Raw genomic sequence first — 142,583 nt, forward strand, 5'->3', positions numbered from 1 at the left:
AAAAGGTATTAATGTACTAAGGTTTAGTGCAACAATATTTATTTTTTGCCGTATAAATCGGGACGTGGGGCTTGAACGCAGGACTGCGAGTTGTATCGCAATATGTCAATTAATTAATTTACGAGTACAAACCCTAAGATAGCATTTTGAAACACTTTTGAAAAAAATACAAAATTGAAAATGGGATAAAAGCAAAACTTGCCAAATCAAATTCCTACTTTGATATTTCTAAGAATCTTCGAAATTGAATAGTATTTTTAGGGTATTAGTTTAGAGTCTTGATAATATGACTCGCCAGGTGGCATACTCAATCGACTTCCTAGCGTGGATAAGTTCAGGAACTGTAGATCTGTACGCCTTCGAATACATGAGACGTACATACCTCCGATTCTCGAACTTGTCATGTTAGGGAATCGATTGAGTATGTCACCTGACGAATCATATTATCACGACTCATTAATTTATGGACTAAAAAAACCTAAAATTCTGATATATTTTCAAAAAAATTGCAAATAAAAATTATTTTTTCAAAAATGTATTTTGAATAATACCACCAAAAATCAAATTTTGGCAATTAGGATTGGAAGTGATTGAAAGAAACCTAATGCATCCAAGCATGACCTTTGTGGTGAAGGAAGTCTTCCTCATGGGCTCCACTGGTCTGACAATCTTATTAAATGACTAGACTTCTCGACCATTTATAAGCTCTTAGACTACCTAATAGATATTATATTCTTTAAGGAACTCTAGTATGCATTTGGATAACATCTCGAGGAGTATTCAACGGCTTATTCCTAGGGTGGACATCACTTTAGTATCTTCTAAGAGAGATACTGGATACTAGGAGAGTTATTTTGTTGTTCTAATTACGACATCGACGTCGGCCACGAGTATGTCGAGAATTATCTTATAATGTAGACCCTAAGAAGGATGTCCTCCACAATTTAACAACATCATTTGGCCTTTATTGACCTAGACAAATAGTACAAGATTGGAAAGTTGTGTGAAGGTTTGAATTTTTAGACATATATGCATGGAACCAGGCCATCAAGATCATTGAATGGTGTGGACCTTAAGGAAGACAAATCGCGAGCACGATGATTTTGAAAATCGATCGAGACTGAGATGACTCGTCTAAGTTATCTCGAGATAAGACCAGAAGTCTAAGTCATCCATTTTTTTCTTTTCTATTACTACTTCTTCTATTTTGTTCAAATTCTTAGATTTGTAAAAATATCGTCGTCTAGTCTAAGATAATGAGACAAATGTCGATGAATCGTTCACAAATGAAACGAGATGGCTTTTCAGGATTAAAAACCATGCAAAGACACCCCCTCAAAGTAACGTTACTCTAGCTTAATGTAATTCACATCTAAACATGAAACTATATTAAAAATTAGAGTCGTGATAATATGACTCGTCAAGTGGCGTACTCAATCAACTCCCTAACGTGGGCAAGTTCTGGAGTCGTAGATCTATACGCCTCAAGATACATAGCTCCCTTGGAATACCCTTTTTTTGGGGAAGTGCGATCGTATATCTCGAAGCGTACAAATCTATGGTTTTCAAACTTGTCACGTCAAGGAGTTGATTGACTATCCACCTGACGAGTCATATTATCACGACTCTAAAAATAAACACTTTGCTTTCCCCTTAATTAATGGGCTGAGATTGTTGTTGGTGTTCTTCCTTTAAATTGAGTCAATTAGAATATTAAGAGGGTTTTTTAGAATAATTTTTTATTTTAGGAGAACAAGTTTGATATGAACTCCTCCATACAAAAAATTATGCAAAACTCCAATAATAGAGTCATTAATACTCACAAAAAATCATTAATGCGTCAGGTAATTTGTCATTTTATTATACGATTTGTCATTCTCATTGGCATAAAACGTTGAAATTCGGCCTTTAAGAAAGTATTAATAAGCATTCAATAAGGCTTAGTAATCCTCTGACAGTCTGATATCATCCTGATAGATCTATAAATCATAAAATAATAATAATAATAGTTTGATTAGTGCTTTATAACAATTATTAAAAAAAAAAAAAATTTTGATCAAATCAATGATTGAAAATCTAAACTATATATAATTAACTTTTTTACTTTGAATTTGAAAAGAGCGAACCGACGAACCAAATAACATAACATCAATCAGTTTGTACAAAGAAAACAGCAAAATCAAACATGATTAACAAGGACGAATATAATGGTAATTAGATTGGATTGACTTAAGTCAAAGTCAGAAGGGTGAAGAAAAAAAATACAAAAAGAAAAATCAAGACAAGAAACCCGTGTCCTTCCTCCATCTCTGATATTGACAGTTCATCTTATATAAAGCCACGTGGGGGACCAGTGGCTCCTTAAAAGTTGAAGGACAATAAGTACGTGGCGGTACTACAACCAATCACGTGGAAATTAAACTTTAAATCAAGATGGGGGAGTGGGGACCACTGTATTTTGCCACGAAAGCATCTTCTACTGTTTCACGTCTGATGTCAAAGCTGGTAGGTCACCTTTTTTGTCCTTTTTGATTACTATTAATTTGACGGTGACCGACGTTCTACGTGTCTTCGTGTTAATAAAAGTCAAAGACAGCGTACCCTTTTTACGTAGCATTCGATGCAGGCAATAATTTGATACCGCCAGGTGCATGTGGTCGAATGGAGCCCTCAATTTAATGTAAAAAAATCTCTGTCGTTATCGTAGTTTCTAGGTTTCATACCATTCTAGTTTATGGGTTTGTTAATAAATACACTTTAAAATTTGGAATCTGAAGTTTTTTTTTTTTTTTTTTTTTTTTTTTGTTAAAAAATAATTTTTTTAAGGGTATTTTTTATATAAAATCTAATTTCGAAAGTGTATTTATTGCACTTTAACGTGTGCCCTTAGGGCACACCTTAACTCGACCCTTAGTTTATATCATGAACCTTTGAAATTAAGGTTTAAAAATTTGTTTTCAATGTTTCAAGGTCAATGTTTTATTCTGGTGTCGATCGAAATTGAATTATTTATAGCAGTATGAAATTTTAAATCATTTTTAAAATGGTACAATTTCTACCTGTTGATCATGATTGAATTAGTGAATAATATGCATGAATCCTCATTAGACATGTCTTATGTCTCGAGATTTGTATTACGTGAGGAAGGAGTATCGTCTGAGTAAGATTTTAACGACCAGAGTGACATTGGATGGTTATGTTAGGAGAATCATTAGGGCTACAACCTGGGTAAGTTGAAGGATAAACCCAGACTCAACCCAAGTAATAGAACACTCAACACAAGCTCAATTCAATTTGACCATTATTAGACCTAAGCTTACTAACTTGAACTTTATCTTCTAAAATCAGGTTGAGCTCTCGTTAGCCTGAATTAAGTAATTTTGAGCAATCGGATCGAATTGGGTGGATGGATTTGGCACATTGAATAACCCTAATTCATTTAGATTAGCAAATAAATTATACTTGTTTCAAAAAAAAAAATCACTAGTAAATTAAAGCGCATACAACCTTCAATTAAACCATAATAATAATAATAAGAAATAAAAATATATAACTAATATAAAAGTATTTATATAATAGTATATAGCATCTGATCCGGGTTGAAATATTTTAACTTAGGCTCAACTCATCTTCTACATAACGTTGCTCAAGCTTGCCCATCAATCAGGTTGAGCTCGGGTTGAGAAAATTAGTAAATTAGAGTTTAAGAAAAAAAAATTATAAATAGTCAAGGATTTTTTTATCAATCTATGAAAGTTACGGGCTTAAACATCGAAGCTTTGGTAAGTACCCTACATGCACCCCCAATGTGATCAGATTCAAGATCACATCTACAACAGTTGTGTTGATGACAATGCACAATATTTACATTAAATATTTGTAAAATAAGTATTCGATAAAATTATTGTTGTTTTATTTTAATTTATAAGTAACTTTGATAAAGTCCTCTAGATTTTGGTGTATATTTGAGATAGTCTAAGGTTTTTCAAATCAATGAAATTTACTTTTTGATCGTGGATTTCTATACGAAGCTATCAAAGAAGAATCAAGATACCACGTCTTCAACTTCTTGTAAAAAATCCTTGATTTATTTGTTTATCTATAAGTGAAGATAATTTATTGAAAAAGAAAAAAAATTGGAGGTTGAGATGACCGACCAGAAGGAACAAGAAAGCAAAAGAACAATAAAAAATCACCCACAACGACTCCCAACATAACTAGCTTGTCTTATAAGAAAATCTTCAAAAAAAACACCACCTAAAATTCTCGAAGAGTTTAGATCAAAAATACAACAAAGCCAGCGAAGAAAATAGTAAAATCCTTCAACAAATAACAAAAGGCACCAAGCACCACAATATTTGCTTCGATTTGAAGAAGGATTTGCCCCAAAATAATTAGGACCCAAAAAGATCTTTAACAGAAGAAGGAAACAAACCTTCAACTCCAAATAACGACAGAAAATGAAACAAAATTATTCGTTAATCCCTAATATGTGCTCGAAATCTCAATCTCATTACCACCATGGTTGGAGTCACCACCATTCAAATTTTAAAATGAGTGTGAATAGTTGAATGAAAAAAAAAAATTCTGGAAAATCAATTTTTTGTAAAATTGTAGTAACTTTTGAATGGGTGAGGTACATGGTTTACCTCGATTCTAGGAAAAGAGGTTCCATGAGAGAGTTAGACAAGGTGTTTGGCATTCTTTGCACTCTAAAGTGGTTGTCTTTTTAACTTGGCCATTTTGAATTATTTTGAAGATAAAAGTGCTCCAATGTGAAAGCGGGGATACAATCTTTAGCCATTTATGAAAATTTGCATTTTTATTGTATGTTTAAGGGTTTTATTTATTTATTTTTTTTTTCTTTTAATTTCTCTAATTTTATTTCTTTATTTATAGATTAAACTTTTCTATTTGGTTGCCTACTTTTTTTTTTCTTTCATTATTATAATCAAGATGTTAAATTTTTATTTCAGTGCCTATTTCAATCAACCTAAAAATAAAAATATTTCTTGAAAATAATTTGGTCACTTTGAAATGACGAACATGTTAAAAAAAAATGACAAAAACATTGAGAAAATTTGAACTTAGAGAAGATGGTTAAAAAAAAAGACATTAAAACACACAATAAATCGTCAAAAGACACCAAACAACAATAGGAATTGTTAAAAATTGAAGATTGAAAATATTCTACTATAGAGTCGCCAATATTTGAGTCCAACAATGAAAAACAATAATACTCCATAGAAAAATGAGAATAATAAAGTCACACGTCCTCCTTAATGTGTAAACTACTTAAATAAAAAGCTATTAGGTATGGATGGCGTTTTGAAAGCCCAAAAGAGAGCCAAACATTTTCAATGTATGGGTTAGAAGTTTTGGAATAACTGATTTTTCTTGTAAAGATGGTCTCCTCATCATAGAGATCATCCTCAGAAAAAATCAACCCATTCTGAAACATCTAACCCCGTCAAAAAAGATTTAGAAAAATCGAACGGTCCATGATTCTCCAACTTGTAAACTAGGGTTAACAGAGATCATCCTCACAAAAAAATGAGCCTACTCCGAAACTTCTAACCCCTATTTTTAAAAATGTCTAGCACAATTTTTGCCCTCTTTAGGGCCACCCAACACTTCTTTTTTTTTTTTTTTAAATATCATGCACACAACTTTTTTTCACAAATACTTTTTATTTTTATTTTTATTTTTATTTTTGTAATACTTATAAATTCTTGATAATTTTTTCAAAGAAAAAAAAAATTATTTCAAACTTAAGTTAACTTAATACCTAAGTAACTTATAAATTCTTAATAGTTAACTTAAGTCAATTATCATTCACTTGTCCTTTTTTTTTACAAATACATTATTCTTTTTGTTATACAATATTATTAAAAGAAGTAAATACTTGATGAAAATAAAAAGGAATCAGAAAGAGAGCACCTCATGCGAGCTAATTCAACAACAGAGCACAAGTTACCCTTCTCATGTTCTTTCTTTTATCATAAATTTAAGATTTTCTGCATTTTCAGAAATCTGAAGAAGATAAAATCTCTTTAAGAGTCAAGACCAAGCAAAACTACCTTCCTATATACATTGGCAACAAGGAACCAATCATGATCGGCCGGCCTCATGAACATAATAGCAAAATGAATCATTAATTAGACAAAAAGTTGGAGAGTCCTAAGTAAATGTTTCCACCATAATTTCAATCTGAGAGATGAATAAATATTCTTTTTTTTCCGTTTAAATGAACAAAAAAGAAAGAAAAATAAAATAACTTACAAGTCTCATCGGCTGCAGCGAAGTACAATTTGTCGTAACTCTTGGTCTAGTCAAACATACTCGGAAGGGGTCTCACTGACATGAATGCGTCCACCATCTGTGAGAAAGAGAGCGAATCAGAGAAGGATAGTATTGAACAGGAAACTACTAGGTCCAATAAGAATAGTTCAGACATGAATAACGGGTATAGAAAAATGATAAAAGAAGTTCACAGAAAAGGGAAAGAATCTCTATATTGTTTTTATTGATTTAGAGAGAATTTTTAAAGTCAATCGGAAACCATCTATGTTTTATGGAGTTGAATCTTGAGTAGTAAAGAAAGTATAATGTTAATAGATTGAGCGTAGCAAACATGAGGATGCCGAGATGGATAAGTGGAAGGACTTAGAAAGATAAAACTAGAAACAGACTCATTCAAGAAACGTGGTAGTGAACACACTTCCAATAACGAAAGAGGTGACTAGCAGAATGGAATGGAAAATTTCATTTAGCTGACCAAACCTTTAGAACAAGGTTTAAGTAGGATTAAGAGTTGGAATCAAAACAGTTTATTTTCAGTCTACTTTTTGTTGGGGGTCCGAAATCCCTTCAAAAGTAGCTTTTACATTTGAATAGCTTCTTTGGTTAAATTTTCACAAAACAGGCACTTACCTCGTCAGTCACAGCTGCCCGAGCCTTGCGATGTCGTTCCACTATCTGTGTCAAAACTTCAATAAGACGCTTCTTTACTTCACCTGTTAGCATCCGCCCGGCTCCATATTCCTGGAAAATGTTTTTGTAAGTAATCTTGGAAATATAAATTGCCATTTATCCTTGTGCAAGATCGGCACTTTGATGACAAGAAGTTACGAGAACATTTATCAGAGAATGATCTCACCTCCCTTATGTGCTCTAGCTCAGCATCATCTTCTAAGAAAAAGGAAAGGTATTTTATTGGTATATCTACCTGAAAAACATACGAAGAGGAGATATCAATCACAAAGTTAATTTCCCGGCAGGATTCAAATGCTCAACAACTAAGTACGCACAGATGAGCATAGTAACAAAGTTTGGATTCGGTAATTTTTCAGTGGAGGTTCAATTTGGTAAATTTGGATAATTCAGGAAAGTTTCATAAGAAAATCAGCAAAATTTCGGAGATTATACAAAATATGATTTTAGGTTTCTTACCAAAACCCATCATCATCTTCAACCTCTCTAAAACCCTATTTTCTTCTTGATGTTTGAATGTTGAAAAAAAAATAAGAGTTTGAATGTGAAGGGTAAAAATGTTACCATGTTCTACGATTAATTCAGGAACCGTCGATTAATTCTTCAATTTGCTGATTTAATCGGCTAACCCCTAATTCGGAGAATTTTACAAATCTTTTGAAAAAATCGAAGAATTTTGTGACTACAGATGAGCAGTTTCTTCAGTTTTCACCCGAGGAAAATTGGAGGAAGTTAACATACTACTAATCTCAATGGAAAGTAGATGTAAGGGCGAAGGAAAGAGCATTTTCCGAGAAATGCTGCATAGATTCACGTTCAGAAACTTTTCCAGCATAACTTATTTGCTTATTTGTTATCATGTTATGAAGTAACCATGCATCTTTACCAACATGAGAGTTCAAGCTATCATGAACATGTACGAAGATTTGCACCAAATAGACAACAAAATGATACCTCTAGATTTGCTCCATATTTCCTATGCTTCTCTATAGAATCTTGCCCACCAGAGAAGGCATACTTATTTACCTGCAAATGGGAACACACCTCCAAGTTAGTATAAAGGTCATATTATGTTTATAAAAGCTCTATGGGCTTTTCTATATGTTGTGCAGACCAACTTTTTCGCCAAAGAAATAAATAAAATATATGAACCACTGCAAGGCCTACAATGGTTTGTTCATGGTTGAGCAGTTTTTTCCAAAAAAACAGGAAGGAAACCAGAAAGTATTAAAGAAATATATAAACTGGTGCATCTTTTTGACTGAAGAAATAAGACGTGAAAATTACTAAGGAAGCTCAGATTTATAAGTAACTAGGAATGCAATAGAGGTTTATTAAAAGCTGCCGTGCAGCCTTGATTGAGGTTGTTTAGGACCGTAATATATTTAAGTGTGTCAACCATTTCTGTTATTGTGAGAACCCCGAGCTAACTTGGGGGAACCAACTCAGGAAGGTCTGAAATCATGATCAATACCGCTTGATGTATATGTGTAAACATTTCAGGCATTTTGTTAATTCCAGAGTCCTGACACCTCAACACTAAAGGAAATATAAGCCACATAGGATTTTTGGCATTTGTATATGAGTTAGATTGCGAAAATGGTGTGAGAAACTGTCTTCCTTAGCACAAAATTCCAACAGCACTGACTCTACATGTGCACCGCTGCAAGGCAAGGGCAGTCTTTCCTATGAAAGCAGAAATTTCTCTTTCACTAGTCTAACTTTACAATATTTCCTTCATAAAATCAATTACAATCTCTGCAGCCCTCCCTTATAAAAGCATGTTTATGGGACAATGTTTCCTACATGTACATCTCTGACAACCTACCCTCCCCCAACCCACAAAAATAAAAAATAAACAATTTCTTTTATATGTGCCAATTAAAAGTCTTGCTGAACAACCATTTCTGCTTAACAAATGATATTATACTTACAACCAGGGTTACCAATTTACAATATAGAATACAAACCATAAATTCAGGAAATGCCAAAATACTATAAAATGGGCATGTGCTCCAAATATAGAGAATCGTGAAGAATGTGTACGAAATTTGAGAACAAACCTTGTTTTTTATGTCTTTTGCAGAATCTGTCACATATATTGCAGAATTTGGATCACTAGCAGACATTTTCCCCGTCTCCCCCTGCACTAACCAATGAATTAATTAGATCGAGCATATAGCCAATGAAGCAACCTTGCAAGCTTAAAGATGAAAAGCAGTGGGCACCAATATCCCCAGTTTACTAGTCAAGCTCATTGGTAAATAAAGGGGCAAAGAAAACAATCTTCTGCTCATAACTTAAAATTTTTCATTTTACTGAATGTGCATTATTCCTACAAAACAATTATCATGTATAATAAAGGCTAAAACCATAACGATATGACCACCAATCATACTTGGACAACATGCTAGGATTAGGTTCTACAAATGATTGTGGCATATAATGTATATCAGTTCTAAAAAAACAAGTTTAAAACTCATGATTATGAAAGGTAAAGATCAAATTAATAAAGAAAAATTAAGGTAATTAAAAAAAAAAATGGCACAACGACAGTATTCATCAGTACAATCACGAAAACTATGTTCAACCAATGGAAATATAAAAATACATCTGAGGTGTTAAATTTCAGTTTTTCGAAGTCTATTCCAGTCAATTGGAAATGGAATGGTCTCGATCAGAGGAAATTAATACAATTGCGACGGAAATGCTGAGGAAATTGTCATTGAAAGTTGAAACTATATAAAATGATAAAACATACATGAAAAACACACTCATAAATTACCAAGCAATGATAAACAGCCATATGTCAAGTGGTGAGTGCAGAATAGTCATGTTTAGATACACATTGGTGTTGGTATCCGAGAGCTTGACAACCAAAAACAATATTTTACATGGAAATGAGAATAATAATATCAATAACTTCGTACACGTATAACCTCTTATTTAAATGAACTAACTATTAGGTACTGCATTCACACCTTCTTATATTTGTTTGTTTGTTTTTCTTTTCCTTTTTTGATAAATCAAATATCTTTATCGATAGCATGGTTGAGGAGACCATGAAGCTTAAGAACAACCAAAGGAAAGAAAGAAAAGATAAACATATAAAGTGACCAAGAAACACCAAGAACAATAACCGGCTAAACAACAATGTTACACACCCAATCCCACTTGGTTATGAAGTCTTCAAAATAAACTCCCTTTGACTCATCAAAAACCTTGCTCCACAAAAAGATAGTCCCTAGAATAGAAGAAATAATGCCTTGAAGCAAGGACTCTTTTCCCTCAAAGGTCCTAAGATTTCTCTCCTTCCAAATTTCCCAGCTAATTGCAAATGGAGTGATGCTCCAAAGCTTTCTCTTAAAAGCAGAAAAACTCTGCCCTATATGAAGCCAACCTTCCACTAAGTTCCGAAAGGACAGCAGAGTGCACCACATTACCCCGAATTGCTTAAAAAATGAGACTAGATCTTTGCGGCTACCATGCAATATATGAGAGTAAATGGTCAATAGACTCCCCATCCTCCTTACATAACCCACAAAAATTGACAAAAACAACTCTTCTCATAATGTTATCCATGGTCAAGATTTTGCCCAAGGAAGCTACCCACACAAAGAAAGTAACTTTAAAAGGAACCTTAGGACCCCACACCTCCACCATAGGAAAAGAGGTTGCTAACATCCGCACCAAATCGCTATAAAAGGACTTAAAGTGTAAATAAGCATATTTTTTTCAAAATATATATGAACAATTACAAGCATTTCCAACAAATTAGAACATGGATGATTGATTTTTTTTATTTTTTTTTTTTGTACAACAAAAATAATATAATCATTCATGATATACTAAGATGACTGTATGCATGCTCATATGATACACTAAGAAGCTTATATATTGATAAGTAGAGTAAGGTGCTTATAATGCTTATATTACATTATAAGATGATATATAGCTACCTACCTAATCATAAATCACTTATATTAATAAACGAATATGATGTAAAATTTACAGGTCATTTTACAAGCCATTTATAATTTTCGTGTTTATTTATAAATTTCATCAATATTACAAAAAAAAAAATGGATATTTTGGCAAATTTTACTGTTTATCAAATATTTCCGGATTTTGTATTTTATACCTGAAATTTGATTATTTCAGTTGAAATTTATTGTTTATCAAAAAAGTCGTGCTGGAGTAAGATTGAAATTGACATCGTTTCAGACATTGTTGTGCGCAAAACCATAGATGCTTCTCACTCATATCTTGATGAAGAGCATCTATGGTTCTGTACACGCATCCACTTCGGCAATGTGTGAAACTATGTCAATTTCAATGTTACTTCAGCATTTCCTTATCAAATTATTTCACAAAATGAACTTTATTTCCACCAAAATATACATAAAAACAAACTGTCAGTTAAATTTCATGTCGTGTCTTGTGGAGGTATATTTCATGGAAATATCTCAAAATATAATAATATGAATATAACCAATAAACAAAGTTCAGGCTATCTTGTTTGGCATTAGATGTTAAAGCTCAACCGAACCAATTTAGAGAGAGAAGCTTATTCATAAAAATACCTGAAGAGCAGGGAAGAATAAGGACTCAATCAATGCTGGTTTATGATATCCTATCCTAGGAGCAACATCCCGTGTCATTCTGAAATAAGGATCCTGTATATATCAGCAAAATAGGTACACTTATCACATTCCTGAGATAAATTAATAATTTTTGGAGATGAAAGGAAGAAAAATACTAAAAAGAACAGTTTCTCTCGGAAGGAGGAATCTAAAGTACGCATTGCATTGCAACAGTTTATTTTTAAGAATCATACTTTAATTGTGATGCATGGATAAAATCCATTATTAGATGAATCCAAGCAACAAGCTACGAGATCATTTCAAAAATCAACTAGATCAAATTATCATAAGCATCCATCATAAAGGCCTTTTTTCTTCTTTTTTTCTCAAGCATTCAATTATGAGTAGTATTCTTCTAAAAAAGATGGATGAACTTGATTACTACTGTCGTCCAATTGGAACAATTTTATTACACCTCCGTGATGAGAATCACCATTCATATGGTGTACATGAACATTGTCCATGCAGTTGCACATGACAAGCATGTGCGATAAACCATCCACTCAGGTCAACTTTTTAACATGAGATCTCCCGGGAATGGTTTTGGAAATCATCCGAGACCAAACAATACTGGAAGGCTGAGATACCCCCTTTTCCGCCTCTTCTTCCTGCTCAATTCTTCTTCCTCTTCGTCTTATGCTTTTTTCTGGTTCATGGAGTTCAAAAAAGATGGAATTCGCAATTTGTGGGGTTTGTGGAAAGAAAGGAATTCACGCACGTTTGAAAGCAAGGAGAGTAATTTGGAAGAACTCATTTTCGACATATGTGGCTTGTTATTCTTTGGTGTAATCAGTTTTAAGGAATTTAGGGGCTTTTTCTTTGAAGATTTTTTTTTTAGGTGGGAGAATGTAATTAGAGAGTAGTTGTCATTGTGTGTTCTTCTTTGAGGACTCCTTGTCCTCTCATCAATAAATTTTATCTTATAAAAAAAAAAAGCCTGGTTTCGTCTGAGATAACGAGATGAAATAGGAAACCGATATTGAAAACCATGCCGTCCCACCATGGAATTCCAATAAAAAAGAAACCATCAACTTTAGACCACCATAGATAAAGAAAGGTGTTTATGGGCATTCTGTATATTGGAAGCTAGTTTTATTTTTTATAAAACTAACTACCAGGGAAAGAAGCATTAGGACTAGCTATAAGAATAAGCTCACTGACTAGAAGAATTTATTGATGAAAAAGATAGAGAATGTTATATGAACAAATGGAAGAAATGGAAATGGAGTTCCCAGTCATGGTTGAAAATCTGCATCATTCAGTGTCTCGATATGACTCTGGAACAATGTCCCTTAACAATATGGGACGAGATGGAATGATACTTTGGATAAGCAACAGTATGCTTTGATATTGAGGCTTGAAACTACACTAGAGAAAAGTGTTTCTAATGCTTACTTAAGCTGATAACATGTGATACAATGATTTATAAATATTGTTTTCTATCACATCATTAGCAAAGCCAATTAAACAAATCCTATTCCTCCATTTAATTCTGCCAAATCATTCCATCTACCACCATTAATTTTCTAGTACATGACAAAACATTCCTGTGTACTGCCTCAGCACCATAGAAGAACGACACGCTTCTGCAGAAATGGAAGACCCTCAAGTCTCAAACACATTCCCAGTATTAAGACACATCCTTGTAGTCAAGCGAAACTTTATATGGGAAAAATATAATGTCTTGTCACATATATTTGGGAAAGGGTGGATGACATAATGTATGTATTCACTTTCACTTGCCAAAAGAAAGGTGACCATAACCCCAGGTATTCATTGCATATTTAAACTCTATATGTATAATTAATGATTACCAAATTCATAAACTCAAATAGCATATAACACTTATAGAAGGTTTACGCCATTAACATAACCAGAGCATAAAATCAAGTTGTTGGTACAAATTTAATCATTCAGAGGAGAACTGTTAAGACTTGCATCCAGAAAAATAACATGATTCAAAATGAATAAAAAAAAATTATATCAAGAAAGCTAAACCTGGTCAATAGCACATGGTATCAAGCAACGGAGATCATCTTTGCCAGAGAACAAGTGTGGAAATGAACTGGGGAAGGATGGAACAGCCTGCAAGCATGAAACTTAAGCATGTTCAGAAATTCAACGGGTAACCAATGATGTTCCATGCAAAGCCTTATATATAGAGACATGCACACTCAGAAGTTGAAAAAGAAAGAATAAACACACTTTTAAAGGATATATGAGTTACAACAGTTCGATATGGTGTAATTTTTCACTTGTGCAACACCTTCTTTCTTTGGCTAGGAGTGGCTTTAACAAGTGAAGATTATAAGTTCGTCTCTCTGAGGCACTCTTCACAATTTTTGTTTTTGTACTAGTACAGCACCCTGAGGTAATGAACACTAGACAACTTGGTTCAATGTTGTGGGAACTAAAATTACAGTACCTGAGGCAATGTTGTAACTGATACTAAACTATCATCACTTCAAATGATGGTAACAAAAATGCCAAGATAACCAACCTTGAACATGTAAAAGACAAAAAGCGAATAACAAACACAACCGCACATGCATGTCCCCACATTCAATTTATTGAATAAATGAATAGTGAAGCAGATGACCTTACCTGCACAGGTGGGAAACTAATTTTGCCAATATGATCTTCAGCAGTGAAACCAAATATACCGACAACCTGCATATAATAAAAAAAAAGGCATGCCTTGCTCCTCAGTAAAAACATCTAAATTAAGAGACATGTTGCATTTTCTAGATAACAGAGAAAAATAAAGAAAAACAGGATGTTTTCAAGCATTTCATTGATGAGGTTCGTGATTGACAATCACCTTATTGAAAGTCACACATTTTGAGACCCTCACCATATTTTTGTAAAAGGCACTGTAAAGAAAATTCCAAACAAATGTACAATAAGCCATCTTACACTTGGTCTACCAAACACACTCAAAATCAGAGAATATGACATATGTAAATAATACTTACCCACCAACATAATCAAAATCAGAGAAAATGAAAGTTTTTGTAATGTCAAAGCCACAAGCAATGATGTCTTTTGCATTTTCACGGGCAAGCCTCTGACTCTCTTCCACTGACAGGTTCTTCCACATGCACTTTTCATCATCGGTAAGTTGTATGACAAGAGGAACCTTGAAGGCGTCCTGCAAATATCTACAAGCATGGGAAGCAAATCTCACAAGCTGAGCATGGCGAATGTAAGGTTTGATTTCAAAATTTTAGAGAAAAACGAACTTGTCCCATGGATTACAATACACCCTACAGAATGAAATACAATAAAGACTTCCACAATTCTCCATTGATATACAATTCAAATTTTCTTGCCATTTCTTCTTTTTGGTCTCATATCTCATATAGCGTATAATGAAAGGATTATATAAATAGGATTCCGCATACACGTACAGGGGATTTTAACTACATATGCATCTGATCATATATGTATTACAATATTACAATAAAGAAGGAGGATTTTCAATGCGAGATAACCAATAATTGTTTCCAACCACAAAATTCACTAAGACAAGGTATGGAAGCTTAAAAACTTTTCCAACAGAAAATTCTTCCTTACAAAAATGGTTGCTATTTCATAACTTTCAAAAACGTAAAATTCTCTAATCTTCCATAAAGAGCCAACATTTTTTCTTAAATTCTAATCAATGAGTCAATATTTTTTTTCAAAATTAATATCTTGATACCTTTGCAAATGTAGGGCCGTATTGTTTGAACTAATAATAAAGACTACAATCAGAGAGATGAAATATATAGTCACACTTAATTATTATTTTTTAAATTATCACTTTAAAGAGAGGGAGCGGAAAAAAATGATGGTAACAAGAATATTTATCAAAAAATATAGAATATATGGTCTGGATCTTAGAGAACTTAAACATGTAATTAGGTTTTATGTGTCACGCAAACTACAATTCGCTGGCATGGCAGTGTGCAATGCAGGGACGTATTTAGAGTGGGGGCTGTGGGGGCACTTGCCCCCACAAAAGTTTTCAAATTCTATGGATTAATGTACTATTGAAACAGATTTTAGCTGCGGATAAAGAAATCTGCCACTATTGCCCCCACAAAAAAAAAATTCCACTCTTAGTTGCCCCCACAACTATTTTTTTCACTCTTAATTGTCCCCACAAATTTTTTTCTACTCTTGGTTGCCCCCACACGAGCAAAATCCTGGCACCGCCCCTGGTGGAATGGTTCTATGCACACTATCACGTCCATGCAGTGTCAAAGGAAGTCAGTTCAGCATTTTCCTTCAAAATATCCACTACAAGTCCATGGTAGAATTTCTCAGAACTTCTATTAATATCTTTGTGTGCAAATTAATAAGTAGAGAACTACTAAATACAAGTTCAAATTTTTTTAATTTCTATACCGATTCTCACAATAAATTTCAAGGAAAATTTTAAAAATTTTCAAGAAGGGGGAGCGAAATTACTTGGTGAACATAAAGGGGACGAGATGACCCAAATGCAAAGCTTCAGATGAAGGTCCCCTCCCTGTATATAAATAGAACTTCTTTCCTTTCTCATAGACATCCAGAATCTCATTAAAATCCCTAAAATAATTCGAAAAAATTGATTCAAAAATCAAAATCAATTATTGGTGAAACAATTGAATAATAAATAAATAAAATTTACGGACCGATGTGCAAAGAAAACGCTGCGACGAAGAAATACGTGAGGAGGACGAGAGGTGAGGCGTTCGACACGATGAATTAGGGATTGATCGAGTCTTTGACAGCCGAATTTGTCGATGAGTTTGTCGTAATCGATCTTACCTCCTTCTTTCGCTGATACCTCCCATGGATTCACTACTTGATCCTCTGCAACTCCTTTTTCTGATTCTAGTTCTTCGTTTGATTTAGGTTTCGTTTCTGTCTCTGTTTCCATCGAAGAGATGGGAACGAAGAACTGCAGATGAGCGAGAGAGAGAGAGAGAGAAACCCTAGAGTAGTTAAAAAGAAGAGCTTCGAGAGTTACTGGAAGAGGTCGAGAAACAAAGCAGAGAGAGAGAGAGAGAGAGGTGTAAATTGTAAAACTGTAAAACTGTAAAACCGTAAAAATTTAAGCTTCAGAAGAATGGATAATTTAGAAGTACCCCTCCATACTCTGGTAAATATATGAAATATCCCCAACAGTGGTCTTCTGTAAGAGACTGAAATGAAAATGACTACAATACCCCCGTTCAACTTCTTGCCAAAAAACCCTTTATTTCCCTTCCCCACCCTCAAAAGCCATCTCCTTCGATATCTTGAGCCTTTATAGAATTGAAATTTTGATTTTTGGCTAGAAGTTGAGTTCAGGGTAATTTCACAAAAAGATTAAATAAATAAATCCCAATTGATTTATTTCTATTTTCTTGAATGGTCTTGGGTTAATGAATAAGGTCACTTGCAATTTAATTATTTAGATTAAATGTGAGTTTTCTATTTTGACTTGCTCCCCCGCCGTGATCGAATGAGAATGGATAAGAGGCTCGTGGGATTGACGTGAGGGGGTAGGGATGGCTATATTTCTGGGAGCGAACTCCAGGCGAATATGAAGCGCATGGATACAAGTTATGTCTTGGAATGAAAGACAATTCCGAATCCGCTTTGTCTACGAACAAGGAAGCTATAAGTAATGCAACTATGAATCTCATGGAGAGTTCGATTCTATCTTAGGATGAATGTTGGCAGCATACTTAGTAGATTTCTTTTGTGTATTACTAATTGAGAGGGGCTTATTGGTAAGTGTTACAAGATCTCGTACATTGGAACCCATGGTTATGGACTCGAATCCATTAGATGGAACATTTTCTTTTCCAAGTGAAAATCCCCTAACATATGAAAGAGTGAAAAAGTGCTTTCGTTGTTGTGGAATAAGAAGTCTTCGTATCTCCTGCATAGTTTTGACACACCCTTTAAATTTAAAATTGATGACATACTTCACTTGAACATTATATCCTCTTAGAGATTAACATAAAATAGTTTAAATAGCTTTGTCTCTATTTTCTTACAAAAACCTTGATTTTTCTCCATAATCTTCAAGTATTAGGATAAAAGATTATCACCATGTTTTTTACCTCAAAACCATGCTTCGTATCTTGTAAAAAACAAGAAAACACCAAATTTTGTATTTTTCATCTTTTGCATTTTCTGTCTTTCATGACTGTTTGCAATTGTAATGCTTGGTAGACTCATTTTCCTCGCATCGTAAAATTTTGTAGTTGTTTGATTGAACATTGAATGTCAAAAAAATACATTTTTTGTAGTATATATGAAAGTGACGCCCATCTAACACTTAAAAAAAAAAAAACATACTATATATGAAAAAAATATTTAATTATTACCATAGTTGTTTAGTTTTCTTGTGAAAAATATGACCTATAACTTAAAAAATACAATAGTTTTCTAAAAATTACGGATATGGAGTGGGTAAGGCCTTACCCGACCCATTGTCAATCCTAGTGATTTGATGTCATATGAATTGGGTGCTCTTGGCAAAAGTTGGTGTGAAAATAGAATATCTCTCCCGTTACCTTTCGCAATTGGAAACATGGTTTTAAAACTCGGTATTACGTATCGTCTCGTTCACCGCTGATACCGAGTTGACTCGGACGATACGTCTCGTCTCGTCGAGTCGTCTCGTTCAACCTTGAAACAATGGTTTTTAACCATTTAAAAAATATGAAAAATTCTGAAAAATTCAGAAAAAAATCAGAATTGATTCCTATTAAAAAATGAACCTAAAAAAAATATATAAAATTAAAAAAAAAAAATCATAATACACATATCAAAATAAATAAATTAAATATTTACATTGATACGTTGTTTCATTTTCATTGCACAAGTGCACTAAATATTTTTTTCCAAATACAATATTTAAAAAGCACCAAACTTACCATCAAAAATATCAATTAAAACATTAATTTCAATTTGATAAAAATCGGTATTATAAAAATTGGATCGACCCGTATTGAAATTTGTTTTTATTCGATCTCAATATGATTCAAATATGTTTCAATTGATTTTCATCATATTATAAGTATGATTTGACATATAAAATACAAAGAAGCAACATTCAAAAAAATAAAATACAAAGAAACTTCACAATTATATAACACAATTGACCTACTTTCTCACATTTTATCGGATAGGGACACGATTGATCCATATGCCATCCCATAGGTTACTGCATCAAATTTTTATCGGATCTAATTTTTATTTGAACCCAAATCTTTAATCCATGTATGAAGTTATCTAATAGGCACAAATTGGAATTTGGATCCATTGACAGCCAAACTATTTTCAAAACCCAAATCTTCAATCGAGATCTGAAATTATCGAATTTGAATGAATCAGATTTTGGACCCATTGATTGCCTTACTATTGAGGGGATCATAGTAATTTATGATCCTAAGTATCCAATTACATCAGTAATTAGCAGTTGAGAAGCATCCTATATTTGCGATTTAGGAAAATGACCCACAATTTAACGGTGTTAATTCAATGTGCATCATTGTTCCATCACTAATTTAAAAAATATTCAGTAAAACTTGGTTAACTTGGACGAAATTTTGATATTTACATATCAAAATAATATATATATCAAAATAAATAAATTAAATATTTACATTGTTACGTTGTTTCATTTTCATTGCATAAATGCACTAAACTTGTAAATCCACCTTTCACTTCGATTTCTTCTTGAATCGGATAATTTTTTTTTCAAAACTTTGATTTTTGTTCTTCACTTGATGGAGAAGATGAAGTTTGGTGGAGAAGATGAAGAAATAATGTAGAATATTGATTTGGGGGTAAAATAATTGAAGAGAAAGGTAAAACTCGGTTAACTCGGATGAGATTTTGAAAATCTCGTCCGAGTCAACTCGTTTGTCTCGCGAGTTAATGAAAAAACTGCATTTTCTCGGTTATCTCGTTCGTCTCGGACGAGTTTTGCGAAAATATCGTCCGAGACGACTCGCATAACTCACGAGACGCGGTCGTCTTATAACTCATTGTGAGTTGGTCTCGTTCACCGCCGATACCGAGTTAACTCGGACGATACGTCTCGGTCTCGGACGAGTTTTAAAACCATGATTGGAAAGGTAAAAGTCTACGCTTAACGACGCGCAATTCTCATTTCTCGAAGAAAATTCTCTCTCTCTCTCAGATCCAACCCACAAACTGTTTGAAGAAATTCCCAAACCAACAATGGAGAGCAGCATCCTCGAATCCATCGGTATCGAAATCATAGGTGTCATGTCCCCTGTTTCGATCTGTATGTTCTTAGTCGTCCTTCTTGTCTACTCTCTCTCTTCTTCCACCTCTATCTCTTCCACACCAATTCGCACTGCAGCCAACTTAGTCTACCTCGAAACCCCTTCAGATTCAACCTCTCAAAAACTCGAGGGAGCCCTTCTCAACGCAGCTGTCTTCATTATCCTCATCGCTGCAGTCACTTTCCTTCTAGTCCTCCTTTACTACTACAATTTCACAAATTTCTTGAAAAACTACATGCGTTTCTCTGCATTTTTCGTTCTGGGTTCAATGGGTGGATCGATATTTTTGTCGATTATTCAACATTTTTCGATACCCATTGATTCGATTACGTGTTTTATTCTGTTATTCAATTTTACTATTGTGGGTGTTCTATCGGTTTTCTCTCAAGGGATTCCTATTTTCTTGAGACAAGGTTACATGGTTCTTTTGGGTATAATCGTCGCCGCTTGGTTTACTAAATTGCCCGAATGGACAACATGGGTGTTACTTGTTGCATTGGCTTTGTATGATTTAGTTGCTGTTTTGGCTCCGGGAGGACCCTTGAAAATGTTGGTTGAATTGGCTTCGAATCGGGACGAAGAGCTTCCGGCTTTGATCTACGAGGCTCGGCCGACCGTATCTCGTAATTCGGAAAGTCGTGGGTCTATGGGTCTTTTAATTACGGGTGCATCGTCGTCATCGGGTTCTGTCGAGCTTCAACCATTACAACAGAATATCGATGATCATCGGGTAGGGATCGTATCTAATAATGTGAGAGAAGATGAGGAGACATCCCCATTGGTGGCTAATTTTGGGTCTCGACTTGATTCTGAAATAATTAGTTTGGGAAGCGAGACAGAATCGTCGAGGCGGGGGAGTGGCAATGGAGGATTTGATGTCTCCATGACACCAGGTATAAAACTAGGTCTTGGTGACTTTGTTTTCTATAGTGTTCTAGTGGGTAGAGCTGCAATGTATGATTTGATGACTGTCTATGCTTGTTACCTTGCTATTATATCGGGACTCGGGTGCACACTTATATTGTTATCTCTGTGTCATAAAGCTCTTCCTGCTCTCCCAATATCAATCACATTGGGTGTCATGTTTTACTTCTTAACACGGTTGTTAATGGAGCCATTCGTTGTTGGGACATCCACAAATTTGATGATGTTTTGATATTTCCACTCATTTCTTGAGGATATAAATACAAATACTGTTGTAGATGAGTTGTGTTTTACTTAATCAAATGAGCATAATTCGAGCATTATCACTTGTGTTTCTTTTGAATCGTGGTTATCTTTATGGTGATTGAAACTTTGAGAGAAACTGGTGTTATATTATCCTTTTTTATTTGATGGAAGATAGATGACCGTCTGCTTTTAGGAATCGATTTTTCCTAAGAAAAAAATTTCTCTTTCAAATTTTATTTTTTTTCCGTTTCTATCTCACTTCATCGGACCAAGGAAAATGTGATCTAAATGAAGTGAATGGAACGAAAAATATTGTTATCTGGAAAGTGAAGAAACAATTCTCTTTTTGAAGCTAAAGGTGTTACTTCTCGGTTAGGTTTCTTTTTGAGATATGGGATTGTAAAACACGTGCATTTTTATTTTTTTCGGATGGGTAAGCTGGACTTCAACCCACGACCTCTAAGTTGTTTTGCAATGCATCAAACCAACTGAGCCACGAGTCTAAGCCCACGCATGAATGTTATTGGTAAGTAATTTGTATTTGGTCTTGGTCCTCAATAAAATTGCTGTATATTGTATAGAAAAGAGGTGTTAAACACTCATTTAGCCATAAATCATAATATTAAGATCATCATCATCAAAGCTATAATGATTTGGGGTCAGCTAAACGGATCATGTTCATCCATTCATTTATGTCTAGAGCCATGTTTTCTATGTTGAAAGTGTGTTGATATCACTTTCACTGTCTCAATCCACATTCTTTTGGGTTTTTCTTTCACTCTGTAGTACCCTCAACTTCTATTTTTATTCTAACTAGGACCATCATTGACCCCCATTAAATCTACACAAACCATCTCAATTCACTTTCTCTTAGTTATCATCTATGGGAGCTGCAACTACATTTTCTTAAATGCGTTCATTTCTAATGTTATCTTTCCTAGTGTTTCGTGTCATCCATCTCTACATTCATCTCTATAAAGCATAGTCTTACAGCCGTCTTATAGAATTTTCCTTTTAGTTGATTGGTGCATCAGTCACATGGCACTCTAGAACTGTGCACCACCTCTTTTTAAACACCTAGCTTTGATTTCATGGGCAACATCTTATGATAACAAGCTTATTTCTAAGATTAGAAAATCACAAGTCCACTACTAAAGCAAATGAATGATAGTTACTTGAACACGTTTCCCCTTAGCTGCTGCTCTTGCATATATGTGCATGCCAGCCTTGAACAAAAGAATAACCATTAAAAGTCAAGCAATATCATACTTTATGCCTACATTACACTAGAGGCAAAACAATAAACCTTAGAAAGCCATACTCAAAGTTAATGAGGAAGGAAGATAAAAGCAAAGATGCTTTCATCTTGTTCGGATTAGTAACATTGCAAGAAGATGTGGAAGACATTAAGTTGTTTACTTCTAAGTACAACACTATTATTCAAAAATCCGTAAAAGGAACAGTAAGGAAAGGTTGAACTTACTATATTTGAACCGACGAATGATATAGCCTTAATGTCTTCATCATTACAAATATTATTAACAGTGTCCTGCCCAAATCGGAAAAAGAAAGCAATCTCTATCACAGATGCAACAATCACCTTGGCTGGAACATCAAATAAAAAAAAGTAAATGTGCTCAGAGGGAACAAACAGAAAAAAAGAAAATCAAACCTGGTCCTAGAAAGGTAAAGGTGTGTTTTTGTATGTGACCACCACTTCAATAGAAAGATATCTCATTACACTTCACGGCTTATACGTGACAAACAAAATAAATATTCCTAATTTTTCTTTGTATGTAGTTTATAATGTCAAAAATAAGGTCATCAGATAAAGTGTGTCTAAGAAAAATTCAAAAGCTAAAGCTTACATTGGTGCCATGAACAATATTTAAGACACCCTTAGGCAAACCAGCCTCCGTTGCAAGCTCTGCAAGTATCATAGAAGCCCCTGAAAAGTAAACACCAGAACAATCAATGATTAAAAGAGATAGACTTTAACATGAAAAATTGACAATAAAACAACGTCAACAACATGCCCACTAGTATTGCCTTTAGACGATTAAGCGTACAAGAGATTATGCAAGTGAAATGCAAACTGAAGGAATAATGACCGGATGGTTCGGAATTATGTACAAAGCAAAGGGTGTAACAATCACCTGGATCTTTCTCTGATGGCTTTAGAACAAATGTATTGCCACAGGTGACTGCCATTGGGAACATCTGTAGAAATCAAATAGACGAATTTATGTACGCAAGTTCGTGTAAAAGTGCATGAAGGAGAAAAACAATGAAGGAAGAAAAGCTAATATGTCTCATAAGGGAATCATTCCTGGAAAATTACTTCCATATGGAAAAAGACGAAAGCGAAGAAAAAGCGTACCCATAAGGGAATCATTGCCGGAAAATTGAAGGGGCATATCCCAGCACAAACACCAAGCGGCTCCCTAATGCTGTATGTATCAATTCCAGTTGACACGTTTGAAACATATTCTCCCATTTGTAGAGTTGCTGTTCCACAAGCATGTTCCACCACCTCTACAAGACCAAAATCAAGAACCATGAGCATATAATAAGGCGCCAATTGAACTCACACAACTACTAAACACATATATGAAGTTCAAAACTTGTAAATCACTTGATGAGCAATGAACTAACCTAAACCACGGAACACGTCTCCATGTGCATCTTTCAATGTCTTCCCCTGTTCAATAGTTATATTCATGGCGAGCTTATCCTGATAACATATTTATGTTGGCAAGCATGTCGTCATCATCATCATCATCAATAGCAACAAGAATAAAAAGGGGAACAAAATGTATCAAACTTCATTATATAATGGACCACTGACAATGTCTCTACGGATGAGCTCTTGAAGCTTCAACATGACACGCTGACGGGTAACCACAGGTGTGTTTCTCCACGACGGAAAAGCCAGTTTTGCCGCACTTACGGCGGCTTTGAATTCCTCATTGGTAGTTAATGGAAGTTGGGAGACAATTTCTTGGGTCGCCTTTATCAAATCAAACCAACAACAATCAAATATATATATATATATAATATATATATATATATATATATATATATATAATAGATAATAAAAAAAAAAGCTTATTTACTACAATTAATTAATTCAAAGAAACACAAAGCAGGGAAAAAAGATGGGTTTAATGGGTTATATAGTCTTACAGGATTTATAACATCGATAGTTGTAGTTGCTTGAGAATCCACAAATTCCCCTCCAATAAGATTTCGAAATCTCATCAGCTTGTTCAATAACAAATTTAATATAACTTAAAATATATATCTTACGATCTATAACGAAACCAAAAAAGAAAACCCAGCGATTAATTTATTTAACGTTCCAACTAACCGGAGGATTAGTGTGATTTGGTGATGCATCCGTGGCAGTTGAGAAGTGTGTGATTCTCAAAGCAGAAATCTGAGGTTTATAGCTATAGCTACTACCTGCAACAACAATAGATTTTCTAAAGTGATCGTTAAACAATAACAAATATTATAAAATATAAAAAAATTAAATTAAAAAATATCTGATCATCAATAGATTGTCGGAAATGATCGCTAAACAAGAACAAATATTAGAAAATATAAAAATTAAAAATATTTTTAAAAAAAAATCTGATCAACAATAGATTGTCCATAGTGATCGCTAAACAAGAACAAATATTGGAAAATAGAAAAATTAAATATATATATATATATATATATATGATTTCGGCGTGGATTGATGAATGGATTCTTGTTACCTCGTCGAAGAGAAAATTTCAACATTTCTCTAACTATTACTGTTCAGTTGCCGCTACTACTTCTGTTCTTCGATTTGCTGAAGTAGAGTGGTTTTATAAGAATGAAGCTAAGAGAACTAAATACCACGTGTCCTACTGATAAGCTGTTTAATTACATCGTAATATTGAGTACATACGTGGCAGTATATCGTTAGAGGAGTTGGTTTTACTTACTGTAGTAGAGAAACACAAAAGTGAATACATGTGGCTTCTCGTCCTCTTCCGGTAACTTACAGGGCAACTTTGACTAGGAGGTGTTACCGGTGATTTGATGCATCTCACCGGCTATAGACGGTGATAACGGCTTTCCATATCATCCGCCCTCTACTATGGTGCGGCAAGTTTCACTCCAATGGCTTCTTTTCGAAGTCGTAGTAGTCAAAAATTTGGGTCGCTTTGACCGGTACAGATTTCTACTAATTGTGGAAAGAATAATCATTCTCGGACTCCCTTCTCTTGACATGGCATGTGCATAAAATCGTAGATTTTCTTGAGATACACAAATACATATTTTATGGGGATGTGCAATTGTGTATTCGAAGTGATGAAAAAGAATCATGATTTTCTGACTCAAAAAATTTCATTTGGTCGACATGGCAAAGATACAGAATCAAAGATCTTTTTCTTCGGGATACACAGGGAAAAGATCTATAGTTACGTGCACTTCCCACGTCAATCGAGTGAAAACTTTCTGAGTAAGGAAATCAATAGTCTAAAAATATATATGGTTCTATGCACATGCCATGTTAGGAGAGTATGGTGGAGTCAAATTATCACGACTCTTGTGAAAAATATTTCTTCAAAGTTACTGTAAAATATTTTAATTAAAATATAAATATGTTTGAGTTGTATTTGTACATGCGATATCTTAGGATTTTCCTTAAAAACATTCTATGTATGAAGAAAGTTGAATGTTGAAATTTAAATAAGGTGTTGATCTAGAATATTAACTCGCACATGACAAACAAAAAGAGATAGGTCTTGAGTTCAAGCCCCTCGTTGGCTCACGCATAAGGATTTATCTCGATTTATCTGGTACGTGTAGTTTTTGGGTATTGCATGTATTAGGATTGTTTGTGGATCGGATCAAACCCTAAACTTGATCTATTTCGATCAAATAACTTCAAGTCTGGATCGATAGTTTGGATTCTGATAAGGTTTCTATTTGATATTTTATTGGATTGGATATGGATCAATCATGTCCCAGTCCGATAATATATTAGGAAGTATATAAATCTGGTTTGGCATGATCTAGACCCAATCCCATAGATAATGGATCAGATCTGGATATTAAAATTGAGTTCCTATATAATTTTATTATATAATTTTTGTTATTAAAGTATATAAAAATAAATAAAATAAATATAAAACAACATACATGATGGTGAAAATTTGGGTGACCCAAGTCTTGATTAAGAAATCGGGTATGGTTATCCACATAAAAATTGAGTAAAAAGTTGGATTTGGGTATTTTCCTAAAATTGAGTGTATATGTTTCAATTTGGGTATGGAGTTGGTAGAAGTCTTACCCAACCCACACCCGATCTGATGCCAACCCGAATTGTACTAAATTCTCCTATAATATTTGGGCGATATATATATATACATAACTAAATTTATACTTTAAAAGATAAATTAAAGAGCCATGATAATATGATGCCCCATCATAGAATCACAGATCATTTACCTCAAACTGCACATGACTTTTTTTTTGTGATTATACGTATCCCAGTGAAAATATATATTGTTCTGTGATAAGGGTATAGGATGGAGGTCAACAAGGATAAGATTAAGTGAAAATTACTTAATACGCCCTAATACGGGTTTTTATAGAATCGTATATCATTTACCTCAGAATGCACACGACTTTTTTTTTGTATTATACGTATTCCAAGGCAAATGATATATTGTTTTATGATAGGGGTATAGGATGGAGGTTAGTGAGGAAAAGATAAAGAGAAAAATTACTTAACACACCCAAACACGGGGTTTTATAGTGATGGAGGTTAGCGGGGATAAGATTAAGAGAAAATTAGTTAATACACCCTAATACAATAACATAGGGTTTTCTACTTTAAGTTAGCAATGGTTTGAATAATACCATCTACCTGAATCATCCGACCCCAATAAATCGGATATGGGCAAGGTTTTTCTACCTGATTAAGAATTCAAGTAATATTACCCGATACCCATTTACCCAAAAGTTTTGTAGGGTCGATTAAGAATTTAGGTAATATCCTACCCGATTACTCGTTTACTCGACAATAAAATTATAATTTCATATTCTATATATAAATATATGTAAATTATTAGTTTTTTATGATATAATTTTTGTTATTAAAGTATAAAAATAAAAAACCAGATGAGATGTTGAAAATTTGGGTGACCCAAGAATTAATTAAGAAATCGGGTATGGTTAACCAACTAAAATTTTGGTAAGAAGTTGGGTTTGGGTATTTTCCTAAAATTGAGTATATATGTTTCAATTTGGGTATGGAGTTGGTAGAAGTCTCACCCGACCTACACCCGATCTGGTGTCAGCCCTAATTCTACTAAATTCCCCCATAATATTTGGGCGACAAATAATTATATATATAAAAACTAAATTTCTACTTTAAAAGTTAAATAAAAGAGTCATGATAATATGACGTTCTATCATAGAATCATACATCTTTTACCTCAGAATGCATAAGACTTCTTTTTTTCGTGATTATACGTGTTCCAAGGCAAATGATCTATGGTTTTGTGATAGGGGTATAGGATGGAAGTTAGCGAGGATAAGATTAAGAGAAAATTACTTAATACACCCCAATACAATAACATAGGGTTAGCAATGGGTCGGATAATACCCATCTACCCGAATCATCCGACCCCAACAAATCAAATATGGGCAAGGTTTTTCTACCCGATTAAGAATTTGGGTAATATTACCCAATACCCATTTCCCAAAAGTTTTGTAGGGTCGATTAAAAAATTGGGTAATATCCTACCCGATTACTCGTTTACCCGACAATAGTTATAATTTCATATTCTATATATAAATATATGTAAATAATTAATTTTTTATTATATAATTTTTGTTATTAAAATATAAAAATTAAAAAAATAAATCATACGAGTTGGTGAAAATTTGGGTGACCCAATAATTGATTAAGAAATAAGGTATGGTTATCCACCTAAAATTTGGGTAAAAAGTTGGATTTGGGTATTTTTGTAAAATTCAATATATATTTCAATTTGAGTATGGAGTTGATAGAAGTCTTACCCAACACACACCTGATCTGGTGCCAACCATGATTCTACTAAATTCCCGCATAATATTTGGGGGACAAATAATTATATATATATATATATATATATATATATATATATATGTGGGAAATGTTCAGCAACAAACATTTTGGCAAAACATTTTTCAAAACATGGGTTAGAGGTTTTGGAATGGGCTGATTTTTTGTGAGGATGATCTCTACGATGAGGAGATCATCATCACTAAAAATCAGCCCATTCCAAAACTTCTAACCCCATCAAAATGATTTACAAAAAATGGACGGTCCACGATTTTTCAACTTGTAAACATGGGGCTAGAAGTTTTGGAATGGGCTGATTTTTGGTGAGGATGATCTACTCACCGTAGAGATCATCCTCACCAAAAATCAGCCCATTCTAAAACTTCTAACACATGTTTTGAAAAATGTTTGTTGCTGAACGGGACCATATATATATATATATAGGGTGCGATTCCGTAGACACATAAAGCTATAACGTTTTTGTCTTATATGATTAAAAAGGTTCAGAATGAGCTGATTTTTTGTGAGGATGATCTCTGTGGTGAGGGGATCATCCTTGCAAAAAATCATTCCATTTCAAAACTTCTAACCCCATCAAAAGTGATTTACAAAAATTGGACGGTCTAAAATTTTTCAACTTGTAAACATGGGGTTAGAAGTTTCATAGGGTTAGAAGTTTCATACTGGGCTGATTTTTGGCAAGGATGATCTCCTCACCATAAAGATCATCCTTACAAAAAAATCAGCCCATTCCAAACATTTTTGCCCATATAAGACAAAACACGTTGTAGCTCTGTGTATACGGATCCTAATCCCTATATATATATATGGGAAATGTTCAGCACCAAACATTTTGACAAAACATGGGTTAGAAGTTTTAGAATGGGTTGATTTTTGATGAGGATGATCACTACAGTAAGGAGATCATCATCACCAAAAATCAGCCCATTCCAAAACTTCTAACCCCATCAAATATGGTTTACAAAAAATGGACGGTCCACGATTTTTCAACTTGTAAACATGGGACTAGAAATTTTGGAATGAGCTGATTTTTGGTGAGGATGATCTCTACAGGAGATCATCCTCACCAAAAATCAGCCAATTCCAAAACCTCTAACCCATGTAGAACAAAAATGGTTGGCTAAAATGTTGGCAAAAATGTTTGGTGCTGAACAAGACCCTATATATATAGGGTAGCGTTCCGTGTACACAAATATCTACTCATATCTCCACAAAGCTTAGTAGTCGTCCGATTAAATGAACATCCAATGGTCGAGATGAAATGTACACATAAAACATAAGGATATTAATATAAAAGTTTCAAAATTACTTTTACCTCCTCGTGAGTTCAGCTTATCTTCAATCTCTCTAAGGCTTTTTAAAACAGTCAAAAAAAGTGATGAAAAAATAGAGACCTATGCTTCTAGAGCTTAAATCATATCTCATCTACTACAAGACCTTCTCTCTGTAATTTATAGAGAATGATATCACCCAATTCATCAATAAGAACAACATCTGCCCAATTCAGAAAACCCCAATCGATTTGGTCTTCTAGGACTTGGAGATTGTCATCTGGAGCTGCAATTGAGGAATCAAAGCTTTACTTCATCAACTTCTTCTTCTTCCCCATCACCCTTGATTTAGAGGACAATTTTCTTGAAAATTTTGGCTTGATTTGTCTTCTCTTTGGTTGAAATCTTACATTTTCCTTTAGACATTGAAATGGGGTTTATAGACATAATCAATTGAAGCTTGGTGAAGATGAAGAAAAGAAGATAAGAGTAAGGTGGGGTTTTATAGGAATCAGAGTTTTAAGAAGGAAATTTCTTGATGTGTAATGTCGCCAAGAACATTTCTTGAAACCAAGTTTCAATTTGGGACACGTCGTACAAACTTAAAAAATTTATTTTCCACCATTTTGGTGATCCTTCATTGTGGTTGGGGCATATGCATCAGTATCATTACTGCTATCGTTAACCATTTCAGGGTTTGGTTTCATCTCTTCCGATCTTTATCAATACGAATTCTTTAGCGCTAAGATCAAGTTACCGTCAGGTTAGTGAGAGAAGGAAAGATAGGAAGAAGAAGAAAAATGACATTTTAGAGAGAGGGGATAAACGATGATCTATTGTTTTTTCTCTCTTCTCTTTCTCTTCAATGAAACACTCACAGTGAAAAATGACAATGAAGATGATGAATTGGGTGTGGGGGAGGTAGTTACAAATAGTAAAAATTATAAGTGTTTTTATTAAAATCACATACTTTAATTTCTCTATTTTAACATGAGCCGTTTGATCATCTTTTAATCCGACGACCATGTTGATTTGTTGCTTTATAAGTTACCTCATGTGTACACGGAACGCAACTCATATATATATATATATATATATATTCTAAACGTTTTTACATGATATGTGTAGGGGTGTTAATGGGTACCTATTTAACTGAAATCGAGTTGAAATCAAAACTGAAAACCACGGTCCTGGATCCTTTTTTATTGGAATCGATTAGGGTTGGGTCTAAAATGGAACCGAACCAATAAGAATTGGAATCGTTAGGTTTAATCTAATGTGTACTTGCGGGTACCCGAAACCGATTTATTTTGTCATTTCTTTCAATATTATAGATGATGTAAGGTATTTTTTATTTCCAAATAGATACATCTTATATAAAATTCTTCAAATTTTCATATAAATTATTGATTGAATCTTAAAATGAGTTGCTATTATAAAATTTTATTACTTTTAACAAAGATAAATTTTTATTTTTGAAAAAAATCATTAATTTATATCTTTAGTATAACAAATTACAATTAAGTTAATAATTTTATTGATAATATATTAATTTTTTGAAAGAATTTATTTATAATAATTATTTGAAATACTTTTTTTTCTCATTGGATTATTGAGAATCGATATCGATGGGTACCCGTGATTTTTGACGGTTCCGGTTCCATTTATTTTGGAATTAAACCTGGAACCGACAAGAACTGAAACGGAACTAAATATCATGATTATGATTCTAAATTTCTTAGAAATCGAACCGAACCGAATCGAACCAAACCATCGACACCCCTAGATATGGGTACACTCAACATTTTAGGTGTGTGCAAATAGCGCCACCTATTTCAAATTAAAACAAGGCTCGCAGATCACACGTGCCCCAAATGCAAAAAAAAAAAAAATCTAAAAGAGGGCGCCAATCCATCTGCCCAAAAGGAGTTAGGGTTTTACAATTTTCCCTCCTTTAAGACAACACAGCGATAAACCCTTCTCCATTTTTAAAATCTACACAGACAGAGGAGAGAAAAAGGCTGACAGAACGACCTCAAATGGCGAAAACCAAATGAAACCCTCGTTGTTCATCCACACTGCAGAAGCTCATTTCTCTCCAACACCATCCATGGCGTTCTCAGCTGGTCTCCGCTTCACTACTTCTTCTCTTATCCGTTACAGACGCATCTCATTCCCTCTATCTTCAAGCTTCCTTGGCGTCTCGAGATCACGTATCGGTTTCTCTGAACTTCGTTTCCTTTCGAAATCTCCTAATCGATCTGTTCGAGCTGTGAGAGCGAAAAAGAAAGAGGAGAGAGATGATAAAGGAGAAGAGAATGGGAGTTTGATTGTGAAGGAGAGAGATGTTAAAGAAGGAAGAATTGTTCCTATAGAGCTTCATAAAGAGGCGACTGAAGCTTACATGGCATACGCCATGTCTGTGTTGCTTGGTCGAGCATTGCCAGATGTTCGTGATGGATTGAAGCCGGTTCATCGTCGAATCCTGTAAGTAATCTTTGGTTTTGGAACGCGAACATGATGTATGAGATTTGAAACTTGTTCAATTTGATGAAGAAAATTGGGAATTTTGTAGGGTCTTGGTTTTAGAATGTTCAATCATTTGCTCTGCGAGCTTATTTAGTAATCTTTGGTTTCAGTAACGCAAACATGATGTATGAGATTCTCTTGTTCAATTTGATGAAGAAAATTGGGAATTTATTAGTATGTTGGTTTTAGAATGTGCTATCATTTGCTTTGCGAGCTTAGTTTGTTGTTAGATATGGAAATGGTCTTCTGAAGTGGCGCTCCAAAAGAAAGAATGTAGTTAGATAAGCTGATTACATTAGTAAAAGATGGTAGGCTTGTACCTTAGATTTGATTGAAGGTGCCAGTTCACCAAGTTGGTAAAGTCGACTTATGTTCAAATGAAAGTATACTGGCATGTGCTCTATTGGTAATAACTACACATGTGCTTGATGAGTACCCATTGGTTTTAGAATATATATTAAAATTAGATGTCTTGAAAGAATGTAAGGAAGATTGATATAGCGTAGAACATGCAAACTTGGAGTTTATGTTAAAAATCTAGTTCTAGGGTGAAATCCCAAGAACTAAGAGTAATGAAGAATCTCTATGTCGAGCAAAACAGACTAGAAACTTCAATTTAGGTTTGAGATTGATAGAAATTAATCGCAAACACTAAAATTAAGAACCAATATCGGACTGTTATGCTAAAAAAACAAAGAAAGGGAAGAAAAGTCTTTTCTTTTATCAATCAATCTTAAAAAAAACTTACTTCCTGAATTTATTTATTGGAGCTCCTTATATAGATAACTCTATAACAACTGAGAAACCCTCTAAAATACTAAAAATTAACTTCCTAATCTATCTATAACATATTACTAACCTTCTAATCCTATTAGAACTTAATTTAGACATCTAAAAAGACTTTTAATTTTAACCTAAAGAATAGAAATGAATTTAAAACATAAAAAAAATTAGAAACTAACTAGGAAAATAAACTTTCTAAAATTGAAATTGAAACTAACTAACTAGGACTACTTAAGCAACTTAAAAAATAGAAAATCAATATAAGAAAAAATCTTAAGAGAAGTTGGATTAGGTCTTGAGGACCGGTCAAAGCTTGGGTCGGATTGACATGGTAAAACCGAGTTGACTCGGTCAATGTTGCTGATTTCTTTTTTCGATGCATCTTAATCTGATCATAGGCATCGAGATAAGTGTCTGCAAGCCCATCTACATCAACGACCCAAAAGAACGTTGATGGAATATTGAAATCAAATGTCGATTCACTTTCAATAAAATAAGACTAGGCTCTGAACTACGGAATGGAGAAACATGATTTGTTTAGTCGGCACTAGGTATTTGGGGCATAATTCAAAATATGTAACGAAGGGTCATGACTTCCTAGCTTATACTTAATCAAGTGGAAGAATGCTTTGCTTGCTTAAGAACTAGGGAGGGCTTGGCATTATACAATTTAAGTTGATGAATGTGGTTCTTTCAGGAAAATGGTTGTGGAGATATGGGGAGGAAAAGGGTAATCTATTGTGAATCATCATTTCTTTTATTTGTTGTTCGAAGGATGTCAAGAAGTTTGTTTCCCCTATTCCTCCATATGGGGATCCAAAGTGCCTACTCAAGTGTCATTCGTCATGTGGTTAGTGACTTTGAATAAACTTCCCATTGTTGATCTTCTTAAGCGTAAGGGCCTTGTTTTGGTTGATTATTGTTGCATGTGTAAAGTGAATGGGGAGCCTGTGGAGCATATTCTTATCCATTGTGAGGTTGTTTTTATTGTTTGGTCTCATTTCTTTTTGTTGTTTAAGGTTTCTTGGCGTCACCATTGCTCTCCTTTTCGGTTGGAAGTCCCATCCTTTTCTGGCAGGTTGAAGATTTTATGGAAGTTGACTCCCTTTGCAATTTGCCTGAGTTTGTGGAAAGAGAGGGGAACATGTGCACGTTTGATGGGAAGGAAAGAACTACATAGAAGTTAATTTTCAACATTCTTGGCTTGTTATGTTATTGGTGTAAGCAGTTTAAGGAGTTTATGGGGTTGTTCTTTGAATACTTTTTGCTTAGATGGGAAAATGTAATTAGGGAGTGATCACCGTCTTTGTATTTCTTCGAGGACACAGTGTTCTCTTGTCAATAAAATTTACACATATATAAAAAATCATCATTTATTCAAATATGAGAGTGGGGAGCATGGTTGGTGTCTTAGTTTGTCTTATGGGTCGACTTTTTGGAAGGGATCTAAAACATCCATTGGGAGCTTCTCGGGGTCTTACCTTTAGGTATAGCCAAGGTGGCTATTAGATTTTGGTAGATATTTGGTATGAAGATATGCCACCACTTATTGATTTTTAAGCTTTCTATAGGCTTCCAGATTTCATAGGGACACCAATCAACCAAAGTAGGTATATTCTAGATGAGGTGTCTTGGAAAAATTGATTTTGGAGAAACCTAAATGATTGGGAAATTAAATTAAAGGCAATTATTTTTATTTCGACTTCCCTAAATCATTGAGAGGCGTAAGTGATTGAATGTAGTGCGAGCCGCAATAATTGACTTCTTTGTGAATCCATTTACAACTTATTATATAGATCCCACAACCTTGGTTTTCCTTCGAAACATGTGTGTAGTTCGTCTATTTTGTTGAGGCTACACACACATATGTATATTGTAATTGGCCGTTATGAATTAGGGTTTAGCGGTTAATCATCTGATTATTCGTAGGGGAGTAAAAGAGGCATTATTCTCCTCCTATACAATGCCCCTTTATGTGGGATCTTTGATCAAGATTCCTCCAGCAGTTTTGTCTGACTTAGATTGCTTCTGGATGTGTATTCGATATGTTCACGAAATGAAATGCTACATAGTTTAGTTACAAGGGAAAGTTATTGTTGATGCTCCCTCCCTTCGCTCTCTTTTGGTCAATTTGGAATGCGAAGAATTCCTTGGTTTCTGAGATTGAGTTTCATTATTTAAAATAGTTGGGAATGGATATTAAGGTTCCTTTGTATATATTTTTCACCCGTTTCTTCCTTTGTTTAGATGACAAACATGCGGCTTCATTGACATCTTGGAGTGATACTCTCTACGACTAAGCATATACTACCTTTTTTCTTTCAATTTATTCATGTTCAGTTCTAGTGGGACTTAGAGCAAGTTAAGACAAAGAATTGATGTGGCTTGATTTATTTATTTAAATAAGTTAATAATTTATTGAAGAAGAAAGCAAGGTCGGGCGAGATGACCGACCAAGCAAAACAGACTACAAGGAAGGCTAGATGAGCTAGTTGATGTGGCTTGATTTTATGTTATGCACTAATTTTGAGCTTCCATTGTTCATAGGCTACTTAATTTGAGTGTATGAGATTGTTAAGATTATTAACTAACACTTCATTGGTTCCATCTTCAAAATTTGGCTGCAGATTTGCGATGCATGAATTGGGCCTCTCATCTCGAAGACCATATAAGAAATGTGCTAGAGTTGTTGGGGAGGTGACCCTTGCTATTTGATTTTAATTAATGGTTTATTCGATTTTAGTTTCATACAAGTTTCCAAATTTAGTTTTTATTTGCAAGTTCTGTTCGTTTACTTGCACCTGAAATGTTAGTGTGCTTTAATATTTTTGGTTTTTTTTCTTAAACTCTTTATTTAATGCCTTCATTGTAGGTTCTAGGTAAATTTCATCCACATGGAGACTCTGCCGTTTACGATTCTTTGGTTCGGATGGCACAGGTAAACATATGAATTTCGTTTAACTGTTAAAAAGAGCTGTGCTCTTATTGATCATCATCTTTTTTCTTCGTTATATTTCAACGGGTAAGTAGATTGTAGAGTAAGTATAACGTAGTGGAAGCGTGTGAATCAATAGATTCAATAGGTTATGTTCAAAGGAACACTCTAAATCAATTTGAATCAATAGATTCAATTGATAAACAAGCAATAACTTGAAAGAAAATATAGCATAAAGCTAAAAAATAATTAGAAGAGAAAAGATAATTGACTGATTTTCGGATTTAAAGTTCCTTATATAGATAACTCCATCATAACAACTTATAATCCTACTAAAATATTAAAAATTAACATTCCTAACCTATCTATAGCATAATATTAATTTTCTAATCCTATTAAAACTCAAATTAGACACTTCTAAGCACTTTTAATTATGACATAAATAATAAAAACGAATTTAAAACAAATTAGGAACTAACAAGGAATTGTACTCCTAACATAACTACGAAATATAAATCCTACTAGAAGTAGAAATAGAAATCCTACTAGAAGTATAAATCCTAGTCAAACTCTAACTAGGATTGTAGATGTCTTACATCAAATTACTTAACACGTATTACTATAACCTACTCTTGACTTACAGGTAAATCTATGCTATTCTCACTAAAAGAAGTATTATGCTAACCAAATCTTATGTAACAAAGACAAACTTGTGGACATGTAAGCCACACCTACTCCCACAAGCCCTATTAGTGGAGACCTCTGTACAATTTATTTAATATGTCAAGTGGTGCAATTTTTAAATACTTTGTTCATGTTGAGGGTATAATATAATAAAAAAATATTATATAAGTAGCATGCCTTTATCATGTAATAAATTTGTGCACATTAATGCCTATAAAAATATGTGCATATTAACCTATAAAAATATATAGATACCATATAATTCTCTAATAAAAATTATCTATAAAAAAATTATATATTTTACAATATTTTTTGTTGTTGTGTAAATTAGTATTTTGGCATGTGTCTAACCAATGACCATCCAACACAAGAAAATTCCTAGGAAATGGAGTGCCTCTGTTACATAGGCCAAAACAAATAATTAATTGGGTGAACTTTTACTTTATTTGGCAAAGGGTTAAGTGGCTTTAAATGATGTATGCTATCTTTTTTTTTTTTTTTTGATTGATGAAGGAGAAAAATAGAATACAAAAGGGAAGGGGTCGAGGTGACCGACTCAAGAAAAGAAAACAGCCAAACAGAATACAGAAAACAGAAGGACAAAAGACTTAAGGTTCTGCAATATTGCAAAAACTATCCCACTGAACTAGGAAATCTTCAAAGAAAATCCCTTTGAACTCCTTGAAAACCTTGCACCGGAAGAATAGAAACCCAAGAACCGAGATGAAGATCTCTTGTTTAGATTGGACCTTGCCCTCAAAAGTTCTATAGTTTCTCTCCTTCCAAATACCCCAACATATCGCAAAAAGCATTATGCTCCAAATCAACCTTTTTGAAAGGTGAAAACTACCTCCCAAATGAAGCCATTCTTCAAGGACCCCTCTAATTGTATCTGACACACAACAAACCACTCCAAACAGAGATAGAAAATGGGCCCACACTTCCTTAGCCACACTACAATGAAGAAGCAAGTGATTCACCGATTCCTCGTCTGCCCCACACATACAACAATAATTTGGACCACAAAGGCCCCTTTTCCTCAATTGATCTCATGGGCAAGAAATTAATCTGTTGTCTGTCTTTACTCCTAAGCTAAATTTATATAATACTTTTAAAGGAAACTTGGGTTGTAGTGGGCAGGGCAGAGTTCTAATTGATAGAAATGAATTTTTTTGTACATACGTGTCTGTGTCTGACATGGATTCAAGTCAAATATCCTGATGCACTATCATGTTCGTACATTTTGTTTTTCAAATAAAAATAAGGAAAGAAATATGTAGAGTGACAAAAACATTTCCATGTATCACTATCAAATAATTCCATAAATATAATTGGGTTTGTCTTATAAAGCAACTGCAGTTGTTTGAAATTTTAACCAATGTTTTCAAAGGTGTTGGAGGCTTAGGCCTTGAGGTTCTCCTCACTCCTCACGCCTCAGGGCAAGGCTCTCGTAAAACACCTTGCCCTATTTGCACAAAGGCTTACTCCTTAATTAAAGAAGCATTAAAAAGGCTTATGCCTTGAGGACACATGTTCCTCTATACAGTGCTTTCTTTATTTTGTCACCTCAGAACTCGGTGGGTTGGTCATCTCGTGGTGCTTTTTTGATGATGTATATGATCGATCAGTCATTTCATATTCCTTTTTGCCTCGTAAATTGTATGTTTGTTGAAATTGATGTATTTTTCTGATTGTTGGATAATACAAATCTCTGTTGTTGTTATACTGATTTTAGTTCTTTTGTGAAACTTATATTATGTTACTGCTCTTTTCCAGGATTTCTCCATGCGCTGTCCTCTCATTAGAGGGCATGGAAATTTTGGTTCAATTGATGCAGATCCTCCTGCTGCGATGCGTTATACAGAGTGCAGACTGGATGTAGGTTTCATATATTCTTGTATTTTAGTTATTGCTGTCTTTTGTCATTATAATAAGCTACAGTATGTGATGTAGGACATTAATGAGAGTAGAGTCAGAATGTGAAAATCCGGGTTTAAGATTGGACCACGACACTAAGGGATTGTTTGGTTGGAATTTAAAATCCTGTTCTTTCCCATAGTACAATTTTAGAATCTGATGTTACATTTGGTTTGGATTGTAAGAGATTTTGAAACATGTTTCTTGTGTTTTTTTATGCTAAAGTGATGTTTTTGTGCTTGGTTATACAATATCTCATATCACAAGTGTGGAACCAGGGTCAATGAATGGTGATTCTGATTCCAGAATCTAAAATAAATTTTCAATAACAGTATCTCCCAATGAAATTCTGGATTCTAGAGACCATTTTCTATAATCTGATTTTGACAATTTTTTCAAAATCAAATATGGAATCAGAATCTAACAATCCAAACCAAAACTCACAAGTTTAAGGAAATATGTAGCATTGAGAATATGCTGCTGGAATTATGTTTAAAAACTAAGTGTTAGTTCATATAAAAAATGCTGGGAGAAGCATATAGTGGGAGTTAAAGGTAAAGGAACTAAGGAAGATTAATAACACATAATGGAAATAAACATTAAAATAAAAGAAGTCAGCACTTAGGTATAGAGAATATGGTGCTGGAATTATGTTTTAAATCTCAGTTTTAGTTTATGTAAAATGTTGGGAGAAGCATAGGCGTTAAAGGTAGAATGGTAAAGGAAAGTTAATCATACATAATGGAAATGAAAATTGCAAAAAGAAGAAGTCAGCACTCAGATATCAAGAACACTTGTCAAGTGAATCAGCACTCCAGAGAAACCTTCTGGTGAAGCGGAGTCAGCACCTAGGTAGCTAGAGTGTGGAGCAGGGGCAGGAAGGTAAGAACGTAGCGTTTAAAATTAACCTAGGTCCAAAGAGGATTTGGAACATTATATTCCTGTAAGATTATCCCATGATAGATTTCCACCACATACTATAGGTTTGTGATTATTGATGTTGCATCCTTTTGAGAGATTGATGATAAAGTTATAAGATAAACAGGTCCCAAAAGTAAGGTGGTGGTGGTGTCTTAAATGACAAACTAGTGCGTTGATAGACATATGTCTATGGAGAAATGAAAATGGAAAGCAAATGCTAGAATAAGGTTATGTGGGATTAAATGGCCAACTATATTAAAAGAGTGATTAAAGAGGTTCTTGGGTAATCTAAATGTCAAAACCACTTAATGAGGAAAATTTGGTGGTCAAATGCTGATGTTCAAAATGTAATTAGGACCTGTCCCAAAGGTGTTTGAGATCTGGTCCCATTTCTTTTTCTTGTTTTGTATGTTAGACATTCCTCAGTCGATCTCATCTCTCATTGAAGGTTGGGTTAGTCATACTTTTCATTCTAGAGATAGAGCATTTTCCGGGGCTTTTTACCATTTGCGGTTTGCTGGGGCCTGGGGTAGTGGAATAAAGGAATGTTAGAGTCTTCAGCTCTGCTCATTGACACCTGACCACTAACGAAGCTAATGAGAAAAAACAGATCGGTGTAGGCTGATGGCCTTAAAAGGACGAGGGAGAGGTTGAAAATAATGTGTATTGTGGTGGTAAGAAAATACCTGAAAACAGATGCCTTGGCAAAAGATATAGCTCTACCTAATGTCGAAAGTTAAATGGGATTCGCATTGCAGACCCCAAATACTTGGGGTACATCCTATGCTGACTATGAAGGTGATGATAGGGAGGTTAAAAGTGATAGGGGTAGTGGTAGTAAGAAGTACCTAAAAACATATGCCTTGGCAAAAGGTATAACTCTAATCAGTGTTGAAGGAGAAATGTCATTCTTGTTGCACGCCCAAATAGTTGGGAACTTGGGATACAACATACGGTGATGACGACAATGAGAAGGAGGCTAAAAATGATGTGGGTTATATTAGTAAGAAAAGACATGCAAGCATATGCCTTGGGAAAAGGGTATATCTCTCGCTAGTGTTGAAGGTGAAATGGGATTCAGCTGCGTACCCCAAATAGTTGGGATATGGCACATGCCGACGTGTCACGGCCCTATTCTCTCGAAGCGGGGTCGTGCGGCGCAAGGGGGTCAAATCCACTTGCAAGCCTGTAAAATGATCGTACACCACACACACGTAGCTAGCAAACAAGTAAACGAGGCAACACGAGATAAAGCCCGAAGGCAACTTTGTTGATATAATATTGATTACACGGTGTAACGCGGTATAAAAGCAAATAGATGCGTTACAAGCAATTGATGATCCTATGACACGCGGGACCTCCACGGAGCTGGGCTTCAAGGGCTTCAACAACGTGGGTGTAGGCCGGGGATTGGGACAGCACTGACACCCTTCCTACAAAGTGTATGCTAAGTCTTTACTAGATTTCCAGAAGGGAACATCAAAAGTAGAGGCCGGTCATACTCCCTTATTACGAAAATGCCACTAAGCTAACAAGGATGCCCTGGCACGGGGCTGACACGTACCCTAAGCTAACAGATATGCCCTGGTACGGGGGCTGACATGGCTTCATAACGAGCCTTACATAGTGTTACATAGGGGCTCCCGGGTGACTCCGGGGCGAGCTACACCTAAACTCTAGGTGTCAGAGTACATGGCCGTTACAGTCTCCCCCACCTATTCTGCAGACGTCCTCGTCGCATTGTCCCTGACAAACTCTTCAATCTTCTGCTTGAATGGTTGTAGGTTCTCTGCTCTTTCCCAGGTGGCTTCACATTCTGGCAAGTTCTTCCAAGTGACAAAGTACTCCATGTGCTGCTGCTTGCTTGAACTGCTGCTGACTTGACGCTCGGCGAGAACTTGGTCGACAACACGTTCCGGCTGGATTGTTGAACGAGAAGGTGAACGTGTTGGAATGCTGCGCGCTGGATCTGCATGGAATGGCTTGAGACAGCTGGCATGGAAGACAGGGTGGATGTTGCGTAACCAGTGCGGTAACTTCAGCTTGTAGGAGACCTTGCCGACTCGAGAGAGGATGAGCATTGGACCTTCATAACGCTGTAGTAGACCCCTGTGTGCTCGCTGTACTCGGTTGAACCTTCTCAACTGATCTGTCTTGAGTAGAACTAAGTCACCAACTTTGAAACGATCTGGTCGACGATGTTCATCAGCCCATTTCTTCATCCGCTTTGACGCTTTTTCAAGGTAAGATCTGGCAATTTCATTGTTGTCCTGCCAAAACTTAGCAAACTTGTACGCCCTTGGACACTGTCCCTGATATCCTGAAACAATAGTATGAGGAGTTAAAGGTTGTTGGCCAGTAATAAGTTCAAAAGGACTCTTGTTGGAGGAAGAGCTCTTCTGAAGGTTGAAACAGAACTGTGCGACATCAAGAGATTCGCCCAATCCTTTTGGTTGGCAGTGACAAAATGCCTAAGATATTCCTCCAACATGGCATTAAATCTTTCAGTCTGCCCATCTGTTTGTGGATGTCCACTGGTCGAAAAGTCAAGCTGAGACCCAAGTAATCTGAACAATTCGGTCCAGAATCTCCCTGTAAATCTTGAATCTCTGTCGCTGACAATGTTCTTGGGCACACCCCAATACTTGATGACATGCTTGAGGAACAAGTGCGCTGTTTCTTCTGCTGAGCAATATGTCGAGGTCGGTATAAATGTAGCATATTTGGAGAAACGGTCCACAACCACAAGGATGGACCCATACTCTGCAACCTTCGGCAAACCTGTGACAAAGTCCATAGAAACACTTTCCCAAGGCCTTTGGGGGACTGGAAGCGGTTCCAGCAGCCCAATAGGTTTGTCGCGCTCGATCTTGTCTTGCTGGCAAATGAGGCAGGTCCTCACATAGTCTAACACATCATCGGATGTTCGGCCAGTAGTATCCTCGCTCCAAGAGAGCTAATGTGCGGCGCCAGCCCGGATGGCCAGCCCATGGAGTGTCGTGACACTCCCTCATCAGTTCTCGTCTTAGCCCGTCCGCACGTGGAACAAACATGCGGCTCTTGGTGGTATATAACAACCCATCCCGAAGCCAGAAACGGCGTGCTTTCCCCTTCTGCACCATATCCAATGGGCTTCGCCTGGGGATCACTGTTCAAACCATTCTGAATTCTCTGCTGTAAAGTGCTGGTAACTTGAGAAACTTGTCGCTGAAGTGCTGCTAGCTCTGCTTTGCGACTCAAGGCATCGGCCACGTTATTGTTCTTTCCTGGCTTGTAATCCAAGGCCAAGTCGAACTCTGCGAGGAATTCTTGCCAACGAGCCTGTTTCGGTGTCAACTTCTTCTGAGTCAGGAAATGGCTCACAGCCACATTATCAGTCTTCACATGAACCTGTGATCCTAACAAATAATGTCTCCAAACTCTCAAACAGTGGACGACGGCTAACAACTCTTTCTCCTGTGCGGTATAGCGTCTCTCAGCATCATTGAGCTTCCGACTTTCATAAGCAAGCGGATGCCCATCCTGTAACAACACTCCTCCAATAGCAAAGTCAGATGCATCTGTCTGAACTTCAAACGGCTTGGTGATGTCGGGTAGAGCTAAGACTGGGTCTTGCATAACAGCAAGCTTGAGGTCTTCAAACGCCTCATTACACTTGTCCGACCAGGACCAAGTGTGATCTTTCTTCAACAGGTCTGTGAGAGGTGCGGCTCTTTTGGAATAACCTTGGACGAAACGTCTATAATAGTTCACAAGACCGAGGAATGACCTGAGTTCTGTGACAGTGGAAGGGGTTTTCCATTCATCAATAGCTCGCACTTTCTCCATGTCCATCCGGATCTGTCCATTACCCACAACATGGCCAAGAAACATAATCTGCTCTTGGGCGAATGAACACTTCTCTAGCTTGACATACAACTGATTGTCGCGAAGCACTTGGAATACCTTGCGTAGATGTTGAACGTGCTCTTCTAAGGTAGAACTGTATACCACAATGTCATCGAGATATACCACAACAAACTTGTCGAGGTACGGTCTGAAGAGGTCGTTCATCAAGGTGCAGAATGTCGCAGGTGCGTTCGTAAGGCCAAAAGGCATAACTAAGAACTCATAAGCACCATACCTGGTAGAACAGGTAGTTTTCGGCTCATCTCCATCTGCAACCCGTACTTGATAGTACCCTGATCTCAAATCCAACTTGGAAAAGTACTTGGCTGCTCCAAGTTGATCAAACAAATCGGCAATCAGTGGAATCGGATACTTATTCTTGACGGTAACCTTGTTCAGCGCTCGGTAGTCTACACAAAGTCGCAATGACCCATCGTGCTTCTTCTGGAATAAAACAGGCGCCCCATAAGGTGCCTTCGAAGGTCTGATAAATCCAGACTCCAGAAGTCCATCAAGTTGCTTGCGTAGCTCAGCTAGTTCCGGAGGACTCATCCTGTATGGCCCCTTTGCAGGAGGCTTGGTACCAGGTACTAGTTCGATTTGATGATCAATCGGCCTACGTGGCGGTAGGGTCTTCGGAAGCTCTTCCGGCATAACATCATCAAATTCAGTCAAAACCTGTTTAACCAATGGGGGAGTTGAACTATGGTCCTGATCATCAGGTTCAACTCGCAAGGTAGCAAGAAACGTTTGCTCACCTTTCTTCAACCCTTTCTTCAGCTGAAGGGCTGAGATCATCTTTCCCTCTTCTTTACCTGTAGAGAGAGGAATGAAGCTTGGACTTTCACCTAGCAAGCCCAAAGTGTTGGCAAATGGCATCGGAACGGCCCTGTTCTGTCGCAGAAAGTCCATCCCAATGATAACTCGGAACTCATCGAGTGGAACTGCGAGAAGATCTAGCTTACCCTTCCATGGACCCATCTTGATGGCCACGGACTTGGCCGACCCTTGTATAGGAGTGGCCTCGGAGTTAACAGCTTTCATACGGCTTGAATCCTTTTCGAGCCGGATATTGAGGCGCTTCGCCTCTGCAGGGGAAATGAAGCTATGCGTAGCTCCCGTATCTACCATTGCCTGGGTGGTCTTACCACCAATCTCCACATCAACATACATGAGACCCTTACGCTGACGGATCGTCTTAGTCTCAGAGGTCTGTTTCATTGCATTCAACAGATGCATAGCTCCCATATGAGAAGATTCATCCTCATCTTTCTCACTTGAACTCTCGTGACTAGGGTCACTCTGGGAAGCTAACAGTGCATTCAACTTGCTTCTCTGCGGGCAATTGAACGTCTTATGAGGACCACCACACAAGTAACACTGAATCTTGTTGCGGTGATTGTTGGACTGGGTACCGGTGTTCTTCGAAGGGGAGGAATCCCGATGGGATCTCCTGCTTGGACTGTGTCTAGATCCTCCATTTTTACCTTTGGAAGACCCATGGGTGCGTTCACTCTGCTGAGAGTACCCTTTCGACTGATTGGATACCTTCTTCTTATTCCCATCCACGGGAGAATAATCCGTCAACCGCTCAGCTGCGGCGATAGCAGTCGTGAGGTCTTGCACACGTTGCCTCTGTAGTTCTGTCTGAACCCAAGGCTTAAGCCCTTCTGTAAACGAGAACAGCTTGTCTTTCTCTGACATATCACGGATATCAAGCATCAATGCGGAAAATTGCTTGACGTAGTCGTGCACGGTACCAGTATGTTGGAGTTGCCTCAACTTCCTGCGGGCAATGAACTCCACATTCTCGGGTAGGAACTGATTCTTCAGCTCCCTTTTGAGGTCTTCCCATGTATCGATGGAGCATTGGCCACTCTCCATCTCGGTGTACTTCGTTCGCCACCATAGCTTAGCGTCACCTGCAAGATACATAGAAGCAGTTGTTACTTTTACCTCTTCTGAATCCGGACGAGCTGCACGGAAGTACTGTTCCATATCAAACAGGAAGTTCTCGAGCTCTTTCGCATCGCGTGCACCACTGAAGGCGCGTGGCTCGGGGACTCGCAAGCGCGAGGGAGGAGCATCACCACCGGTAGGCCGCTCGTTACCAACGGCTCTTACCAGGAGGCCTACCTTAGTAGTGAGCTCCGTGATCTGTTCCTGTAATGTAGCTATGGATCCTCGGGTATCTTCCTCGAGGTCAGTCACTCTGGCTCGGAATGTCTCGGATCTTTCCTCCAGCGTGTTCTGTCGATCATCCAATTGCGCAATACCATCAACTATCCCGGATAGCATACCTACCTTTTCCTCTAATACCTCAATGCGTTCCTTGTTTGTACGTGGTGCTGGTGTGTTTGGAGCGGGTTGATCCGCGGTACTAGTAGTTCCTCTTACCATTGTTCGCGTGAACTGAATGGGATCTCCGGGGAATAGCTAGGGGGAATACCAACCTTGCTCAAACAACTGCTGCGCTCTGATACCAACTGTCACGGCCCTATTCTTTCGAAGCGGGGTCGTGCGGCGCAAGGGGGTCAAATCCACTTGCAAGCCTGTAAAATGATCGTACACCACACACACGTAGCTAGCAAACAAGTAAACGAGGCAACACGAGATAAAGCCCGAAGGCAACTTTGTTGATATAATATTGATTACACGGTGTAACGCGGTATAAAAGCAAATAGATGCGTTACAAGCAATTGATGATCCTATGACACGCGGGACCTCCACGGAGCTGGGCTTCAAGGGCTTCAACAACGTGGGTGTAGGCCGGGGATTGGGACAGCACTGACACCCTTCCTACAAAGTGTATGCTAAGTCTTTACTAGATTTCCAGAAGGGAACATCAAAAGTAGAGGCCGGTCATACTCCCTTATTACGAAAATGCCACTAAGCTAACAAGGATGCCCTGGCACGGGGCTGACACGTACCCTAAGCTAACAGATATGCCCTGGTACGGGGGCTGACATGGCTTCATAACGAGCCTTACATAGTGTTACATAGGGGCTCCCGGGTGACTCCGGGGCGAGCTACACCTAAACTCTAGGTGTCAGAGTACATGGCCGTTACACGACGGCATCTCCCTGAATGTAATTGCTGGTAACTTCTAGAAATTCAACACAACTAAAATGGTCCATACATGTGCCTATATAGGCTTGCGTTGCAGTGTTATCTTGAGGCACACATATAACAAGTGTCAAGGTTGCCCAAGGTCTTTAGCAGGACAATCTTCAGGAATTCAAATATGATGGCACGATCATACAAATATTAACTTGTGGTGGAGCAAATATTGTAGGCGGTCCTCTAGTAACTTGTGGTGTACATGAAGGAAACTTGGAGTTGGATAGTTACCCAGCTACTTAGAGTACAATATATTTGAATGAAGTCAGGGAAAATTTGTTTTACCGTATTTATTGTAGTACATGGTGCCTTATCATGCAGAGTTGCGCAGATCTGGGTAATTGGATCAACGGATCCCATGTAAGGTTAGATATGAACAATAATTAGTTTGATTGAGTGATTCAATGCATCTTACAAGCACACCTTCACTTGAGACTCTTTTTTTGCTTTGTTGCTGGCCATCTAAATTGAATATATTTGCTTAGTCATTTTGGACCCTCTGAAATGACTAAATTTTTTCCGGATAGTCATCTAGGTTGGGTTTGCATGTTGGTAATTAGGATTGATAAAGATGTTTCCCCATGAATGCAGAAATAGGTTTCAAAATGCAATTTGGCACCCTATATCAAATCCAATCACTCTATGAATATCAGGACTCACCTCTTGGTGGGCCTACATGCCAAAAGTCAGCAGCATCTAGAAATCGTCAATCAATCTAATTTTGGGTGTGTAGGTTCACCAATGAGGCATGTGATTATTGTGTTGATATTGCTGATTTGAATTTTCAATTTCACATTTACTAGGAAAAATATCTTTATAAAAAAATAAGTAAATGTTTGAAAATATATTTTTTTAATCTTTTTCTCCTTTTGGTCTGACACGTCATTTTTGACGTATCAGGTGCCGGCACCCTAAGGGAATAGTGTTGTGGTATTATGTTTTCCTAGGTGTGCCGTGCCGTGCCGGCACTGCAACAACTTTGAAACTGGAAGTGCCAAGGTAACACTGTTACATGACTTTGGACCTGGTCATTGACCCTTGTATTATTTTTTATCTTATTTTTGAGTGGTTTTTGTCACTTTTTTACTTTCTTAGTCTATAACTTATCTTGTAATGGTATTGTCGAGTGTCAACCATGAGAACTGGATATTTTTTGCGTACTTGACCGTTTTTGTTCTTTTCATTCAGTATGCATGGGATTTTTGCTGTCTTCACCTGTGGAATGTTTAGAAAAAACAAGAAAATTAGCTGTAATGCTTCAGTTTTCATTGCTATGATTTGTAAGCATCTCAAAGATAATTATTCCTTTCAGTTTTAAATTTGCAGGGACTTAGTGAAGCAATGTTCTTGGCAGATCTAGAGCAAGATACTGTCAGTTCTTTCTTCTACATTTCCTATTTGTATATTTCATATGCTTTAGCTTCTGTTCTTATATCATTGTGCACTACTGGATTCATTTTGCATCAGGTTGATTTTGTTCCAAATTTTGATAACTCACAAAAGGAACCGTCACTTCTACCAGCTCGGATTCCTCATCTTTTGTTGAATGGTTCTTCTGGTATTGCGGTAATCCCTTCTTTTCCCCCATTCATGAATTTAGGTATATTTATGGTTGAATTTTTAGCTGTTTTTTTTCTTTATTAATGTTTCTATCTTTTTTCTTAGATGTGTCCTGATATATCCAATTCTTTGTTACTTGATACTCTCAGGTTGGAATGGCGACCAACATTCCTCCACACAATCTTGGAGAGTTGGTGGATGTGCTCTCTGTGCTAATTCATAATCCAGAAGCTACGGTTTAAGTTTCCCACCTTGCTATCCTTAATTAATATAATCACTAGGAATATATTCTTGTGAATAACGTGAATGATTATATTTGTATATTCTGTTGTGCTTTTTTTTTAACGGCAAAAAAAGAAATGCATGTGACAGAAAAATAAAATAGATGGAGGTAGGTACATATATAAAGAGTGAGGGAGGGAGGTGGGGTTGACTAAAAACAATCATAGGCTGGTAGATTTTAATTTTGCAACCAAAACAAAATCATAAAACCACCCCTGAAAGCACCTAAATTTTTGTTTTGTTTTTTTTGATAAGCAACTAAATTTATTGATGAAGTGGCCGAGATGACCAACTGTGAAGTACAAGCAAGAAGCAAAAGTGAGAAAGCATGGCAAGCAAAGTTAAGGCATAGCGATGCTACAAACCCACTCCTAACGACCCACAAAATCATCGAAGAAAACACCCCTGAACTCCAAATAAACAAACAAGAAAGAATAAAAAAAAAAGCCACCGAATCAGCATTTACTTCTCTACCTTTAAAGCACCGACCATTCTGTTCCTTCCACTAGCCCCAACAAATTGCAAAAGGAACAAGCCTCCAAATCACTCCCTTAGCATCATAAAACATGGCACCCCACTCATCCCACTATGCAAAGAGCAGCTCCACTGATCTTGGAAAGCATCCCACCACCCCAAAAAAGCACCTATACTGATACCCATTTGTATGCAAAAGCTTCTATCTTCAACATCACCCTAAAGAAATACTCCTCTATATTTTTGAATATGATCATTACGCACCTTCCAAATAGTCCAAAGCATTGTTTGTTTTCGTTTGTTGTTTGCTTTTCTTTTGTCTTGTTTCTTTTTGTTTTGGGTTGGTCCCCTCGACCCCCCTCGTTTTCTTCTTTCAATAAATTTATCTTTTTTGATAAAAAAAGGTGCCACATCAACTTTCCTTCAGGGGAGCAAGTCTGAACTGTCCAGCTTTTGAAAATGCCGGTCACATTTTCATGCATCACATTAGACGCATGAAAATTCTGAAACAAAAAGGCCTATATTCTTGAAATGTATCCTCCTTCAAGAATGCATGGGTTGCTCTTCTTGAAGATAAACAGAAAAAATTAAGTAACTTTTCTTCTGTCCTTGGAAGAGAGGTTTGCCTTAAGTCATCTTTAAGAATGCAACCTATGGTGGCTCACATTAGAAACTTAGTGTAAGAAAAGGACCAATACACAATATACATAGGCAATGTTAGTATTTCCTAGGGATGAGATGCCGTTTAATATTGACTGATTGCAGATACCCAAAGAGACCATTTCCACTGTTTAGGTTCAATTATCCATAGTGATGTAGAGACTGGTTAGGATATGACTCATGTAATTAAAGCTCAGCATATAAAGTGGGGTTGAGCTTATGTGATTGATGTGTACCAATTAGACTAAAAATAAATTTTACAAGCCAACAATTAGGCAATCAAGAAACATGTCCACTGAATGAGCCTTGCAGAGATGGGTAGGTTGAAATGGAGTTGTAAGATTATGAAAGCCGGAATTCAGAAATGGGAACATTCAAGGGAATTTAGGTTTAGTTCGAATTGGAGAAAATAAAGGTTAATCACTTGAGAAGGTTTGGACATCTATGAAAAAAACCAATAACAGAACCAATGAGTAGGGGCACTTGGTGCAGATCAACAGATCTAAAATGGCAGAAGGGTGGCCCTAAATGGCATGGATGGGGGTAGTAATAAAAGATTTGAAGATACCTGCCCTAGTTGAAGATTTGGTCCAAAATAGACTGGAATGGGAAAATTGTATATGTGTTGCCGACCCTAATATACAGGATAAGTTGCAAGCAAGGTTAATTTTGATGGTGATGATATCGATTCAATCTTTTGGGGATGAAGATTCATAGTTTTTCATAATTAAATTCATTATTTTGAATTTCACCATTACTTCTTTTTTTTTGAGTGTGTGAATTCTGATCTTAGTTTTTCTGTTAAAGCTCCAAGAATTGTTGGAATACATGCCGGGACCTGACTTCCCAACTGGAGGAGTGATTATGGGTAACATCGGGTCTGTAAAATCCCTCTCTCCACACGTGTACTCATTCTTTATGTTTATGCACATATTAATGCATCCCATTAATTCAACTGATATTTATGATATTTGTGTGTTTTATGAAGTATCTTGGAATCATATCGAACTGGTCGTGGACGTATAATAGTCAGAGGAAAGACTGATGTAGAATTGCTGGACTCTAAAACCAAGCGCAGTGCAATTATTATTAAAGAGGTAATATCTACCCTTATTAGTGGGTTTGTCTAATATGTTTTCCTCTTAACCTGTTTTTGTTATAAAAAAGATTGTACCATTGTATTGGTTGATATTTCCTGACCAGATGTATGAGTGATACAGATCCCTTATCAGACAAATAAATCTGCTCTGGTGGAGAAAATTGCCGACCTTGTGGAAAATAAGGTACTGTGGTAGATTGCAATTAGGATTGTATGTACAAAGTTTGTTTTCACTATTACCTCTGTTAGTAATTTAATAATTTCAGAAATGTTTTTTGTATTATAAAAATGGCCAGTTTAATTTAAATTTCGAATAAATGGAATCAACAACTTGGACTTGCGTTTATTGAAGATACGAAGCGTCCCAAAAGGTGCAAGGGAATTAGTCAGTCCTATCTCCTGTATTCAACTAAGACTGGATTCCTTCCGATCTCTATTTATAGGCACCATACAATACCTGATTTATGCACTTAATTTTTCACCGAATGCCCAATTTGATAAAGCTTAAGCATACGAAGATCTATTTGTAAGATCAAGTTTGGTTGAGGGAAATTCTTGGGATGAGGAGGAATATCAATGACTGGGAAGTTGAGTCCATTGCTAGCCTTGTTAACCATATTGTCTTCAATTTTCATATCTTTGCTTAATGAAGATCCTAGAGTGTGCCTATCAAAAAAATATTGTAGAGTGTACCTGCAGATTCGGGATGGTATGTTTTCAGTTAAATCTTTTTTATTTATTTATCAATCCTTTGTTCCACCTCATTGTCTAAATTTTTCGTCCACTTCATTTGGAGTCCTCGTAGTCCATCCAAAATGATTTTTTTCTCAGTTGTCAGCCTTAGGATTTTGTCTGCAGCTCATATCATAGCTTGGGGTTTTCACCTTGGTTGATTTCACATTATGTGCAAAGCCAGTGGCAAATCCGTTAGTCATCTATTAATCCATCATGATTTTTCTCATGCAATTTGGTTCCATTTTATTTAGCTTTTCAGTATTTTTTGGGTGTTACCTAGGTTTGTCTCTATTCTATCAACCAGTCTGCGGTCTTTTGCAATAATGATACTTTGGTCTTTGGCTCCTTTTGCTGTCCGTTGGGGCTTGTCGAAGGAGATAATTAGCCGAGTCTTTGAAGGAAAGGAGCATGACCGTCACAGGATCATTATTAGCATTCTTGGTCTCTTGTTCAGTCAATGTGAGCAATTTGATTAGTTCAAGGATATATTTTTTGAAAACTTCTATGTTTTTTTTTTTACTTGGGACTTGGGAGATGGTGTGCACTAAGAGAGAGTATTATTGTTCTCAGATGTTTTGATTCTTACTTTTATTTATTTTTTGGTCCTTTCATCGTCCTTCTGAGTGAGGCAAGTGTCCTTGACCTAATCTTTTGACTAATATATCTTTTATTCATCAAATGAAAAAAAAAAGATTTTTTTTTGTTGTTGTTAGAGAAGCCCGAAGAATATTTATAAATCTACCAAACCATGGTTTACCAGTGAGTCCACCCACCTTGTGCTACAGTTTAGGTTACTAAGCTCAGCTCTCTTTGGAATGATATTTTCCATCACTGTACTCATGTTCATTTGGGTCACTAGAATGGTGTTGTCCGTCATATAACTCATTCACTTGTTAGGAGTAAACATCTTTTTTATGCTCATGTCCTCAATCAGTTCGGCTAGTCATTGTAGTTCCATGAATCAATTTCATTTCTGAAGTTATGAAGCCAATTAATGCTAGCATGATTAATATTGTCTTATTGATATGCTAGCATGATTAACATCTTGTGTTAGGTATGATCCTTTTATTTTTTATGCAGATTCTGGAAGGCATAAGTGATATTCGTGATGAGAGTGATCGTTCTGGAATGCGCGTAGTCATTGAGGTGTGTAAAATGATGGTGGATTCCTTTTAGGGTGACATATGCTAAATAGCCGACGCCTAAGAAATGATTTGGTGAGAAGTATTCTTTGTCAGTTGATGCTTACTATTTCTATTGTCATCCCTTTTCCAGCTTAAAAGGGGATCGGATCCAGCCATTGTTCTCAATAATCTGTATCGCCTTACTGCTCTTCAGTCCGGCTTTAGCTGCAACATGGTGGGGTGAGTAGTTTCTTGAACATATTTGTGATTTACTACTTTATTTAATGTACAAATCTTTGTAAAGCGGAACATTGAGTGAAATAGTCATTTTGGTTCAAGTATCCAAGTATTAATATGGAGCAAGTGAAATACTTCCTTTGATTTCTAGTTACATTAACATTTCTTAAATTTGATGATTTGGGATAATCTTCAACTGTAAGTTGACCTCAAAGCTAAGGAATGGATTGACCTTTCTATTTTCTATTGCAATTGCATTTTGGATCTGTACCTTAACAGTGTATCTCCCTTTATCCTTTACCGTTCTCCAAATTTTGACAATGACAGTTTGAATATTCTTATGCTTGAGATAAGTCTAAAATTATTCTTTTGCATAGATTGTTTTGGAGGCAATTATTTGATAAGGATTTCAAGGGAAGCTTGCAAGCAATCTGTTTCTCAGTCAGTGTACAAGGTCTACAATATAGGAGTTTACCAAGAAGAATAAAATGAAGAGAGAAAAGTGACCTTCATTAATATAGTGCTACCATTGGGCACCCCTTTCCTTTTAAGACTTGTTAATGAAAGTGGGGGCATTAAGTAAGATTAAAGAAGAAAAGAAGAGAGAAAGAAAGGATAAAAGATGTAGAAGAAAGAAGGGAGACTGTATTTTGAGAGATATAATCCTTTGGGTTCTCATTTTTATATGTTTCCCAAGACGAGAAAAATACAATAAAATATAATAAAGGTTGAAAAGACTATTCTACCCTTACAACACCCACCTCAAGTTGGTGCATATATATCAACTATGTCCAACTTGTCCCAGAATTCATGTAGTTGGATACCTCTGATACCTTTTGTAAGAATATCAATGAGCTGGTTCTCTGACTTCACAAATGGAGTACACTTGTGCCATAATCTTTTCCCAAATGGAGTGATTGTCTACTTCTATGTTTGGTCCTACCATGCTATAGTGGATTATGTGTGAAAAATCAAATGACTAATCCTACCACACTGCATAAAGCATAAAATCTATCATTTCATCGTAAAAACTTATTTATTCTCATATTCCCCCTCAAGTTGGAAGTGTTGCTCAATCCATGAATCGGTCTAATCCTACAGCACTGCATAAAGCATACAATCCATCACTTTATCTTAAACGCTTATTTATTCTTACAACGCCCCCTCAAGCTGAAAGTGTTGCTCTTTTCATGGAAAGCTTTCTCGATAGAAAAGTATTGTGAAATGTAAAAAGGTTGTGAGATGCTCTCTCTGGCCCTTCACTCTCTTTTATGGAAGTTGTAGAGATATTATTTTGTTATATGTATTATTGCTCTCATAAGCCCATAACTTATTGAAAGTCGGTCCACACACATCGTTTTCCCATATTTCTCTTCTCCTTTTTCCTAATCCTAAGTTTTCATCTTCACATGGTATCTGAGCATTTTGATTCTTGATTCCCTTTTCTTTTCTTCCATTCTTCTTATTTTCCTTCTCCTTGTATACTCTGGGTTACTAAATCCTAAGGCTTTGCCACAAACAAAGTATTAGGGTTTGGTTGTTTGAAGTTTTTTTTAACCGTAGATGGTTATCTAGGGTGTGATTTATGTGTGCTTAGTTGTTTTTCCATGTTTAACTACTTCTCTTGGTGTGTTTGAAGACCGTTCGTGGATTTCTCAGTTTTCTGCTCATTGGGAGAGATTTTTCGGGTTTTCTTGTTTCTCAAGATTCTGAAGGAGGATCCATTCTCTACCCTATCCCGCCCCCTATTGGTGGTTCGTAGAGGTTATTCTAACATTTTTTTTCTTGGTTTTTGAGGTTTCCGATCACAAGTAGGGTTTTTTGGTTGAAGTTGATCTCCTGGGTTCTGGTTGGGTTTTGCAGATTCTTCTGAAATCTGTGTTTTTTGGTATATTTGACCTAGCTGCCCCCTACAGTATCCTCCTGCAGATTTTCTCCTATATATATGGGGTGTGTGTGTGTCTGTGTGGACCCACTTACAATAAGTTATTAACTTATAGGCTCAATACAACATATAATAAAAATAAAATAATATTTCTAACAAAAGTTACAAAAAAATCTCAATATGTGCATGCAAAATTGAACTTGCTGAGAAATTAATGGCACTCTTATTATCAAAGAACATATGAGGTGCTTGAATATTATCCACTCCAAGGTTTCTAAGCAAATATTTATTGCTGCTTGTTATCACAATTTGAACTCAACCATACGAAAATCGAGTTCTCGAAGAAGAATCTTCAAACATAACCTTTACAGAGCTCATGGGCCATTGATCTAAACGATGCCTGTGGAATGGGTTACAACATGTTTCTTTCTTCTCCATGTTGTAAGATTACCACCCACAAAAGTACATTAGTAACATTATCATGATCTATATCTTCTATCATCCATAAAGACCTCCCAATCTGTATCAGTATATGTCCATTTAAAAAAAAAATAAGATGCATCTACCAAGTAAGTATTTGAGATTCCTCATGATTCGATATGTTGTTTCAAAATGTGCAGTTTAGGGGGAACACATGTATGGACTCATCATATTAATTGCGTATAATATTAGGTTTAGTGAGTAAAAAAATAAATTAGTCATCCAGCCAATCATTGAAATTTGCCAATGTCTTGCAAAGATTCATCACTCTGTTTATCAAGTTTGTGGTTATGCTCTATAGGGGTATCTATCGTTTTAACTATTAACCTTCCACACTTTTGAAACATATCCAACACATACTTTCTATGAGTTGTAAAGATTTTCTCCTGAGATCTTGGCACTTGTATACCTAAATACTTCTGATGTCCAAGATCTTTGATCTCAAACTCACGAGCTAAGTAACTCTTCGACCATTCAACCTCTTCTGCAATATTCTTTGTCACAAAAATGTCATCCACATAGATAATAAGAACTGTGGTAATTCCTCCAATGCATCTAATGAATAATGTGTAATCTGCCAGACTCCGCGTATTCCAACTTTAGCATTGCATTTTACATTATTGAATATCTCAAACCATACTATGTTCTTTTTTTGTTTGTTTTTTTCCATACAAAGACTTCTTCAACCTGCACAATTTTTTTTCATCTCGTTGAAAACCAGGTGGAGGAGACTCGTATACCTCTTCCTGCAATTCTCTGTGAAGAAATGCATTCTTCACATCAACTCCTGATCTGTAGAGTTGAAGTAGATGGATAGATTAAGAAATGTAGGCAGCCAAATACAAGGAAGATTACATTCGGTTGCCCCATATCTTATGTATATTATCTATAACATGTATGAAAAACGTAGGCATACGTGTGACAGAATTCACATGTCTCATCTATTTTACGGTTTCCTTCAAGGAAATTACTGAGATAAGTACATAACAGCCACGTAACTATCTGATTTGTGGACTATTTTACCGTGTTCTTTTGGCATACAACTTTATTGTGCAAAATAATGTACCAAGGTAAGTGCTTATCATTATCCTGGTCTGTTAAGTTTCAAATTTATCTAAACTTCTTGGGACCTAACGAAATGATGAGCAATCCTTGTCCATGCATGCCATGTATAAAACCGTGCTAGTTATAATTGTAACTAAGATATGCAATTGGTACTTTATCGCCAAGTGAGTCTATCATCTGATATAACGGATTCTTTTACATGCTTTATTTATAGACATTTTGATATTTGTTTGGATGATACTTTGTACTCCATCTCTTGCAACTTGCTTTGATGTTTCCATATTCATTGAACTTTTTTCAGTATTCTTGATGGACAACCAAAACTAATGGGTCTGAGAGAGTTGCTTCAGGTATTTTTTTCCCATTTTAAATTTTATGCGTCATGTACAATAGTGCAAGATAATTAAAACCAAATAAGAAAAGGGAACTGGAATACTTCACTTTGAGAAACCTCCATTTTGTTCCATAAATGTAGAAATGTTTAATCCCAACAAAAGATATCCGAGGGCTATGAAAATACTAAAAAAGCAGTATGTAATGCCAGTAGTTACCTGAATTTCTGGGACAATGGTTCTATGTTGACTTGTTAACCTAAGTGCGAACGTAGAAAATTGTTTATCTACATCACTTGTACCCTTTATGTTGGCTGATGAATATGGAGAAAGTAGTATTTCATAACTTCTCAGCTGTCTTTCATCCTAACGGTAACATTAGGTATATATATGTAATATATATTTCCACAGGCATTCCTGGATTTTAGATGCTCTGTTATTGAAAGGCGTACCAAACATATGCTTTCTCAAGCTCAAGAAAGAAAACACATAGTGGAGGTATGTTAAGACTTTAGAATATCTTAGAAAGATAATTCTTTATTGACTGCTGACATATTAAAATTATGTGTTCAGGGTATCATAGTGGGGCTTGAAAATGTAGATGATGTGATTCGAATAATCAGGGGAAGTTCAAGTAATGCAATGGCTTCTGCTGCTTTGAGGAATGGTAAACACTCTTATTGTCATTTTCCTCTACAATACCATTATGATAGACCATTCTACCGAGTCATGTCCGATTCAAGAGGAATATGCAAGTTAAAGTAGAATCATACTGGGCTTAGACCCGTAGTTCAGTTGGTTTGACACATTACAAAGCAACTTTGAGGTCGTGGGTTCAAGTCCAGCTTTCCCATAAAAGAAAGTAGAATCATACCTTAATGAAGCCTGAGTCCAGTTCAACACCGAGTTGCATGGGCATTTAACTTGCCAAGGGAAAATAAGCCTCGGCCATTTAACCTCGGGATCAACCAACCTTTGAACCATGCTGATCGGATAACATCATTGTGTTGACTGTTTAGATAATGCTAAAGCATATTCCATTATATAGATGATAAATGCTCAATGTATAAAGTTGTGAACAATACGCGCAGAGAAATATTTATATATTTATGAGAAACCATTTAAAGTGATATTATATTAGCTAGAATCCGTATGGGACATATATGCGGTTCCCAGCATAGTAATTTTCTCAATGAAGTTTCTATATTACTTAGTCCACAAGCATCAAGACTGATCTTTTACCATTTTGGATTGCATTTCATTTGCATGGATGAAATAACTGATGGCATTTTCTTTACTTATCCAAAAAAAAAAAACTGATGACATTTTATTTTGTGCAGAGTATGATTTATCTGAGAAACAAGCTGAAGCTTTATTACATACAACCCTGAGAAAGCTTACTCTTCTTGAGGTGCAATATGCTGGCTTCGTTTTTTTCTCTCGCATCGATAAAATATATATTTTATTTTAGGTGTGGTAATGCATTCTAAATCAAATGTTCACTGTTTTCTTCCTTTTGCAGCGTAATAAAGTTGTTGAGGAAGGTAAAGTCTTGACAGAACAAATTTCCAAGTTTAGTGAACTCTTGTCAAGCAAAAAACAAATGTTACAGGTAAACATTATCCTGAAGAGTTCAATTTGTGATCCCTTCCGTTTCAATGATTTTTTAGTTATATGGTTAGAAACATCTATATATAAATCTATCAGCTAAATTTTTGGTGTAAGTTTCTGAAAGAGTTTAGAGAAGTCTTTTTTGAGGATTTATACGAAATTGGGAGTGGGTCTGTTCCTTACGTCCCATGTAATTTTTTCTGGCTTTGCTTTGTTTGTATCTTTTGTTGGTCATATCGACCACAGTAATAGAATTGCATTTAACTATTTAAAAAAAAAAAAAAATTCTTCTGTTTTCTATGACTACTATATATATTTTGTGTGTGTGTGGGGGGGGGGGGGGGGGGGGGGGGGGGGGGTAGTAGTATCAAACTGATATGATTCATTGGTTTCATGGGAGAGTATAAGACCATTGCCAAAACATTGGCATTTAGAATCCTGAAACTCCTTGTAATCTCTCCTGAACAAAGGGCCTTTTTCAGAAATAGGCAGATTTTGCAAATAATTTTTTTTTTTTTTGCAAAGATAAATAACGGGGCTGGTAAGGTTGGCATGGAGAAAGCCTTTGATCATGTTAATTGGGGTTCTTTGAATTCTCTCTTTCGTAGTGAGATTTTTTTTGTGACATTGTTTCCAAAAATGTGCCTTCTGCCCCCCCTTTTTATGATTTTGAATGGATTTCTGGTCAGTTGTTTATGAGCACTAGGGTTTTGAGGCAAGGGGACTTCTTTTCCCTCATCCTTTTCATTGTCATTGTTGAGGCCCTAAATAAAACGATCTTGAGAGCTGTGGAAATATGTTCTGTTGTTTTTGGCTCCATTGTGAGATCTCTCACTTCTTTGTACATTGGCCTTTCAAGTTTTATTTATATAATATTCAATTTTACTAATAAAAAAAGGTAGTGACCGATACAGAAGTATTTCTTATCTCTAATTCAGGATGTCACTCTTATATGTAATCACATTGTGGTAAGAATTCGTAATTCTAAATGTTCTTTATTGTTTCTCTCAGCTTTCTATTTGAGTGTCCACCTGAGTTGTGCTCTTGGTTCTTCCTCTATATTTGCAGTATTTCTCCTCAGTTTGGTCATCTTGACCCCCCTGGTTCTTTAACTTAATATTTTTTTTTTAAACTTTTACACAAACAAATGGGATGCAAGTAATCTCAGAGAGTTGATACGTTGACACTTCTTTACAAGAATATTAAAGATATATGTATTATTCATATGCAGTAGTGTATTACTCAATACAGACTGTCAACGTTCAGTAATCTGTATCATCTATTTAAGTTTGGAGCCTTTACCCTCGTCAGATGGTGCTACATTTTGCAAACATGAAGTTTTGGACCCCCCACCCCACCCTCTGATAACTAAACAAAAGAAAGAGTTTTATCTGCTTGTACTGATTAGGTTTGTATCCTCTTTGGTACTGACATATGTGTGGTATACTGCTATAATTTTAGCAATAAACTTGTCATAGATTGCAACATGATCTGCATGTATTACCTGCACCTTATCTTTTCTTGCTACTTCTTAGTTGATAGAACAAGAAGCAATTGAGCTAAAGAACAATTTTGCGAATCCAAGGCGTTCAATGTTGGAAGAGGCTGATAGTGGCCAACTAGAGGACATAGATGTTATCCCGAATGAAGAGATGCTTTTGGTATGCACCTAAAACTCTTGGGATATGGAATCAGACCTTTAATTTTTGAATTCTTTTTCACTCATTCATATTGTTTATTCATTTTATTTATATTTTCAGTTAGTAAATCCTTTCAAATGGTTTGTTGTTGTAATTTCCAGGCTCTCAGTGAAAAGGGCTACATTAAGCGGATAAAGCCTAACACTTTTAATCTTCAACATCGTGGAACAATCGGAAAATCTGTTGGGAAAATGAGAGTAAATGATGCCATGTCTGACTTTGTTGTCTGTCATGCACATGACCATGTTCTTTACTTCAGGTACTAATCTGCTACTAACAGCTAGTCCAAATCTTTAGATATTTTTTCTTGAATGCCACAAGTCATTTTATTTCCTCTTCGTTTTGGTAGATTCTAATCTCTTGCTCAGATTTGTAGATCATTCAATCATAGTTTAACTAGGAAGCACCTCTAATTTTGTTATTTTCAACACACAAACATTTTTTAAATGGAATGCCATTATACGAGAAGACTATAATTTGCATTGATGCCATATAAAAAGGGCAACCTCACCTGTCTTAGAAAGATTCAGTTTAAGACAGGTGTCAGACATACTTACTAGAAAAAATGTCGATATCTTTTATTATTTTTCGATTTAAATATTTGTTCCAAGGGTTTTGTATTCTAAATGCCTTATTCTGTATGTCATGCTCGGATAAGCTAATATTCTACTTTAAGCATTATATAGATTTGTCTGATTTGATTCCGAGTTAACATGTTTGAGTGCGACACCTTGCATTCTATGTAGGTTCCTTTTAGGATCTTCAAACCTCGATATACAAAAGTCAAAGGATTTTTATATTCTCATTAATTTATGCTTATGCCATGTTACTCACAACCTTTTATGCATACTAAAGGCAGGCTAGAAGATGAATACAAATATTCTTATCCATTTATGGTTGATGTGATTGTACCCCATTCCTGTCCTAGGGTTGCTTAGATCCTTTTTATACAATCTTGTCTCTATGTCATTTTTATTTTCCTTTTGGGCTGAAATGGTATTTATTTTTGAACAGAAGAGTACTTAGATTTATAAAGTCGATACTTCTCATATTACTCTTAGAAATGAATCTTGCATAATTATTTTTGCTACAGAAAAAAGACTTGCTTTATTTCTAATTTTGTATATAATCACATTCTTGATGAATGATAGAATTCTTTCATGCTATTTTTATTTATTTTGCAATCCATTTTTTCAGGATCACCTCATTCCCAAAACATATTCTAGGTTATCCGACATTAATATTGGGAATTGAAACTTTTGTAAATTTGGTTATTCGGGCATTAGATAATGTACAATTAAATTTCTGCTTCAGTGATAGGGGAATCGTTTACTCAGCTCGTGCTTATAAAATTCCAGAATGCACCCGAACTGCTGCTGGAACACCACTGATCCAGGTATGCACCGGATTTTTTATTTTTTATTTTTCTTTTGGATTATCCAAAATAACCTCAATTTTTTTATTTTAAAATATTTCCATTTCCTCATTCCATGGCCAGATATTATCTTTATCGGATGGGGAAAGAATAACTTCAATCATTCCTGTCAGTGACTTTGCTGGGGATCAGTATCTAGTAATGCTTACTGTCAATGGATACATCAAGAAAGTGTCTTTGAATTTTTTCTCTGCAATCAGGACAACAGGAATCATTGCAATTCAGCTGGTTTATCCCCTTCTCCTTGTTTTTGTTTTTTTAATTTCTCTATGCTAGGCAATCAATATTGGATCGCAATTCTAAAGCTAACTTTATAGGTTCCTGGTGATGAGCTGAAATGGGTCCGGTGCTGTACGAATGATGACCGTATTGCAATGGCTTCTCAGAGTGGAAAAGTTATTTTGAGTTCCTGTGAGACTGTAAGTCCTTTTACTGTGCTTTTTAGCCATTTACTTGATGGAAATGTTGTTGAAACCAGGACAATATTGTTGGGTTTCATACACGATGGATTTGACTTGCACTCATGAAGAATCTTTTCTTCACTTCATGCTCAATTGAATTCAGAATGCCAAACAGGAATAGGGGTAGAGGAAAATAGAAAGCTAAACTGAAGGAAAATATTTTACAAACTTATAGGTAACAAATGGAATATGGAATCCAGGCCTTGAAATAGTTTCCAAAGTGTCTGCATGAAAGCTATCTTGTAGAAAAGATATGGATGTCATCATCATCATCATATGGGCAATGAAGTAAAATCAATGCGACTATCAAGAAAAATCTACTCAACACAGCATAACAATGAATCCTGTTCCTCCAGTCAACTTTTTTCCATGCCATCTGTTTTGTTAATGCAAGTGTGTTTATCTCTTTCTCACTACCTCAATCCATATCCTTCTTGGTCTTCCTCTCGCTCTTTCAAAATCTTCAATTTGCACATGTGTTCCAATTAGGGCTGTTTGGTCTTCGTCATCTCAACTGTCTTTTTCTTAGTTCATTACATGTTGTTGCTAAAGGAAAGTACAACAGAACTCTCCCCTTGAGATGAACTACCAAAGCAAACCATTAGTAGAATCAACAATACCCATATCACACTTTGTATTCCCCACCCCATCCTGCTCGAAAACAATCCAATTCCTCTACTTGACTCTTCCCAAACAATATAGAATCATACTTAAAGACAAAATCCTCAGAGTATCTCTTAGGAGAATCCCTTTGAATTCGGAGTGTAACTTGGACCGTAGAAACAAATGGGGGCTTGACCCTATTGAATTCGGTCATCTTTAATTCCATTTTAATCTTTCCATTAATCCTCTTACTGTCTTATTACTAAAATTTTCTTCTAAATTGATTGGAATGTGTTGGTCACATAACACACCTCCACTTAACTATCCACTCTAGTTCTTCTAACGTCCTCTTCAATCTCTTTGTTCTAATGGACAATATAACCAAGGTAACAAAAGTCGTCATTTTTGGGTATTTCTGGGCAATTAGTTTTTACTGGCCATTACTTTCTACGTGTGTCATTAGTAGAGATGCCCTCCATATGCTGTCTTGGTCCTACTTGTTATAAAGATTAAAGATCTTGGGTTCTAAAGCAGCTCTTCAGGGTTCTAGTTTTGCGTTTAGTCCCTCTTTAATCCCATCAACTAACACTACATCTGCAAATATCTTACACCAAGGGAGTTGTTCTTGGATTTGAGTTCTTACTTTATCTATTTCAAAAGCAAACAATAAGAACTCTAGGCCGATCCCTAATGTAAAGCATTTGTACCTGAGAACTCATTTGTCTCCTCATAAGTAGTTATCACGATAATCATTGCTGTCTCATTCATGGCTTTAATTATGCCAAGATGTACTTGGGGGCTACTTTTTGTCCAAGTACCCACTAAATGATTGTTTGGTTACTTTGTTGTTTGCTTTCTCTATGTCCATAAAATCCATATCGAGGTTCATCCCTTCCCCCCCTAAACTTCATCATTTGTCTGATTAGGAAAATTGTCTTGATGACTTTAACAATGATACGAACAACGATGCAGTTGTCTGATGCGCAGTGCCTTCAAGAAGCTTGAAGCATGGACTTGTCCTTACTGCATGATATTTTTATTTATTTAAATCTGAGAATTTTTTCAATACAACAGAAGAACTCAAAAGTTATAAATATTAGCGAGTAATACCCGAGCTCTCCTAAGTTCACAAAAATTTCTTGGAAGAAAAAGAATTTGTGTTTCATATTGTTCAAATTTATGAGTAAAAAGTATTTAACCATGCTGGGTTTGGACATATATAAAGCAAATGTATGTTGAAGTCGTTCTTCAGATGTGACGTATGTTGTCTCTACTCTTTAAGCTTAGATACTTTTGGAATCTATTTTAGTATATTGAAAATTATTTAACCTTGCATCTTGACTCGCCATTTTATTTTAATTATTGTGAGTTCAGCTTCGATCTGTTGGAAGAAATACTAGGGGTTCAGTTGCCATGAGACTAAAAGAAGAGGACAAGATGGCTTGCATGGACATAATACCGTCTTCCATGCAGAAAGACTTGCAGAGGGCATTAGAAAACCCTCAAAGCCAGTAATTTCTTCCCTCACTTATCATTATATATTGTCTGTGATACTGGTTAACTTAATCATTAGCTTTCTTTACTTTGTGTTATTCTTTAAATGATTCCATTACCGTGCAATATTGTTTGTGTTTGTCTTTGTTGTTGTGGCCCAAGTCCAATGGACTTGATTACTCTACTGATCTGGATACTCATTCTCGTGTCTCAAGTTGAGAAATATATTCTCTCATAAGGACTAATGACTGCATATTAGATAAAGGGGAATAACCTCAATGTTCAAAAAGCCTCAAAACCGAAGTTAACAAAAAAACTTCAGGTGGGTTTCATGATCGATGAAATTGTATTCAGTACCCTTTATATCTTTAAGAATGGCTGAGCATTGGTAAATTCGTTTCTCCTTTTTGGATTTTGCAGGACTTTCTCAGCACTTTGAGCACTATTTCAAAAATTGAGTGTTCGTTCATGATATTACCTAATCAAGTGTTATCTGAATTTGAAATGCTAACCGTTCAACCAGTCAATTGAATTTTGTGGAAAATGAGTTGGTCCTTCAAACTTGACCAGTTCTTGTTTCATTCAAGGCACGAGTTTTGGGGTGAATCCTGTTTGTTTTTGAAAGCTAGTAATGCTTTTTTTCCCATACTACGAGTTAGCAATTGATATAAATCATCAAATTATATCGATTTTACTCTTCTGTGCACCAATCACTTAGTTCTGTATTTTATTTTTTTTAGAAAATCTGTTGGCATAAGCATGCATCGATTCATGTTTCTTTGACAGGGGTAGGGATCTCAGTGCCCCGTGGCTGCTATTTGTGTCTGAAAGTGGTCATGGAAAGCGGGTCCCTCTTAGCAGATTCCACCTGTCACGTCTAAATAGAGTTGGTTTAATAGGTTACAAGGTACATTAGAATCTTTTATCGCTTTCTATATTTACTATAATCCACTGATATAGTCCTTTGCTTTAGCTCTAATCTTCTCTCTTTGTTTGTTTCCTTGTAGCTTTCTCCAGAGGACCGACTAATGGCTGTCTTTGTTGTCGGGTTTTCATTGGCAGGTATTAGTAGTATGGCCTACATCAATCCATAGTGACAAAAAAATTGTGATTTTTTGAGAAAATCGCGATTAAATCACAATTTTAATAGTTAACGATTAAATCACGATTTTTTCAAAGAAAAAAAACACACACAATTAATAGTGAATTAACCATTTTTTGAAAAAATAAATCACAGTATATTTTTATATTTAGCATTTTTAATTGTTATTTCATTATTTAATATATAAAATGCATATTTTTGTTTTTAAATTGATCTGATATTTTCCCCACTTGATTGATCTCTTGCCGACTTTTTCTGAAGCATTCTCTTACCAAATTATTCCCAAACCCTGACTTTGTCACTATGATCAAACTAGATTTGTTACTTAATGACATAACCTTCTGATTTACTTGAACAGAAGATGGTGAAAGTGACGAGCAAGTAGTTCTAGTAAGCCAAAGTGGGACAATCAACAGAATAAAGGTTCGGGATATTTCTATACAGTCACGCTTCGCAAGGTAAATATGGGAGGGCAGGTTATATGTTTATCCTTTGTGTGCTATTTTTCTTATCTAATTCGAAAGTAGAGCTATTCCCTTTACTTCTTGAAGAGTAGATCTCGTTGCTTGTTAAGGGGATTTCATTAGCTTTAAAAATTGAGACAACCGTGCAATCAGCTATGGTTAGGTTGTGAGATGAAAACATGGCTCTGATATTATTTTATGCAATTAATGGCATTATTGATGGTGATATGGCAATTTGGGATTGATCACTTACCCTAATAAACATAGAGGAGTATTTTGACTCAATAATTCTTGGAAAAACAAACCCAAAAAAAAAACTAGACTATATAACAAAGTTTAGGTGGGTTTGGAGATTTATTTTGGAGAAGAAAGGGAAGTGTTTGAAGAAATTGTAAGCCATGTAGGATCAAAATACATACATCAATAGAAAATGAGACTCCAGATGCTAATGATGAACACCTTTTCCACAAAGACGTGATTGTTTCTATCCTTCCAGATGCCCCAATGTACCGCAAAGGGACCCAAGCCCCATAGTATGAGTAGCATTTGAAAGAGCAGTAATTTTTTTGTTTTGGTTTTGGTCATCAACTCAATTCACCTGAATTCATATTATTCTTCTGTTGTTTATTTTGTGCATCTCAGTGGATTCTTGGTGTCATGTTGTTTTCTAGGGGAGTTATTCTGATGAGGCTGGAGTATGCTGGAAAGATTCAATCGGCTTCTTTGATCTCAGCAACAGAAGAGGAAGATGGAATCGAGGAAATTGAGGGCAATGTTGAAGTTCACGCTGAGAAATCTGTCACACTATAGAGAGTTCTAGACATCAAGGGCTGAGAAAATATCAGCAATTTTGTTAAAAGGAATTGAAGAATATAGAACTAAAAGAAATTAAACAAATATTTGTATCTGAAATTCATGGGGGGCATCTGTAAATTGTCTCCAGTATTTTGTTTAATCATCCAAGTGAGATATTGTTTCTGTTTTAGTTGCAGAAGATGAACTAGTGTCTCATAGGCCATTACAAAGTTGAAGGAATGTACATTGATTACTTACATCCAGTTGTAGGTTTTTAATTATCATTCATGGACAAGAAGCATTATTTCCATCATACTTGTGGGTTGTATGATCTTCCTCGTGTTGATTTTGATCCAAACCACCTGATTTATCATTTGGATAGGATTGAATATATAATCGTCACCAAAACGATGCATCTAATGATTTTAAACTTTATTTTATCTGAAGTGTTAAAATCTTTGGGGTCACGTATACTACTTTAGTAGACAAACAATAGGAAATAATGTATTGTTACACTTGAAGTAATGGCAGTCTTGGTGTTCTAAGGCTTAAAATTGGAGATATGGTATTGTCGGACTCAGATTAGTTGGTGCCTCAGTGTTGTCGGGTATGAGGTGGTAAAGTCGTGTTACTACCATGTTGGTCCAAATCGCCTTTGACTATTAGAGTAAAAGAGTTTGTGGTCAAACCTCGAGTGGTTGGCTCAATGGCAATTTTGAACAAATAAATGGTGAAAATCCGTAGGTCGTGAGTTCGATATTTAGTATGAGCATTAATTCCTTAGGGGCACTCGTGAGGATACACCCTCACTTATCCGGTACAAGTGACATGAAGGCGTTGCACGTACCCGGGGGAAGGGAACCACACGCCTTGGCCCAGTCTTTGGCTCCGACTCCTCATGGTCTAGATTAGGTTTTAAAAGGATTAAAAACAAATTTTCTCCATATGGAATTGAACAATCATTGAGATCAAGGGGGATTTTTTCTTGAGATCTCTCCTACTTTGGTGTAAAAATTTTAATCTGGAATATAAATATAATCTCTTCTAGAATTTTTGAATATGAGGTGCTCTTAGCAAAAGTTGGTGTGACAAAAGAATCTCTCTTGTGTATCTCAGTATGTCTTTCATTCCTTTCTTAATCAATAGTTAATACGTCAAAATTCATAAAAGGTTAGAAGTCAATGTTCCACGTGGCAATATTTTCGTAACTGATACGAGTGACAGGTATTTATAAGCAATACCCCAGGTTTCTTCCAATTACTATATATAGTAGAAAATAAAATCGATCAGGTCTCTTCCTACTCGTTTCTCATTCTTGTCGATCTGCATTTGAAGATCAGATCCTTCTGGTAAGCTAACAATTGCAGATCCTTACAGAAAGAAACCCTAATCTCTCTCTCGCTCTCAGATCGAAATGATAGCTTTGTTGTTGTTTCAGATTTGATTTCGAAGAACACAAGATCGATAACAATGGGGCTTACATTTACAAAGCTCTTTAGTCGTCTCTTTGCGAAGAAAGAGATGAGGATTCTCATGGTTGGACTTGATGCCGCTGGTAAAACAACAATCCTTTACAAGCTCAAACTTGGCGAGATCGTCACTACTATCCCCACCATCGGTTAGTAGTTCTTCTTTCTCTCGATTACAATCGTCTTCATGGATCTGTTTGAGATTTCGATATGATTTTTAAATAGACTTTTTTATGAATATTATTACATGATCTTGTGTGTATTTTATGGTGAATTGGTTATAATTTTTGCTTGATTTCTAATGTTACAATTTTTAGTTGTTAATTCCATTTGTATTCATGTTCAGATCTATGTTTTTTTCCCTGATGGATCTTTTTGAGATTTTGATGTAAATTTTTTATATTCCTAGATAGATCTTATGAGTATTGCATGATCTTGCGCATATTTTAAGGTAAATTGGATACAATTTTTTGCTTGATTTCTAATGTTACAATATTTATTTGTTAATTCCATCTGTATTATGTTTAAGATCTGTGTGTTTTTTTCCCTCATGGATCTGTTTAAGATTTTGATGTGACTTTTCGATTGCTAGACGGGTTTTATGAATATTTCATGTTCTTGCATGTATTTTACGGTAAATTGAATATAATTGTTGTTGCTCGATTTCTAATATAGCCATTTTTAGTTGTTAAGTCCATTTGTATTTATCTTCAGATCTGTGTTTTTTTCCTGATGAATCTGATTGAGATTTTGATGTGAGTTTTCGAATCCTAAATAGATTTTATATGAATATTGCACGATCTTGCATGTATTTTGCAGTAAATTTGATATAATTTTTGCTTGATTTCCAATGTTACAATTTCAATGTTTTGTTGTTAATTATATTTCCCTGATGGATCTGTTGAGATTTTAGTGAGTTTTTGATTCCTAGATTGGTAAATTAGATATAATTGTTGCTTGATTTCCACAATAACTATGTGTAGTTTCTATGTTTCAGATCTGTATTTTTCTTTGCTGTTCTTAACAAATGTTGAATGAGAAAAATGAAAATCTGATAACCGTGGTTGAGGATCTACTATTTGTCTAGTTCAATTCCAATACTGTAGGATTTAATGCTTGTATGATCCAGACGTCTCTTCAAAGTGAGAGATATCCAAATTCTCGAAAATAGTCTGATCCTTTGGAGATACTTTGAGGTTAAAATAAACTTGATGATTAATAGTAAGATCTAGGAAATATTACTGGAAACACGCAAGTTTTTAAAATTTTGAAATTAATAGTGATGATAAAACTAGATGGCTAGACTAACAGGCATAAAGTAAGAATGTTCCCCAAATGTTCTGCATTAATGGAGGGCCTTGATTATGGTGAAAACTTCACCCACTCATTTCATCTTATGTGGATTTGGAATTCCAATCAAATGGATGGGTCCATGATGTTATCCTTCCATGGTTTTAAATCTCGTCCGAGACCGAGACGACTCGTCCGAGACTGAGATGACTCGTCCGATTCGTTTTGGTATCGTCCACCAACGAGACGGATATACAAGTCATCTCAAACTCAAAGTGTTTCTCAAAAGGCAGTCCATTGAATCCAGTTCTGGTGGTTTATTATAGTGCCCTCGTTTAATGTTTGATATAAAAATGTTGAGTTCCCACTGATACTATTGAAGTTTTATGTGACATATGGATTAGTTGAATAAATCATGCCTTGCACGTCTTAAATGCAGGTTTCAATGTTGAGACAGTGGAGTACAAGAATATCAGCTTCACTGTTTGGGATGTTGGTGGCCAGGACAAGGTAAGGAACAATTCACACCTTATCATGACACCCCCCTCTGACATATGCTCCCTGACTTGGCATGTGTTATAACCTTAGTTTTTACTCGGGATACACAACTGCACATATTGATGGGATCATACAATTGTGTATCCTGGGAAAAATCTATGGTTCTAGCCCATTCCATTTCAGGGAGCGTATGTCAAGGGGGGGCGTCAGAAGATCACGACTCATCTTTTTATGATTTCTATCTTTATTGTACTCTTTTCATTTTGCTCATTAATGATGCAATTTTTTAATTTTTTGTAATTATATCCTATACTCTCTTGCTGCTATTATTTGTTTTATTCATAATGATTCTTTCGATGCATCTGCAACTTCTATCTTGCTAATGATGGAGAAGACATCCATATCTTTAAGTTTGTTTATGTATGGATGTTGTAGTGAGCAAAGATGTTTTATATTGTGGGTCTTTGGGATTGTGTTTGTTGTATTTCTGACTCTTAGCTTTTCTTGGGCGTTTTGTCTTTGTAGTTGGTCATCTCGACCACTTTTTCTTTAATGATATATTTACTTATTAAAAAAAAAAGTTTTATATTTTGACCATAATTGCTGCAGTTGTTGCTGAACTGATGCCATGGTCCTCTTATGAATGTTAAAAAACAGATCAGGCCACTATGGAGGCACTATTTCCAAAATACACAGGGTCTCATCTTTGTTGTTGACAGCAATGATAGGGACCGTGTAGTTGAGGCAAGAGATGAGCTCCACAGGATGCTTAATGAGGTAATATCTTCCTTAAAAACCAGACATTTGTTTAATGACACTTTCATATGCTTATTGAAGATCTATTATATGGATTAATTCATTTTAACATTTTAATATATTCGTTTCATTTCGTTTCGTTTCTAGGATATTGTAGGAATTTATTGTGGCTTGAGTGAGTCTTGCTCTCTGTCGTAGTTTATTTATTTTTTTATTATTTAAAATCATTACTAATTGATGCCCTTAGATATTCTTTGGGTCTAATTTTCACTAGTGTTATATCATATAGAAATGCAAAATTATTTATTTATTTATTTGGATGGTTGCAGGATGAGTTAAGAGATGCTGTGTTGCTTGTTTTCGCTAATAAGCAAGATCTGCCTAATGCAATGAACGCTGCTGAAATTACTGATAAGCTCGGTTTGCATTCCTTGCGGCAACGACACTGGTAAAAAGATTGCACCTTGTCACAAATGGTTGAAGCATTAATAAAGGCTTTTAACACAATAAGATAGAAAATTGTCACTGGAAATATTTATTACTTATTATGGCTTACATGTTCTATTTATCATTTGAAGATCATTTTACATCACTTGTGGCATGCCTTGCATCCCTTCAAGAGCCAAGTGGTCTATCCTAAAATAAAGAATTTGTTGTTTTATTTTTTTAACTTAATTAATCAGCTATAATCAACTTGTCAGTTTGCATCTCTGAGCTCTCTTTACAAATTCTGAGAAGTCATGGTATTCTAATATCACAGGTACATCCAGAGTACCTGTGCTACATCTGGTGAAGGATTGTATGAAGGGCTGGATTGGCTCTCCAACAACATTGCCAACAAGGTAATGACTTAAATTTTTTGAAAACAATGACACTACAATATCGAGCATTTCTATGTTTCATCCCAATATAGTGACAAAAATCTGTGATTTTTCAAAAATTCATGAATGATAAATTGACAAATTTTCAAAAAAAATCACAGATTATTTTTTATCTGTAATTTTTACTTTAGCATTTTTAAGTGTTATTTTATCATTTAATATATGAAATGCATTTTTGTACTTGATTTTATTTTTATTTTTTATTATTTGTCGGATACTTTATTGATTTTTTCCGAAGGTTTCTCTTGTTGAATTAATTCCCGTATATATATATACACACGAATGCTTGCTCTTGGATTAGTGAGTCAACATACGACCTTTTATATGGTTTGGAGAGAGAGTTCATAGATTGTATTTTCATAAATAATATGTTTATAGAACCAATTTGAGTGAGAGGAATTGTTCTCTTTGCAGGCATGAACAATCATTTTGGATTGCTGGAGCAGCATTTTGAAATTATGTGATGAGTACTATTCATCAAATTCTAGGCTCTGTACCTTCTTTGATTGTTGCGTGGCGATACTCGATATGCCTTCTCTTTCTCATTATTATGTAAACCTGTTTTAGATTTTTTGCTTATTATTATTATTATAAATTTTTTTGTATCATTTGTGAGATACTTTTGACCGGCTTCTGCAGAACTTAAAAAGTCATTATTGTATGTTTGTTTGCAAATATTAGTTTTACTTAGATACTTGTTATTCTATGCTCTGTTCCTTATTTGAAAAAAAAAACACCTTTTATTTATTTATTATTTAACATTTAGAACATGAAATCTTATGGTCGGGTCCATATTCGTGGTGGATGTTTTATCCTGTTCATATATAATGGAAAGGGTTCGTGTTTTTTTATTAAAAAAAAAAAGAAGGAAAATGGTTGCAAAACACGAAAAATGCCTAGACTGAGATCCCTTCATTTGCGGGTTTATAGTTTAGATTAGGTTTTGTTGTTTCTGAATACTGATTTCTTATGACAAAGAAAGAAGAAGTTTTAAACAAATCTTAATTTCGAAATAGAATGTAAAGAAAAATATTACCTAAAAAGAAAATGGTTGAGGCGTGCACAAAGCACTGTCCTAAAACGAAATTCGCCCCTGATACGATATCACAGTCTGTAGGTTCGTTCTGCAGGATTCAACAACCCACGTATCCAAAAGGGTACTCTAAATTGGAACGTAACTTCGAACTCGACGATGTTGTGTGCTCTCACAACGAATGTTGTGTGCTCTCACAACGAATAATAAATTACTGATAATTCGAGAATATGAAATAGCAGAGAAAATTAAGTGGTTCCGAACAGTCACATTGTGCTGGTTCAGAATAGACACACTGGTTCAAATTAAATAATTCGAGAATATGAAATAGCAGAGAAAATTAAGTGGTTCCGAACAGTCACATTGTGCTGGTTCAGAATAGACACACTGGTTCAAATTAAATTTCAAAAACGTCTAGAATTTTTAATAAAAACGGACCTATGCACGCACCCACGTGAGGTGTAAATCCGAGAATTTGCACCCCCCCCTGCGCGCATTAAGGTTTTCGGACCGGTGGATCCAAATCCAATTAGAACCATGGGTTTCCTCTTGGACCCCCGTGTTGCGCGCGTGAGCCCACCCACTACTTCTATCCACTTTAAGCGATTAGAAGCACAACTACTTAAGAATGCAATCAAGTCTTCTCCTAGTCGATGTGGGACTAAAATTTCTCAAGGCAAAATCAAAACATTCAACTAAACATAAAGCAATAAAGTAAAAAGCATAAAGCATAAAGTAAAAAGCATAAAGCAAACATGGGATTTAAATACCCTATGGTTTAAAAGATTGATTTACCATATGGTTGCAATAAATGAATATTAAGGGTTTTCTATTCAGCCCTCTAAATTCCAACAGGTTTTAAAGGAGAAAATCGAAACTCGTGCATATTAAAACATGAAATCCAATGGGTCACATTGGCTTGGAGGATATGTGGTAAGAAAAATGTTTTATGGATCCATGTCGTCTTTTGGGACATGTGAACTGTGACATTGGCCCAAATGATCTTAATAAGCTGAGATGGAGATGGTAAGGGTGACTGGATTTGCTCTTAAGTCATACATTCGAATCTCTATATGCCCTTCCACATATTAGTAGTTATATTTAATTACTTAACATATTTCAAAGTGGTTGGTACATGTGGCCCGTCAAAGTAAAAAAATAAATAGAAAGAATTTTTTTTTCTCTTGATCAAAGGTTTTGAAAATGGATGTTGGCACAATTGGGCAAATGAATTCTATTTTAGGGTTCATCGTTTATTAGGTTTAAAATGGATGATCATTGAACTAACAAATTTAAAATGCATTTATCAATGGTGAAAAATGTCTAATGATATTTAGAATCCTTAAAATTTGTGATCTACGCATCTGTAGCTCATGATCACGTTTTGTTTATAATCTTTTTTTTGCTAGTAAATTTGTTCATTGAAAACTCTCTTAATTTTCATTTTCTGAAAAGACTTGAGTTATAAAAATAAAGAAAAAGAACACCAAAACCAATCCCTTTTGATATTTTTAGTCCTTGGTGGTTGTAGATGGAACGTGTCAGCTAGCTTAGTTGGTTAAAGTCTTTGAGGTGATGATATCATGATCTGGTTCAAAACTAGAAGAATTAGCTTGAAATCCATCCTTCTCAATTGTGGATGAATCAGCCTCTGATCTAGGTTCTAGGGCTCAGGATTGGAGACTCAGTATTGTCCGACTTAGATTAATTGGTGCCTCAGTGTTGTCAGGCTTGAGGTGATAAAGTCATGGTACTACCATGTTGGTCCAGATCGCACTTCGATATGTGGTCAAACCTCGAGTGGTTGGCTCAATGGCAATATCGAATAAATAAGCGGTGAAAGTCTATAAGTCATGAGTTCGATATCTAGTATGAGCATTAATTCCTTAGGGGCACCCGTGAGGATACACCCTCACTTATCCGGTACGTGTTACATGTAGGCATTGCATGTGCCCGGGGGGAAGGGACCCACACGCCTTGGCCCAGTCTTTGGCTCTGTCTCTTCGTGGTCTAGATTAGGTTTTAAAAGGATTAAAAACAATTTTTCTCCATATGGAATTGAACAATCATTGAGACCAAGAGGGATTTTTTCTTGAGATATCTCCTACGTGTAAGATTTTTAGGGAATATAAATATAATCTCTTCTAGAAGTTTTGAATATGAGGTGCTCTTAGCTAAAGTTGGTGTGATAATAGAATCTCTCTTGTGTATCTCAGTATTCTTTCATTCCTTTCTTAATTAATAGTTAATACGTCAAAATTCATAATAGGTTAGAAGTCAATGTTCCACGTGGCAATATCTTCGTAACTGATACGAGTGACAGGTATTTACAAGCAATACCCCAGGTTTCTTCCAATTACTATATATAGTAGAAAATAAAATTTTAATTTAGATCTGAATCGATCAGGTCTCTTCCTACTCGTTTCTCATTCTTGTCGATTTGCATTTGAAGATCAGATCCTTCTGGTAAGCAAGCAATTACAGATCTACGGTCCCTTACATAAAGAAACCCTAATCTCTCTCTCTCTCTCTCAGATCGAAATTATAGCTTTGTTGTTGTTTCAGATTTGATTTCGAAGAACACAAGATCGATAACAATGGGGCTTACATTTACAAAGCTATTTAGTCGTCTCTTTGCAAAGAAAGAGATGAGGATTCTCATGGTTGGACTTGACGCCGCTGGTAAAACAACAATCCTTTACAAGCTCAAACTTGGCGAGATCGTCACTACCATCCCCACCATCGGTCAGTAGTTCTTCTTTCTCTCGATTTCAATCGTCTTCATGGATCTGTTTGAGATTTCGACATGATTTTTAAATAGATTTAAAAAAAATATTATTACATGATCTTGTTTGTATTTTATGGTGAATTGGTTATAATTTTTGCTTTATTTCTAATGTTACAATTTTTAGTTGTTAATTCCATTTTTATTCATGTTCAGATCTGTGTTTTTTTTCCCTGATGGATCTTTTTGAGATTTTGTTGTAATTTTTTTATTCCTAGATAGATCTTATGAGTATTGTATGATCTTGCGCATATTTTAAGGTAAATTGGATACAATTTTCGCTTGATTTCTAATGTTACAATATTTAGTTGTTAATTCCATCTGTATTATGTTTAAGATCCGTGTGTTTTTTTTCCTGATGGATCTGTTTGAGATTGCTAGATGGGTTTTATGAATATTTCATGTTCTTGCATGTATTTTACGGTAAATTGAAAATAATTGTTGTTGCTTGATTTCTAATATAGCCATTTTTAGTTGTTAATTCCATTTGTATTTATGTTCAGATCTGTGTATTTTTCCTGATGAATCTGATTGAGATTTTGATGTGAGTTTTCGATTCCTAGATAGATTTTATATGAATATTGCATGATCTTGCATGTGAAAAATGAATGAATAAGAAAAATGAAAATCTGATAACCGTGGTTGAGGATCTACTATTTGTCTAGTTCAATTCCAATATTGTAGGATTTAATGCTTGTATGATCCAGACATCTCTTCAAAGTGAGAGATATCCAAATTCTTAAAAGTATTCCGATCCTTTGGAGATACTTTGAGGTTAAAATAAACTTGATGATTAATAGTAAGATCTAGGAAATATTACTGGAAACACGCAAGTTTTTTAAATTTTGAAATTAATAGTGATGATAAAACTAGATGCTAGATTAACAGGCATAAAGTAAGAATGTTCCCCAAATGTTCTGCATTAACGGAGGGCCTTGATTATGGTGAAAACTTCACCCACTCATTTTATCTTATGTGGATTTGGAATTCCAATCAAATGGATGGGTCCACAATGTTATCCTTCCATGGTTTTTAAATCTCGTCCGAGACCAAGATGACTTGTCAGATTCGTTTTGGTATCGTCCACCAACAAGACGGATATACAAGTCATCTCAAACTCGGAAGTGTTTCTCAAAAGGCAGTCCATTGAATCCAGTTCTGGTGGTTTATTATAGTGCCCTCGTTTAATGTTTGATATAAAAATGTTGAGTTCCCACTGATACTATTGAAGTTTTATGTGACATATGGATTAGTTGAATAAATCATGCCTTGCACGTCTTAAATGCAGGTTTCAATGTTGAGACAGTGGAGTACAAGAATATCAGCTTCACTGTTTGGGATGTTGGTGGCCAGGACAAGGTAAGGAACAATTCACACCTTATCATGACACCCCCCTCTGACATATGCTCCCTGACTTGGCATGTGTTATAACCTTAGTTTTTACTCGGGATACACAACTGCACATATTGATGGGATCATACAATTGTGTATCCTGGGAAAAATCTATGGTTCTAGCCCATTCCATTTCAGGGAGCGTATGTCAAGGGGGGGCGTCAGAAGATCACGACTCATCTTTTTATGATTTCTATCTTTATTGTACTCTTTTCATTTTGCTCATTAATGATGCAATTTTTTAATTTTTTGTAATTATATCCTATACTCTCTTGCTGCTATTATTTGTTTTATTCATAATGATTCTTTCGATGCATCTGCAACTTCTATCTTGCTAATGATGGAGAAGACATCCATATCTTTAAGTTTGTTTATGTATGGATGTTGTAGTGAGCAAAGATGTTTTATATTGTGGGTCTTGGGGATTGTGTTTGTTGTATTTCTGACTCTTAGCTTTTCTTGGGCATTTTGTCTTTGTAGTTGGTCATCTCGACCACTTTTTCTTTAATGATATATTTACTTATTAAAAAAAAAAGTTTTATATTTTGACCATAATTGCTGCAGTTGTAGAGAGTTTTTTTTGTTGTTGCTACTGAACTGATGCCATGGTCCTCTTATGAATGTTAAAAAACAGATCAGGCCACTATGGAGGCACTATTTCCAAAATACACAGGGTCTCATCTTTGTTGTTGACAGCAATGATAGGGACCGTGTAGTTGAGGCAAGAGATGAGCTCCACAGGATGCTTAATGAGGTAATATCTTCCTTAAAAACCAGACATTTGTTTAATGACACTTTCATATGCTTATTGAAGATCTATTATATGGATTAATTCATTTTAACATTTTAATATATTCGTTTCATTTCGTTTCGTTTCTATGATATTGTAGGAATTTATTGTGGCTTGAGTGAGTCTTGCTCTCTGTCGTAGTTTATTTATTTTTTTATTATTTAAAATCATTACTAATTGATGCCCTTAGATATTCTTTGGGTCTAATTTTCACTAGTGTTATATCATATAGAAATGCAAAATTATTTATTTATTTATTTGGATGGTTGCAGGATGAGTTAAGAGATGCTGTGTTGCTTGTTTTCGCTAATAAGCAAGATCTGCCTAATGCAATGAACGCTGCTGAAATTACTGATAAGCTCGGTTTGCATTCCTTGCGGCAACGACACTGGTAAAAAGATTGCACCTTGTCACAAATGGTTGAAGCATTAATAAAGGCTTTTAACACAATAAGATAGAAAATTGTCACTGGAAATATTTATTACTTATTATGGCTTACATGTTCTATTTATCATTTGAAGATCATTTTACATCACTTGTGGCATGCCTTGCATCCCTTCAAGAGCCAAGTGGTCTATCCTAAAATAAAGAATTTGTTGTTTTATTTTTTTAACTTAATTAATCAGCTATAATCAACTTGTCAGTTTACATCTCTGAGCTCTCTTTACAAATTCTGAGAAGTCATGGTATTCTAATATCACAGGTACATCCAGAGTACTTGTGCTACATCTGGCGAGGGATTGTATGAAGGTCTGGATTGGCTCTCCAACAACATTGCCAACAAGGTAATGACTTAAATTTTTTGAAAACAATGACACTACAATATCGAGCATTTCTATGTTTCATCCCAATATAGTGACAAAAATCTGTGATTTTTCCAAAAATCATGAATGATAAATTGATAAATTTTCGAAAAAATCAGAGATTAATCTTTATCTGTGATTTTTATTTTAGCATTTTTAAATGTTATTTTATCATTTAATATATGAAATGCGTTTTTATACTTGTTTTTTTTTTTTTTTTGGTCCGATACTTCATTGATTTTTTCCAAAGCTTTCTCTTGTCGAATTAATTCCTGAACCCCGGCTTTGTCACTATATATACATATATACACACACACACACACACAAATGCTTGCTTTTGGATTAGTGAGTCAACATAAGACCTTTTATATGGTTTGGAGAGAGAGAGAGAGAGAGAGTTCATAGATTGTATTTTCATAAATAATATGTTTATAGAACCAATTTGAGTGAGAGGAATTGTTCTCTTTGCAGGCATGAACAATCATTTGGATTGCTGGAGCAGTATTTCGGAATTATGTGATGAGTACTACTCATTGAATTTTTAGGCTCTGTACCTTCTTTGATTGTTGCATGGCGATACTCGATATGCCTTCTCTTTCTCATTATTATGTAAACCTGTTTTAGATTTTTTGCTTTTATTATTATTATTATTTTTTATCATTTGTGAGATACTTTTGACCGGCTTATGCAGAACTTAAAAACTCATTATTATATGTTTGTTTGCAAATATTACTTTTACTTAGTTCTGTGTTATTTTAAATTAAAAAACACTTTTCTTATTTAATGGGGTTAAAAGTTTCAGATTGGACTGATTTTTTTTTTTTCGGATGATCTTCCCATCATAGAGATGATCCTCACAAAAAATCAGCTCAATCCGAAATTTCTAACCCATATTTTGAAATTTTATTAATGTTACATTGTTTTTACATATGTTTTCTCATATGTCCCTTGAACCTCACCCATATATATATATATACCGTCGATTTTTTGTCAATTTTTATTAATAATTTGTAAATCACTTTTGATGGATTTAGAAGTTTCTGATTGAGCTGATTTTTTGTGAGGATGATCTTCTCATCATAGTGACCATCTTTGCAAAAAATCAGTTCAATCCAAAACCTATATTTTGCAAAACCATTGTTTTTACATGTCTCTTGAACCACCCCTATATATATATATATATATATATATATATACTTTTTTGTCAGTAAATATGTTCATTGAAAACACTCTTGGTTTTCATTTTCTAAAAGACTTGAATTGAAAAAATAAAGATAAAGAACACCAAAGCCAATCCCTTTTGATATTTTTGGTCCTTGGTGGTTGTAGATGGAAGGTGTCAGCTAGTTAAATTGGTTAAAGTCTTTGAAGTGATGATACCACAATTTGGGTTCAATACTGGCCTTCACCTACTAATTACTAATCACCACTAATCTTACTTGCTTAACGTGGGAAAAATAAAAGATGGAACCATTATAGATTTAAAAAAAGAATAAGAAAAAAAGAAAGAAAGAAAGAAGATGGCACTAACATAAAGCAACCCTCATCAAGCTTGAACTCGATGTCACACCTCTTTGTTTTGTTTTTAGGGTTAGACTGTATAGATTCAAGAGCAAAGAATTTGTTAACGCCCTCATGAGCCTGATATACCTGAAAAAAATTTGTTGGAATCAGTAACGTATTTGCACCAAATCGGAATAAAGCATGACATAGCTCCATTTAATAATTAGATTACCACTACGTACTCATCTAAAATAAAACAAGGAAAAGACTCAACAGTGAATGATTGACAAAAGTAAGATAATTTCTAACAAAAATTCTGAGTCAGTTTCTTAGGAAATAGATAACAAAATTTCAAAATCAGAAGAATTACCCTGAAATCCATCCTCTCAATTGTGGACGAATCTGCCTTTGATACATCTTTTCCAAATGACATAATAATTCGTCCATAATTCACAATTTCTGTTTGAGAGTCCACACCCACCTGTTAGTATCATTGACATGGTCGAATCCCATATGCGACTCATCTATCTTTTGTACTGCAAATCATTTACTTACACCAAAAGCATAAATTACCCATTACATTCACCATAGTCACACAAGTATGTCTCTCCTTCTCAAAGATATTGGAATTCGTCTCTTTAAACCCATTACATTCATTCATAAAATAAATAAATAAAAGTGAGTCATTGAATAATAATTAGAAAAAAAGAAAAAAATAATAATAATAATAATCAGAAAATAAATTTGGTTGGATGAGTTTTATTTGATTACTCGAAGGCCCATAGATTCTCGTTTCGAATTTTCTCCTCTTCCTCTGGATTGAAATCGTTCTCGATGTTGAATGTTTGGCGAATCTGCTCTACAGTCTTCCCCTTTATCATGTCCGCCACTCTCTGAACCACTAAATTCAACAAACCCTTTATCTCTAAATAGTTAGAAGCCATGATGAGTTCATATAATACAGCTTGATCAAAACTGCTTATAAATTCAGAATCCCATTCAGCAATTTCAGTACTCGAAGAAGAAGAATAATCACCAACATGCATCTTCATGTACTCTATGATTTTGGGCAATGTGTTGCTTTTCACACTTGCCAATGGGATACCATCTGCTACGCAATCAGCCTCGATCATGTATTTGATCATCTCTGATTGGATGGCCATGGCTTCCTCCACTTCAAATCTCTCCCCATCACTGCAAATCAAAGTGATCATCACTTTCTTCGTCGACATGATGGTGTTAATGAGAAAATCAAAATCAACAACAACAACTTTCCTTTCTTTTCTTCTTTTTTCTCTGAATCCGATCGAGTTTTTGAAATCGATTACAAGTCTGAGTATGAGAGTCGTGCTAGAGTAACATTGAAATTGACATCGTTTGGGACATTGGTGTGGATAGAACCACAGGTGCTTCTCACTCGTATCTCGATGAAAATCATATATGATTGTTGTATAGACACATCCACGTCAGCAATTTCTAAATAATGTAAAATTATTCCCTTTTGGGAAGTATTCGGAGGCCCTAAAGTGAGCCAAACATTTTTCAAAATAAGGGTTAAAATTTTGGAATGAACTGATTTATGGGTGAGGATGATCTCTTCAATATTGGTGTGGACAGAATCATAGATGCTTCTCACTCGTATGTCGATGAAAAGCATTTTTGGTTGTATAGACACATCCACGTCAGCAATGTCTAAAACGATGCAAATTTCAATTTTACTTAAAAGCTGTTCCCTTTGGGAAGTGTTGGGAGGCGGAGGCTATAAAGAGAGCCAAACGTTGTGTCAAATATTTTTTAAAATAGGGGTTAGAAATTTCGAAATGAGTTGATTTTTGGTGAGGATGATCTTTATGGTGAAGAAATCACCTTCATAAAAAATCAGCTCATGCCAAAACTTCTAAGCCTAATTTACAAGTTAAAGAATTGTGGACCGTCCAATTTTTGTAAATCACTTTTGATGGTGTTAGAAGTTTTAGAATGGGTCATTCTAAAATTTCTAACCCATATATTTCAAAAAATGTTTGGCTCTCTTTAGAGCCGTCGAACGCCACCCATTCCCTTTATATTTACAAAAATTACTCTCAGCTAGCTATATCCAAAGCCATGGCTTCTTCTTCTTCTTTTTATTATCGTTGGCCCCAAAAATAAACATCGGAGTAAAGGAGAAGTGTTGTTAGGTTCGCAGTCAGTGTAAAAAACTTCGCCACTTCGTAAGTTTCATTCAGCTTTAGATAGAATTAAAAAGAACTAGTTGAGCCGACCAAATTTTTTAGGGATAAGGGTTTAGAATTACAGATTATGAGTTAAAATCGAACTATATACGAGAAAAATTACACAACAAATCAAGGTGATGACAAAAAACCCATGTCCTCATCACTAACCTTAGAAACACTATTTCCTTTACAACAACAACAACAAAAATGTCTGATTTGAGACACCAAGAAGAATTAAGCAGACTCTCCTGTTGTATTGCACTCTTCATCGGCCTTGTTTCAGTCAAGCCTAGAAACAAGATTGTAAAACTTGCATTTTAAAAGTTATATATCTCAGCTTCCTTTAAAGAAGAAGAATGTACACACACTTACAAGTATACAAGTTCAATAATAGAGTAAACTCATTGAATTGGTTTGATTGAATGATCAAAATAAGTGTCTGAGTTAATTAAAGAGGAATCAGCTCTTCATTAAACCCGAATAAACTCGATTGAGTACTCTAAAAAACTCATCAAGTATTTGTCTGAGTTTCAAGTCGACTCGGTGTTGTTGCTCCTGCACATGGTGATGGTCAAATAAGACATGATTTCTATACTGATAAATAACAATCAAAATAGGAAACCATAAATCAGAAATAAATAGAACACAAATTAAACGTAATTTACGTGGTTTGGCAAGATTGCATATGTCCAAGGACACAAGGCACATTATAACAGTACTAATCTTCGTTTAAGTACTAATTACTGGGGTTGGTAACATGAAACCCACTTCGCCATTTAAGTACTAATCAATCTACCATTTTGTGGTGTTCTACTAATTTCGGTTGCTCAGTCGGTTTGAAAATTTTGAAAGAAAAAAAAAAAAAAAAAGAGCACAGAAACCATAAAAACTTACTGGCAAATTATTAACAATAGACAAGGATTTTTCTAACCCCAGATGACATTTGAGGTACTCCATTAAACAAATGGTTGAGATAAGAGAAAAAACACATTTCCTAGAGATCGATCCCTTTTTCCTGGAGATTAATACAAATTTTGTTGGGATAATTTTTTCTTGGGAATCCCTAAGAGTATCCTAGCATCTCAGTCGTTCGTTTGATAGATAGCATCAAATAAACAATCATTTGATGGAGAGCCTCTAACAACTAAAAAAGCCTTACAACAATCAACATTTATCAAACGAAAAGTGGTTTGTCACAAAATCTGTATAGAAACTGTGTAGTATGTAATATTACTTGATCTCTAAGAAATCTGCATTTTTCCTCAAATCCTAACTGTCATGTTGATGGAGAGGGCAGAGACAAACATTTTCCTTCATGAAATCTAAAATGGCATGATGTTGTCGAGGAAAATTCAACCATGGATATTCTATATTTCACTTTTTGTTTTTTTAATTTATTTATATTATCGCCATTTTAATTTGTATGATAATCTCTCCCAATTTATCATCATCAAAATCTATTCACAAAAAAATTGGGGAGAGGGGATTGAATGAATCTTGTTCCTCCTATATGCTCACACTACCTAAATCCACGCCCTTTGTGGTCTTTCTGTTTCTCTTTTACAACCTTCAACTTTCATTTTCCTTCAAATTGGGATTATTATCGGTCTTCGTTGTCCATCATCAAACCATCTCAATCAGTTTTCTTTTAGTTTATCACCTATTGGGGCTACTCTTACGTTCGCAAGTGAATTCATTTCTAATTTTGTCTTTCTTAGTTCTTACAATCATCAATGTCAACATTGTCATCTTTGCTACATTGAGTCTATGAGTGCCCAATATTCAATTCCATACAAGTCGTAAGTCTTACCATTGTCTTATAATATTTCCCTTTTTAATTGGATTGGGAAATGTCAATCACATTGCACTATAGTAGCACACAACCACTTTTACCATCCAATTATATTTCTATGGGCAACAACCTCCTCAATCTATCCATCCATATGGATAATAGAACAATGATAACAAAATGCCTGTTTCGTATTTTTTCTGACAATTCTTTCATAGTGTGAATCATAAGTTTGATACTCTAATAGTTAGTGCTTTGTACAATTGTGTGTCTCATTTGTTCTTATATATTTCATTTTTTGAATCTTCAAAATCTATCATACAAATTTACAATTTTTTCGAAGCTAAACCTCTTATTCTACAATTTGTCACTTTTGTGGAAGTTTGTCTTGAATATTTCAGAACTAAAATAAACAAAATAAGCATGATTAGTATATATTTCTTATGCTCTTAGGAATTAGCTAAGATCATATTTACATTTCCAAAAACCAATATTTTGAATCATGTGTTATGTACACCAACAATATTTCATGGTGTTTAGTTGTGGAATAAGAAGCCTTCGTATCTTAGTGCATGTATTTCATTTATTTGAAGCTATTAGAGAGGGTTCCACTTTTGGGGAATATGTGTTTAAGAAATATCAAGAATATTTCTAGTGTCGGGAAAAAACAAGTGACGAGATTTTGGAATGTTATATTTATGTGTCTTTATCTCAACCGTTGGATTAGGTTTTAATTCAATGGTTGGGATAAGTTCCTTTTGTAGGAACCCTATAAATATAATGCTATGGGATATTTTTTTATAAGGATTAGGATTTCTTTTTCTAGGTTTTCAGAGAGAAAGGGAGGGGTGAACAAGAGTTCCATGGCTTGTGTTTGGGATTAAAACCTTATGTGTTTTTTCTTGTATTGTTCTCCTTTGCTTGCTTAGTAAAGAAGATTGGATTTGACTGTGGACGTTCAGCAAAGTTGTCGAACCACGTAAATCTTTGTGTTCTTTGATTTGTTTCTTGATTTTCTTTGCTATTTTCTTCGTAATCGTGTTGAACAGGTATCTCCAAATTCGCAACAGGTAGTTTATCAGGCATCATATAAAGGAGTAGTACCTAGTAAGTGAAGGAGAGCTAGTTTTTCTAATATAAGTATTCATGTAAGGATGTTGTGATAGGTGCTCCCATCCAAGGTTTAAGATCTCATCTCAAGGCAATGTTTCGGTCAGGAGAAAAACCAAGGCCTTCATGACCGAAACATTTCAAGACAACCCTCTTATCCAGTTATCCTATCTTGATTTCTACATAACATTCTCAAGAAAACAGAAAAACTAACCATTGGTTTGAAGGGGTTCTCCACTGTCTCCAGTGGAACAATACGCAATGATCCCAAAACCTCAACAAACTGTTTATATATACTCTGATAGCTATTGTTGATCTTCTCCTCTCCCCCGGTCTCCACCTTGTTTTGGTCTTTAGTTCTCTCAAAATTATCCAACACAAGCAGCAAACTTTCTATAAGTTCTCCCTGCACGTTTGTCACAAGTGAAAGCCGTTCTCTGTCTGTTGTCCTCCGAAAATTCTCAAAATATGCAGTGATCCCAATAACACGATGCCTCTCCGTTGAAAGTTCTTCAGATAAAGTTGCAACTTTTTTAGCGAGAGAATTTTTCTCTTCTTCAATGGATTGGAGAAAAGCTTCTACTTCAGCAACCTTAGACTCATCATTACTTGTTAAAGCTTCTTTATATGATTGCACCGATCCCATAATGGCTGAAACGGGTTTTTCATCAGCATTGACAATGTGACCATCACTTGAATCTTCGACAAGAACATCATCTGAAATTTCCTGTTAAATGGGTCTATTAGTAAAGAAAGATATATTTTTTTTAAATGCGCTCTATTTTCTTCTTGGTTTTTATGTGCTATAAGATGGTACATGTACACTTGAAGGCATAGTACTTGAAAGTAACTCTTTGCTTCAATGTTAACCCCTTCTAATCCATCATTGAAAGCCCTGAAACCCTCTAACCCATTAAAGTCCATTGCATTAGTCCTTAAAAATTATTGGACCTGAATTGCAAATTTAAAAAAAAAAAAAATGCTATTCAAATATTAACCCTCAACGTTGAATTATTAATTTTTTGAGGATTTCTTAGGTAGATGAGAGTAGGTTTGTAATAGAGAGGGGAGGCATTGATCTATTAATCTTCTCTCCTTCTTTTGTCATGTTGTAGGTCCTGTTTGTGTTGATAAATTTGGGGGTCCAACTCAAAAAATCCAATTGGCAATAAGTGGAGAGGCCCAGGAGCTTATAAGGAAACAGACAAGGCAATGAGTGTCCAATGTGGGACTAAACTCAACATGCCCCCGCATGTGTGGGTCAGACTGGGCTAAAACATGTGGAGATATGAACTGGGTGATGTGGAGGAGAGAAAGACCCACTCTGATACCTTGGTAAATTTGGGTGGTCCAACTCAAAACCAATTGGCAATGAGTGGAGAGGCCCAGGAGCTTATAAGTAGAGAGACAAGGTAATGAGTGTCCGATGTGGGACTAAAATCAACACGTGTATGGTCATCTCAAGTTCTCAACTATGCCTTCTTTCAATAAAGTTCATAATGGTTTTTTGGGGGAAAAAAACGTACCAAGAGCAGATATAAATGCGTCACAAGTACATTAGACCAGTGGCATTGGAATGTATGAGACCGATACGAACATTGACCCCAATACATTGAATGTTTTGGATGATTTAGTATCATTTTTTTATTTTATCGAAACATTGTATCAAGACGAGATTTTAAACCTTGGTTATAATAAATCCCACATTAACACAACAATTGCACTAAGTAAACATAGAAATTCAATGGAACTTTGCTATAGAAATGAAAACTAAGGGAAAAAAATCCCAGATAAAAAAAAAACTAAGTTTTTTGGCACAAGAATTAAAATCCAAGTAGGTTCTGAACATAATAACAAAAACCCAAAATATCTAAACACAGTAGCCATTGAAATTCAATGTGAAGTGACGAAAAACCAGCTTAAAATCTTTTTTTTTTTTTTTTTTGTTGCAAAAAAACAGAGATTCAAACATGCCCTTACCATAATAATAATTAAAAAAAGAAAAGAAAAAAAAACTCACATTAGTAAAAATAAATAAACAGTAGCTTTGAAAAATAAGTCCCAAGTGACAAAAACAGCAACCCACTTTAAAAAAAAATGTCTTGTTTGGGAGCAAAATTGCATCAAACAATGCCCTTAATCATAATTACAAAAAAAACCCAATTTAATAAAACAATTAAAAATAGCAACCCTTATAAAAAATAAAAATAAAAATCCAATATAGCTTCAGTTGAGCAAAAGCTAGTTAACTGCACAAGCTACAATCCTTTTACAAAGAAACATTAACAAGGTGACATAAGACATCAAAAGGCAAGAAAAATAATACCTGGGTTGGAGTTTCTTCAACTTCAGTGGTCTCTGTAGCCTCTCCAGAGGCAGAAAATGTGGTAAAGTTTGGGAGCAAAATTGATTTATCCTTGAAGAGATGTGAGAGGTTTAATTGAGAATGTTTTATGTGTTTTAGTTTGAAAGATAAACATAACAAACGTGTTGGGGTCTCCATGAATGTGGGGTTTAAGCTTGATGTTTGAGGTTGAAGATAGGCTGGAGTTCTTGGGATTGTGGCCATTGGAGAGAGAGAGACAGACAGAAACAGAGACAATGAGAGGGATTATCTATTAAAGGATTAAATCGTGGGATCCGTTGACTCGTGAAAAAACGAAATCCAACGGTCAAGATTTATCTTAAGGATATGTAAGATAGATATAGGCTGGAGCTAGGGTCGCAACTTGGTTCGAACCGGTAGCTGTGGGGTGGTAATAGCTTAGTAGCCACATTAGCAGCGCTTGGGATGATTTCAGGCGCAGCGTATTCCCTTTGGCTCTATAATCGTGGGGTTTCTGGAAATTTAAAATCCGATTTCCTCCATAAATTCTCCGATCCAAATGGCAGAGAGCCGAACAACCTGACGCGCGTAGGAGGGGCCTTGCTACTGGCGCGCTACTTTCAGCCTCCGCTTGCTGGGGGGGCCGGAGTTTGCTACTAGCGCACTACGGCTTTTCAGCCTACTCCTTTCTAGTGTAGTCAGGGCCTACTCATTTATATGTAGTACCGTCACCGTCTCGCGCAGGAGCGCTCACTAGTATGGGTTCCGTTCCGTCAGGCTCCGTCAGTTATTATCGCAGTTCAGATAAGATTCGGACCGCCACTTCTCTGAAAGCAGCCAGGCCTAAGCTCGAGTCATTCCTCTTCTAGCTGGGTATCTATGTCTCCCGGTATCAGCCGCAGCAGAAGCATCGGGTTAAGCAAATGAAGAACTGATCAATTTGATTCGATTCTCGGATCATGCTTGTATAGAACTGAACCCTTATGTATTATTATGAATTATTTTAGGAGTGAGGACATAGATTAATGACTTTTGTTTTACAAATAAATTAATGACTTTTATGCATACATTAATGATATATTATTGTATGAAATTTTATATTTTTTTATTTTTTCATTGAAAATATGGTATTTCCAATTTATAGAATATTGGCAACCCATAGAACCAAATCAAACAGATCTAACTTGGTTTGGGTTGGTTTGGTTTTATTGGTATTTTGATTCTTATTTAGCCGAATTGACCTATGTTGGTTCGGTTTCAATTTAACATCAAACCGAATCAAGTTACATCCCAAGCTGAAATTATCACTCTGTTTGGATAGAGCTTCTTGATGTTTGCGCTCTTGCGAGGAGAGCTTGGGCTCATGTTCTTGTGTGGAGAGGTTGTATCCACACAGGGCCTATGTTATTTGATTCGTGCAGTTCGAATTTGGATTCACGATTCGTGATTTGCCTTTCTAAAACGAATCTAGTTCGCAGGGTACACATAGAAATGGGGGCATTTGAAGATTGAAGTGATGAGTAAAGGTGAAAAACATATTGAAGGTGACTAATTTTGGGAAGAAAATGTAAAAAAATTAATTAGAAGATGAAAATGAGGACTTTCGACGACTTTTCATTGGTTTGTTAATAAAGACCAAGGTCAAAAGGGGTATGCAAATGGTTTGAAAACTTAGGGAGATACCTAAAATATTAATAAAACATGAGAAATTCAGACTTTTAAATTAGAAGGATTGTGATCCATTGACTCAAAAAACAATACAAAATCCAACTATTAAGATTTACAAAATATCCTCGAGATACATCGTTTATTGAAGTTATTGAATGTATCCTGATGGTGAGGATCTCATTTTTTTTCATGAATCAAAAGATCATGATCCATCTATGAGATGGGATTAGAAAAATAGAAATTGGGAGGAATTTTTTTTTCTTATTTTCATTGACTCCAAGTATTGATCTAGTACTACGTTTAAATGCATAAATTAGATTCATAGAAACATACTTTACGTAAAAATTACATTGAAATATTAAGTAAAAGAGTTGTGATAACCTGACATGGTCTGTACTTGGTTGACATGGCAAGTGCACATAATCATAGATTTTTTCCTCGGGATATACAAAGAAAAAGATCAACGGTTTTGTGCACTTAAAACATCAACTGTGTACAGACCACGTCGTCAATTTATCATTAGTCTTAAGTAAAATTCTCTCTGCTTAATAGGTTCAATTCTTGCTATTTGATTCATTCGTTCGTTTTCTTGTGGTTCTCACTCAAGAACAAACCCATTTCATATAAATGTCTCCCTAGATAATATTTAGATCGTTTATGTTAATCTCATAAAAGATTACTTAGGTCAAGAGATTATATCATCAATTTAAAAACATACAGTATCTTTAATAATGACCTAACATAAATTATCTTTAATATTGATTAAAATGGGGGAATCATCTCTAAAATTTACCAAAATAGAATGTAGGCCACTATGTTCCCTATTTTTAAAGAACTTATTATGAGTATTGAATTGTAAACTAGTTTAGTTTGTAGTATTCACAACACAATATGAACAAATCTATTATGCTATGTTCATTTATCTCTTCTCCTTAAAGCTATCTTTGGATTGAGAGAAGTGGAGAAAAGAGAATCTCTATGAGAGAAGAGAAGGAAGCTCAATTTCTCTCTACCATATTTGGATTGACCGGAGAGAACTTGGGACAATTTTGAAATTTTAAAATATCTTAAAAGTGATATAGGGGCAGAGTTGGAATTATAAAATATTTTAAAAGAGTTTTTTTCTATTTCTCTTATCTTCTCTCTAATTCTTTTCTCTTCCCTCTACCACTTAACAATTCAAACAAGAGAAATGGAGAGAAACTCACTTCTTTTCTCTTCTCTCCATTTATCTCAATCCAAATACAACATAAAGAAAATTTATCATTTTTTTTTATGTCATTTATCATTGTAACATCTTTCTAGATATTTGTTAATTATGATTATTTTTCATTTTAATAATTGCATTGTTATTTCTCTTTTCAGTGACGTTGTTTTTTGAGTTGTAGGCCCAACTAGTACGGACAAGGAAATTGGTCTCTTAGAGTATCATATCTCACCCAAATCCTCTGATACATGCTAGGCTTGTCAATGGACTGGGTTTGGATCGCTCGAGGTTGATTTGGTATTGATCCAATAAGGATTGGATCGATTCGAAATTGATTTGATAAGTGGTGGATTAGACCCTCATCAGATCATTTTTTATTTTATTTTATATAGGAACTCAATATCAAGATCCAGATATGATCCATTATCTATGGGATCAGGTATAGATAATGCCAAACTTGATTTTACATTCAAAATTTCAATAGACTTCATACATTTCAACAAACATATAATATGATTTATATACTTCCTAACATATTATCGGACCAGGGACATGATTGATCCATATCCAATCCAATAAGATATCAAATGGAAACCTTATCGGATCAGATCCTTATCAAAATCCAAACTATCGATCCAGATCTGAAGTTATTTGATCGAAATGGATCAAGTTTTGGGTCTGATCTGATCCACTAACAACCCTAATACATGCAATACCCAAAAACCACACATACTAGACAAGTCGAGATAAATCCTTATGCATGACCCAACGAGGGCCTTAAACTCAAGACCTCTCTCTTTTTGTTTGTCATGTGTGAGTTGATCTTCTAGATTAACACCTCATTTAAATTTCAACATTCAACTTTCTTCATACATACAATGTTTTTAAGGAAAATCCTAAGACGGTATATGTACAAATACAACTCAAATATATTTATATTTTAATTAAAATATTTTACATTAACTTTGAAGAAATATTTTCCACAAGAGTCGTGATAATCTGACTTCCCCATACTCTCCTAACATGGCATGCCCATAGAACCATAGAGTTTTGTAGACTAATGATTTCCTGACTCGAAAGTTTTCACTCAATTGATGTAGGAAGTGCACATAACCGTAGATCTTTTCCCTGTGTATCTCGAAGAAAAATATCTCTGATTCTGTACCCTTGCCATGTCGACCAAATGAAATTTTTTTTGTCAAAAAATCATGTTTTTTTTTTTTCTTTTTTTTTACTTTAGATACACAATTGCACATCCCCATAAATATATGCATTTGTGTATCTCGAGGAAATCTATGATTTTACGCACATGCCACGTCAGGAGAAGGGAGTCCGAGAATCATTATTCTTTCCACAATCAGTGAAAATCTTTACCGGTCAAAGCGACCAAAATTTTTGACTATTACGACTTTGAAAAGAAGCCATTGGACTGAAACTTGCCACACCATAGCAGAGGACGGATGATATGGGAAGTCGTTATCACATGATCTTATCTGTTATTATGAAGAAATCACCGTCTATAGCCGGTGAGATACATCAAATCATCGGTAACACTTAGTCAAAGTCGCACTGTAAGTTACCGAAAGACGACAAGAAGCCACGTGTATTCCCTTTTGTGTTTCTCTACTATAGTAAGTAAAACCAACTCCTCTAACGATATACTGCCACGTATGTATTCAATATTAAGATCTAATTAAACAGCTTATTAGTAGGACACGTGGTATTTAGTTCTCTTAAGGTGTTGGGTTTCAAAACCCGACACCCGGGAGCATATGAGCTGGATTTTTTTTTATTTTAATTTTTAATATTTAATATTTAATATTTTTAAAGAGAGATTTATTTAATTTAAAAAAATGTGTCAAGAAATCAAAATCTAGCTGTCTCATGTGTGAGAGTTTCGAATCGAGACTCGATTTCTTCCCCCCTAAATCCCTCGACGAAGCTTGAAACTTTTGTCTCTCGATCTCTACTTGGAAAGATCAGACCTTTCGAGGTGACAATCGTTTGAAATTTAACGGTTTTAGGGTTCAAGTCTCGAACTTTTTTTCTATCTCTTGTTCTTCGTTTTCGTTAGGAGAAGATGAGTAGTAAAAGAGAAGAAGAGCGAAATGAGAAGATCATTCGAGGTCTCATGAAGCTTCCTCCGAATCGAAGATGCATCAACTGCAATAGTTTGGTAAATTTTTCGGTTTTACTTGTCGAATTTTTTAGAGAAATTTTGCAGAAAGTTTTGATTTTTTTTTTTCTAGGGTTTTGAAATTTCTGTGATGGAAACCTAAAAAAGTTTTTTTTTTTTTTGAGGTGCAGGGTCCTCAGTATGTTTGCACAAATTTCTTGACCTTTGTTTGTACTACTTGCAGCGGAATACAGTGAGTAATTTTAATTAATTTATTTTTTTACACTATTTGAAAGATATTTTATGTCGATATTTGATTCCTGAAGAGTAATTTGATTTTGTTAACTTGTGAGGCTAAGATTACTTACCCTATTGAGTGTTTATTAGACTTTACAGTTTCAAATTCAAACTACAAATGTTTGAACAATTTAAATTGTGATCGTCATATAGATATCGACAAAGATGATAAATTTTCTGCATTGTATCATTTCATACACCTCAGAAAACGATACAAAATATGGTAAATTATGATATATAGTTGATGCTTTGAGAACCCTATTTAATTTTTCAATGTGATTTTAGGTTGTCGTGTCTTGCACCTTATTGAGATAGTTACCATTTACATTTTTTTTTCTCTTATAGTTTTAAGTGTGAATTTGGTATTATAAATTTATAATAGCTCATTGCTATAGGAGAAGATATGTTTTATTGGATTTTGTTTAATTTTTAGTACCTTATTTTTATTTAACTAAGGTTTTGGGAGACCGAGATTGGGGGAGGGGGGCAGAAAATAGATAATAAAATTGAGCTTTTTATGCAAATGCTACCTGCCCCCACCGTTGTATGCATGTAAGGTGCACACATCTAACATGATGCATTAAAAGAGTAGTGTACGGTGTGAAGTATCCCGTTTTGAAAGCCTCTGTGGATGAGCTGCATGTCTCATGTGCTTTATGATTTTTTAGTGAGTTGCAGAGTGGTTTGAGAAAGTCCCACCTTGGGGCAAGCCTCGAGGTGTAAGCATCAAATGCATTGAAACAATTGGTCTGAATCCTCAAACCAATTATAACTCTTGTGTATATTTTATCCTTCATGGTTTCTTGAAAATTGAAAGTTCTTGTTTTTTTTATAAATGTATTCTTGTTCTTTTTGTGCCTAGTCGTGAGTTCACTCACCGGGTGAAATCTGTATCGATGGCAAAATTCACTTCTCAAGAAGTTGAAGCTCTTCAAAAAGGTGGTAATCAGGTAATAATGGTGGTTGAAATTTCTTTCCCTTTGGTGGAAGAGGAGTTGCTCATTCTCGTGTTTATGAGACATTTACATTTTTTAGCGTGCAAGGGAAATGTTTTTGAAAGATTGGGATCAACAACGCCTGAGATTGCCTGAAAGCAGGTGAGGATACATTGCTTGTTAACCAAGTATTTTTGTCTTTTGTTTTTTTGGATAGGTAAATGCTTGGTTAGTACAGGAATATTGTTAATTGTTAATAGTTAGCATAAAAAATATGAGTTCAAGGGGTTTGAACCTAGAACTTGGGAACAACCTCCACAAGTCTTACCACTTAGCTAAGTGACACTTCTTAAGTATTTCTGTCTTGCAAAACACATGAATCTTTTTTACGATGTTTTTTTTTTTTTTTTCTGCAGCAATGTTGACCGAGTCCGTGAGTTTATAAAGAATGTCTATGTGGATAGGAAATATGCTGGTGGAAAGGCCTCTGACAAGCCTCCAAGAGACATGCAGGCAATCCATTTTTTGAATTAATATATACTTGGATTAGGGACAACAATTGAAGAATATTTTGTTTTGCATCATACAATCTTTTTGAATTTAGGGTAAATTACACTTTGACCCCCTGTGGTTTGGCATAGTTCCATGTTGCTCCTAACATTTTGATAATTGCACTTACCTCCTCTTTCACAGCCAATGTTAATGTTCTGATGTTATTTTACTATTTTACCCTCTCATTTTGTCTTTTTTTTTTTAAATAACAAAAAAACAGTTAGATTTTTAAAACTATAAAAATGTCCCCGTCTAAGCATTCACACTCTTTATGTGTGAACCCATTTTTTCACGTGGATATTTTTGTTTATAAAAAAGAATAACATTTTGAAAAGGGTAAAATAGTCTTTATAAAATGTAAAAAATCATTTTAAAACTATTTTGTCGACAACAAGTAGACGGAAGGGGGGTATATCAGCCCATTAGAAAATTATAGGGGAGGTAAGTGCAATTGTCAAAATGTTAGGGGGTCGACATAGAATTATGCCAAACCACAAGGGGTGAAAGTGTAATTTATCCTTGAATTTAATCATGTTTTCCATTTCACATTATTTTTCCCTTTTGTTCTTAAGCAAAAGCAAAAGTGTAAATAACATAAAGTGTTTGTATTTTGACAGAGTCTTAGAAACCATGAAGATGACACCAGACGTGCAAGTTCATATCACTCCTATTCTCAGAGTCCGCCATATGAATATCAATATGAAGATCGAAAATATGGTAAACAAGGTGGTGTGCTTAGTAGAAAGCCCGGTTCAGATAAAGGCTTCTATGAAAGGAAGATCTCTAGCTTTGTTTACAGCCCAGGCCGCTTAGGAGAGAAAATGTATGAAGATAGGTTTGCCAATGAGGGCTCTGGTTCCAGAGTTTCAGACTACTCTACGTCTAGCGCAGGTGATCCATTCAGATCTGATACCCAGTCACCTAATTTTCAGGACAAACTTAGCAGTCCTCCCATTAATCCTGTAAGGAATATCTTAGTTGAGGATGCTCGACGCCAAACAACGAGTTCATATTCAGAGACGACTTCCAAGAGAGATGCAAATGGGATTTCAAACACACAGGTCAAGTTGGTGTTGCCATTATGTAGATATATTGTAGAGTGAATCTAGGAATAACTGTTGGATGGACCCACAGATATTCTTCTAATGGCATGCTGATACGAGCAGAACATGTTTGGAGAGACGGGCTTTCAAATTTATGGGTCCCACCTATAGGGCTGGCAATGGGTCGGATGCAGCATATATATATGGGTAGCGTTCAATGGCCAACTTTTTGGCAAAACATTTTTCAAAACATGAGTTAGAAGTTTTGGAATGGGCTGATTTTTGGTGAGGATGATCTCTACGGTGAGGAGATCATCCTCACCAAAAATCAGCCCATTCCAAAACTTCTAACCCATGTTTCCAAGTTGAAAAATCGTGGACCGTCCATTTTTTGTAAACTGTTTTGATGGGGTTAGAAGTTTTGGAATGGGCTGATTTTTGGTGATGATGATCTCCTCACCATAAAGATCATCCTCACCAAAAATCAGCCCATTCCAAAACTTCTAACTCATGTTTTGAAAAATGTTTGCCATTGAACGTGACCCTATATATATAACTTAAAATTAAGTCGGATACGGATATGGTAATCCAAATATCCGCTTGAAATTTGGGTGGGATACAAATATCCTTTAAAATTTTGGATTGATAGTCGGATATGGATATCCTTTGCAAAAGTGGGTAAAAAATTGTTATGGATAATTGGATATATATATCCTCATCCAACTCTATATCCAATTATCCATAACAATTTTTTACCCACTTTTGCAAAGGATATCCATATCCGACTATCAATCCAAAATTTTTAAAGGATATTTGTATCCCACCCAAATTTCAAGCGGATATTTGGATTACCATATCCGTATCCGACTTAATTTTAAGTTATACATATATCTTATTGTGAATTTACCATATTAAACATGGATAAATGGATATTCGGATAGGATAGGAAGAATACCTTAAAAAAATTTGGATAAAATAATTATTGATAAATTTACCCAAAGTCTTAATCGGATAAAAAAATTGTAGCCATACCCGAGTAACTTGGGTCAGATGAGTCAGGGTAAGCAGATATTATCCGACCCATTTCCAGCCCTACCCACCTAGGATGTCTCCTAAATTGAAAGATGACTTGATGGTACAACTATGGAGTTCTCAATTCGCTATTTTGACTTTCCTTTGGAGTTTGCCATGATTATTGTGCCAGTCCAAAAGAAAGTGATCTCACGCTCCTACGAAAATTTGATTGGATTTACTCTTTATTTGTTATCTCCTAGGTGGGAGCCATAGTATGGTGGGCCCCACCTCCTTGCATGTGCAGCATGTCTAGTAAGCTGTTATTTTGGTACTTTTCTCTGGTTTGATCTCATGTTCACTACATCTATTTTACTCACTAATGCTTAATTACTTCTTTCTTCAGAGACCAGCGTCTTTAAGCAGCTTTGGATCTTTTGATAGCAATTCTCTGTCTCTGAAATCAGTAAATTCAGGTAGTTTGGCTGACATTGTCTCAGAACATGAACAATCTGTTGGGACCCAACTGGACAAAATGTCTTCCGTTCCTTCGTTCTCACAATCGTCTGTTTCTGCTAATGCTGTGGCCCTGGACCTTTTCAGTTTACCAGTTGTACAACAACAACCAACAAATTCCTCTGCTCCATCTATAGATTTATTCAAACCACCCGAAACTTCCTATGTTCCTCCTATAGATTTGTTTGCTGACATTACTGATCAACACCCGGCTACAACCACTTTGGAACAAAAACCGCTGGCAGTTTCTTTCCCAGAAAATGAAGGATGGGCGACATTTGACTTACCTCAACATGGGGCCTCTGCTCCTGAAACGAAAAACCCACATCCCGCTAGTATTGCTTCTGCTGATGTGGCACCTTTCAAAAATTTCAATGTAGTTTCTTCCATAAATGCAAGTGTGCCGCAGCCATTGATCAATTCCACAGCTCAGGGGCCTTTTCCATCGGTGGATAGTCAGTGGCATGGAGTTCAAGCTTTTACTGGTCCAACTAGTACTGGGGTAAGCAATCTTACAATGCTATTTAGAGAATTTGAGCATCCATCCTGGGTTTCTGAGAAAGATACATGATGGGTCATTTGGTGTGCGAGTTGACTTTATTATTATCATTATTCACCTCTATCAATTATTTGTGTAATACCAATTTTTTAGGGCTGCTATTGACAACCCAACTTTTACTTATTACACCCCAATTAAAAATCAAGAAAATAAGTAAAAGTTGGGGTGCCAATAGTAGTGCTCTCGTTTTTTATTTTTCTAGATTTCTATTTATTTGGGTTTAGTATTTTATATGAGCATAATCATAATTGTAAACTAACCACTGAAATTGTTTGAACAAGTGTTATAGTGCAGAGATTATAATTTGAGCCAAACCTTTGAAATGTTTGAATCTTTAATTAGGGTGTGAAATAGTTTAAGAAATTGGGGTGTAACTCTCTCTCTCTCTCTCCCCTTTTCTATTGCAAGCTGGCATGCTATACATGCGAGGATTCTGATTAAATGCTCACTTTTATGAACAGCCATGGAATGCTTTCGAAGATTCTCCAGGAAGCCTTCCTGAAGCTTCTTTTGAGAATCTGCCACCACATAAGAGTGAACCACAAGTTGTACCATATAACCCTCCTTCAACTTCTGATCAGCATTTGAGCTCTAAAGTTTCAGAGGTTTGTACTTTTCCGTGTTTCCTATTATGTTTCTACTTGTCTCTTGCCTTAGGCCCATACATCTGATTGTAATCATACAAGCAGTTCTCATTTCTTTTTTTCCCCTGTTTAAGGGAGAAATGCCATCACATGCTACTGATTGGAAATCTACAAATCCATTTGATCTTCCATATGATTCTGATTTGGAGCCTAGCAGTATGGTATGTTGCAACCACCGATCTCCTTTTTGATATTTTGAAATAAGATCAAGTGTTTCTAACCTGGAATAATCTAGAAAAGGATATTAAAGAAATTGAAGGCTTTTAGCCCAACTGAGAGAGTCTATATAAATCAGTTCTGCACATAAGACCTGAGTAAGGTACAAAACAAATGCTAATTTTTCCACGATATATCTTGACAACTTGAATACCTTATCTAGAGTTATAATTTTAGAGTCGTGCTGGACTGACCCAAGATTGGGCCTCATATCGCACATCTTGACGTGAAAGTGGATATGAACCATAGATGCTTTTTCACTTGTATCTCGAGGAAAGCATCTATGGTTCCCATCCATTTTCTCGTCAGGGTGGGCAATGTGAGGTCCAATCTTGAGGTCACTTCAGCATCATTCATAATTTTATGCCTGGAACCTCCAAATGGGTGTGTGACTTTGACTCCCAAACCTTGGTTTGGGTGGTGTTGATCGAATCCTCCTTTAACACCCCCCCCCCCCCCCCTAAATATATATATATATATATCAGGAGTGCAGTTTAAGTAGATTCATGTGCAAGATACACAAAATAGGAAGTCTACTAATATCAATTAATGCCTAGCTTAAAGTGGGTTCTATTTATTTTAAAATTTTAACACTAAATCTTGATAGATAAAGTGTATACCATGATGACAACCCCTCTCATGAAACTTAATGCAGATCTCTGGGTAGATGATATCTTCATTAATTTCCCCTTGAGAAAATCACTGTTATAGGCCCAGTTGAGTGAGGTTAAAATACTGCCATTTTAATGCCAACTGCTGAATATGGTAACAACGATGTTATAAGCTCTTAACAACTATTATTCTCATGTGCAATGGGTTACATTGAAGTGGCATTATATTAATACAAGTAACTTACCTCGAGCTTTATGAAGATACGGACTTGAATGTCGGAACAGGAGTACAAGACTCATGTTGTCTACCTAAATGGTTGGGAGAAGAAATTTTTAATGATGATGACATTTGTGGTTACATCATCAATGTCACATACACGCATTAATGATTTCACGGTACTAGCAGATCCATTTTTATGCTAGTGCATTTCAAATCATGGTTTCAAAATTTCTTTTAAAAAATGTCTCTTTTTTGCAAGGAATCAAGAGAAGATAGCTGGTTAATTTTGTGTGGTTTAGGTTTTCTGCAACATAATCTCCGCATACACTTCATTTTGCAGTTCTTCGATATGAGCTCTTTGCAAGCAGCGCTGCCAGATCCCCAATTGCCACCTGCTTTCATGGGTGGCCTTACTCAACCATGGTTTCCTCAGAATACAGTCCCACCCTATATTCCAGCCACCCCGCAAGGTCAGTTTCCTCGAACCAATCTTACTGGTAGAAGTTCACTTTCTATTTATTTATTTTCCTTCAATCCTAACCGTGTTTGGTATAAAAATCATTAGGAAGCTTTCCGTACATGCCAGGGGAAGCACCAACCTCTCAATTGCCGTAAGTTGCTCTCCTACTCAACATTCCTTTTATGGTTATTTGTGGTCATAATCATTATTTTGGTCTAATGGCAGTCATACATGTGCTTATGTAGTGGGTGGGTCTCTTCATTTATGTTTTATGTCAGAAGTTACCGAATTTAATGATGAAATGTGCTAAACTGACATCCTACGACACTGTGCTGACGTGGTTGTTTGTACAAAACAATTGATGTTTTTCCTTGAGATATGAATGAAATCATCTTTGATTCTGTGCACACCGTCATGTTGACTGCAGTGTCCTAGGATGTCAGTTTAGAACGGCTCTTTAATGATTAGACCTGTCTAATTACACATTTTTTTTTATGGTAATCATACACTGAGTTTTTCCGGGTTTTATTTATTTATTTATTTTTTTAAGTCTACGAGTTTGTCTATACTTTCTCCCGCTTGTGGAGGCCGCACCGTGCTGAGTTTTTCTTTTAATGGGTTGTTCCATACACCGAGTTCTTCTTGTATTTATTTTCTTCGTGCCCTCATTATATGCTATCGTCTGTCATCTTCATGGCCTTCAGCCTACTTTTTGGAGGGCTTTAACCCGTAATAGGTTAAGACCTAGAATTGATTATCCCTTACAAAACTTATATTATGACCATCTTATCACCAAAAAACAGCTAATTTCGTAATTGTTATGAAAAGTTCTCTTGAAGTTACGGCCCTACTTGAAAACCCAAAATTTTCAATTTGAGTAAACTTTTCACTAGCGTGAGAGTACCATAATTAGATTGAATTCTTTGCGAGGGAGATTTACACACTATGAACAAATCATTAAATGGTGGATTGTCTAATATGATTTTGTTCTATAATAACCAGTTATTCAATTTCGTCTCAGTTCTTGTGCTAGTCCTATTAATTTAAAAGCATTGTTAAATTGACAGGAATGTCCCTCCACAAGGCCCAGTTGCATCTCTCGGTGGGAACCCTTTTGCGTAAAACTCACGCTCACGTTAGTCTCAGTTGGTGGTGGAAGCTTCAATGTGGTTAATTATCTCCCTTTGTATTCTCTGTTCTCTGAAATTTAGGGTTACGAGCTTTCATTACCGTCTGTATTCTTTGTGCAATAAAACAATTGTAGTAAAAATCTTTTACGTTCCGCGTGGCTCATAAATTATTAGGCAGGATTAGCGATACATTATTATCCTCCTTTAGCTTCTTTTGGTTATTTAAACAGAGAATGAAATCATCGTTTGTTTCTTCATTCGTATGCTGTATGATATGTGTGGGGTCTCAATTCAATGCATTAGCAGCTTCAGTGCTTGAAATAATTTAAGAGCAAATTTAATGTTAGTAGATGAGCTGATGAGAATGAAATTGAATGTAGGGTTGTGGATTCTATTATGGTAATTTACCAATTTTTTTGTTTTAGCAGACCCCAAATGTTTTGATGATGAGTTTACCAATTGATGAAATTTAATTTTAGGAAAAATTACTTAAAGGATCCTGGTGGAGGAGTTGTTTCAAATTAGTCTATAAGTCTTAAGGTCCTGCTTAATAGTCCATTTAGTAAAATTTTTATTTCTAATCAATCCTTAGATCCTATTTTTTGTGATTGAATGTCCTACTTATTTGAATTCATCGTTTTCATCCAAAAGATTGTATTTTTTGGCATTTGAATCGAGTTTCGGAGAGACTAGGATTTAAGAAGGAAGAAGCCATTTTCAAACGTTTTGTAGACGTATACAAAAAAATTAGAATTTTTTCACTTTTTTTGCTTCGTTTTTGGATGAAAATCGATCAAGAATGGGTTTTTTGGTTTGAAATTATCTGAACAAGTCATTATCTCAAGTTTTTAGTTGATCTTTTCATGTATTTTAATTAGATAAACTCGAAAATTGAGAATGAGTTGGTTTTATTAGTGTCGAGTTCACCACTTTTTATTGTCGAGTTCAACAATAAATAAAAGGTTGTGAATTTGACAGTAAAAGTTGACTTGACAATGAATAAAAAGTGGTGAACTCGTTGATAAAAAGTGGGGAGTTCGACAATAAAAGTTTTGAACTCAACAATAAATAAAAAGCTGTAAGTTTGCCAACAGTGAGGGATCATTAAAAAATAAAATAAAAAATTACTAAATGAACTATCAAGCTATCACTCAAAACTTGGGGATTATTTAAAAATAAATGCCCTCTTTAAATAGTTTTCTTATTTTGTCTTTTAATTAAAAAGACAGGCATATTAGTCTTTTTACAATATAAATCTTTGTCTTTTACATAATGAATAATAGAGTCTAACTAACCTTATTATGATAGTAAAGGAAAAAGATCTTACTAAATCTCATCTATTGTCAAAAGGATTTTGAGATGCGTAAAACAAGATCTTGGAATTTATTCTCTAAATGTTAGGGACAATATGTCCCTATCTTTTTCAGTAAAAGATAATGTATAAGGGGGTATTATTGGAAAAAAGATGTGACTGCTCACGTCCCCATGAGATCTTGGATGTCAGCATTCCCTTTATTTATTTATTTTAGATTTTTAAAATAATTTGACTTTTAATTTGTAATGCCTTCTCCGATTACGACTCAAATGTGATTAAACGTTTTATTTGATATAAGAGCACTCCAGTAGCAAAATTAGAAATCTTCTGCTGACTAAAGATTTGAGTCTCCGTTAAAATATAATAGATTTAAGTCTCATTTGACTTGATATTAGTTTGAATAAAAGAGTGGAGTTCCATTTTACCTTTTCTTACTCTAAGAGTCGTGATGGAGTGACCTCAAGGTTGGATCTCATATCGCATATCTTGATGTGAAAGTGGATAAGAATCATAGATGCATTTTCACTCGTATCTCAAGGAAAAGCATTTATGGCTCCTATACACTTTCACGTTAGAGTGTGCGATGTGAGTTCCAATTTTTAGGTCACTTTAACATTATTCTTACTCAAATGTTAGATCTTAGTCAAGGTTGGAGATGACCCTGACCTATCTTTACAATTTTATTATAAAAACTCTTATTTTATCAAGTTTTTTATTTAACAAATCTTATTTTATGAATCAGACTAGCATGAGTAACTTAGTAAGATTTCAAATTTTATTATGAATCGTTGGGTCCACATGGATGATGAAATTGACAATCCAACACCATATCCTTCTAAAATTCATGGAAAAAATCAGATAAAAAAAAATACCCTTTTAAACTTGATCGAAGTGTTGAAAATGGATGACTACCGACAATCTCCCAAATTTAAGATTAAAATACAATGTTGAAAATTAAATTTTTTTTTTTTTTCTTTTACAAATTCTTAGAATTTTATCCTAATTAACAAATCAATTTGAATTTTATGACGTGGATTCCCACTCCAAGGTTTGGTGGGTGATACTTGAAAAAGTAAGGTTTGGCGAGTAACAAACTTCATAAAGTAAGGTTCTCTAGGAGTTGTCAGAACTCAAGGGAGCTTTTTTTAATAAAATGAAACAGTTAGGTCTGCCCGGTAATGCTCTCAATTTAAAAGCACCTCCCTCTCTCTCTCTCTCTCTCTCTCTCTGTGTATTCGGCAATCTCATCCAACCCTAGGTGCGGTCTCTCTCTCTCTGTACATTGGTTTGAATGTTTGATTGGATTTAATCATGTTTTTTATTATTTTAATTTGATTCTTGTTCTTTTAATTTATAGTTTTTGATTTTAAATTTGTAGAACAATTCGTTCTGTAAGAAGTAGTTATTTTCGGTTGTTATTAGGGTTTGATCCGAGTGTTCTTCTCGTAATTTTAGGGTTATTTTTAATCCCAATAATTAGGGTTCGAATATAAGTAATAATCTCAATATTGACTCTGTTTATTTATGTTGTTTTCTTCCCTTTTATCATAATTTGAATTTTCAGTGAACTTGTACAGATCTATTTCATTCACACTTAGTTAGTTTGATGCCCAATTTTATTTCCTTATTTCAGAATCTAAACTTTTGGGGTCCTCGATATGGATCCGGAGTCCAGTAGGACTGCTCGAGAATCGTTGGACCTAGCATTTCACATGTCGAACATTCTTGATACGGGGCTGGATCGACACACTCTATCGATTCTCATTGCCCTATGTGATCTGGGTTTGAACCCGGAGGCACTCGCTGCTCTTGTTAAGGAGCTTCGAAGGGAATCTCCACCGACACCAACAGTCCCATCTGTTCCGTGAAAAGGTCAGAGACTTGAGTCCATCTTTTTTTTCTTTAATTGCATTACTAATTAAATATTCGATTTTTTTTACAATCAGAAGTTATGCAACAATGACACTCCATTTGTTAAAATGTTTCCGTGTAATGGACACACTTTCAAACATAAGGTGTTATTCTATATTTTTTTTTCGGGCTATTAGTTTTAGTTTGAAGGTGATTTTAGTTTATATCAGCTTATCTAAGTTCTTTCTTTATATATTTTACACTAAAGAATCATGATCGGATAAGGTGTTGTGTTCCGATAGAATAGGAATGGTGTCTACGTGGCACGTCCTAATTGGATATTAGAACACATCGGGCTCTTAATTGAGCTGTTCTCTACGTGGCATGCAGCCCGATGTGTGTTAGTCTCCAATTAGAATGTGCCACGTAGACACCGTGGGACACTTTATCGGATCACGACTCTATACTAAAAACAAAGTCAAGTATTTTGAGAAAACGTTCTTTCTAGCTATAAGGATTAAATAGTGGAATGTAGCTTAGTTTGACACCACACGTGTCCATCTTGCACCATTCCAATCTTCACCATCTTTTACTTTCCAAAACAGATTTTTTTTAGGCGAGCGAGATTAGTGGTCAGTAATTAGTAGGTGAAGGAGTGTATCGAAGCTAGGTCATGGTATCAACACTCAGAGACTTTAATAAAACAGATTAAAATTTTCTTCTACTGTCCTAAAATATAGCTTTTTCGCATTAAGGAACCCTAGTGCACACTTCTAAATGGGTGTATGTATTGTTGAGTGAGTATTTGTAGAGTAATTTATTGATGAGACAATTGTTGGGAAGAGATGGAAACTTGTGAGCACTCACAATTTGTGGCCCCAGTTGATGTTAAATCCTCTCTCAAAAACACAAAGCTGGCCGTATTGACCATTCAATCTAGCCTTATTTTTTTCATTACTAGTTGTTGTTACCAGTTAAGTAGTATTTATTCTAATGGGTTCTGAACTATTAGACTGCCAAGCTCTCATGCTTAATCTTGGAAATATTTTACTGCTTTAAGTGAAAAACAAGTTCCAAGATCCATCTTTAGGTTTGTTTGAGGTCTTTGCACCATGTTAGATAGACTGTTCAGCTTTCCGAGTGCTTTTATCTTATATGGCATACTTTCTTCTTTTTTTTTTTTTCCATTTTGGCATCAACCATTGGTAACCTGTATTAGAATTTTTTTTTTAGTACTTTTTGTTATAGAATTTTTCTTTCTGTAACTTACATGGAGTCATGAAGTAAGTTATAAAAAAAAAAAATTTATAAGTTTTCAAAGGGAACATGAGGTCCCTGTTTCATGCAAGGACACGAGCCATCGGAGATTTGATGATTAAGACATGAGGGCCATCCTACCATACCAAATGTTTCTTTTTGTACCACTTGAATGAGTGTACCATCTAAGTTTCATTTATTCTTGCTGATTGCATAATCTAATTGTGGAATGTTTCTGGAACAGATCCAACATGGACTTGGATATGTCTCACGAATGGATGCAGAATTTCAGTGCTAGTAATTTGAGGTCCCATGAACTATATTGGGTGCTTGACCACCATTCACTTCCCCAAATTTGTAAAGAAACTCTCCTTTGAAACGCTTCGAGAACAAATGTGCTTTGCCCTTGCATCAAGTTGGAAAGTCTTTTTATTGTTATTTGTTCCATGACCCATGGAAGCTTGGACTTCAAAATTATTTTATGTAGTAGCAGTATTTTTGAATTTCTATGGGATATAAAAACCAGTAGAAGTATTTTTGAATTTCTCATGAACCAACAACATGTGTACTTTCATTAGGGCCAGAAGAAGTTCAATTAAAACAATATATAGTCATTGTTTAAGATATTGGAATGTATTGGCCAAAACATATTGATACCGGCCTATACATATATGAAACATTGAATATTTCAACAATGTATCGGGTCTGTATCAGTTTGTATCAAATGTATTAGCCGATACCATATCAATTTTTCATAAACTGAAACATTTAATCGATCCAACATTTTAAACGTTACTCATGCTTAGATATGATGTTGGTGTTTGGGCCATGATGAATTGTCCATACTTTTCAGTCCATCCTAAAATTTCAATTTTTCTATATAAAAATAGCCTTATATTCATGGTTTCAAAACTCGTTTTTACATCTTGTCTTGTCCATGAACGAGACAGAGTCGTCTCAGATGAGTTTTTTGATATGTTTGAGTCGTCTCGTTCAAGAATGAGAAAAATGAACTGGGGTTTCAAATCTCGTCTGATACATTTGACTTGTCCATTTGTCTCGGTGGTGGATGATACTGAGATGTATTGGACAAGTCATCTCGGTCTCGGACAAGATTTAAAACCATGCTTATACTTGAAGAATCTTAATGATTTATTTAAGACTATTTTAATGAAAAAATGAACCAATTCCAAATTGTTGTACACAAGCCAAAAAGTGAGAATGCCAATAGGGAGCAAGAATTTTGAGCAAGTATAATTCTTATTTTTTTTCCTTTCTTTGGATTCCTTCACAAATATCTTTTATACAAAGAACTGTAATTATATACCAATATTACAACATTTGGTTGGGATAAAATCCTTACCCCAACCAGGAGGGAAGGGAGGGTTAATACAGAAGAATAACATTACATGCCTTCAGTAGGTCCACCTGTTAATTCCACTTTTAAAAAAATAGATACTGCACGGCCCGCGACTTCACCCATCTGCCAAAACTGAATCACTCCACGAGAGCATGATGTCTCGTGTAACGGATGGTATGCCTGCAATTCCAAGCATACAACCAAAACATATTTTTTTTTAGTTTCTCTTAAACATGTCAATCCACTAAATCTACTCGTGGTTTGAGTACGTATGTATACAAAAGAACCCCAAGGGGTTGGCCTAGTGGCAAGCTGAACCTTGATAAGCTCCTCAAGAAGGGTAGGTCAAGTTTTCAAAACCCCACAAAGCAATGAATTCCATGAGGCCACCATCCAGGGTCCGGTTGACCCTCGACTCAACCAGTTGCACATAGGACTTTTTGAGGGAGTGGTGTGTGTGACCGTGGGATTAGTCTCACCCGAGGGTGGGGATACTCACACTAAGCAAAATAAACTAAAATGTATGTATACAAAAGTGTGTGCGTGTGTGTGTGTGTGTGTGTGGTGGGGGAGGGGGGTGTTACCTTGCGCGACCTCCAAAGCTACTGAGGGCACATCTATGTCACCTTGAACCAGTCTATATACATCAACAAGCTATGGAAGAAACATCAACACATTTCAGCAATCTCGCAGATTGAATATCAAATTTGTTTGTCAAAATTGTCTGAGAGAGATTACAAACCTCTTGAATGTGAAGTTTGGAATCTTCGGTTAAAGCTAGAAGAAGCTGTCTTCGTATCCCTGCATCAACTAGGACAAGGCGAGCTCCATCCTTGATGGTGTCAGTGAGGTCTAATTTCTTCTCAAATTGCCGATCTCTTGAACTTTGCCTGGTGTAAGGGTAGTTGGTTAGCAAACATCCAAAAAAATAAATAAATAATGGAACACCAAATTTGAAAATGTGAGACATCGACACAGACGTGTTATTCACTTGCAATGCCGGGTTGCTACTCATCTTGGCCACATTTTCCTTTGCTAGAGTTATGAGATTTTCAAGTCGTTTCCACTGGAAAACTCCATCTTTGAAAAGAACCTAAAACATAAATTGATCGGCGTCAAAAGCAAAGAAGCAGAAATCCACTGATTTAAATGCTCCCACCTTTACATTTAAAACAAATATAACCAGGGTTATTTTAATCAAAAACCAAGAAAATTACAACCCATGACCCTATAATCATGTTGGTTAGTTTTCAAAATTATAAAAATATCTTTTTCATTATGTAATCTTCAAAAAAAAAATTATTCAATATTTTAAAATTACAAATAAGCCTTTTTGATACATGTGCATTTACACATGCCACCTTCTATAGTATAGATAATTAATGTTGTATAGAGAGGATTGTTCAAGGCTGGTAGCCAATCCCTAATTAAGTAGAAATGTTTTCAATGTTGTATAACAGTATATAGAAGTACGTAACATTTTTCTTTTCCTGACACCCATACCAACACATCCGTGCCAGCAAAATTACATTTGCTTGGCAAATTTTGTTAAAATAAAGAAAATTTGAACCTACAACCACCTCCCACAAAGTGAGGGATACATCTCACCATCTGTGTGTGTGAGAAGATGTGTTTAAAATAACGTTTCCTTGTTACACAAGATAGTGATATTTAAAATGGTTGAAAAATACTACGTAAGATGCCAAGGTAATGAAGTGTAAAAGTTCTCCAACTATGTAACTCAGAATACATAAATATTCCATACAAATGAAGAGAGGAGAGATAAATAACAACATAACTGAGAAATATGTCCATAAGAAGATTAGTTTGGAACTGACCTGTACAAGGCGCTCTCGCAGAGCAGGGTTAGGGTCAGTTAGAAGACGCTTTGCCACGTATGGATAGGCTACCTAAAAAGACAGCTAGCCATCAATTAATACATAAACTGCTAATTCTTCACAGTTACATCCACATAAAAAACAGAATCATTTTCAATTCCCGACTCAATATGGATTTTCACATTATGGAAGATGTAAGTAGCAGGCACTCAAATAACTAATATCCATGGTGGACACGTTTTATACTTACTATCGTAGACAATGATTTTTAAAACCATAACTAATAGATGTAGCAAACTTTTTAAATAAATTAATTTTTCAAAGTTTGTACAAGTAATCAAAAATTAAATATACAATGGAACTATGGCTATAGTAATCCGAAATTAAATCTAGAATGGAACGATGGTCATTCCTACCGTTTTCACAAAACTGTTGGAGATTATTACAATCATTAACTTATGAAACCGTCAACTGTATTTTGGAACTTATGCTGCAAAGATGCAATTCTTTTATATAACATTTATTCATAAAACAAAAAAATCAAGCCAAAATAAAAAATAAAAAAATAATGCTGAAGTGACCTTAAGATTGTACCTCATATCGCACATCCTGACGTGAAAGTATGTAGGAACCTTAAATACTTTTCATCGAGATACGAGTCAAAAAGCATCTATGGTTCCTACACACTTTCACGTCAGGATGTGCAATATGAGGTACAATCTTGATTCTTGAGGTCACTCCAGCACGACAAAAAAAAAAAAAGGTTCTTTACCTCAAGAAATTTAAAATTTGGCTCCAATGTGAAGCAGATGCCTTCTTGGGTCAATAAAGAACGGATAACTAGAGAAAACCTCTCAGGTATACGGATGGGGTATTGGTAAACCAATTGATTGAACTTCCCTGCAATATGTACAACATCACATAACTGATCAGGAGAACTATCAAAAGCATGGGTGGTGCCTAAACTGTATCCCATAAAAGGGGTGGGAGTAAGAAATAGGAAGAATCAGATGAACTATGCATGCAAAATATAAATGACAAAGGTTGACCAACTAAGGAATAGGACTTCCCAGAGGCTGGAAACAGAATATGAATATGGATGGTCAAAAGCACCCTGACTTTTGGGGCATTATCTTAAGTCCCAACAACTCAGTTAGTAAAAATCTTTATTTCTTAGTGCCCCCTCTCCCCGATAAAACATCAAACTCAAATTGTACTGATGAACTATTCAAATCGCCGATCTCGACAATTTGAATCATTGATCTCAATTATTCATGTTCAAACGTTGAGATCAATGATTTATAAAAGTTGATTTTAGTGGTTGTAAAAGGCTGATCTCAAGAAATGAATCATTGAAAGAAATTTTTTACTAACTGGACTATCAAGTTGCCGCCCAAAAGTTGAGGGGTATTTAGAAAGAAATCCCTCCGTCAAGGTTAATTAATTAATTTTGCCTAACATATATTTGCTTTGTCAACTGAAATTTGGGGACCTCAATATCCCAAACAGATTTAGTGTTGCATCATAATCAAACTTTCTTCTTATTTGGCCGAAGGGAATCAGTTATTTTAAATTCATTCATGCAAAACATACAGAAAATATTCTGTTGTGCAACATTTTTTGGGGTTTTGGCCTGCTCCCTCGTTAATAGGCAAATTTGACATGCCTAACAGGAAATGACAAAACTACCTTCCATGGGAGAGAAACATTTGGTTGAAATAAAAGGTAAAAGAAAACAAGGGGTAATCTTGTCAGTCCATGTTTGAACTTATCACCGTCAATGGTCAAGGGAGGTAAGTCCACATCGTTTGTATGTAGGGAGGCATGACAAATATCCCTAGTTACTGTGGGAGGTAAACATTAGAGAACATACCTCAAGCACAAAGTTAAAAAAATAGTGTTTGACAGGAAAGCTAGAGTAAGAGAGGACACGTTTTGCTGAAAAGTAGAAACCAGGACATGAAGTTTACCTGTAACACTCCGAAAATTAAAATCAGATAGTCCTTTTCCAGATGAATTCTGCCAGATTGCCTCTAAAGCCGGGACGATAGGAGCTACATCTGTCCCACTAGCAAGAAAGCCAAGCCTGGTGAAATCATTCGCCATCTCAACATAGTCCTCATTTACAGCATGGACAACAGCATCAATCAAAATCTGCTTATTTTGCTGGGATAAAAAAGCATATAACTCCTCAGGAGATTGCAAACAGACTAACAACCTAAAAAAGCTTCATTCAAGGCACAATAAAAACTTCAAGAAAAAAGGGGGAAACTTATGTCCATAAATGTTACAACTCTATGGATTTTGCACTTGAGTAGCAATGGAACAATGGGTAATTAAAATGATTGCTGTGGGGTACTTCTTGGCCATCTATTTTGCTGCCCCTTCCTGTCTATGGGTGTTGTTATTAAAGCCATATTCCACATACTCTGTCTAGGTTCTACTTATTCTAAGGCCTCGGACTCCAAAGTAGCCCTCTAGAGTTTTAGTCTTGCATGGACTCTCTTTCTAATCTCACCAATGCTCAAATAATATACACAATGGGACCTACTCTTGAATACGAACACTATCTGTCGTTTCGCTAGACTCCTTGTTTCTTATTATAATTTTGTGCTTCCTTATTTTTACTCAGGTAGGATTAGGCTAATTTCAACAATGACAGCAATACTTAAATGCATCAACGTGCCAAATAAAGGACACATTTCTTTTTGTTCCTTTTCTAGTCAATTTTTTTATTATCTGTATTTCTAGACAATCTTTGATCTACTAAGAAAATTGAGTTAACGGAGAGAAATAACGTCGTAAGTATATTCTAAAATTACATTAACGTTTTGGAAATTAAGGTTCCACAATGAAATTGACTGGATGGCTTTGGTACAAGATGGACAAGTACCCTGGAAGTACCAATACCCAAAAACAGTACTCAATCCAACAATACGAGTTTGGATAGCATTGCTTACCCTATTCCCCACATCTTTCATGAAAGTAAGTGTGTGTGTGTGTGTAGGCAAGCGTTCATGTGTAAGATAGACCAAGGGCACAAAGTCTATTATTAACATAGTGACAAAGTTGGGGTTCAGGAATAATTCAGCAATAGAAAAGCTTCAGAAAAAGTTGGCAAAAGATTGATAAAGTCAGAAAAACATCAGATAAATTCAAAAAAAAAATTTATAAAAAATGCATTTCATATACTAAATAATATAATAACACTTAAAAAAATAATCTGTCATTTTTTTCAAAAAATTGTTGATTAAATCACGATTAATTGTTATATTTTGAAAAGTCAAAGATTTTTTCAAAAACATCGCGACATTTTAAAAAAATCGTGATTTTAATCGCAATTTAAAAAAAAAAAATCATAGATTTTTGTCACTATGATTATTAACATTTCCCATTCTTGTGTTAGTAAGTAACTTAGTATCTCTGAAGTACATATTGCACCTGACTGAGCACAGCCACATTCCCAAAGTCAACATATGCAATACGCCCATCCTGCATAGCAAAGATATTTCCAGGATGCGGATCTCCGTGAAACAACCCAAATTCTAGCAATTGCCTTAATGCCGCACTCACTCCAACTGTCAAAAACCCATTCACATCAATGCCTGCTTCTTTAATAGCCTGCAGTACACGGCAAAAAGAAGGAATTATGCGTAATGTAAATAAAGTAAATTCAAATACTAAAGACAGATACGCCTATTCTAGAAGACTAACATAGAACTCTATCCTCACTAAGGCTTTGTCCATGGAAAACAAAAACAAAGGGGAGGAGGAATCAAAACTGGGGTTCAGTGAGATATAATATACATGGCATCATCTATTTTAATATCTTAACCTTTGGGTTGGTGCACCGAATGCCATCAATCCATTCCATTACTAAAACACGTGAACCAGAAAGCTGTTTATAAACCCCGGGAATTTTGACTGTAGGATCATCTTTAAAGTTCTCCAGAAAATCTTCAATATTACGGGCCTCCTGAATAACAAAAGCAATACAAATTAAACATAAAATAAAGAAAATCTAATATTATTACATTTACTTGGAAGAATTGAGGATAGAAATATGCAGTGTATCCACACATACAATCACTAAGATCAAAACACCAAAAACTTAGGCCTCACAAATATAAGTGTGAAGGCCCCAATTCCATCTTTGCTTTTTTATCATTCAGTAGCATATAATACAGACTTGCGAGTCCGAAATATCAGGAAGTTTCCAAAGGTACCAGCGTGTAATCAAGCTCCTCCAAAAGCTTCTCACCGAATTCATCAACTATAAGCTCCGCATTGCATCCCAATTTCTGTAGACTGATACCATTCAAGAATGAAGCAAGAGTACGGAACAGGAAAAGATCCCGATAGATTATAGGTTCTATCTCAGGCCTTTGCACCTATAAGTAAACATAAGAATTTATCCATATTAGAATTTGATTGTAATTTACTTTGGATGCATGGAAACTAAATTTGAAGGATGAAACCAAAACAAGATTACTATAATAGTTCTAGGTAACAAAGACACCTTTAGGATTTTTATCAAGTCAGACATGTATCAAACACAATCAGACACATCCTAACACGTAACGTCACCCTCTATTTATAATTATATTAAAATTTTGACTTCTGAAAGAGAGTAGATGTAGTCCATCATCATCATCACTAACTTATTTAGTTGTTGAATATAACCATGATTTGGTATTGAAAATCTACTTTTCGTACAATTTTCTCGTATTCTTATTTTAAAATTTCAAATTAAATATAGCAAAAATAGTATATTTCAATACATATGTATGGATGAGTCTTCTCAAAGGCGTTGTATCTGACAATCTGTATCCATGTTTGGCACCAAGACACATGTCCGTGTCCTTGTTACTAGCCATAGTTATAGATGACTCAAATAGACAATTAGAAGAAAAGGTTTGTCCACATTGGGGAAGCGATTATAGACAAATATGGTACTAAATATTGTAACCTAGTACAAAAGGGTGACTCCAAAAAATGATACATTTAAATATTCAACATATTTTACAAAAAATTGCGATAAAATTTCTGTATCAACCCATACCCCTTTAGAAGACAAGAGTTACCATATGGATATGATAAATTACAATATGTATTCAAACTTGATACCCAGTAGACAAGGTACAAAAGTAAAAGACAAAGAAACCAGATACATCACAAAACCTTGATGGCAACATCCTCTCCTGAATCACGTAGAGTAGCACGATAAACTTGACCCAAACTTGCAGCTGCAATTGTTTGTGATGAAATTTTGCTGAAAACTGCTTCGAGGGGTTTCCCCAATTCCTCTTCAATGATAGTGAAGGCAACCTACGCAAATTTGACAAACTGATTTATTAACTACTTCAAACAGAAAATGTTCCCTTTGAGCAAAAATCCTTGTGATAAGATTTTGACGATGATGATGGAAGTATATATTCAATTTTACCTTATTCGGAAATGAAGGAACGTCATCTTGAAGAATGCAAAGCTCATTCATATAATCTTCCCTAATAATGTCGGGTCTGTTTGCCAGAACCTGTTTTTAGAATAAGGCTTAGAAGATGCACTAAATTAACATGAATTTGAAAGTTGAAACTAAGAAAACGACAATCAATCAATTAATTGAACCTGCCCGGCTTTAATGAATGATGGTCCAAGATCACACAAAAGATTCCGGAGCTGCCGTGCACGTTTGGGAACAACTTCTTGATCCCGTCCGACCAAGCAATCATACGTAAGAAAAGCCCAGTAGAGACCCAAGCTCCAAACAATCTCTACACCGCGACCGATAAGCGATAGTATAGCACCTCTAGATTCCAAAACTTTATTTCTAACCTAATCAAATTGCATAACAAAGAAAAGTATATAAAAAAATTGCATAAATTGCGATATAATCCAACAAATTAAATGAAAATTCAAATTTCCCTCATATAAATGAGGAAATTCAACATACAATAAAGCTCGAAACAATCTCCACACCACTTCCAAAATCTTATTACTAAACTAATCAAATTATATAATTAAAAAACTATACAATTTTTTTTGCATAAAGATGAGAGGAAATTCAACAAATTAAGTGAAAATTCAAATTCCCCTCATTTCCAAAACCTTATTTCTAACCTACTCGAATTATATAATAAAGAAAACTATATTAAAATAAATTGCATAAGGGTGAGGGGAAATTCAACATATAATAAAGCTCCAAACAATCTGCAAACCGCTTCCAAAACCTTATTTCTAAGTCCTAACCTAATCGAATTATATAATAAAGAAAACTATATAAAAAAAATTGCATAAAGAGGAGGGGAAATTCAACAAATTAAATGAAAAAATTCAAATTCCCCTCATAAATGTGGGAAATTTCAACATAATAGCAAGTCTAGATTCCAAAACCTGATTTCTTACTAATCGAATTACATAAAAATAAAAACTAAATAAATTTTTTTGCATAAAGATGAGGTGAAATTCAAGAAACTAAACAAAAAATGAGGGAAATTTCAACATAGCCACAAGTCTAGATTCCAAAACTTGATTTCTTACCTAATCGAATTACATAATAATAAGAACTACATAAAAAATAAAATAAAAAAAAAATTGCATGATAATGAGCGAAATTCAACAAATTAAACAAAAATTCAAGAAACCCATACCATTTGTGGCGTGTATTTGCGAAATGGAACGCAGACACCGCGCTCAATGTCAAGCTGCTCCATTGCACTACTTGATTTTTCGAGTAATCCATTGGAGTTAATTAGGGTTTCGTTGTCGTCTCCACTGCTACCTCTTCTCCTCAATTTGGTCAATTTCTTTGAACCAGTTGGAGAAGAAGTTGAAGCCAAATTTGAGAAACGAAGAAAAGCTGAAATCTGCTGCTTCTGCTTCTGTTTCTGATTCTGGTGATTGGTTTGCGATGAAACAGGACGATGAAAAGCAGATTTTGAGGTTACTGTAATACGGTGAGAGGAGAGTGTGAGAGCTCGAGAGTTAGGGAGAGAAGAAGATGATTGGCATAGTTCCATCTCCACCGTTGATTAGTGGGTGTAGTTTATTATGGTGTACCCTGAAAGATAAGCAGTAGTTTCAGAGAGAGAGAGAGAGGGGGGGGGGTGATTAATGGATTTGTTTTGAGTGAACGAGCTTCGTCTAAGTGCTTCAAGCCAAGTGGAAGATTGAAGATCCATCACTGAGAATCAGCCACGTGGACAAGAAGCTCTCATCCGGCAATTGGTTGGTGGACCCTACAAACCTTAGATTTGCAATTATCAACTACTTTTAGATGGATAAAGTATTTTTAGAACTTAAAATTCTCTTTTTAGCTTAACCTTACAGAATAACTCCAAAAAAAAAAAAAAATCACTGACGTGCCATTTGCAAGAATCATAGATTTTTTTCTCTTGAGATACACAACTGTATATGTTTACGGGGATGTGCAATGTGTATCCCGAGGGAAAATCTGTGGTTCTTGCGCATACTACTCGAGTGAGTTTTTGAGTTAAGTTGTTAGAGTTTGAGTAATAAAAAAGGATCCCTTTCCCGTCAACGTTAGAGTTGAGTTAAGTTGTAATAGGGCCGAGATAGATGAGTTGGAGTTGATGAATGAATTTCAGGATAAACTACTTTCCTACTATGATAGATTGTAGGATCTCTCATTCTTCCGTCAAATATCATGCTTTTTCCCAGAGAATCAATTTCAAATACCCATGGATTCGTTGTTTGCTTACTGACTTCATATAATTTAGAAAACACTAGTTTTCTAGAAATCTCTTGCTCATATCTCTCATCAAAGGGTGCTATTCAATAATGCTTGTCTACCAGATCCCTCGCTAACCCAAGCGAGCATTCAAATATCTACCCTACATTCATTCGAGAAGGTACTCCTATTGGGTTGAAGACTCCATCTTGCAAATAAGAGATATCTTGTATTGGCAAAATTTTGGAAACGATACCTTTATTCCCATGTCTTCCAACTTCTTTATCACTCACTTTGATTTTTTCCTTTCGTTATTAGATATGACACACTTCACCACCTATCAAACAAAAACCCCACTTCTTTTTTCTTGTAAGTTTTGTGAAAGGTTGAATCAATGGAGATTAATTTTAGATTTTTGAAATTTTTTTTTTTTTTTTTAATTGTTGGATAAAATTTATAGTCATGTTAGAATAACATTGAAATTGACATAGTTCAAACATTTGTGTGCACAAAACCATAATGCTTCTCACTTGTATCTCGATGAAAAGCATATATAGTTGTATAGACACATCCACACCAATAATGATTGAAACAATGTGAATTTCAATAAGGATACTTTACTTCAGCATTTTCCTTAAATTTATTACCCTATTCTTCATGTTTAAGAATCTATGTTCTTTGATCCTAAGAACTTAAGAACAAGATATAATTTTAGAAGAAATAGTAAAATAAAAAATCTCTACAAGACATTGAATAGATTATAAATAATTTAGCCTAAAAGGGCTAATAACTTGGAAGACGAAAGATTTTTACCTTTAAACCCTAAATTTTAAGAGAGAAGAAAACAATTATATTATAAAAAAAATCAAGGACTTGTCTTGCTTCTTCTAAAGATAAGGGCAATTAGATCATTTAAAATTAATCTCTTAGACAAAGCCTATGTCATCAATTTGACAAAAAAAAAAAAAAAGAGGGGGGTATCAATAATATTGACCAAAGCGTAGAAGGGCGTGGCCGAGGAAAATGATGATGAAGTGACATTGAAATTGACATCGCTTGGGACATTGCTGACTTGGATGCATATATAAAATCATAAATGCTTCTCATCGAGATAGGAGAGAAAAGCATCTATGGCTCTGTACGCACCAATGTCCCAAACGATGCCAATTTCAATGTTACTCCAGCCACATGTTTGTCCAACCAGTTCCATTGAAAATAAACAAATGGTAATTTAAAAATGACGTAAAGCATACACATTTATAATTTTTTTAAAATATAAATGTAAATTAGGGCAACAAAACGCATCGAATCATAGAAACTTCTGGTTGAATTATTTCTATTTCTAAATATTGACCAATTGAGATCTAAACTAAAATTATTAGTTGAACAGTTAAGAAGATAATTTTATATTTTTGTCTTTTACATAGACTAAGGAGAAAAGATTTGGACACCCTCATATTCAACCTTTATAAAATAAAATTAAAAAACCAAAAAAAAAAAAAAAATTTATTCTAAAAACCAGTCATCTTCAACCTCTTTGAATAAAAGAAATTTAACCATATATCTTAAGATTTTATCTATTGAAAGGTTTTCAAGGCAAGACAGAACTTAATAAGAAATTTTTTGGTATAATTTTATCTTGCTTAACAAAATCCTATATTTTCTAATGTAAATAGTTTCATACAAACATATGGAAAATATCATAAACCTGGATTATCTAAAGTAAATGCAATCAAGAACAAGAAACAAACAATAATTACCAACCAAAAATAAAAAATATATATATAATCAAAAATGAATTTAAAAACACATTAAAATAAGCAGTTTTAAATAATCCCTCTTTATCAAACCATATAACATAAACCAAGGCCATGTATGCAATCATCGAAACAACTTGCCAGACAAACCAACCATTTAACTGCCCCACCAATTGCAAGGCCTGGAGAAGGCTATCATCACCTTCAATCGGTTGATAAGTAAGCTTGCACCAAAGATCAACTCAAGCAGCAAAGCTTCAGAGTAGCCCTTGCTATCATTTGCAACAAAAGATAAAAATAAAAAAATAAATAAACTGTTAATGCATGTATAACGAAGACGTTTTTCTCCTCCTCTGAGAAGAGAAAAGGTACTCCCAACATAAAAAATCTCTGGTGATGTTGCCATGTGAGAGCTCACAAGCTTAGGATAGTAGAGAAGAACAGCGACAACTTCAATGATGGAGACCAATAATGACAGTTATATCCGATGTCACCCACGAAAGGTAGAGAAAATTACAAAGATTCCACCAGAACCCAGACTGCAAATGACCATCCGAGGTCAACTAGCCTAACAGCCAACGTGTTTATAGACTCAGAAATCAAAGCACTAAGCTACCGACATTGGTTTCAACCATCTCTCGAGAATGTATTCATCTTTACGTCACATTACTTGAACTAATCTCGTAATCTCGCTCAAGTCAGCTTTGCCCCAATGAGTCCTAGTGTTTTAACCTTGGAAGCTTGAATAATGAGTTGCACCCATCATACTTTCCTAGAGAGCAGAACTTTCACCTGGCATATGTTGATCAATATTCTCTTGAAACCCAAATGAAGCTCAATGACATGGTATTCATCAAGTACAACCATAGGTTGCACAACAAACGATGCCTAGGATAAGCAAAAAGTTCAAGATTCTATAGTCCCGTCTTACTCAAAGAATTGAATGGGAGGAGACCTAACATGGGACCAAATTCAATAGGACACATTGAGACCGTTTATGAAAAGATGATGATTGAAACATAGTAGCTGTCAAAGTGTAGAACTAGAAGCTATGGGAATGAAATACAAGCGAAAGAAGAAGCTAAAAAAATATTACACATTCTGACGTATTCCACTAATGAAGAAAAAGAAGAGAAGAAGAATCTGTTGAAGAAGGAAAAGATTCGGATGATGTTGATGATGATGACACTAATGGTGGAGATGTCCACAATGGATTAACGATGAATGTGCAAGTACAAAAAGGAAGAGGTTCACCTTACCAATACCAATAGAAATCAGCAAATGACTTTTAACTTGTAGTTTTCAATTAATTTTTTTTAAATTATAAAAAACAACTTAAAGTCAATGGACTGTCCCGTGTTTTAGTAACTCTCGGAACTGTCTAACGTTTTAAAACCATTTAAAGATTAAAATGTTGGACTGTCTAACGAGTTACTAAAATGCTAGACAGTCTAGCAAGTTGAATTACCCATTACCTTTTGCAAAAGTTGTGGACTGTCCAACAAGTAATTACAACACTGACCGGTCCAATGTTTTAAATCGTTTTAGTAACATATATCAAAAAATAGAATCTTTTTTGTAATTAATAAAAAAATTTAACCCTCTTTTGGAAATTTCTGAGTATTAATATTTGTATTAGATAATTCATTATACATTCGTATATATAATCATAAATCACAAATAAATTAATAAAAATTCAATTTTTTCAAATATTTGTGTTTATGCATTCTTAAATATGTATTAAACATGCAGATAAAAAGTTATAGAGAAATTGATAATAAAATATTACAAAAATCCTTTTATACAGTTATTATAAAAATTGCAACAACAACAAAAAAAAAAAAAAAAAATCATTTGTTCCTTCTTCTATTTAAGTAAAAAAATGTACTAACTAGGAGGCCTCCTGATTTACATTGATGCACGATAGGAAATGATCGGGACCATCAAGGGACTAGTACCATCCCAAAAGGGAAGTGGGATATATTTTAAGAAAACTATATGCCGCAAATAAAACAAAGCATAATCGTAACGGACTTATAATGAAAATACCATGAATGCAGTTATGGAAGTAAACAAAGGCTGATTACACTGCTTCAAAAACCATCTGCAGTAACAAATGTGTTAATCATTTTAACAGCAAATCACAATAATCAACTAAGCAATGTGGACATTTTGAGTCAAGTATATAACTAGTTAAAGAAACTAGCATTTACTAAGAACCGGATCCAGTTTAGAAGAAACAATTACTTAACAGCATACCCTATGTTAAATAATTAAAGTTAGTTAACCGAACTATCTACAATGAACACTTACAAAATAAAGATATTCAAAATTTGCTAATGTGCCATACGTAACTATTAAATGCAGGCATTAATCAAACCAGAAAGACGAAGAACAGGACAAGCATTACCAATAATACCCCCTTGACTCCACTAAAGTTATTGATGTTCTACACTGAATGGTTCAATATTTTTGTCAAAGTTTTAAAGAAACTCAAAATACTACATAGTTTTGAAGAAGGAAAAAAATAGAAAACCATAACTTCACTTAACAGACTTAGATTCTGGGATTTTTTTTCGAAACCAAATAGTAACTTTTCATCATAAACATAAAGACAGCATTTTGCAAGAGCAGCTGAAACTTCAGAAGAATCACCAGTCCAGAACTAAATAGATTGATGCACCTATAAGGGATCTGCACAACGAATGAATAAAACATAAAAACCCAGTTTTAAAAACAAAGGCCTTCTAAGTTAGAAATCTTGCATGATAGTGGAAAACAAATACAAGGGAATGAAAGACATGATGTATTTTTTTTCTTTTATTCAAAAGTAGAAGATTCACAATATCCTAAATCAACATGCAGAAGAAAGATTGCTTTGTCACAAATAAAGGTGTGCATTTTAAATAATGAAAAAAAAGTTAAGAAACCCAGCACCTCAATACAAAATAATAATAATAATAATAAGATCTGAACAAAATCATACCAGAGTTAAAGTATAGTACAATCCAAAACAATTTGCAAAATCCCATTGTTATTGTTATCAATTAAAAGTGGAATCAGACCAAAATGCAATGTGGGACTATTATCTATCAAAGTCAGGACTGGACATTGAAGATGTTTGCAAATTTGAGGATTTTCCATATGAACATCATTGTAGTCACTGAAGATTAGAAATAAGTATGCCAACCAAGTAATTCTACATCCTAGTTCCATTTCAGCATCCAACCCATTAAGGCATTGTAACCTTACAGTAATTACTCATGCTATATCAACATTATATTTTATTGGAAATTTGGAATCAATCATAGAAAGGTGCATTCGGGACGTTCAAGAATAACAATGAAGCAACTAAAATCGTTTTGCAGTCAATCATGAGAAAACCAATACTTACCCCCTGGCAAAGCAGCTCCACAAGACCTCTCTCAGACGGTAATGCTAATTAAAACCATCGATAGTTATACATATCACAATATTTAAAACAAGAAAATATCAGTATCGGCATCTTTTTTTTTTAATAGGTATAGGGTTAGTGGTGTTAGCAAATGAAGTTGGGTTCAAGGGAGTTTGAACCTAGGATGTGGGAACAACACTCCACACATCTTACCACTTAGCTAAGTTTTTTTTTTTTTTTTGTTGATAAATATAAATTATATTAATGAAAAAAAGAGAAGAGAAGCTTTCTCTTTGAGAAGCTAATTAATAAACCCATATACTTCTTTGAGAAGCTTTCTCAATTGTACTTATCAAGCTTCAAAATCTTTCGTAATTTCTCATCTGATAAACAACTATGAAGCAGGACTGGATGTTCATGATACAACACAAACCGTAATAACTATAATGAGAACTAAAACTGCAGTTAGTTCCTGTGTTTTGAAAAATCATTAATCTCAAGGCTTGGTTGTGTTCCCAATCCATCATAAAGATACTACTCCCGTCAACTAGAAGACGGTAAGATTGTCTATATCACCCACTCAACTACTAAGATCGTTCCTTAGAATTTTAATATATGCAGATTCAATAAAGCAGACAAAACTATTGTCACTATAAATAACATATAAAAAGAATTTGATTGTACAACAAATGAGTGTATACATATCAAACAAATATAAAATAAGATTTAGACCAGACCCAGATTCTTTCTCTGCACTATAAAGTTTGTCTAATAGAAAGAGAATAAGATATCATTCAATATAAGTAGAAAAAAACAGATGTTTATCCTATATTAACAAATAAAATTACAGAAACCCTAGAATTCTATCAGAATGCAAGAATGGATAAATGGGGCTAATTATACAACCTTACTCATCCTAGTTTCGATACGTACTACTTCCTTGGGTTATTTTCCTCTATCAATGGTGTCATTGGATTTTTTGCCTTTAACGTTATAAAAACAAGCTGATCAGGTTGTACACATGTTCTTCTTAACCAAAAATATCACTTTCTGGGACTTAAAAATAGATGACAAGCCCTTGCTTGGTAATCCACTTCTTTCTCTTGCTAAATTCCTTGCACACAATTGCCACCGTTGATTTTTTGTACTTTAGGACTTCTAGCCGAATCACTAAGCACTTCCAACCGCAAATGACTGTCTGCAGTTTTCACACGAACCAAGCTAAGATGACCACTATAGGAAACTAAATAGTTGTTAGTTTTTCAAAGTTCACACTTAACTCTAATATTAATGACAACATGCTGCCCAATCCCTTCATTCTTCTCACTCTCCCCCCACTCAAGTAGCACTGTGACATCTGAAAGTAAGATACACAAAGGGTATTGGCCCTGAATATGAGAAGTTACTCCATCTACAACTAGAACAAACAATCGTGGTCTCAAGGTTCATCCCTGATGTAAACTACTTATACCTGAAAACTCATATCTTCTCAACAGGTATTCTCACCCTGTTGATATATCGTCTTGAGAGTCATTTCTTACCTAATACCCACCAAATTAACTATCAACATTTTTTTTCATATGCTTAGTCAACAAAAACAATGTGGAAATTCTTCCTCTTTTTTTCCTAAACTTTTCCACCTTTCATCTAAGCAAGAAGATTGTTTAAGCATAAACTACCTAGAAATCCCCTTTTGAAATTCTGTCGTCCAAGAAGTTCACCATTGAAAAACTAGTCATAAATCTTAAAATATATACTTTCAACTCATAGACCTTTCAACACATCCTATTCCTTTCATTCTCAATGACTGCAAATATGTGAAATGTGACTTCTATAATAAGCATTCTAGAGTAGTAAATTATAGCAAATTAGAATATATAAACACACACCCATTGTACCTGGTCACCTTACCTAATGACCCATGTAAGGAGCTCCGCTGCCCATGTGACCCGCACCTTGTGACCTCCCAGTATTGGCTTGCCCCATCTGAGGGTTTGCATACCCACCCTGCATTCCAGGCTGATTCCCATAACCACCCATCAAGTTCGGGCTTATATTACTCGCGGCAGACTGACTTCCATACGCACCCGGCATTCCATGACCACTTGATGGCATAGACGGGTTCATAGGTGGCACCATCCCGGTAGATCCAAGTGTGCCCAGCAAATTCGTCAGTCCATATCCACCACCCTGGCTTGCAATCAATGCTGTTAAAGCCTGCCCTAAAACAGGATTCAACTGTGCCCCCTGGTTGAATGAAACACTAGTCGCTGCCGCCGATGGCGCCATCATGTGGCCTACACCCACTTCAGTGGCCGAAACATGGCCCACACCTCGCCCGAAACCATGACCTGATTGGTGGTTCGGCTGATGAGATTGATAAAACGATGACTTGTTTGGCTTCGGACCATCGATAGCTCTCTGGCAATGCAGGATATGCCCTTCGAAGCTCTTGTGTGGTTCCTCTAATGCTTTCTTCGCACTCTCGATTGATTTATAAACAAAAAGGGTAAACCCCCTCGGCTTCCCCGTTTGTTTATCCAATCCCAACGGACCCTCCGTTATCTCTCCATACTTTGCAAAGAAACTAAGCAACTTTTGTGGATCGATATCAGCCGATACATTGCTCACGTAAATCTTCCGCTGAGTGTACTCCGACACCATTGGAGCGGCAAGCGGTGCGGCGGCGCTCGAAGGGGTCGGGACTGGACCAGCAGAAGCTAACTGACACGACGTCATCCGATTACCGATCCGCTTCTGAGGCTCCTTCAACGCTTTCTGTGCTCCGCTACGATGCTTAAACAAGATGAATCCGTAACCCTTAGATTTTCCCGAAATTTTATCACTAACAGCTTTACAATCCTCGATATCACCATATATTTTAAAATTTTCGATTAGGGTTTCAGCTGTAGTGTCCCAACCAAGACCATGGACGAAGATCTTGCGATGAACAGGGTCAAAATTGGCTATCTTTCGAATGGAATCGAGGACATCGGGATGAGTATTCGCGGCTTCGCTAAGGAGATTTACGAGATGATCCTTCGTGAAAGGTTCTAGAAGCTTCTGTACTGGTTCATCAGCGTCGTCATCTTCGTCATCTTCATCATCTTCTTCATCTCCATTTGTTATAGCAGGTGCAGATTCAGATTTGGATCCATTTTCTTCAGTATCTAGGGTTTCAACATCATTTTCTTCTTCTTGTTCGAGATTGTCTTCTTCGTTGAACTGAGTTTGTTCTTGTTCTTCTGTTGAGTCGGTGAGCTGAGCTTCGGATTTGTTCTCGAGCTTTCGCTTCTTGGCCATGGCGGAGAAGCGAAGATTGAATCAAAACCAGAGAAAGCTTTATCTAGGGTTAGGGTTAGGGTTAGGGTTTGGTCTTTGGAAGATAAAGAGACGAGGGTTTGTAACGAAATGATTTTACGGTGTAGATCCTTTGTATCTTACACATGCTGTTGACGTTCAAATCATCCAAAATCTAGACATCTTTTCCTATGAAGTGGGCCCGTGCACAAATATGTATGTAAGAAAAATTATATTAGCACACCATCTTTTACATATAAAACACTAATTACTAACTTACTTATCTTTAGCGAGTTTTGTTAACATGTGTCCTAGCCCTGTGGGTATACATTAAAATTCAATAAATAAGTATGTGGAATAAACATCCCGGGTATTTTGGTAAGAAAGGAATTTTTTTAAGGGCATTTTTGATACAAAATTTAATTTCTAAGGCGTATTTATTGTATTTTAACGTGCACCCTTATAATTAATTTGTGTATAATGATTTTGTAATTCAACCTGACAAGATAACTCAAAAACTCAACTAAGGTGTACCCTATAAGAATAATTTATTTTTCCCTTGATGATTCACAATTGTACATCCTCGTAAAACCAGTAAAACATGTGCAATTGTATATCTTGAGAAAAAATATCTATGATTCTTGCAGCTACCATGTCAATGAGTTTTTGAGTTATCTGTTAGATTGAGTTACAAATCAACCCTCTTAATTTAAACAATTATCTTAAAAAAATTGAATAACTAAGCTAATTTTATAATATAATTTATAATTTAATATATTGAAAGAGAATTTTTTGTAATTTAAAATATTAATTAGCACAATTAGAACTTTCCATCGCGTTTTTATCTCATTATAATATTGATGTTTTTGAATTTCTATAAAGTATCTAGTGTTGGTATCAATAACCAAACTTGAATCATATTAACCCAAGGGGTTAGCTCAATGACAATTTCGTATTCAATATACTTAAAAGACCCTTGTGGAGGGATTTCTTTTTAAATAACCCCTAATTTTTTCATGTTAGCTTGACTGGACATTTAATGAACTTTTCTTTTCTAAAGGGACACGCGAACTCACCACTTTTTTATTTCCTACCACTTTTATTTATTGTCAAACTGTTTAAAGCAGTTTAATTTTTATTTTTACAAACTCAACCAATGCTCTCAAAATGAGATAAATTACTCACAACCAACTGACAACGAGTAAAGAGGCCCAATATCTTCTACGGAGAGAGACAAGGCAATTTGTATCCTATGGATTATTTGTTTGGGACTAAAATCAAACAATATGAGATAAGTCAAAGTTGAATCTCAAACAAATCCTGATGTTTTATCAATTATGTTTATTTAGGAGCTGTTTGGAAATCATTCTCATAAATGGATTATTTCATTGGTAACAATCATAAATAAATAAAAGATTATTACATCGGTAACCTTAAATTAATTTTACACATTGAAAAACAATTTATTTCCTACACATTGAACCATTATGTAGGCTTATTTCAATCTTTTCAGAGTGGAGCTTTTAATGGATCAGATCAAAAACCCAATCCATTACCATTAGGTCTAGATTTAGGTTCCAATAATTTTGGATTTCATAACTAATCTGAACAGTTGTCTAAAGTGTAAACCATATTTTGTTAAAATATATTTGAAATAAATTTAAATACATGAAATTTTTATTTTGGTCTTAACTAGATTTAAGATTTGCATCCTAAAATACAAATTAAAATCCATAAATAAACAAAAATACAAATTAAAATTCAACAAAAGATTAAATCTCAATCCCTATACATCTTTTAGGAATAAGAATACAGACCTAATCCCCTCATTTTGGGTATAAGGCTATAAACAACGTACAAGCAGTCTCTACACGGCTGATGTGGTAAAGGGACAGAACCATAGATCTTTTTCTTTTTCGGGATACACAAGGAAAAAAGATCTACGATTCTGTACCCTTGTCACGTCAACCTCGTATGCCTCGGTTGTTTTATCATTAGTCAAAGGAAATGTATTGGTGCAAAATGAGATCTCCAAAACTAACTAACAAAACATCCAAAGAAGTAGCGAAGTTTACCTCCTTCAGCCAAAGCGGCCACATCCAAAGCTGGCAAGCAAACTTATACACATTCCCCCATTTTTGTTCACTATAGTTTTCAAAACCCTTGCCAGAAAAAGAAGGAAAAAAAAAAAAAAAAGAGTAGACTGCATTTATACATACATACCAACCTACTACTACTACTACTACTCCCTCCCCTTAACAAAAGAACATGGAACTACTCACATTTTCATGGAGTCTTGGAAGTTCAGGGACTGCTACAGGACCAGCAGAACTAAGTCCACCGTGTCCAGAGGAAGTTTCTGACATGTCTTCGAACTTCATAAATTGTGACATTTGCGTTGCAGCAAGGTGAGCATAGCATACTGGAGCAACTGCATGAGAACAATAAATTATCAATATCTATGAAAATAATTTAATTGAGTTGAGTTTTTCAGTACTGCAACACAATCACTCTCCATTTGTCAAGTCTTGTACCAATGCACGAGCCCCATGTCTCAAATATTTTCCACTACTTACATTAGAGATTTTTGAAGGGTGAAATGAAATATTAGAAGATCACGGCACGTATCTTAAGGGCTTGTTTGTAATTTAAAATATTAAATAAATGATAGTTTTGAAAATTACATAATAAAAAGGATATTTTTGTAATTTTAAAAACCATTTGAACGACAAATTGGGGATCAGCTCTTGCAATTTTCTTGGTTTTTGACAAGTGGGGTGGGGGTTGGTTTTGACAACTCCAGCTTCTCTCATTATAATAGTAAAAATAAAACATAATTACCTATGGAAATGGCTGTAGTGCTACGTTGGTACCTGCACAGTTTGGAAAAATCATAGAATTACTTCACCACCTTAAACATTGTTAACATAAGCAGGAGTACCGTATACTTACACGTAGGAAAGTGAAAGAACAAGTTCCTGCAAATCATCTGCTGAGAAGCCAATCTCATCGTACAGAACATGGTAATGTGTAGGCCTAGTTGTTCCCTAGCACCCAAAAAAAAAGTGAATCCAAGTCAGCAAATCAATTCCATGAAAACCCTAACCAAATTATGTCGAAAGATTAGGCTAATCTCTCATCACTTGTCCAATACACCTCAATAGAACCAAAAATTGAATGGGCAGAGAAGTATGGAGTCTGATAGTGCAAATAATTTGCCCCACCCAACACCAGAGAATGATGATCAAAACTGCTAACCATGATGGATATATAAAAGGAATGTAAAAACTCACAATCATCCCGGCATGTGCACACATGTAGAAATCATTGTTTCGCGGATGACAAATTTTGTTATCGATGACCGTTCCTGCAAACAAGACAACAAAAGAGATAATTTAACATCAAATAATTTATTTAAGAGAGCTTCTATTGCCACTCCAACTTTTACTAACAGCACCCCAAATGAATTGGGGTGGCATTAGCAAAAGTTGGTGTGGCAATAGAAACTCTATAATTTAATCAGTGTTCTCTAATTGCTGGAATGTGTTCCATGGCAGAAGGGACCAACCTGGTGGAACATTTTCTGGAGAACTAGTCTGGAAGAACTTTGTGTGATGATTCTTTTGAGCAATAATCACCGTGAATTTTGGACACCACTTCTCATCGAGAAACTTGCAGGCCTGTACAAAATGGAACCAATACATAATTTTGAAATTTACCATGAAAATTTACTCTCTTTTTTTCAGACATTATAATGGAAGCGAAGTTGTTATAGAAAAGATAACCTCAATGATTTGATCCAACTCAATGTTCAAAACTTGATTGAACTGGGATTCACTGACGCCATCCCTAGACACACAACACATTATTAATCAACAAATAAGAAAGATAAATAGAATAGCTAGAGATAGAAAATTCTACTGCAGTCATTAAAGATCAAACAAGTGATAAGAAAATATTATATTAAATACGAATCTCAAGAACAACTTTAACTTTATTATCATTCCTTGTTCTCATCCTTTACAAGAACACATTATTAATCATCTTTGAAATATTTCACAAATGCTAAACAGAAAAGTTTAAAAAATAAATAAATAAACAAAAAAAAGTACCTGAAAATGATAACCTGGTCGGGCTTCCTTTTCCCTGAACTAGTATAGAAGTCCACCAACAGCTCCCTGAAGTTGAAAAAACTCATGCACCCTCACATCAATCCATATAATAAAACTAAATTGTAGAGCATGATAAAAAAATAATAATTTGCAGAAGATATCAACTGATTTTAAAAAGCTTTTGCTGTTAAAATTTGAGAAAAATAAGAGAAACTTGTAAGAACTGTGCCTACCGAACTATGCCTTCATCCTCTGTATCAGAAACTTTCTTAAATAAAGAATCTATCATCTCAACCTTTGGTGATTGTGTCCTCACAGATGCTCTATAACGAGAAATCAGTGGCCAATTCCTTGAGCTGACAACCTAAGAATTTTTCCACAAATTGAAAATAGTACCAAAATGTAATTATAATCAAGTATATTCCATGTCTATGGAAATATAAACCGAACCAAACAGTGAAAAATACACAAAATTTACAAGCAGACTCGATAACATTAATTAATAGATGAGCAAGTCAATGTTCATTACCGCAGCAATAGATGGAACGTCAGACTGGCCTGGCGAGCCATGAGATACATCCATTCCAAGAATAATGGTAGGAATCTTGGAAATCAGAGGTACAGAAAAGGATTTTTCAATGGCCAACAAGGAATTCAAGCCACCAAGCTATATAAAAGTAAGAAAAATGAACAAATAATATCAAAATTATTAGAGAAAAAAAAAAAGAGAAAATTAAAAGGAACAGATAGGGATACATCCATGAAACAAATATTTCTGAGACAATTCACCTTTGCATTTATCTTCAAGAGAACATTTGTAAGATACTGATCATTAACTCTCATTGGAGCAATGCATTGAGTTGCAATCCCGTGTTCAGCAAGATTTTTCTTCTTCCATGGGCCTTAATCATATATAAACTCATCTATTAGGTATGTACTTGAAAGTAAATTGATGTTAGTAAAGTAACAGAGCAAAATAGCCAACCGTATATAAGAGAGGTCTTTCTTTCAGGTAAAAGACAGAGAAGAAACTGGGGGGCCCCAGGAAGTTTCGACTGTATCTGTTCAAACATTTGCTCCACCCGAACAACAGGAGGTGCCCGTCTTGCTTGAGGATTTTCTTCAAACACATCGAATGGAGCACTAATGATCTGTAAAGATTACTAAAAGTAAGATCTAAGGGAAAAATAATAATATAGAGTTGATCATAAACCTGCAAACAAATACATTAAAAACAAAACTCACAATTCCTTTTTGTTCTCCACACTTGATTAGATCAGCACATAGTTTGCGTACATCACAGCGAGCAGAGAAGTTAACAATAGCCCAACGTTCAATCTTTGCTGGCTCCACAAGTTTCTATGCAAGTGCATGAATTCATTGTCAGTACAAGCAATGCCAAAGAATTTAAGGTGGTGGTTTAAAGAACACAAATCACCTTGTTATTGAAATTCCAACGGCCATTTCGTGTAATAAGGTCCTCTCCGTTGCCCACTTTCAACTAACGTAGAATAAAAATAAAAGGAACCAGCTATTAAAACTAATATAATAGCACCCATGCATGGCAATGGAAAATAAATAAATATAAATAAATAAATACCTTTGGAGCCATAAGAACACGGCCTTCAACTTGAGTAAAGTGAGTATTAATTGAAATGCCAGAAGCCCGTAACATTGGGTCCGCATCATAACTGCTGCTTTTCAACACCTACCACAGCCAGTGTGAAGAGAAACAAATTGAGCACATACAAATAAACTAAAGATGGTGACGATCACCGACAAAAGTAGATGATTAGACCTACATCAGTCAAAACTTTCATCCTTTCCTGGGGCTTCTGTCTAGATTTCTCAACCAGTGAAGATCGCTGAAGGGTGGATAGTGCCTTTGTGTAACGTTGCAAGGAAACCAACGAACAAAGCTACAAAGACGAGCAAGAAAATTCAATTACTATACAACATTAATACATACATACATAGTTGTATGATCGCAATACCAAAAATCATATCCAGTTCACCTCAAGTGGGAAGTAAGTTGGTCGCTTCGGTTTCCCAACGTTAATGCATGGAAGCTCTGCAGAATAACGTAACTCTATATGGCGATAGTTAACAAAATAGTCATAGACGGTCACTTCAATCGTTTGGAACTCACTATCCCCATTTGCATCCTTTCCATTCCTCTGCTTTAAAGAAAACCTAAAAAATGAAACAACTTAAATTAATCAAAATGCAACAATATGCAAAATAAAACATTTTTTCCAACACATAATCATATTCGAGTGTATGGAAAGCCACATTTTCTGTGCAGGAAAAGCTTACAATTGTTGGTTGCAGGGAAGCTCACTTAATCCCGTGATTTTGTATTCCATGTTAGATGGACTAGCTTTTATCCTCAGATTTTTTAGAGTTCTTTTAGCCTTCAAACAAACAAAGAAACAACAGCTTTTGATGGGGAAAAGTTCTAACAGTACAATGCCAGAACTTGAGCAAAGTAGAGAGTAATTACCTTTGCCCAATCAATCTCGAAAGGATTCCTTGCGTTTTGGTTGGCAATTAGAAAATCCACAACTGGCCCAGGCTGTATTATCATCGTTGTAGATACATCTGCACTTGATGGTAACAGCAACAGTGAGACACAAATGGTCAGAACCTATGTTACCTGGTTCGTTGGTTTGCTCGGTTCGAATTCAGGTTCGTGGTTAGTCACTCTTGAACGAATCTGGTTCATAGAGGTAGTTCGAGACGGATATTTAAGTCCTTTATATTAATATCATAGAAGAAAACTCAGGTCAAGGGGGCATATCATTAGTTTGAAACAAAAGAGTATCTTTAATTTTGACCAAATCTTGGGATTTCAAAATAAGGGTTATTTATAATGTTGGCCAAAATGGCAGAGCAACTCTAAAAGTCAGATTTGCTGTTTTTTAACGAACCGAACCTTGAACCAATTCCTTTGTACTGGTTCGTGGTTCGAAATTAAATAACATAGGTCAGAACAGTACCAGTGAGTAAAGTCGGAAAGGAATATAATGCAGTGTTAAGAATAGTGACAAAAAACTTACCAATGTTAAGAGACAAACCCCCTTGGGTAGCTCTAAAACTGCTATGAAAACCTCGGCAGCCAAGAACACCACCTCCAAGATCCGTAAAATTCCTAGGGTTGTTGTGGAAAAAGGATTGACGAACAAGAAGGCATCCCCTGAATATAAAGACCTTCAGTTTAGCAAGACAACACCGAATAAATCAAGCACGGTAAGATCCCAAACAAAAGTTAACTTACTGCTTTGCTGCATGTTGCCTTAAAATGATATCTAGAACTCTCAAAGCTTCTTGAGAGTTCTCTGATTCCTGACCACGAAGAGCATTTGCAATGGCCTGCATTGGGATTTTGGCTGCAAAGCTTATCTCAACTCTAAAGGTTTTGGACTGATATGGACGCCTTAACCTTTTCCGATCTCCCTCATTCGGAGATCCACTGCCACCAGGGCTGCCATTCCCAGCATTCCTATGTACAAAATCATCCAGAAAGTTTAATATCATGAAACCTTGAGTAAAATCTAAACTATGACCCACACATGTGTACCTGTTCGATGAGATATCTTCAAGCACAACAGAGAACTCGAGCTTGTTTTGCGGGAGGGGACCAACAGTAAATAAGCTTTTTTCTCCATCATATGCAAAGTCCTTTCCAGCAAGCTCAGTATCATATGTTTCATGAACTCGATCGATTACTCTTCTCCCAATACCTTTCCCATCAATGGGTCGACCATCATCGTAAAACAAGGAAACCTACTCCAATGGAGATGAAAAGAACAAGACTATCATTAGGTGAGGGACATCAAAACAACCCAAAATAGAAGACATTGAGAAAGACAGATACATACACTGTAGTGGAAAAAATAGCCGTCTCCATTAGTAGTATTAACTCTAAAATGATTGGTTAGCAATGGAATTGCTTGTCCCTTACGCCCATAACCAGACCTACTCATTGGGAAACGTTTCGGCTTGGAGACCTTGATCACTGGCTCAGGGATGTGGGCTGGTTCAGCTAACAAGGGAACTACATTTGGTGGAATGGGTGGTGGTGGTGGCAAAGCTTCTGGTGCTTCTGCTCCATCTACTCCAGGAGAATCCATCTCCAAAACCCTAAGAAAAGAAAGCACGGCAACAATGTCAAATGAAAACCTAAAACACCATGAAATTGCAGTAACTATGAAGCCAATGCCACTTATCAAGATCGATACGCATAACTAACAAGACCATTCAATGACAAAAGTTTTCCACCAATTAAAAGGAACTTTTGAATGATTGAATTAGAACCATGTTACAACAAAAACATCTTCAACAAGTAAAATAAGACTCAACAGTATTAATTTTTTAAAACTTTTGCATGCAAAAAAACTCTTTTTCCTAACAAAAAGTCTTCCAAGAGCTTCAACATTAAAAAAAAAAATGCGGCCAAACACTTGCATAGAATATGCCCCAACAGTTACTACAGCATAGAACCTTCCATATGGAAACAAACAGACTAAAGAAAGAAAACTAAAAATATACTAAAATAGCAGAAGAACAATGGCAGGAACCTATAGCAAACCACTCGTAAAGCTCTCATGGCTGAACCAAGAAAACAAAACAAGAGTTCGCCCAAACAAAAAAAAAAGTTTGATGCCCTTAAAGTAACTTCAAAACTAAGAGAAAATTTCATTCAAACTAAAACATGGCCATGAACAACATCAAAATGCTCAACAAAGTACTCGACAACATAACAAAAGGCATTTTAAACAGTAGGAACTGAAACAGTAACTTCAAACTGCCTAAGATAGCTTCAAAACTAAGAGCAAACCAGAAAACTCAAACTACATAAAATACCTTCATCTAAGTAATAAATCAGATTAGAAGCTAGAAAACCATAAATAAATAAATAAACTCTAGACAAACTTAAACTACAGAGCATCATAAAATTAGCTTGCCTGTTAGAAATCTCCATTATTCAAGCAAAATCTAGCTTAAATTCAAGAAATAGACAGAGATCGTTCTCAAATGACTGTAGAAAACAGTGAAAAACTTCAAGATGAAGAGAAACAGAGCAGCATTTGGAGCTTCGAGTTTAAACTAACTAAAATATGAAACAAAACCTCAAGAAACTAAAGAACTACTCAAAATTAACCAAAAATTGAAGTAAAACATGAAAATAGAAGAAAACAAGCTTCTAAACTCACCGATCTTACCAGTGATTAACTCAGAAAAACCCTAAAACATAGTTCTGGAACTCCAAGTGGAGAACAGAATCCTAAAAAAGTCCTTCAAAGCTTAAAAACTCTCTTTCTCGACTAAGAACATAAAGCATTTAAAAACCTAAACAACACATCAAAATGCTTAACAAAGTAGTAACAAACAGAACAAAAAAACAATTTAAAATGTAAGAACTGCAACAATAACTTCATACTGCCTAAGATAGCTTCAAAACTAAGAGCAAACTAAGAGAAAAATATCATCCAAACTAAAATATCTTAAACTAAGTAAATAACACATTTTAAAACCTAAACAACACATTAAAATGCACAACGAAGCACTCAAAAACAGAACAAAAAACACTGTAAACAGTCAGAACCGTAACAGTAATTCAAACTGCTAAAAATAGCTTCAAAACTAAAGATCAAACCAGAGAAATCAAACCTAGAACGCTCCAATTACTTTAAATAGCTTCAATTAGGTAATAAATCAGATTACAAGTAAGAAAATCATAACAAAACCTACTCTAAACGAACTTAAACAACAGAGCATCATAAACTAAGCTTGCATGTTAGAAATCTCCATTATTCGAGCAAAATCTAGCTTAAATCCAACAAATAATCGTAGAAAACAGCGAAAAAACTTCAAAATGAGAAGAACTAGGAGCAGCATTTGGAGGTTCGAGTTCAAACGACCAAAATCACACTAAAATATGAAACAAAACTACAAGAAACAAAAGATCTACACAAAATTAACCTAAAAATGAAGTAAAACATGAAAATCAAAGAAAATAAGCTTCAAAACTCACCGATCTTACCAGAGAGAACTGCAGAAAAACCCTAAAAACTTCTTCTGGAACTCGAAGTGAAGAACGAAACCCTAAAAAACTCTTTCGAAGCTTAAAAAGAGTTTCTCAACTAAAAGTGTTCACCTGCTTCTCACTCTCTAATGTCCGTGCTCCTCCCTTAAGTACTCGCATATCGTACGGACAGAGTCTTCCAGGTGGGATAATGGTGCCACGTGTTCACCTATCTTATCAATGTTACTTCGTGTAACACAGTATAAGATTTTTAAATGACAATATCATCCCCACGATGACATAGGCTGTGAAATATTGTGACGTGTTTCTATCTACCGAAAACCACCAAGTTGACTCTTTTTTAATTGAATCAATCTCAAGCGTTTAATTTGTTTTTGAATTATTTGATGTGTTTTTCGATGAAAAACTGACCGTTGGATTGTTTGACTAGTGTGTCATTCAGTTAAGCATACTTTTATAGGGTTGGGACACAATATCCAATTCTAACGTGCTCTTAGGACAGTGATATGTGCTTAGGGAATTACAGGTTACCCAGGTTACCTGTTATTATTTCAAAAATTATACTAATAATAAAATGAGAAAAAATTAAAAGAGACAACTGATTACCTAAGTTACCGGTATCTTCTTACCGGTGCGTTAAAAGGATGACCATGACCCCACTACCCGCGTCGATGAAAATGCCACGTGGTATTTTCATTTTGGCTTTAATAATTTGTTTATTTTACCCGCTTCAACGGCTTTGTCAGTGTTTTGAAAACCGGACCGAACCGATGGTCCACCTACTTTGACGGGATTTAGTAATTAAATTGGTTGGGGAACGAAACGTTTAATATTAAGGGAATAAAAACAATAAAATTGTATTATAAACCTTTGAGGTTAAGATGGTAAAAAAAAAAAAGTATGTGCTGGGGTGACACAAATTCATAGACGAAGACATAGGGGAGACACAATGACGTGGTGTCGTGCACATTATTGTAGATGATTTTCTACGAGATACGAGTAAAAAATATCTGCGATTATGTGTGTGCCACCACATCATTTGTGTCATCTTTGTGTCTTTGTTTGTGTCATTCCAACATTTTCCTAAAAACATGAAGGATTTTGTTAATGTGTGTCCTAAATTTGAATCTGGGGGTATTTCGATAAAAAGTAATATTTTAAGGGTATTTTTTTATATACAATTCAATTTTTAAAGTGTATTTATTACACTTTAACATATGCTTTTAGGGCACACATTAATGACACTTTAAAAAGAAAGGGAGGAGATAAAAAGACAATAAAGTGGATTAAAAGGAAAAAAAATTAAATTTGAAGATGAGAAAGTTAAGAAGGGTATTATTGAAAAAGTGTAAAAGATGGAAGATTATAAAATTAGAGGGATTTTATCAAAAAAAAAAAGGAGGGGAAAAAGAAGAAATACAATAAAATTAAAGTAGATGAATAGGAAAGGCAATACAACAAGTGAGGTAGACCCACAAAACTGTAGCAAATTAGGTGTTTTACAGTTGTGTTTTATATGTGCAATTGTGTATCCCAATGAAAAATATATATGGTTTCATGTTCATGCCACAACAATCGAGTACTGGCCGAGTGAAGACTTTCTAGTTAGAAAATCAGCCCTTTTTATTTTATACATGATTACAAATAGAGATATTTTGAAAAAAAAAAAAATGGTGTATACTATTAAGTATTTAAATAATCTTACATGGGTCATAAGGGTATTAATGAGCCAATTCCGAGTCGATTTGACGTATACCTAGAACTGGGACCTAAATAAGATCTTGATTCCAATTCTTATTTGATATTGGTTCAACGTATGATATCCTTGGAAACAGAACCGACCATACAAATTCCCAATACTCATCGAGTACCCATTAACATAGATGATGTTTTTTTAATGAGAAAACATATAAATATATGATAAAATAAATCATTATTCATAAATATAGATAATTTAATTCGAAACTCCTCAATTGAAAGTTAAGATCAACAATAAATTCTTCAGGCAAATCAAACTTTTGATAATATAATAGTAGAAAATTATCGTATGGATTATTTATTTGTTATTGAAATTGTATAATATGTGAAAAATGAATAGACGTTCACATAAATAATAAATAAATAAAAAGTAAACGCTAAACACTTTCCATTCTCTTTATATTTTAGTTTTAGTTTAGGTACATTTACTTCAAAATATCTTTTTGTTAATATTTAATTAGATTATTAATTTTATTATAAATGTTACCAACAAAATAAATTTACTGGTCAGGTTCCTGAATGAGACCGACTTCTTATTGTGTTCTTAAGATAGCTACTTAGAATTGAACACAAAGATGATCAAGTCCATAATGAAAGACCCAAAATTGATTAATCGATTTAGGACACATTGGATAATCAGGTAATTGGGTACCCATCTACATCCTTAATGGATCGTAATCACGACATGGATCCAAGCCACCAATTTGACAAATATCCAGTCAATCTAGGGTTACCCTATCTATTATTGAGGTACCAAATCGCCAATTGATTCAAATTGAACCAATTCATGGTATACTTGCCCATTGATTTGTGAAGTACAATGAAGCTAGAGTCTCTGTCTCTTTTGGATGCAAAATCATGGTTTCTTCTTCTATTTCTACTAAAAGGGGTTAAATCAGCCCAATCTCTCATTTTCATTTCATCCTCCATTAATGGAGTTTGGTCTCTCTAATTCAAAATCCAAGACCCTTAAAAACCCAAATCAATTCTACCTTGCAATCCTCTCCATTCCCAAAACAATCTCCAATTTCCATCAAAGAGACTTAATCAAACACCCAAATCCAAAACCTCTTACAAAAGTTGCATCAATGGCATTAAACACCTTCGAAACCGTCATTTTAATCGCATAGCATCATCAAACTCTCTTTAAAACCTTCGATCCACCAATCCAAATTGTCAAAAACTTCACACCAGTATCGGAAACCCTGATCCATCACAATCTTTCAATCACCAGAACCATCCCTTTTCTTAAAGGCGTACCTTCGCATGGAACAAACCTTATGTTGCAATCCATCGTTTGTTGTGGTTTGTGGATCCTGATATTATTGATCCAACAAGAAGGTACTGTAAATCAAGCCATGTTGGTTGAACTCGATGGTAAGCTCCTTGGGGGGTTCGGGAGCAAAGCCCAAAAAGAAAATTTTCTAGGGTATTTTCATAATTTCACTGTTATTATGTAAAATCCTAGTTAGGTTTCCTGGGGTATTTATATTTCTCGTTTTTTATGAAAGAGTGTGGTATGTAACTGCGAGTTTTCTCTTTATAGTGGAATCAGTGTGATTTGTGGACGTACCTCAATCTTGAGGGAATCACGTAAAATTTTGCGTTTCTATGCTTGATTTGTGTTTGTTTTTTGGTTTGATTTTTCATCTTTTTCTCAACATTGTTGCCATTGCTTCTATACGGAAATACCATTGGAGACATATCAGAGGTGCAGAGAGAAAAGGATCCATAGTGAAGAAATCAAGTGTTTTTCTTATGGTTCAGAAGCACAAAAGAGAGAAAGAGATGAAATCGGATTTTAAAATTTTAATTTTAATTTCCTACTTTTAAAAATAAAAAAACAAAATTTTTTTTACCTTTTTAAAAGTTATGATTTTAATTTTTTTAAGTTATTTTTTAAATACATCCAAACTAACTTTCTCACTTTTCTACTTTGAAAAGAAAAAAAAAAAAAAAAACTTTTTAATGTGCTTCCAAACGGCTCCTATTGTACAACATAAATTGTTTTTATATACCCCTCCCATGCTAGTAATATTTGAGATAACCCCTTAAACTCCCAAACAGACAACATGCCTTTGACCTTAATCTTTACTTATAGATTAATCAAAAACGATCAAATGCCCTCATCTTCAATCTAAAATTAAAAGGAGATTTTTTTTTTTTCAATTTCCAAAATATACCATCTTCAACCTCTTTTGTATCCTACTCTTCATTTCAAACTCACTTATCTGTGTTTATCCCTACAAATCAGGTTTGTTCTAGAGTAGCTAATCAAAAAAACGTGAATCCAAATTCGATACGAGTGAACCCATGAACTAGGTAACATAGGTCCAATCATTTATTAATTTTAATCAAAACATTGGTTTTTAATGCCAAATTTGATTGATAATTAGTTGCAAGATGCATTAACAGTGTCCAATTTATGAAGAAATCTTGATATTCTATATTAAAGAAAAATGTTATTTAATTGTTCATCATCAAATTTAATTTCATCTACACATTTATAACACATCAAATGAAAACTATAAATTTTATTTAAAAAATGATTCGAAGAGGAGTTTGTTGGATCCAATATTATTATTGAGATTAAATTATTATAAAACCAAATCTTTTTATTGTTTGGATCTATATTACCCAATTCTTTTCTACTAGTCCGAACCACGAACTGGTATAAAACGAATCAGATCATAACGAATCAAATCGTAAAATCAAGCGAACCATGAAACCACTGAATTTTGGTCGGGTTTGACGAATCAAATAAATTTTTAATTGATTTGTTTTCATTGTTTATATTATTTTACTAATTTATTTATGTTTAACTTAGACTTTTTTAATATTATAATTGTAATTAAAATTTGTACATTTGAATTATATATATATGCACAAGCGAACCAAGCTAGTGAACCCAAATACGAATTTTCTCTACCTACTCCTATGAACCGGGTTTATTTTAGATCGGTGAACCACGAACTCCAAACCCGAATTCGAACTCACAAACCAGGTAACATAGATTTGAATTCTAAAAGAGTCCAATATAACGGTCTAAAGTAGAGTTTATAAAAGGGTTGGGACACTCCAACCCTTTTTATATGTGATAAAGCAGCTCCCTAAAGGGAGGACATTCCACCTGGTAAGTGTACCCTCAAGCAAAACTATATTCTCAATAGGCCACATGTCTTAATCTATTTCATTTATATCTTATTCCCTTTGAATTTCTACTTGTCGAACTAGTCACTCAATATTTTGAATTTATTAACCCAATTATGATACTCGGCTGAGTCAACTGGGTATTGTGTTTTTATATAAAATAATTAATTTTAAAAATGTATATAAAAATAAGATTATGTTATTAATCACCTACGTTTCCACTTGTTAATAAGAAAAAAAGTATAAATATCTAGGTATAAGTACTTATAATATGATATCTCTGACAATGGTTAGGAAAAGCTATAAAATAAGGATTAGGAAAATGTTTTACTGCATGCGCTGGACAGTGGGCCCAACACTAAGTTGATTTGGCAGTGCATAGAGAATCGTTAATTTTCTAACTTGTATCTCGAGAAAATAAATCTATGATTATTTGCGTACTATTAGGTCAATTCAATGTCTACCACTGGCAGTGTGCCATGACTATAAGGATTATAAAGGGTGTCTTTATCTATATATTTATCCATATATCTCCATTTATGTATAAGTATTAGAGTTTGTTTGTGCTTACGGCACGAGCGACCTCTTTGAAGTTAAAAGGGTAAAAGAGGAATGATAATAATGTTAGAGAGGTATTATTGAAAAATGGGAAGGAAAAATGAGGAAAAATAGTAAAATTTGAGGGATATTATTAAAAAATGAGGGTGGGGGAAGGAGATGAAAGACAATAAAATTGAAAGAAGTGAAGAGGAAAGACAATAAAATGCAGGACCACAATGTGAAAAAAGCTCACATTTGATGGATCAAGGCGTTGAATTTTTCATTGTCGTTTTTTTTTCTTTTGACGACTTGAAATCATCAAATTAATGGAGGATGATAAAAAGTCAACGGCTCTAAGTTGTCGAATCTAAGGAAAATAAAAAATTCCAACAACCTTGAGCCGTCGAAATTTTGTTTCTAAAATTCAAGGGCTTTAGTTCATCGAATGTTCCAATTTTCTCGTAATGGACCCCTACTCCACTATAGCTGGAATGAGATATTTATATCTCATAAAAATATAACAAAGTGGGACTCACCATTGTGTTTTATCATGTAGATATATAATCATGTTTCTTACGTTTAAATGAAACTTTGAAGGGAACGAATTTTTGGTCATTGCCCTCACAGTAACCACTAATTTAGATTTAGACTTCTGAGTGTGGAAATTATCGATAGGTAGAACAAATAGTACAAATATCAAACTTTATGATGAGCTCTTTTGTAGATAAATGTTTTATCAACATATGAAATGCACGTTCAACCCCCTCGTTGCCTACCTAATGGGATTTATCCTAACTTGCCTGATATGTGTGGTTTGTGGGGTATTGTGGATTTGGACGAGGTATCCAATTCTAAAGGTGATACGGTTTAGTCCTACTTCAAATGCTTATTCATTTTTGTTCACATGTACAACCTTGATTAGAGGAAAATTTTAGAGACAAAAAATGAGAACAATCTGAAGGTAAGTTCTCGCAACATCAATAATAATTATAATTATAATAATATAATTATTATTGTTATTATTAAGAAAGAGTCTTTTTTAATTACCTCGTCGTCAAGATTCTTCAACAACATACCTTCCAAGCCTCTCAACATAACAAATATTGAAAGGTCTCATCAAGTCAAAGTTGTAATACTTGATTTTTTTTTTTTTTTCAAATGAGACGAATCAAATCGACAATTAACGAGTAGATTTGGACAAGTTAAATAAAGTTATGTCAATTATGTAAATATTTAATTTTTTTTAAAACATCTATATAATAAAATACAAAAGTGGCTCCCGCTCTCTTTGTCCCAAGATTTATACTCATAATTAATAATGTATTTCGAGGATAGTTTATATCTCTCTCTTCTTCTTTTTTCCAAAAATACTTTTAATTTTATTATCTTTTTTTCTTTTACTTTTTTTTTCAAAATTACCCCTCCAACTTTATTGTCTTTTCTCCTCTCCCCATTTTCTTAATTATACATCTCCAACTTTATTACTCTCCTTTCTTAATAGTACCCCTCCAACTTTATTATTTTTCCTATCTTACCCCCTCAACCCCAAAAAGGATGCCCAAACTCTAGTTTTAAAATAAATGATAACATATATATTGCTTTAAGAAATGGAACAATGCTAATGAATTTCGGACTCGAAAATTTTCATTCGGTCTGTATTTGACTGATGTGGCAAGGGCACAAAACTGTTGACCCTTTTCCTTGTGTATCCCGAAGAAAAAGATCTATGGTTCTATGTCCTTGCCATGTCAGCCGCATACACACTGAGTGAAATTTTTTGAGTCATAAAATCATGACTCATGAATAAATTTCCACTATGAGAAGTACAGATAGGCATGGACAATAGTGAATTTTGCAGCACATCCAATTCGTTAGAGATGGGTACACTTTCTATAAACAATGGCTCAATCAGGAGTTTTATTTGTAGATTTTATTGGGCCCTGTGGGCTGCACAATAGGCCCGAATCATGGCCTATAACTAAAATTAGTAAGACTACCCATACTGGTTCCATAATGGGCCAGTCCAAAATATGGCCCATTGAAAGCCCCGTTCATGGCTATGAGTCAAGTGAGAGAATTTGAATTTCTTTGAACGCAAAATGGAGTTTAACTAGAAAAATGGTTGGAAGAGGAGTTTGTTGGAGCCAAGACTGTAAGTGAGATTAAATTATTATAAAACCTGTCTTTTTATTGTTTGGATTCTAAAGGAGTCCAAATATACCCATGGTTTTAAAACTCGTTTTGACGTCTCATCTTGTTTATGAACGAGACTGAGTTGTCTCGGACAAGTTTTTCAATGTGTTTGAGTATTCTTTTTCTACAATGAGACAAATGAAACATGATTTTAAATCTTGTTCGATACGTCTAACTTGTCTATCCATCTTGTTGGTGGACGATAATGAGACATATTGGACAAGTGGTCTCGGTCCGATAAATTTTGACATATTGGCTTGGGAATTACGTCAACAAGGAAAGAATTTCAAGAAAAAAAAAAAAAACAGAAGATAAATTTAAATGAAAAAAAATTGTGTGGGGGTTAAGGTTTTGTTATTGTTCCTATTCAAGCGATGTTCTCATATTATATTATCAAATTCCTTATTTAACTACAATAATAAAATATCGAACCGCATATTTATATGAGTTTTATTCTTTCAATTTTTTTAAATACCTTTGAGGAGTTTTTCTTCACTTGAGAGAATTAAGAACATAAACTTTTGAGAGAGAGAGAGAGAGATGTTCAAAATTTATTTTCTAAAATGTTATAAATGGCTCTCTTTTTTTCGTTTTAAACGTGACGTTTACGATTATAATAAAAATTTAAAATGAAATCGATAAAAGGAAAATTATTTAAAGGATTTTGGTAGAGGGATTTTTTTTTCTAATTAGTCCTGTTGTGCATAAGCATAACAAGAATAAAAACGAACACACAAGATTTACGTTACTTGACAAATTGACTGTGTCTACGGAGGAGATGGAGAAAAATCCACTATCAATGATAAAGATTATCGACTCTCTATCCACAACAGCAAGAAACCTCACAAAGAAAAAAAATAAATAACATAACGAAACCCTACTCGAAAATTCAATTTATTTTGTGACTATAATATAAGCATCAGTACCTTGGGATCTGCATTGGATAAGATGAGAGAAAATTTTGAGCAAAAGGAAGTAGTAAAAATAGGAAATGTCGTACTGTGAACACGAGCACCCACAATAGGATTAGAGCAACTCCTCGATTGAGATATTAATGCCATTTGGGGAACAATTGTCATGATCATTCAAAGATGTAACTAGTGATAAAAATCTATAGAGTGGATAATTAAGCATTACTCAGATCATAAAATTTATATTCCCAACCCTAGCGCTAAGGGGGAATGTTTGAATAGTCCCACATCGCCTTGGTTCTATTGGGAAGTGTAATGTATAAAGTGGGGGCAACCCTCTCCTTGCAAGCCGATTTTCAAGGATGAGTTAGGCCCATGGGCTTAAACATAGTATTAGAGCAGGAGTACCTTAATAATGGTTGAGGTTAGTATCTTCA

General features: G+C 35.0%; 12 protein-coding genes and 1 pseudogene across 24 annotated transcripts; 6 read left to right on the forward strand and 7 right to left on the reverse strand.

Annotated features, from left to right (window-relative positions):
* Window positions 1-5,797: 5,797 nt before the first annotated feature.
* LOC147383745 (Nucleotidylyl transferase superfamily protein) lies at window positions 5,798-16,629 on the reverse strand. Of its 3 annotated transcripts, none has more exons than XM_086425514.1 (13): window positions 16,298-16,629; window positions 16,092-16,211; window positions 14,612-14,797; window positions 14,458-14,509; window positions 14,241-14,306; window positions 13,635-13,721; window positions 11,577-11,669; window positions 9,057-9,137; window positions 7,948-8,019; window positions 7,160-7,228; window positions 6,934-7,044; window positions 6,283-6,379; window positions 5,798-6,084 (listed from the first exon to the last, which is right to left on the reverse strand). In XM_086425514.1, exons 1-12 carry the CDS (start codon window positions 16,543-16,545, stop codon window positions 6,329-6,331), a joined length of 1,236 nt encoding a protein of 411 aa, XP_086281640.1. In that variant the 5' UTR covers window positions 16,546-16,629; the 3' UTR covers window positions 5,798-6,084; window positions 6,283-6,328. The 3 variants fall into 3 exon arrangements, with proteins under 3 accessions (XP_086281640.1, XP_086281641.1, XP_086281639.1); XM_086425515.1 differs by having other exon boundaries at window positions 5,798-6,126; XM_086425513.1 differs by lacking the exon at window positions 5,798-6,084 and having other exon boundaries at window positions 6,131-6,379.
* Window positions 16,630-19,748: 3,119 nt separating this feature from the next.
* Window positions 19,749-21,119, forward strand: LOC147383746 (Presenilin-1). The gene has a single exon (XM_086426475.1). It carries the CDS (start codon window positions 19,851-19,853, stop codon window positions 21,072-21,074), a length of 1,224 nt encoding a protein of 407 aa, XP_086282601.1. The 5' UTR covers window positions 19,749-19,850; the 3' UTR covers window positions 21,075-21,119.
* A 1,055-nt stretch (window positions 21,120-22,174) lies between these two features.
* LOC147383747 (methylmalonate-semialdehyde dehydrogenase [acylating], mitochondrial-like) lies at window positions 22,175-25,006 on the reverse strand. 2 transcript variants are annotated; one of them, XM_086426476.1, is made up of 10 exons: window positions 24,853-25,006; window positions 24,459-24,553; window positions 24,275-24,352; window positions 23,937-24,098; window positions 23,744-23,822; window positions 23,469-23,623; window positions 23,245-23,308; window positions 22,957-23,036; window positions 22,572-22,637; window positions 22,175-22,314 (listed from the first exon to the last, which is right to left on the reverse strand). In XM_086426476.1, the coding sequence occupies exons 1-10, from the start codon at window positions 24,875-24,877 to the stop codon at window positions 22,240-22,242; spliced, it is 879 nt and encodes a 292-aa protein (XP_086282602.1). In that variant the 5' UTR covers window positions 24,878-25,006; the 3' UTR covers window positions 22,175-22,239. The 2 variants fall into 2 exon arrangements, with proteins under 2 accessions (XP_086282602.1, XP_086282603.1); XM_086426477.1 differs by lacking the exon at window positions 22,175-22,314 and having other exon boundaries at window positions 22,633-22,693.
* A 6,367-nt stretch (window positions 25,007-31,373) lies between these two features.
* GYRA (DNA GYRASE A) lies at window positions 31,374-66,163 on the forward strand. 5 transcript variants are annotated; one of them, XM_086426404.1, is made up of 27 exons: window positions 31,378-31,960; window positions 35,413-35,482; window positions 35,658-35,723; window positions 38,181-38,282; window positions 47,577-47,621; window positions 47,718-47,816; window positions 47,960-48,046; window positions 50,034-50,104; window positions 50,215-50,323; window positions 50,447-50,509; window positions 52,141-52,206; window positions 52,336-52,424; window positions 56,153-56,201; window positions 56,595-56,681; window positions 56,757-56,850; window positions 57,524-57,594; window positions 57,706-57,795; window positions 59,330-59,455; window positions 59,596-59,753; window positions 60,809-60,890; window positions 60,993-61,157; window positions 61,247-61,348; window positions 63,368-63,504; window positions 64,274-64,394; window positions 64,495-64,549; window positions 64,951-65,047; window positions 65,725-66,163. In XM_086426404.1, exons 1-27 carry the CDS (start codon window positions 31,527-31,529, stop codon window positions 65,861-65,863), a joined length of 2,874 nt encoding a protein of 957 aa, XP_086282530.1. In that variant the 5' UTR covers window positions 31,378-31,526; the 3' UTR covers window positions 65,864-66,163. The 5 variants fall into 5 exon arrangements, 2 of the variants coding, with proteins under 2 accessions (XP_086282530.1, XP_086282529.1); XM_086426403.1 differs by having other exon boundaries at window positions 31,380-31,960; window positions 64,948-65,047; XR_015172965.1 differs by lacking the exons at window positions 64,495-64,549; window positions 64,951-65,047; window positions 65,725-66,163 and adding exons at window positions 63,650-63,809; window positions 63,908-64,115 and having other exon boundaries at window positions 31,374-31,960.
* Window positions 66,164-67,052: 889 nt separating this feature from the next.
* LOC147383749 (ADP-ribosylation factor 2) lies at window positions 67,053-78,287 on the forward strand. 2 transcript variants are annotated; one of them, XM_086426409.1, is made up of 8 exons: window positions 67,053-67,197; window positions 67,287-67,466; window positions 69,047-69,117; window positions 69,763-69,882; window positions 70,191-70,309; window positions 70,622-70,703; window positions 71,157-71,189; window positions 78,049-78,287. In XM_086426409.1, the coding sequence occupies exons 2-7, from the start codon at window positions 67,319-67,321 to the stop codon at window positions 71,160-71,162; spliced, it is 546 nt and encodes a 181-aa protein (XP_086282535.1). In that variant the 5' UTR covers window positions 67,053-67,197; window positions 67,287-67,318; the 3' UTR covers window positions 71,163-71,189; window positions 78,049-78,287. The 2 variants fall into 2 exon arrangements, with proteins under 2 accessions (XP_086282535.1, XP_086282534.1); XM_086426408.1 differs by lacking the exon at window positions 78,049-78,287 and having other exon boundaries at window positions 71,157-71,411.
* On the forward strand, window positions 74,089-78,287 carry LOC147383750 (ADP-ribosylation factor 2). Its single transcript, XM_086426407.1, has 7 exons — window positions 74,089-74,241; window positions 74,341-74,520; window positions 75,849-75,919; window positions 76,587-76,706; window positions 77,015-77,133; window positions 77,446-77,527; window positions 78,017-78,287. The coding sequence occupies exons 2-7, from the start codon at window positions 74,373-74,375 to the stop codon at window positions 78,020-78,022; spliced, it is 546 nt and encodes a 181-aa protein (XP_086282533.1). The 5' UTR covers window positions 74,089-74,241; window positions 74,341-74,372; the 3' UTR covers window positions 78,023-78,287.
* A 1,497-nt stretch (window positions 78,288-79,784) lies between these two features.
* On the reverse strand, window positions 79,785-80,328 carry LOC147383751 (SKP1-like protein 11 pseudogene; annotated as a pseudogene).
* Window positions 80,329-81,299: 971 nt separating this feature from the next.
* Window positions 81,300-86,763, reverse strand: LOC147383752 (uncharacterized). The gene is made up of 3 exons (XM_086426406.1): window positions 86,487-86,763; window positions 84,375-84,887; window positions 81,300-81,816 (listed from the first exon to the last, which is right to left on the reverse strand). Exons 1-3 carry the CDS (start codon window positions 86,727-86,729, stop codon window positions 81,721-81,723), a joined length of 852 nt encoding a protein of 283 aa, XP_086282532.1. The 5' UTR covers window positions 86,730-86,763; the 3' UTR covers window positions 81,300-81,720.
* A 4,446-nt stretch (window positions 86,764-91,209) lies between these two features.
* On the forward strand, window positions 91,210-99,928 carry ZIGA4 (ARF GAP-like zinc finger-containing protein ZIGA4). Of its 2 annotated transcripts, XM_086425682.1 has the most exons (12): window positions 91,211-91,537; window positions 91,669-91,730; window positions 92,637-92,724; window positions 92,810-92,871; window positions 93,126-93,222; window positions 93,879-94,322; window positions 95,722-96,333; window positions 96,852-96,995; window positions 97,109-97,195; window positions 98,422-98,551; window positions 98,647-98,692; window positions 99,609-99,928. In XM_086425682.1, the coding sequence occupies exons 1-12, from the start codon at window positions 91,442-91,444 to the stop codon at window positions 99,661-99,663; spliced, it is 1,923 nt and encodes a 640-aa protein (XP_086281808.1). In that variant the 5' UTR covers window positions 91,211-91,441; the 3' UTR covers window positions 99,664-99,928. The 2 variants fall into 2 exon arrangements, with proteins under 2 accessions (XP_086281809.1, XP_086281808.1); XM_086425683.1 differs by lacking the exons at window positions 98,422-98,551; window positions 98,647-98,692; window positions 99,609-99,928 and adding an exon at window positions 97,906-98,108 and having other exon boundaries at window positions 91,210-91,537.
* Window positions 99,929-102,132: 2,204 nt separating this feature from the next.
* LOC147383754 (mitotic-spindle organizing protein 1A-like) lies at window positions 102,133-104,636 on the forward strand. The gene is made up of 3 exons (XM_086426930.1): window positions 102,133-102,244; window positions 102,620-102,858; window positions 104,339-104,636. Exon 2 carries the CDS (start codon window positions 102,645-102,647, stop codon window positions 102,852-102,854), a length of 210 nt encoding a protein of 69 aa, XP_086283056.1. The 5' UTR covers window positions 102,133-102,244; window positions 102,620-102,644; the 3' UTR covers window positions 102,855-102,858; window positions 104,339-104,636.
* Window positions 104,637-105,335: 699 nt separating this feature from the next.
* Window positions 105,336-114,408, reverse strand: ACDO1 (Protein kinase superfamily protein). Its single transcript, XM_086426925.1, has 14 exons — window positions 113,943-114,408; window positions 112,921-113,127; window positions 112,739-112,828; window positions 112,474-112,620; window positions 111,519-111,683; window positions 111,128-111,268; window positions 110,734-110,913; window positions 109,263-109,458; window positions 108,065-108,192; window positions 107,293-107,364; window positions 106,435-106,547; window positions 106,197-106,344; window positions 106,039-106,108; window positions 105,336-105,634 (listed from the first exon to the last, which is right to left on the reverse strand). The coding sequence occupies exons 1-14, from the start codon at window positions 114,309-114,311 to the stop codon at window positions 105,570-105,572; spliced, it is 2,091 nt and encodes a 696-aa protein (XP_086283051.1). The 5' UTR covers window positions 114,312-114,408; the 3' UTR covers window positions 105,336-105,569.
* Window positions 114,409-116,747: 2,339 nt separating this feature from the next.
* LOC147383756 (UBP1-associated protein 2A-like) lies at window positions 116,748-123,573 on the reverse strand. Of its 3 annotated transcripts, none has more exons than XM_086426929.1 (2): window positions 122,045-123,573; window positions 116,748-118,843 (listed from the first exon to the last, which is right to left on the reverse strand). In XM_086426929.1, the coding sequence occupies exon 1, from the start codon at window positions 123,434-123,436 to the stop codon at window positions 122,045-122,047; it is 1,392 nt and encodes a 463-aa protein (XP_086283055.1). In that variant the 5' UTR covers window positions 123,437-123,573; the 3' UTR covers window positions 116,748-118,843. The 3 variants fall into 3 exon arrangements, with proteins under 3 accessions (XP_086283055.1, XP_086283054.1, XP_086283053.1); XM_086426928.1 differs by lacking the exon at window positions 116,748-118,843 and adding an exon at window positions 119,146-119,433 and having other exon boundaries at window positions 122,032-123,573; XM_086426927.1 differs by lacking the exon at window positions 116,748-118,843 and adding an exon at window positions 119,146-119,433 and having other exon boundaries at window positions 122,045-123,570.
* A 1,872-nt stretch (window positions 123,574-125,445) lies between these two features.
* On the reverse strand, window positions 125,446-133,744 carry LOC147383757 (protein argonaute 4B-like). Of its 2 annotated transcripts, none has more exons than XM_086426924.1 (23): window positions 133,592-133,744; window positions 131,427-131,688; window positions 131,126-131,331; window positions 130,823-131,047; window positions 130,605-130,741; window positions 130,049-130,146; window positions 129,862-129,959; window positions 129,561-129,738; window positions 129,348-129,464; window positions 129,146-129,253; window positions 128,984-129,046; window positions 128,791-128,904; window positions 128,531-128,696; window positions 128,335-128,447; window positions 128,075-128,212; window positions 127,779-127,909; window positions 127,546-127,611; window positions 127,219-127,282; window positions 127,002-127,113; window positions 126,727-126,800; window positions 126,386-126,480; window positions 126,275-126,306; window positions 125,446-125,864 (listed from the first exon to the last, which is right to left on the reverse strand). In XM_086426924.1, the coding sequence occupies exons 2-23, from the start codon at window positions 131,676-131,678 to the stop codon at window positions 125,689-125,691; spliced, it is 2,763 nt and encodes a 920-aa protein (XP_086283050.1). In that variant the 5' UTR covers window positions 131,679-131,688; window positions 133,592-133,744; the 3' UTR covers window positions 125,446-125,688. The 2 variants fall into 2 exon arrangements, with proteins under 2 accessions (XP_086283050.1, XP_086283049.1); XM_086426923.1 differs by having other exon boundaries at window positions 133,583-133,738.
* Between the last annotated feature and the right edge of the window lie 8,839 nt (window positions 133,745-142,583).

Source organism: Akebia trifoliata, chromosome 15 (assembly GCF_017979445.1).
Source record: "Akebia trifoliata isolate Shusen 1 chromosome 15, ASM1797944v1, whole genome shotgun sequence".
Lineage (NCBI taxonomy): Eukaryota > Viridiplantae > Streptophyta > Magnoliopsida > Ranunculales > Lardizabalaceae > Akebia > Akebia trifoliata.

Coding starts and splice junctions, on each gene's coding strand:
- LOC147383745 (XM_086425514.1), bottom strand. CDS start 16,545: ATGGAAACAGAGACAGAAACGAAACCTAAATCAAACGAAGAACTAGAA. Junction 9,138..11,576: donor TATTCTTCCCTGCTCTTCAG/GTATTTTTATGA, acceptor TGGTTAGTGCAG/GGGGAGACGGGGAAAATGTC. Junction 7,045..7,159: donor AGCTAGAGCACATAAGGGAG/GTGAGATCATTC, acceptor AACATTTTCCAG/GAATATGGAGCCGGGCGGAT.
- LOC147383746 (XM_086426475.1), top strand. CDS start 19,851: ATGGAGAGCAGCATCCTCGAATCCATCGGTATCGAAATCATAGGTGTC.
- LOC147383747 (XM_086426476.1), bottom strand. CDS start 24,877: ATGTTGAAATTTTCTCTTCGACGAG. Junction 24,554..24,852: donor GAAATTTTCTCTTCGACGAG/GTAACAAGAATC, acceptor TTGTTGTTGCAG/GTAGTAGCTATAGCTATAAA. Junction 23,823..23,936: donor AGCTCATCCGTAGAGACATT/GTCAGTGGTCCA, acceptor ATATGTTATCAG/GATAAGCTCGCCATGAATAT.
- GYRA (XM_086426403.1), top strand. CDS start 31,527: ATGAAACCCTCGTTGTTCATCCACACTGCAGAAGCTCATTTCTCTCCA. Junction 38,283..47,576: donor ATACAGAGTGCAGACTGGAT/GTAGGTTTCATA, acceptor TTAAATTTGCAG/GGACTTAGTGAAGCAATGTT. Junction 56,851..57,523: donor TTCTGCTGCTTTGAGGAATG/GTAAACACTCTT, acceptor TATTTTGTGCAG/AGTATGATTTATCTGAGAAA.
- LOC147383749 (XM_086426409.1), top strand. CDS start 67,319: ATGGGGCTTACATTTACAAAGCTCTTTAGTCGTCTCTTTGCGAAGAAA. Junction 67,467..69,046: donor CACTACTATCCCCACCATCG/GTTAGTAGTTCT, acceptor TCTTAAATGCAG/GTTTCAATGTTGAGACAGTG. Junction 69,883..70,190: donor TCCACAGGATGCTTAATGAG/GTAATATCTTCC, acceptor GGATGGTTGCAG/GATGAGTTAAGAGATGCTGT.
- LOC147383750 (XM_086426407.1), top strand. CDS start 74,373: ATGGGGCTTACATTTACAAAGCTATTTAGTCGTCTCTTTGCAAAGAAA. Junction 75,920..76,586: donor ATGTTGGTGGCCAGGACAAG/GTAAGGAACAAT, acceptor GTTAAAAAACAG/ATCAGGCCACTATGGAGGCA. Junction 77,134..77,445: donor TCCTTGCGGCAACGACACTG/GTAAAAAGATTG, acceptor CTAATATCACAG/GTACATCCAGAGTACTTGTG.
- LOC147383752 (XM_086426406.1), bottom strand. CDS start 86,729: ATGGCCACAATCCCAAGAACTCCAGCCTATCTTCAACCTCAAACATCA. Junction 84,888..86,486: donor TTGAAGAAACTCCAACCCAG/GTATTATTTTTC, acceptor CCCATTTAACAG/GAAATTTCAGATGATGTTCT. Junction 81,817..84,374: donor AGAACCCCTTCAAACCAATG/GTTAGTTTTTCT, acceptor CACCATGTGCAG/GAGCAACAACACCGAGTCGA.
- ZIGA4 (XM_086425682.1), top strand. CDS start 91,442: ATGAGTAGTAAAAGAGAAGAAGAGCGAAATGAGAAGATCATTCGAGGT. Junction 94,323..95,721: donor ATGGGATTTCAAACACACAG/GTCAAGTTGGTG, acceptor TTCTTTCTTCAG/AGACCAGCGTCTTTAAGCAG. Junction 96,334..96,851: donor CTGGTCCAACTAGTACTGGG/GTAAGCAATCTT, acceptor TTTTATGAACAG/CCATGGAATGCTTTCGAAGA.
- LOC147383754 (XM_086426930.1), top strand. CDS start 102,645: ATGGATCCGGAGTCCAGTAGGACTGCTCGAGAATCGTTGGACCTAGCA.
- ACDO1 (XM_086426925.1), bottom strand. CDS start 114,311: ATGGAACTATGCCAATCATCTTCTTCTCTCCCTAACTCTCGAGCTCTC. Junction 111,269..111,518: donor AGGAGCTTGATTACACGCTG/GTACCTTTGGAA, acceptor TTTGTTATTCAG/GAGGCCCGTAATATTGAAGA. Junction 106,109..106,196: donor CCAAACTTCACATTCAAGAG/GTTTGTAATCTC, acceptor TTTCTTCCATAG/CTTGTTGATGTATATAGACT.
- LOC147383756 (XM_086426929.1), bottom strand. CDS start 123,436: ATGGCCAAGAAGCGAAAGCTCGAGAACAAATCCGAAGCTCAGCTCACC.
- LOC147383757 (XM_086426924.1), bottom strand. CDS start 131,678: ATGGATTCTCCTGGAGTAGATGGAGCAGAAGCACCAGAAGCTTTGCCA. Junction 130,742..130,822: donor AGGCAACATGCAGCAAAGCA/GTAAGTTAACTT, acceptor CTTTATATTCAG/GGGATGCCTTCTTGTTCGTC. Junction 127,114..127,218: donor AGTTGGATCAAATCATTGAG/GTTATCTTTTCT, acceptor CATTTTGTACAG/GCCTGCAAGTTTCTCGATGA.